The sequence below is a fragment of the Emydura macquarii genome, unplaced genomic scaffold, assembly GCF_026122565.2.
Source record: "Emydura macquarii macquarii isolate MOO-44397 ecotype Brisbane River unplaced genomic scaffold, CSIRO-AGI_Emac_v2 contig_1146, whole genome shotgun sequence".
Classification (NCBI taxonomy): domain Eukaryota; kingdom Metazoa; phylum Chordata; order Testudines; family Chelidae; genus Emydura; species Emydura macquarii.
The window spans coordinates 21,966,438-22,110,616 of NW_027131283.1; the positions used below are offsets into that span (position 1 = coordinate 21,966,438).

Genomic DNA, 144,179 nt, shown 5'->3' on the forward strand with positions numbered 1-144,179 from the left:
GTTTTTCTTTTTTGTATTCATAATAAACGCGGCATACTGCCTTATCCCTTGAATAAGATCCTGCTGTTTATTTTATAAGTGTAACAATATCACAAAAGTTGGATTTTAAGGTTTCTTTTAAACCACTGACTTTAAAATTAAGAAGCTATATTATAACAGCCACAGGTTGCAGTAGGGTGTACTTTCCTGAAGAGTAAAGGCCGTCTACTTCACAATATACCCAAGACATGTATTGCCCTGTAATGTACACCACATCAGGGTGTGTTGCTTAACACTTGCAAAAGAGTTAGACGCTTGGCGCTCATACAAAATGCTGTGAATTAACAAGCTAGTCATAATTACTTAACATTAAACAATAACTAGAATATAAAATACACAGTTAATGGGGTTATTCTCTTGCATAGGCTCAAGGACAGGAAAGGGGCAACTGCTGATGCTGTTCTTGTGCAATTGCTCTTTTCAGTGGGTGGAGAGAAAGAACGCCCCCTCCACAATGGTAAATAGCTTCTCTCCTGTTATAAATGGGAGAAAGCTGAACTCTGCCAGTGAGAGAACTGAGCGCCTGCCTTCCAAAGGGAGGGACTGTTCCATTTTGGTGAGATCCTAAAGGGGAAGGTGTGTGCACAGTATGAGTGTCCAACCAAAGACATCAGTTGGAATCATCGGGGCTCCTTGTTCAAAAGGACAGGTACAGTCTCCAACTTTTCTAAAATGGGTTTATAAACACTTGTGTTAAGGGGGTTTTAGACCAGACATTATGAAGCCATTACTGTCTGTGACCTTTGTTCCCGTTTTCTCTTGCTCTCATTCTCTTCCTTAGCAAAGGGGGCAAAAATAATACGGAATCAGCAACACTTATAGCACAGGTTTCTACAGCTTTGGATGAGACGGCACTTTCACCAATGTCAGTCCCAAAGGCAACACTTACCTTTGTTTTGTTCTCAGTGCAAATTTTATATAGCCAAACCCTAGGTCAGCTTTGTAGATCTCAAATCTTCCTTATTAATATTGCACACTTGTCATGAACTTAGACTTCATTCATTGATGGATGCTGCTTTCATAAGTATGAGCAAAAAGGGAGGTCAAATATTTAGACTATAATTGTTAGCAATTTACATTCTTTATTTGTGAAATATGGGAGTTCTATTAATCTTAAAAACACCCTGCAGTGTGGAGTTCTGGATATACACCTACTTGAGCAGATTGAAATAAATGCAGTCATGCTTATTTCACTAATTAGGCATAGCACACACAATGCCTCTGATGTGATTATACTTGGTTCCAGATGACATATACGTATTGTATATGTAATAATCTGCTTCCAAGAATGATACTTACTCCTTTAATTATGAAGATGGTAACTTTTTTGCCTCCCACACTCAAAGTTCATGGGCAGTCACAAAGGAAATAAATACACAAGTAAATAGAGCATACAGTGATGCAATACTCTTCAAAATATAACAAATACAAAAGAATAAAAAGTAGGTTGGAAAATGTTTTTCTGCAGGAAAAAAACGTTTTCAGAGAAAAATTAAAAATGGAAATATTTCAATTCTGAAATTTTGCTGCGGTGTCTCGTGAGTTGTAGTTCAGGTGTCTCACTTTCCTATCCTCCTCTACAACTCAGGCTCCCTGGTCAGACTACATCTTCCATAACATATCACAGTCTCACCTGAGTGGTGGGTTGGAGGGTGATGCATCATGGCAGTCATGTGGCTTGGGTGCATCATGAAAGATGAAGTCCAGCTGGGGGGCCCGGCCCACAGAGGAAAATGGCAGCAGGAGGCACCAGAAGTATAACTCCCATGAGGCACCACAGCAGCATTTCAGAAGTGAAGTGAAATATCTTGGTTTTCAGGCATTCAGTTTTCTTCTGGGGAGAGAGGGGGCAGCTAATTTTAAACAAAAAAAAATTTAGTCTAAAATGCAATTTTCCATTGAAAATCAGGTTTGATAGATATTTTCAACCAACCCTGGTACGTTTAGCAATTCCTACCTTGATCAGCTTTAAACATTCCACTGGCAAAGCAGACCCCTGTCTAGGTGGCCTTCCTTTAGTCAGAGTGTTATATAGGAAACTAACTTTGTCACCTGATTTTCAGGGGTGCTGAGCACCTGCACCTCCAGTTAAAATCAATGGCAGTTGTAGGTGCTCAGCACTTCTAAAAATTAGGTCCTCTTTCTTAAGGCTTTCCTCCAGATAAACTTACTACTTCACCCCTAAGGTACTCCAAGCTGAATTTTTTCTCAGGAAAAACCCTGCCCTCTTCAGACTGCTGTAAGGCTGGTTCTTCAAAGCTGCGAAAATGTGGTCTTCAGGCCTTTTTTATTCAGTAAGCAGCATTACCCTTTGCTGTAGCCCAGTTCAGCTTTGTCTTAGAGGCAAATTACACACATGAAAAGAAAGTCTCTTTTTCCAGCCTAGCCTGTGCTTGCTCCTGTTACCCACACACTCTCTTTCTACGCGCTCCATTTCCAAACTGTAAAGTGCACCTGAGGGTGAGGGCATGATTTGTAGTCAACGCTGGAGACGATCATTTCCCTCCTACATGCACCTCATTAAAGAAACATACCCATTTATTCTTTTGGAGAGTTATTCTATTTCTGCAATCCATTCCTCAGTAAATCTACCATAAGTATTACAAAAAATTATGTCTGGACTGATACATACATGTAATACACACCATTTTGCTTTGGCTGGCTGCTTGCACTCAGAGGTGTTAGCTGGACTTGCTTTCTTTCTCCCTTTCTGTTAATTAGCCTACAATATTGTGATGTGCAAACTGTTGCAGCCTCTAGCATCCCAAGTCCCTGAATGAATGTGTATAATGTAGGGCCAGATGGAGACAGGGTACTGGAATAGATGGAACACGGGTCTGATTCAGCCTGGCTGTCTCTCACAACACAATATATTGGTATTAGAATGCAGCTATTTCATTTTAAATGTATTTGTTTTAAAAACTCAGTTTGGTGTTGGATAAAGCATCAATTTCCACTGTGAAATAGTTTGTAGTAGAGGATAAGACTGCAGATGGGAATAAACAATGAAGACTTTGTTTTATATTTCTGGCACTGGATTGGAACTCAGGAGACCTAGGTTCAGGTCATGCTCCGCCACAGACTTCCTACGTGCCCTTGGGCAAGTCATTTAATTTTTCTGAGTCTCAGTTCCCCATCTACAAAATGAAAATACTTTTCTCCCACTCTTTGTTCTGTCTATTTAGACTGTAAACACTCAGGGCAGAGACTGTCTGACTATATATTTGTACATAAAATAGGATGCGCCACTTTGATTAGGGAACTAACCTAGGATTTGGGACTGCTGGGTTCAAATCCCTGCTCCGCCACATACTAACTGTGTGACCTTGGGGAAATCTCTTGGCCTCTCAGATCCCTCTGTAATATGGGGATAATAGTGTAAGCTTCTCCTCCCAGTATTGTGACAAATACCTTAAAGATTATGAGGTGCTCAAATACTGCAGTAATGTGGACAATATAAGTGACTAATTTTAGCTGGGGCTTGTAGGTGCTACTGTGACTAAAATAACGTATTTTATTAAGATTACCTGGACTTCTCCCTTGAATCCAGCTGTCTTCCAGCAGTAATCTGTATCCTAAGTGACATGTTCCGTTCTCATTTTCCACTGCAAACAACTGAATCCTGCGAGTCTTGCTCACACAAGGAATTCTCGCTCGCGTGCATAGTTTCACTGAAGTCAAAGGGATGGCTCCCATAAGTACAGCTCATCTACATGAGTGGAGCCTTGTGTGATCGTGCCCTGAATCCGGAGTGTCAAACTTCTAATGTATTTCTATAATGAAGAATTGAGACGTGTCAGACAGCTCCAGAGTGCCGCAGAAAGGACATTGCTGAATCCAGGCATAGGGGAGCCATTTTAAACAGCCTGTTTTGTGCCTTTGAGACCTCCAGCAGTCTGTCCTCCCTCATGCAGCTGAGCTGTGCACTTCAAAGACAGCTGGGCCGCTTTAAAATTTAAAACTTGTACTTAGCGCACTCATTTGGGACCAGTCAGCCAATTCCCATTTCAACTTTTTAAAATTAAAAGTCAAACTATAAAGCAGCTCAGCCACAGCTTGGTACTGGAGCCTGGCTAGCAGAGAAATGTGATTTTTCCTTTTGAAGCTGGGCTACTTGAGAGAAACTTCAAAGGCTGCTGTATGCCTCCTCTGGTCCAACTGCCAAATTTTCCAAGCAGTCAGCCTCTGACAAACCTCTATCTATAGACATGAAAAGGAGCCAACTTACCTTTGAAACTATTCAACTCCTATTAATGTCAGTGTGAGCTACACACGTGTCAGGCAGATGGACGGGGCCCAATATAGCAGCTGCTCCCTATGGAACAATGAATTCAGTGCTGTCTTATGCACAGACTGGGCTAATAATTATTTAATTAATTTAAATGATAAGCAGATGATCATTTTCTTTAATAGGCAATGGAAGAAACCGAGTTACCTTACGAAGGATAAAAATGCTCTAGTGAACCTTGTAGTGAATATTTGTTTCCACATTGTTAACATTCCCTACATTCAGAACTGTTCTTTTTCTTGCCTGTAGCTTAGATAGAGGCTGTTAGTAATTTCATACAGAGCAAAACATATACAAGAGGACAATGATTTTTGCTTTGTTGTTTGAAATGACCAGAGGTCATTTTTGAGACTTCCTAGGCCAGGCTGGATGTGAAAAAGAAATCAATTTTGTTAGCTGACCGAGCTGTCAGCTGTCTGTTCAAACACAGAGAAAGATTGACTTTCCATTACCTGAAAAATTAGAATAAGGTGCTTATGGATGACGGTGATTTTTTTCCTTCTTTCAAAATAGATTCTGCTTGATGTCCGTAAGCTACTTTTCAAGGAAGTTGAAAGTTGTTCACTTAAGTTACAGTTATGTGCGCACCCAGGAATTTACTATAGCAATTTATTTTCTACGCTCTATTTCAACTACAACCCTGATCCTTCAGTTGGGTCCATGTGGGTGGACCCAGGCAGAGCCTGATTCATTTCAGTATGGATCAACTTCCAGAACAGAGTTCCAAATTTCTTTCTTGGATAGATTTTTACCTCCTATACTTACATCAGAAAAGAATAAGTGATGTACTTGTTTTTCTTCCAATCAAATTACTTTAGAGCACCACATTTGCATATAACGTGGTGTTTAAAGTAAATTCTGCTTTGAAACAGGTTTGTCTCTAACATAATTTCTCAGGTATATGATCTGCCTGACTTATAATATTTCTTTTTACCAGGCACGGAAAGGAGTGGAAGGAGCACCAGCGGCAGTGAGGGAAGCTGGCCTGATTGATAAACTAACAGACCAAGGTATTTTTCAAATGGAAAACATAAATTTAAATACAATTGAGATTGTCCACTATAAGCACACCGATCAGTACTCAAGCAATGCTCTGGCGTCTTCAGTGAAAAAAAAATTACTTAAAAATTTAAATACAACCCAAACGCAGTTTTCAAATTTGCAGAAAATGGCAAAGTTCCTAAAATCACAAAATTGGTACAAGTTCTTTTGCTCACAATTTTCTGTCACCCTAGAGGATTTCCTAAGTGTTTTGGGACTCTGATCTCCTTCATACAAATTGACCCAGAAGCTCCCATTCCACCCTGCCCCTCCCATTGGTCAGCAAGAGTTTTTGTACTTATTTTAGAGTTCTAGTGATGTCATCTTAGCAGATACTCACTTCATATGTCCAGAAGTAAATTTCCCTCCCAATCATGTACTGTGTAACTTTATATTTTGCAACGCCTAGCAAAAGGAGGGCTAACTATATACCAACTGTGGCCTTTCAAATGCGTCTGAATGAAAAAACCCAACAGGCTTAGACTGCAAATGTTTCCCATCCCCACTCCTCCAAGCTCAAAAACACTGGAGGGGATTTTCTGGGGCGGAGAGCAGCTGCCTATGTCCCAGCCCTCATGGTGCTTGGGAGGCTTGGTACTCCGCAGAAGCCTTGCAGAAGAAGCAGAACCAAATATTCACTTAGTGTTGAATGAACTGCTGCCTACCTGATACTTGTATGGTCCCCACTGCCATAGTATCTGGGTGCTCCACAATCTTGAATGTATTTATTCTCACAACACCCGGGAGGTAGGGAAGTGCTAGTAGCCCCCTTGTTTAGTTTGGGAACTCAGACCAGCAAAGTAATTTGTCTACAGTTACACAGCCAGCCTACAGCAGGGCAGATAACTGAGCCAGGGACTCTCAAATCTAGGACAACACCCAAACCACTGCACTGGTAGTATTATTTATTATTGGTATTACTGCAGTGCCTATGAGGGCCAAGACTCCATTGACATAGGTGCTGTACAACCACAGAACAAACCTCAGTCCTTGCCCCAAAGAGCTCCTTTCTCTCTAAGCTAGCAGCTAGCTCCTTCTTCACCTGCCCCTGTTGACCATCTCTTAGCTATTCAGGGGGGGTGAAAGTTTGCTCTCCTACACACAGACCTCTGGAAGTCATGCCAGTAATAGCAGCATAAGCTTCAGCCCCAAGATTTTCAGTATGGTAACCGAGGCAAATGAGTGACTTGGGTTAGAAGCTGTTCAATAAGGATCTAAAGAAGAAAAGTAGAGTTATAATTACGCTGTAAATAAAAAACACAGCTACGCATAAAATAGCTTTACAAATTAATGCGATTTAGTCCAGTTGTTTTGAACAGGAAACTTTGAAATGCAACAGTATTGCCTTGTGACCTTTAACTTTTTCCTTCCACCATGCTAATTGCAGGGTGTGATGTTAAAGATTATGGAGACCTGCAGTTTGAGGACATTCTCGACGACAGACCATGCCATAATGCAAAAAATCCCAGCTGTACTGGGAAAGCAAACGAGAAGCTAGCCAGCATTATGGCAGAAGCAAAGAAGAGTGGGAGAACCTGTCTAGTACTTGGTGGCGATCACAGGTCTTTCATTATACTTGTTTGTATAAAAGCATGAATGGCTTTCAAAGCTGCACAAACTGCCCAAGTGAAGAGCCAGTTCATTTTTAGCTAAGTCCTTTCAGTTCAGTTTCAAGACTAGCAGCTGTTTGTTAAATCTGATCAAAAGTCTTTCCCCATGTTAATGCTCCTTTAAAACAGTCAGAACCACCATGCAGCCATTCAAACAAGCCAAGGTTGTTTCCTGCACTGCAGTGTTAGCATTTTAAAAAATGTATGAGGAATCCTCATTCCAACAGAGGTGAACCTGGGAGTTTTACGCAGATTTGGGTCCTGAGCCTGTAAACTTATGCATGTGCATAATTTTACGCACTGCAAATAGTTATGGGGGGGGGGGTGGGAAGGAGGCGAGGTAGTTAATGTGGCTGTTCACCAAAGTGCTGATCCAACAAAGAAGTCAAGCGTGTGTGTAGCTTTAAAGAATGTAAGTAGTGTTGGGATTCCCTCGGAGATCTCTTTCCACTTGGCTTCCCAAGAAGTCAGTTTGACTCGAGACTTTGTCAGTGAGGTATAGTAATTTGGCATACAGCAACACTACGCGGAGTCGATCAATCACAGGAGGTGGATGCAGGGAACATCACTGCTCCCAAGTGATACAGAAACTCTGTCTTTGTACAGCAGTAACAAGGAGAGTCCTGTAACACTTCAAAGACTAACACATTTAATTTCTGCAGGCATAAGCTTTCGTGGACTGTAACTCACTTCGTCAGATGCAAGAAATAGAAATCAGATAGGGGGTGTATATATATATACATCCAAGTTTAAGGAACAATCAATGGTTGTGAATAGCCTCAACTATTCCCCATTGTTAGGAGGTGAGAATGTGTGAACAGAGAAAATTACTTCTTGTAATGAGATAACCATTCTAAGTCTCTGTTTAAACCCAGTTTGATCGTGTCAAGTTTGCAGATCAGTTCAAGCTCAGCAGTTTCTCTTTGAAGTCTGTTTTTGAAGTTTTTTTTGTAGAAGTATGGCAACTTTCAAGTCATTTACAGAGTGTCCTGAGAGATTGAAGTGCTCTCCGACTGGTTTATGGATGTTTCTATTTTTTGTCTGATTTGTGTCCATTTATTCTTTTGTGAAGTGACAGTCCGGTTTGGCCAATGTACATAGCAGAGGGACATTGCTGGCACATGATGGTATATATTACATAGTAGATGTGCAGGTGAATGAGTTCCTTACACATCTCATTGCATTTACTAGACATTGCATCACACACACTTTAGGATTAGCTTGGTCAGTCTGTAGGAACCAATCCCAGTGCTGCCTGCTCTGTCCATGTGCTGTCCATGTTCAGACTTCCTCCTTACATTTCTAATTTACTTTGTTCCTTTTCTAGCTCAGAGTAAATGGTTCCCTGGGTAGTTCTCCCTCTCACCTTCGCTAGCTCAGATATTGTCTTTATTAGCCTACTGACCTATTTACTTATCTTATTTAGCATAAATGTCCTGTTTTCAGACTGATGATTTACCTCCCTAATCCTATCTTCCAAAGAAAAAGGCCTCCTCCCCATGTGTTAATTACTCATGTCAGGCCAGGCCTGAGCAACAAGTAGTCCCATTCACTTCATTGAGACTACTCAAACTGTGTGTAACTTTAAGCACTTGAGTGCTCCCAGCAAAGTCCAGGGGACAACTCACATTCTAACCATGACACACTTTCTTGAGTGCTTTGCTGGATCAGGACCCAAATTACCATTCTGGACCAATGCAGGTTGTGTGCTCGCTGGCCGTGTGCCTGCCAATATTTCAGCCTTTTGCTTCTGGCCGAGTGTTGAGACCACATTCAACTCCACACTACACAGGAAGCCACATGCTTTCCTTTTGCAGTCTTTTTCTTCCTGGCTTCTCCCCACACAGAAGTATATTATTTCCAGTGCATGAGGAGCCTTCCTGGGCTGCAGATTTTCATCCTCAGAGAACGTTTCACAACAACAAATGCTTTCACAGAAAAATGTAGCATGGTGCTTTGAAAGGGAAAATACATTGTGTGCTGTGCCATGTAACACCTGTGTTTACGCAGAATTCTCTGTGTCTGCAGCTTGGCAATTGGAAGCATCTCTGGCCATGCAAAGGTTCACCCCGATCTTGGTGTAATTTGGTTTGATGCCCATGCTGATATTAACACTCCAATGACATCAACATCTGGCAACATACATGGGCAGCCTGTGTCTTTCCTCCTAAAGGAACTGAAGGACAAGGTAATACAAGTGCCATGACCTCTTTACATTGCAAGTATCTTGGAATCTCATCCTAAACCGAGGAGGGTTCTTACCCATCCTCTGCTCCCCCTAACTACTACTGTAACGTTTAGAATTAGTAAGGGACCCTGCCCACATATTTCTTCCTATTGGGACTCCTTTTCTTTCAGTGACTCCTGTGGGCAAGAAGCTTGGCAGAGCCTGGCCTGAACCCTCGGGGTCAGCAAGGGGCTTCAAAGCTCTGCCAATGGAAGCCTGCGAGTTGCAGCCTTGGTGGGGAGCATGGTAAAGGAGGACCCTCAGGGATCCAATGTCCCATGGCTCTGATTTGGGGGCAAGGCTTGATTTCCCCTCCCTTCCCCCCCTTCTCTGAGTCCAACCCTACACTCACATTTTGGGTGTTTTAAGAAATCAAGCCTTCAAGTCAAAACACAAGAACGACAGCCTGCCCCTGGAACTTCCACCATGAGGCTGGTTGGGTGATGGTAACGTAGTAGAAATAACACCTCTTTTGATCCTTTTAGATGCCTGATGTTCCAGGATTCTCATGGTTAACCCCATGCCTGTCTGCCAAAGACATTGTATATATTGGACTAAGAGATGTGGATGCTGCTGAACAGTGAGTCTAGTTCCTCTCTCAGTAGTGCTTACATGCCACATTTCCCTGGCCTACATGGATGTGTGGTGTTGTTGCAGGCTGCATGAGGCTTAATGTGATGTGATTTGGAAATAAGTGGCTAGGCAGTGGTGCGTCAGAAAAGGGGAGGGAAGGTTGTTATAGTGGATCACAAATTGACTGTGAGCCAATAATGTGATGCGGTTGTGCAAAAAGTCTAATGTTACAGAGCATATTAATAAGTGTTGTATGTAAGACACAGGAGGTAATTGTCCCAGTCTATTTGGCCCCGATGAGGCCTCAGCTGAGTACTGTGTCCAGTTCTGGGCACTACACTTTAAGAAATATGTGGACAAAATGGAAAGTGTCCAGAAGAAGGCAACAAAAATGAAAAAGTTTTAGAAAATCTGACCAAGGAAATTTTTTTTTTTTTTTTTTTAAACGGATTTGGTTTGTTTAGTCTTGAGAAAAGACACTGGATAACAGTCTTCAAATATGCTAATGGCTGTTATAAAGAGGATGGTGATCAATTGTTGTCCCTGTCCATTGAAGGTAAGACAAAAAACAATGGGCTTAATCTGCTACAGGAGCAATTTAGGTTAGATATTTGGAAAACTTTAACTCTAAATGTTAGTTAAGTACAATACGTTAGTTAAGTTAATACACTTCCAAGAGAGGTTGTAAAGTCCCTGGCATTGGAGGTTTTTAAGAACAGGTTAGACAAACATCTATCAGGGATGGTCTAAGTTAACTTGGTCCTACCTCAGCATCAGGGGCTGGACTTGATGACCTCTTCATGATCCCTTCCAGCCCTACATTTCTATGATGGGGGAAAATAAAGCGAAAAATAAGGCCCATCTTCCCCAAAGACAGACAGCCAATGGACAAAATCTGCAACATATAAAGCAAGAGCTGCAGGGAGCAGACACTCTCTTTAAATATCATCTTACCTCAAGGGATCATGCTCAATCCATCAGAAGTAATTTCCCCTCTCCCTCTCGTATCTGCTGCCTCTGCTCATGTTCATGAATGAAATGTGAGGATAAAGTCCAGTGACCATGAAGACTTCCTTCCAAACAGCTGGGCCCCTTTTTGCTAATTGAATGAGTCCTGCACCCACAGCCTTGTTAGCTCTTCTCTACCCTTGGTGCTCTCCTCAAACCAGCTGCCTGCTCCTCTTCCTGTGCCGAGGAGTCTCCCCAATTTCTTCAAAGAGAAAAGAGGCAATCCAGCAAGATCTCTCTCCCTCCTCCTCATTCCCTGCTCTGTACCTTTCATCTTTTCCACCCCAGTCTATGCCTCACAGATCTCTCTCCTCCTTGTCCTCTAATGCCTAACCCAGCCTCTCAACACCATCTCTGCGCTTTCCCTGCTCTTCTTTGCCTCTTCTCTTATCCTCACCCACCCATCTTCAGTCATCTGCTTCTGCAATCAAAAAAATCTTTGGTCAACTGCTCCTGACTTTCCAGCAATTGCTCCCTACCCCCTTCCTCTGTTTGCTTAAATCAACACGAGTAAAAATACATTGTTTTAAATCCAAATTTAAGCACTTAAATATTGATTCTTAGGTATCTAAATAACGACTTATGGCATTTAAATCCATATTAACTAAATACATATTTCAAATATAATCAATATAGATTTAGGTGCTTTTATATGTGCTTAGGTACCCACGTTGAAAAATTAAGCACTTGAATATAATCAGAATACGTTCCTTTCCCCCTACTCTTGCATTTATAACTCCTCCATCTGGTGATGTGAAATAATTTGTAAACAGAATTAAGATGCAAAATTTACTAATTATTTGTACTTAGTTTTCTGATGGATGATAAACATTTCAGAGGTAAGTACATTTACGTAATGCTGAAAAAACAATGTAATTTTAGTTGCATTCATAAGTCATTAATGTGTCTGCCTTGTCTCTTTCAGCTATATTCTGAAATCTCTGGGTATTAAATACTATTCAATGACTGAAATAGATAAACTTGGGATTGGGAAGGTGATGGAAGAAACACTTCATTATTTGCTGGCCAAGTAAGTAAAGAAACTATTTCATTTTTTATGGAGGATAAAAATTACATGGCAACCCATGCACAAAAATGATCCGGTAAATCACCTCAGAATTTTGAGATCCTACTTAGTCACCAGAGCACTCCAGAGAGGTTGAACAGAGAGCTGCCAGGACAGTACAGCAAAATTGTTCTAGGACAGTAGAAGAGGAGGTCCTCTCTATGTAATAGGACTATATGATCATGTTAAAGTTCAGCTGAGATCTGAGAGAGCACGGCACATTTTGCCAAATACTCAGGTATACAAATCAAGCTCAATTTATCAATTGACAATCTGAACACAAAGATTAGAGGAACAATATGTCTACCTTGGCAATTACAGGAGAACCACTAAGTATTGCTGACCATATAATTAAAGATCTCTTCAAGACTCTCCTGTATGATGTACATTTAAAACACAGTGGGTTCATTTTAATAGTATTTAAATTGGTATCTATTTTTAAAAGTTTTAAGTAAATACTCAAATCAGCAACAGTGGCTGCTCATGACTGTGTCCAAGTCTCTCTTTGGCACTAGATGACTACAAAGGAGGTCATCAGGCATTGCCTGAGACCTCTGGGTAACTTCAGAGGCCTCTAGTGTTTTAGTGACATGCACTTTATGGCAAAGACAATCTTTTGTTCGGTTTGTACAGTGCCTACAACAACAGGCTTCAGTTCCAGGACTGGGGCTCCAAGGTGCTATGGTAACCCAAGTAATAATAAGTGCCTCCATACTGGCTCCAGTGTCTTCCCACCCGCATATCAAACAGAGCGAGGTTGTTAGGGTTTCTCCCACCTGCTGGTACCGTTGGAACTCTCGCCTGCCCAAGCATCCTTGGGCCTACAATCTTATTTAGGATAGTAATAGCTAGGAGTAATAGGATTAATTTTTTTTTTAAGCACAACTTTAGGTGGAATTCAGGGAAAGCTTTGTTTCAGGGAATCTGTAACAGTCTCACATTGGGAAATGGTGGAAGCATCATCAATTAATTCACTTTAGTTCCTTTTACTCTAGAGAATATATTCCAGGGAACTCACTTTGATGCCATCCAAAGCAGTTATGTCATTCCATAACTTTTTTTATGTGGCACAAACATTTTCTAAATAGCACACAAGAAACTTGAGTCAGGGGGTTTAAGTTTTTGCACTGTTTATGAAGAACATTTTCACAGGGCCACTTTACAGCTTTTCTGAACATGTGTTTAATCCTATTCTCTTGTTTTCTACCTATAAAGAAAGAAGAGACCAATTCACCTAAGTTTTGATGTTGATGGCTTGGATCCCTCTCTGGCACCAGCTACAGGCACCCCAGTTCCTGGTGGACTGACTTTGAGGGAGGGTATCTATGTGGCAGAAGAACTTTACAGAACGGGTACAATAAACACCTGAAAATTCTTAATACAGGTTTAGATTTGGCATTTTCAACGTCTTGCTACAGCATATGAAGTGTTGTGGTGAGGGATTTTCTAACTCTGAGGTACATGTTGGATTTTTGTACTGTTTGAATATCAGAGGAATGTGCAAATCAAGAGAATGAGAGATTCAGTACTTCAAGAATACTCTCATACTTCATAGTATGAATACTTCATAGTAATAATGTAGGATGAAGGATGATGAGCTCACAGTTTAGTTTTAGCTATAAACTAAGAACTAAGTGAGCATTGACTAAGCCATACCGGTCGTTAAAAACACAATAGCTTGTGGCTCTTGACCAGGAAAAAGAAAAGGAAAAGAAAAAAAATCCTACCTGCCATGCTTTATTTGGAATCTGTGGAATAGATAGACACACAGACCTGGCAGAACTCCCCCTGATGAATACTCACTGGACGCTTATGTTTGAATCTAATCAATGAATCCTCCATGCTATTAAGTCCAATGAGTCCAAGAAATGTCTCAGGCTCTCTTCCAATTTGCAGATTCCCTGGCTGGTACCTCTTCTTGGAAGTGGGACCTCATCATCCAAATGCACTAGGCCCCAAGATGGGTGCTGGCCCACTTACCCTCAAGTCTTCCCAATAACTTAAACATGCCCTCCCCCCTTTCCCTCACTTTACTCAGATAGCATAAAAGACTTATGGATCCAGGCAAAAGTAACAAAGCTTTCACAAACAACCCTGACCCTCCAGCGTCCTCATCATTCAGAGCCCTTTGGGTTTTGGTCAGTTCTTTTAGTGTCCCAAGACCCTTCTCTCTCCTGCTTGGTCTGGTATTCTTGTCCTGGTCAGTGAGAGGCAGCTGCTAAGAACAGACCATGTCCTTTTAAAACTGGTAATATCACCTCACCTCTCTGCCTACAGATGAAAACAGCAATAGGATTGAAAATTTAATCAAAGCAGAGAAAGTGTCACTATCTCTTAGTATAGAAAAAGAAAATGAAAGTATTGCAGAAGAGTGGAACTCATGAGAATTAAAACTGGAGGGGAAAGAGTAGTGAGTTAAGTAGCAGGTTTTGAATACCTAGACTTCCTAGAAACAAAGGTTCAAATCTCATCAAACATCTCTTCATCATTCCATCAGAGAGATCAATTGTAGCACATATGCAAAAGTGCTGCGCCGAGAGCAACCTAAGACCTTTAACTGAGTTCCTGTCTGTTCTCATAACATGTTTTGCATGAATAGTTATTTATTATTTACAGGCTAAATTTCCCTTGCTGTCCCTGCTATGTAGCACTCTACATTCTGAGTAGCTGCTGCACTCCCACCACAGCTACTTGTGGTTTAGTGGCATTTCATTTGTGAAGTGCTCTGTGAAACTATTGGAATGCAGGTGTTCTAGAAAATGTAAAAACAGACACAAAGGAAGTCAGAAATCACCTGCAACTTTGTAGAATGGGAGCCTCCAACTGGCATAGAGCTGGGGTAGCTGGCTCCTATGCCTTCCTCTTTGCAGTCCCTTGGCTCAGAGGACGTATTGGGGGTGGGAATGGATGGGGCCTGAGCAGGGACGGGGAGTATCCAGAGCATTCTGCACTTTGGCTATGCCTCAGGTACTGCATGAACCCTTGGGGACAAAGTTAGCTGGTTCAAATTGAGTAGCCCCCCCAATGATGCCTGAGGCTGAGGATTAGAGTCATAACTAGATCTCTATCAGCAGCTCCTTGCTGTGGGGTCCAGAAGAAGATAAACACAGTAGAAAATCTGACCCTATACATCTGCAACCTACAGTGGAAAAAGGCACATACTAGATGAGCCTTCTTATACTAGCCTTTGTTAATGTTGATAAGGAGCAAAGGCAAAACTCAACAGGGGAAAAATACATTGTACCTTGGAACCTTTGTGGTACTGAGCTTGGAATTTCTTGAACTGAAAAGAAAATTATGTATCAATTGAAAGTTTTCTGAGTGTAATTGTTATTTGTTATTGCAGGGTTGCTCTCAGCAGTAGATATAATGGAGATCAATCCTCGTCTTGGGAAGACACAAGAAGAAGTTAACACAACGGTCAACACAGCTATTTCAGTTATCTTGTCCTGTTTTGGTAAAGCACGTGAAGGTTCTCACAGTTCCACTTACTGTATACCCCAGCCACAAAAATCCATCTGAACATATATGTTCCACTAAGGATTTTAATCCTAAAATATATTTTGTTAATGTCAAGTTGCTTACTGAACGGCTTTGGTAACCTCAAGCAGAAAAATAAGCTTGTCATCAAAGCTCAGATACTAATGAGACATTAATTGTCACTTATGCTAATGGAGTCTGGTGAAGTAAAGTGACAGATTTGGTCATATTGTTTTCTACTTTATGACAAATTCTACAAATCAAGTCAAACCATTTATTACCACCGTTGCAGTAAATCACATTATTACTTGTATTTACTGACCTTCTCTTCATTACTCTCTATAGAAGTCATTGCTTCATTTAAAAAAAAAAAAAAAAGTGGACATTTTTCTTATGAACTAAACAAAGTTGTCTGGAAGAAATTACAAACTGTTAGTACTAGATAATCCTTCAACAAATTTCTACGTGCAGCCTTCCACCCCACTATGTAGTAAGCAACAACAACATTACTTTAGCTCACCTTCTGTATTACTAAAACTAGAGTCAACACGTTTGTCTTAGAAATTGAAAAGAAATTGACATTTTAAAATACCAAGTCACTTTTTGGGAAGCAGTTTTATAATGGGTATGGATGTTTCATTATACATGAAAGATCTGTTAACATTATATTGAAATTTTGTACACAGACTAATATACAGATGTGCTCTAGGAATTATTTTGGGGACGCTCTATAGGAGGTCAGAACAGATAATCACAATAGTCCTTCCTGGCCTTGGAATCTATGAAAACATGGAATGGAAGCACCATGTGAACTCCATTTGGTGGCTAATAACTAAATTGAACTTTTTCCAGAGGCTGATCTCAGTTAAGTCAGATGGCTTTGGCATAATAGATAATTGTTCAAGTCTTTTCTAGATGAGTTTCTTCTGATCAAATATATTATATACAAAAAAATACCAGATAGTTAAAAACAGTCAACCACATGAATGCCTCTGCATTCTCCATGCTGCCTCCTATGCAGAGAACAACCTCTGAATTCTTATATCTCAGGCCCCTTCCTTCACCTCATGCAAATCTGATTATTCACACTTCCTGTGTTTGCCACAAACATTAACCCATGCAGCCATTGTCTTGGCAGCTGAGTACCTCACCTTCAGTTTTAAAATCAATGATCAGCCACCAAATTATGCTTTGCTGTGATAGCAATTTAAAGTGTGAGCAAAAAAGTGCACCTTCTAACCTAGAACATTCAGTCCAAAGTAGGCAACGTTAGGCAAACAATCATTTCTTTTTAGACCACTGAGGGTTAAGATAAGAGATTAAATGGCTCTCAAATCAAACAATGTTGGTGTGTGTTTCTGTTGGTCAAGTATCTTACTCCTATTGTCTAGGACTACAACTTCAGAGTTTTGCACACACATCAAAAGACTATATCCCAACACTTTTATGAATTTAAAAAATACTGAAACCAATTGGATAGTAATTCTATCACCTCGCTAAAGACAGAATGACTCAGCAGGTTGTTAAAGAGACAGAGAGCCTTTTAGCTGTAGGTGACAGGTTCAAACCCAGACTGGTAGTGGCCTGTCAGTGTGCATCACTCACCACTGGGATGGCACCTCCTCCTGGTCATGCTGAGGATTAGTTTGAGGCTGACACCAACGTCTGTGGTCTGCACACCTGCGCTCTGGCTCTGCTCCTGCCTACAGCTTCTCTCTCAGCTTCCAGAACCGCTGTGTCCTCTTCTCGCATCAGCCCTCGGGCTGAGTTATCATCTGTGTTTTTCCCGTTCCGTGGGGTGGGAGGTATCTCTGTCCAACAGTCCAGCTACCTGCCCAGTGGTGAGTGGGGGGGAGGGGTAGAAGAGGACTCGGGACAACCACTACTCTGGGCCACAAGCCAGGGACCTTGTAAATAGCAGCCTTCTGCTGCTCCTCTAACCTTGGTCAACGCTGCTTTATTTCCCTGGGCCACTTCCTCACGGCTCCTACACCTTCTTGCCATTATCTCAGTGCCTCAGCTCCCTACGTCATGAATAGACAGAGGGGAGAAGGACAGGGGGCACGGGTGGATGCGGAGTGGATAGGTGGGCAGGATAGGGGGTGAATAGGGGCAAGAGTGGGGAAAGGTAGAAAAGCAGAAGCTGGGTTGGGATGGATATGAGCAGGGAGCAGGAGCCAGGGTTGGGGGAAATAGATACAGGAGGTGGGGGATGGAGGCAGGAGTGCAGGAATGGTGTGGATATATGATGAGGGTGGCAGAAGCCGGAGGGAGTGGTAGGGTGGATAGAAACAGAAGCCAGCCATTCCTCTGTCCAAGGTACTTACAGTTCTCTCAGCCTTCAGGGACACAGTCCTTACTCTGTGCTTCCAGCCGCAACTGCCCTACTCTGTCCTGCAGCTCCCTTTTATATTGATCTGCTGGGTCCTGACTGGTTATTTCTCAGAGCCCCTCTCCTATTGGCTGCTTTCCACAAAACCTCCCTAATGCTTACTTGCCTGCCAGTGTGGACAGATGCTCCATCACCTGACCAAACATTATCTTTTGAGGGTCTCAGTCCAATTTCACAGTTTGTCATCTCTGCATAGGCCAGGAACTGAAGAAGCTTAGACACTGAACTATTGAACACATTTATGTACACAGGCAGACACTAAATGGCTGGAGAGGGCTAATTTACATTGTTGCAGCTTGCTTACTGAATTAACGAAAGATTTCATGCTCCAATTTTAAAAGGGAAAAAAAACCTCACTGCTTAATTAGGGTTACCAATAGCTCTAAACTTCTGCTCCTAAAGGCAGGAGGCCAAATTCTGTTACTCTCCATGAAATCCCAATTACTGTCAACAGCTGCTACACAGAACTGCAGAAGTACATTCTGGTCTCAGACCAACACCAAGAATTATTTCAACGTAGTACAGGACTTAGTACAGTATTATGAAGTCAGGTTGTGTGCACATCGTAGTTGCTATTGTTCAGTCAGAGGGCATGCACGCATCAATAATGAAGCTTGATATTTATATAGCATGTTTCATTCAGACATCTTAAAACGGTTTAGAAAGAGGAGCAAACATTATCCCAGTTTTACAGAGAAGTTCAGAGAGGTAAGTGATTTGACCAAAGTCGTGTAGCAGACCTGGGAACAGAACTCAGCCCTTCTACCATCCCACCCCTATTGACTCTTTGGCTCTGCCCCAGAATATGCTTTGGAGTGGCCTCTGAAGAAGCAGAATAAGCTTCCATGATGTGTACTGGATTTCTGGAGGGCACCTATGTGCAGTGTGCTACCAAATCTGGCCTGACAGACAGGAGAATCACTTAACCCAACTTTGGAATGGAGCAAGACAGCTTTTCAAACAGCATGCAGAAGTACTATGCTTCCTGTGCTAAACGGTTGTGAAGTTGTATACCTTATCCAAACTGTAAGATAGATATAGGTAAGGTAGTTCATAATTACCCACACTGGACTACTTGTTAGAATCCTGGGGGGATATGTAGGATTAAAAAGATAGAAGGCATCATATTGCTGAGATGCTAACACTATGCTATCTGTTGACTATGCAGACAGATATGAAAGAATTCTACCTATCAAATCAATGCTATTTTTATAGCACCAAGGTTTTTATCAGGAGGTGCTGATGAGACCTACCCTTACTAAACTTGTGAGTTCTGTTGAGATTCCTTGTCTGAGATGGTATTGTTAGAGAGCTGAAGATTTAGGGCATGGAGACTTAGATGTTCTGATCAACTTCTATTTTTAAACTGAAGAGCATGGCAAACAAATAATTAGGCTTAATATAGCAAACAGTATTACCATAAACTTCTAGGATTTTTTTTAATTAAAGAAGTCTTTAAAGACCTCAAATATGATCAATATTTTACAAATCTTAATTGAGACTATTTTCACTGTTGTTATCCAATCATACCTGGTAAACAAGTGACAGTACATATACACAAATAAAATGTGAAGAATTAAAGTAGCGGATCATACAAGTCTAAAATAAATCTTAGATGTGATAAAAATTCAACAGTGACTAATAAAAATCACACCATTTCCAAATGGGGAAGATAAGCATCAACCAGCAAGTTGTAATTGAATACACAGGTTTTAAACAGTTCAATTTCAGATCACTTTTGGCTAATAATCTAGCAGCCTGTTAGTTCACACTAGATCAAAACCACTGCTCATCTATTTATTTTAATGAACACATCAGTAAATGCCCCACTTTACAATAAGTTATCTGCAGTCATTAGAGACACTGAGGTGGGATCTATACTATTTACAATCGGTATAACTACGTCGCTCAGGAGTGTGAAAAATCCACAGCCTGAGTGATATAGTTATATCGACCTAACCCCTGGTATAGTCAGTGCTATGTTGACGAGAAATGTATTAGCTATGCCGATGGGAGCCGCTCTCCTGTCCGTGCAGTAGTGTATTCACTAAGGTGCTGCAGCTGTGCGTTATGTGTAGACAAGCCCTAACTTCTCATTTGAGGGAAGCATTTCAGCACATTAGTAACTTTAATCAGATATGCAAGTCCTGGTGACTTAAGCCACTGGAATTTAAGCATGTAGTTAAGCACTCCTTCCTGTCCTTTAGTCCTTAGGGACTAAACTTGTTCATATGGTTGAAAGTCAAAAACAACATTAATTCTTCCTCCTCCTCCCGAAACTCTTCATGAGCAGGAAGCCAAGTAAAAGGGATTTGTACATGAAGGGCCTGACTGTGTCACCTCTACTTATGTGGGATGGTACCATATTCCATGGGTAGTCCACTGACTCCAAAAAGCAGTATTCAAGGTGAATGAGGATATAAATATCTCAGTATCTGGCCCCTAGTGCTTAAATGGACAGTACTGGTGAATTACAACTGAAGTACCCAGTTTTATGTTTATTCCATGGATTAATATCCAATCCCAGACTTTGAAGAGAGTCTGGTTGACATTCAGGATTAATGTTTATATATGTATATAATGTTTATATACCATCATGATCTCTGAAAAAAGCTAATATAGACAGAGAAATAAGGAAAACTAAAATGGCTTGAAGAGGGATATGGAGATGCTTTACAAAATAGTTAATTTATCGTACATCCACGAATGCCACTGTTTGGAACATACCTTTGATCAGTTCATCTGGAGAAAGGCAATATATACCTTACCTAGTCTCTAAATAGACAGGAAGACTGGAGGATAGATGATGCACAAATTGATTCATCACACAAATCAAAATGAAGCAGTAGTCTGGATATGGTTCTTTTCCATTGTTACTAAAGTCGCCGAGTTGAGACCAAACACAGTTTCATCTTGATCAATACAAAAGACAGTCTTCACATAGACACCAGTGTGATGTCCTGTTTTATTGTGTTACTGGCTAAGCAACATTAACAGGCACTTGGGTAGGCTGAGGTGCTGGAGATCCGCTGTTGATAGTTTGCTGAGGAATAGCAGCTGGTTCCATTTTACTGATGTGTGTTATGAAACGGAGACGGAGTTTTAAAGAAGGTCTTAAATTGCAAATAATTTTCTCTACCTGTAAAACCGAAACAAAAAAAGACCACTCAGGATACATCTTCACTGCAGCTGGGAGTATGTTTCCCAGTGTGGGCACATGGATATGCACTAGCTCTTCTCAAGCTAGTGCGCTACATGTATCAGTAAAGCTGGGGTATAGGCAAGAGCAGCCGCATTCACAGGGGGTAGGGAAGGTTTGTACTCAGGCAGCTAACCGTAAATGCCACCTGCGCTACCCTGGCTACACTGCTATTTTTAGGGAGCTTGCTCAAGCAGAGGCAGAGCATCCATCTACTCATACTGGAAAGCATGCTCCCAGATGCAAAATAGATGTTCCCATAGATATTGACAAATGCATGATCAAAACACAGTATTTTGACACATTAACACAAGAGAAGAATGATACCTTAGAACAATATGTCAAGATAAATCGTAAATGCTACTAAATGAATTCCTGAATCTCATGGTTCTCATCTCAAAACCTCCTCTGTCTGTGACTCAACCAAAGCTGTGCAAAATGCATTCAGAAAACATAACAAAATAGAAACCTGGATCAGGTTTCAATAACAGATTAATTAAGGTTCAAGAACCATTTTGGTAATGTGGGATGATTTATGCTTTTGCAACAAAACCAGATGAAATTTAATTGGAGCTCAAAGTAAAACTTGGAAAGTGTGGATTGAAACAGCACAAAAATCTAAACATAAATGTTTATGAAGCAAACACTCGGATGTTTATATAGTTGCACGCCTCTTGCCATCTCTTAAAGAAAATCAAATTCTAGTCATAATTTCCCTGTGGTCTAAAATTTGTCTGAAAATTTGACCTACAGCTTTTAACTATGAAAAACTGTACACTAATTGATGTAGAATGTACACAGACTGATCAGCTGTAAATTGCTTTGTGATCCTTTTACATTTAAGATCATGTACAAAATGAGATCATGGTACAAATTGTTATATTAAAAATATGTAACCTTACTTTTAACTTCCAGGTATATTGTTCACTTACCTGATCTTTCACGCTGTCCCCAGTAAACATGTACTTCATATGATACAAGAAATCACATATGGGATCCATGTAGTTCAGATGTGTACTGTACTGGTCCACGTCCAGAAGCATTTCATAAAATGCCACCCCAATCTGTTTTCATAAATAAAAAACAAACAGAGGCAAAACAAATGAAAATAAAACATGTAAAACATTTGCTGTCTGGATTTAGATATATTTTTAATTTTATTCTTTTGTGAAGGAGAAATTAATTTATTATGTACATCTTCTACTTATTTGAACTTCCTGTTAAACATTTGCTTTCTTGTGAAAGGAGACTGACAGCTCTAAGGTTATGTCTACACTACAAACTAGCAGTGTGACTTCCCTGCTCATGTACACATACTCACGTGAGCTCTTATTGAGCTAGAATGAGTACAAGCAGCAGCATAGCCATGGTAGCACAGGCAGAGGTACAAACTGAAAAAACAGAAGTTGCCTCATGTGGAGTCATACTGATCCCCAACTTGGGTCATCAGCAGGCTTGAGACCTTGAGAGAGACTCAGGATTCATGAGTTGAATTCCAGATTCTGGAGGGGAGTATTCTCTAGTAGTTAAAGACCTCTCTGCCTCTGTGCCCTCAGGCTATTTGTTCTCCCTATTCCTATTCACTTCCCCATTTGTTTCTATATACTCCCTCCCCCCTTCTCCTTCTCCATTGCTGCTATTCACCCCACCAACTCCTGTTGCCATCCCCCGGGTCTTATCCTCTTCTGCTGTCCTCCCCCATTGTTTGGCTCCTGCAATTTCCTTACTCTTTGCTCAGCCCCCTGGAACTCAGTCAGGGTAGATCTTCCTCATCCTCCATTCTGCGGGGGTACCACCAAGGGAAGCACTGAGAATCTTCAGAGAATTTAGCTTCCAAACTGTAACAAGTCTCTACTTAGCATGTGAAAGTTGAGACTTTTATGGGGCTTATAACCTGACCAAATTTGGGCAAGTTTCACGTGGATAACAAGATGTATCCATGACACTAAGGTTATTCCCCTGCCAAATTTCAAACATTTACTCCAAAACATGAAGGTAACGAAACAACTGTAAGATTTATATTAAAAAAAAAAACAAAACATGGGCAGGTGCTCAGAAACACTGGAATTGTTTTAACTAAATCTTTACAAAAATATTCAGCCTGATGCAGACACGTAGCACAAAGAATTTCAACTTGAATGGCTGAAGTTTGGCAAAGTTGTAAGCAATTAAAAAAAGTTCTTATAATGGAGAGCATTAGGAAACCTTAACTAGAGGTTTACCTATAGGTTCAACTAGCGCAACCAGTCCTGTCTATAATATATTATGCATACACTGCAAGAGTGATAATGTATGTATATATTTGGCCCTGATGTTTCAATTACTTTAAAAGCTAAGTTCTTTCTATAATAAAAAGTAGTAAACTTTCAATAAGCTGATGGGTTAGATGCCTTCAAGTAGTGAACTCTATGAAAGCACAGGGTTCTGTTTGCACAGAGCCCACTTCAGGACTTGGGCCTTAATTTAAAAGATGCCCTGCTTTTGAATTTAAAGGACAAGACAGAATTAGACTACGAAGGCCAGGACAAGCGCTATCTTTTACCTCTATCATACATCGTGTCCTCTCTTGTTGAAACCGCTGCAGGAAAGGACCAACAAGGTGGTAAACGTAGAGTAACTGGAATTCTGTCTTCACTATGGGTATCAACACTTCAGTGAGGAATCTGCAGTATTTCAAACAGGACACATCACTATTTTGTACATTTGTCTTTTATATTAAATCAACACATTTTAACATCATTTAACGTTAGGGTCACTCAGGCGCAGAAATGCATGACTGCATTTGGGGTTTTCTTGCTCTACTTCAGATTGTTTGGAAGTGACAGCATTTTGCTGTGGTGGAAATACAGCCAAAGTGTTTCATCCTTTCCTAAAAACCAAACTTAAGCGCTCATGTTACAAATAACTGAACATTTGCTGAGTAACACTCATAGAACCCTACTTCGTATAGCAGCAAAACTAGCAACAGGGATCCTGACCGAGCTATGAATGGTGCATACAGTCCCCAGAACTAGAAATTGCATTGGGTCACCCGAGATCAGCCTGGAGAATGAAAGGCAAACTCAAATGCAGGCCTCTTGGGTAGTGACACTGGCTCTAAGTGACTGATCTAGGATCACCTAATTGTCAATAGTACTTCATGCCATCTCCCACTTATGTAGAAAATGATACATCCAGGACAGAATATTAAAAGGCGAATTGAAAAGCTTAAATAGAAGCTGAGTTACAGTCCACACACATGCTCTGAATGCTCCCACTAATAAGGCAGTATGGAAAGACAATTTTAACTAAACCTTTAATAAAACTGCATGGTTTGAAATGCTACAGCTTCCTGGCTTGCTAAGGACATCTCCAAGTGTATCACTGCAATGTCTATTCATTTACAAAGAACCTCCCCCATTGGCAACTAATGCTGCATGCAGAGATTAAAGACAAAATTACAGAGCTGATCATAATGGATGACATTAAGCAAGTGTACTGCTACCGTCAGTATTAGCAGCAGCCAAACTGTAATGAGTAAGACAAAACCAAACACAGGCTAAATGAGATAAAATATGTTTTTACATCATACCCTGAAGGCTACCACACTCTGGTGGAGAGCCTAAAGATATAGATAAAAGAGACAAGAACTAGCTTAAAAACCAAAAAACCCTACCGTCACACATGTTTTAGAAGACCTTCTGATTACTTGTTCTGATTTGCTTTCCCTCCACCACTCACTTGTTTGTGTACATACTGGACACATTGTTTTGCTGTACACCATATGCAAGGAATGTCAAAAGTGTACTTTAAGTTACCAATTACCTATTATACATACTTTGGAATGAGGGACAGTTGGCCAATGCTAGAATGGTGCCACACGGCATGTGCCAATGCCAAAGTGTAGCTACAACTCATCTCGGAGTACGACTGATGGCAAGCTGTGAAGTCAAACAGCTGAAATGGGTAACCAACCCACTCTGTCTCTGATGTCAAGCTGGGACTGTTGATAACACTGACTATCCGATCATGGAGGACAATCCAGTATGGCTCCTGGCAAAACAACCAAAACCCCAAATGATTGTTATTCTTTTCATTTTTAGAAGAAAAGGTAATTTCCCCCCCCACCTCCCTCAGATTACTGTAAATTATTAAAAATATTTATACAACATTCTTAATTTACACAAATGCTTTACCAACCCATTCCCTGACAAAGATCTTAATATCTAAATGAGACAAGATATAAGACAAGACACCACCAGTTCTGGAGAGAGGGGATATGGTGATTGTTAATCGTAAGAAGGGTGGAAGATTTTTTGAAGATATAGAATTTAAAGAGTGATCTGAAGCAGAAAAGAATGGAGGTTGACAGAAGGGGATACGGGAACTGTTCCAGGCACAGGTACAGTACAAAGCACAAGCTAAGAATATAAGAATGGCCATACTGGGTCAGACCAATAGTTCATCTAGACCAGTATCCTGTCTTCCAACAGAAGCCAATGCCAGGTGCTTCAGAGGTAATGAACAGAACAGACAATCATCAAGTGATCCATCCCCTGTCGTCCACGCCCAGCTTCTGGCAAACAGAGGCTAGGGACAAGGATTGCAAAAGGAGACAAAGGGAGGCATAAAGGTAGGAGACTGTAGGGAGCAATGAAAGCAGAGATGCAGGGCCATGTAGATGGGAGGAGATGCTTACATTTTTTACAATAAGACAACAATGGAGGGTTTTAAAGGGATGGGTGATGTAATTGGGGAGGGCATGAAAATGACTTTGGTAGATCAAGTGGACTGAAGGAGAAAAGTGGCGAAAAAGAAATGAAACTGAAAACATTCATCCAGTGTTGAAGCTGAGTGATCCAACACTAAAACTCTGCTTCTTCACAAGATGAAAATTTCTACTCGTACGTTTTTTACTCAATTATACATATTATTTTCTATTCCTGTTTTCCTAGTTAAATGTTACATTTCCTTTCTAATATTTATTCCTATTCCACTGTGTTCTATTAAGCTATACCCAATGTACACAGTATTGTTAACATTACTTCAGAAACCTTATTTTAGGGAATTTTCTGACTTCACAGCTTGATTTCTCAAACTTAAAACTCTGCACAAGAGTTTTTTGGTAGTTAATATACAGCAACTTTATTTCCCCACAAGATACTGAGGAAACAAGACTATGAAAAATTCAGTTTTTGCTCCTCTGCCTCCCCACCAAAATCCCACACTGGGTTTGGTTCATCAGAAAGAAACTAGTCACACTGATCCCTCGCACATACCATCAGAGAGATTACCACCTATTTTCAGCTTTCATGGAAGAATGCATTCTCTTCTCCATTCAGAATATTTCAAAATACATACAGACTTACTGGTAAGGCCGTGATAATCAGTCCAATAGCATTCATCCAAGCTGTAATATTCTCTCTTGGCACCAGAGGCTGACTACAAATGGGGGGGGGGGGGGGGGGAGAAAAAGTCTGAAGTTATATAAGATTTCTCACGACTTTTGATGTATTTATGCTGAATGAAATATATTCCTAGAGAAATTACAGAAGATTTGTCTTAATAAAAAGCTATATATACATATATATATGTGTGTGATTATCTGGTTTAATTAACTGGTTAGCAGAGTACCACACTGACACGGCATGGAAAACTTTAGAAACAATTTTGTTCCTGTAGCATGTTTCTCTTAAGGTTATTTCCATTTGAGGCATTTGTATGAGTAATGTCTTTAGAGTGATATCGGTTCCTTTGATGACTCATCCCCCCATGCTCCCAAAGCTGGCATCAGGGCACCCTTCCTTGGCTGAGTAAGACAAGAAAGGAATCCTTCTCCCCTCCCCCCCCCAACTTATCATTATCACTTTGGGATGGTCATCTGGGTCACTAATTAAATGCAAGGTGCTCCCTCCCTCTACAACTCTTTCATCACCTTCTGGCCCAAAAAGCAAGCGAGCCACTGAGCTTAGGAATCAAGTCCAACTGTCTCATGCGCCACCACAGAATGAGATCTGTAAAATGCAGTTCCAACATCACTCGACAACAATGAAAATGATTATAAAGATATTAAATGCAGTATAAAAATGCAAACTATGATGCACTTTTGGACCTCAAGCATCCTACCAAATTTTCTGCTTTCCTTCCTGCAGTCAAAGATCTGGTGTTACAGCAACTGATGACCCTGGACGAGGAGTGCTACACATGGCTACCTTCCCAGCCTGCTAGTGCCTATGAACACACTGGACAAGTTACTGACAAATGTGAGGTATTCCCCTCCATCTCCTCCACATGAAGCTGAAACAATGGGCTCCCTCTGCAGTATTCTCAGTCAATAGCAGCCAGGGTTCTAAGGTATAGGTATACACCACAAACATTTTTTGTTCTTGGCTCTTACAATGGCATCCAACACCATACCACTTCTCGCCTCCCAAAGATATCAATATATAAAATGAAATTCAAGAAAAGGAAGTTTAAGAACCAGTTAACAATTTGTAACAACCGTACTGTTTTTTTGTAGAGAGCAGTTCTGCAAGTCCAACGTACCTCTTTAACACAACATTTAGAAGTGCATTGCCCACATCCGTTCCTGGAACAGCCAAAGCCATGAGTTCAACACAGGTAACATGAAGAGCATGGGCAGCTGGGTTAGGAAATTCATTGAATCTCCAGTCACAGTTTGGAAATGGACCAGGTGACTTGCCAGCCATAGGTAAAAATGATTAAGAAAAACAACAAATTCCCGCACGAGGACTGGTAAGAAGCAAACTGTAGTTTTGCATGTACAAAATGTATTTATAACAAAATATATGTAATACACACACAAAAATCCCACAAATTCCTGATAATTTGCGTGCGTGGATATCTGTACACACACACACACACACACACACACACACACACACACACACACACACACACACGAGATAGTACTGAATGAAACTAATGGCCATAGTCAACCAAAGGCACATATCTAAGACAATAAGTCAGTTACTGGAAAGCATTTTAAAAATAAATATCTACAGAATTATTTGTATATATAGAAACACATACATGCACACAATGCTACAAAAAATATACTTTTCTGAAAGATTCATTCTGTTTGGGCCATATCAGAGTCTCGTTTACTCTAAACCTTAGATATTTTGTTTCTTAGAAAAATGGTGAGAACTTTTCTACCCTATCCATCTGTTTTGCAGTATAATGATAAATGTCAACTTACTACTCAGATTATTAGGATATTTCAGGTGGCAACATATTGAAAAAAATTAAACTCTTGAATAGACAAAGAACAAATAAAAATGAATATTTGATTGACACTGAAAATTAGAGGTGTTTTCTGATTAACACAAAGTGCTTTTTTCTACTTATAGGACAGTGGAATTGTCATTCATCATTAGATCCTTGAAATTATATAAACTAGGGGTTTATAGCATTTTAGTTTCCCTTAATCAGAGAGACAAGTCCAGTCCCCCAAAGTTGGATATCTCAGCAAAGCAAAGTAGAGGAAATGGTGGAGTTAAGTGAAGAGGATAACAAAGGTGCAGAGAGAACTGGCCAACGTCTCAGCAAGTTAGCATTAGAGAAAAAGGGAGGAGGATGGTTAGGGAGAGTCCTGCAGTGTTTCAACTATAGGGAACATAACTAACCTCTGGTGAACTGAAACTACAATACTGATAATCTTCCTTAAGGACGAATCATTATAAAAAGGATATTGTCTACTAGTCTTCCAATCAGTTTGCAATAATAAGTATCATCAGGGATCCATGGATTTTCTTCTCGTACATTCATAGCAGACTTAATATAAGTGTCACTTAGACACCAGCCTTGTGGTCGATTATCTTTGAGAGAACCAATGATAGCATGGACAAGCTTCCGCTTGAGGTTTGGGCGCTCTTTGAGATGCCTCTCGTAATAATGAAGAGTGTTATACAGGTATGTCACTGGGCGGTCTGCCAACAAAAAACACCCCAGAAACACACTAGCATCACATTTAAGTTTACCATTGCAACAGGAAACTTACGTGAAAATTAATGGCGATATAAAAACAGATACACCAAGTAGCGATATAAAAACAGATACACCAAGCTCATGTTTTTATTCTTACTGTACCCCTTTGTTAAATTAAACTGGACAAAAAGTTTATCTGAAATGAGGTCAAAACTAGTATTTCTAGATCTGTGATATTGCTTTAAACATTATTTACAAATAACTAAACGCTTCCTACAAGGCCTCTATAGCATTAGAGATTATCTCATGGGGAGACCCTAACAAGAAACAAGGAGTAGAAAGAACAAGACTGACACTGTTGTGCTATTGTTACAACATGGTTTGTGTCACATGCAACATGATTACAAACATGTTAAAACCAAGTTAAAAAACAGTGTTTAAACCCTGATGAGAAGGAACAGAATGGATAGAGTGGGTAGCATTGAACAAGGTTTTTGTTAAGCCCAGACAACACTGAAATAGCTAAATCAGTGTCAAAAAGAGTCAGCCATCAAGGTTCTGCTAGTAAAGTAAGGTACTCTCCAGAACAGACAGCTAACTATCAATGTTTGGTTTCCCACTGTGGACAAGACTTTACTGATCATGCATCATGATGAACAATTTGTAATGACTGTAAGAGCTCATGTGCATGAAGAGCTTACCATGGAATTTGTATAAGCCTCCTAGATGATCAAGTAGAGTTTCCAGTGATTTGGACACCGGAAGCAATTCCAGAAATCTATGGATTACAATGTCAAATACTGGCAGGAAGCGGAGGCACACATTTCCAAAGTAGATTGGTAGGTACTGGGGTTGGATCTGAACAGGAGGGTTGACCTGTTCTGCCAACCCTTCAAAATACAGCTTTTCAGGATATTTCTGTAGAAATTAAATATAGATTTTTTAAAAAAGAAGTATACTGAAAACATTACTAAGTTACTTGCATTACTGTAAAAATGTACTGAAGTGACATTGTACTCTATTCTGCAGACACTCCCTAATGATTTTGAATTATATGTATAAACAAACACGCAAAGAGAAAGTATGAATTTCAAAATGAATTGGTTTTATGACATTTATGTTTATCCCTAGTGGATTATAAATGTTATCTATAGCAGTAACTAAATATATTTGAACAAAATATAATAAACTCATTTTTCTTGAAAAAATATTTTAAAAGATATATTGTTTCATATTCACTAAAACTGGTGCAGGGAGGTATAAGGAAATTAATCCTGATAGCCGGCAGGCAATGATACCATCACTTATCCACCCTTTTTGTCAAAGACTCCAAGGGAAATAAAGAGAAAAATCAACTCTAGCTTACATTAAATGCTCCCCCCAGAGCCTGTGAAGACTGTTGTGTCAAGTGTTGAATCAATACACTAAAAATAATTTGTATGCAATTCCTCCCTGGGGAAAGGAATGGAGAAGGAACCACACACGTGACAAACGCTAATCACACAGTATAAAGCATAGCTGGATGTGCTTATACCATGTGATGGGGCACAGTTTAAGATTTAGATCATATCCCAGCTGTCACGCCCTTCCCTAGCCAGCAATTTCCACTTTTTGGGCAACTCTAAAATCCTGAATGTCTCCTTCCTTAGGGTCAGTGTTACATTCTGTTTTCAATACTGTGGAAGCTTGCAGAAGCCTAGTTAAATCTGCCCCTTAATGATTCCTAACAGTTAAACCTATATTAATGAAAAAGCAAAGTATCTGTATTTTCCCCAATGCACAAACACAAAGGAGACAATGGGGTCCTTGTTCTTTCTGACTGGCTTCCAATAAAATCAAAGAGTGACATTCAGATGAGCAGAGACTCCTTATTCTTCAGTCACTTCTATCTTTTAGTATTGTGGCAGCTGTCAGCTCCCCTCTAGTGGGTCCCACGCTTGTACTGTCTCTAGTGAGCCAGGCGTGTCCAGTCACCCCGTCTTCCCTAAGGAGGGCGGTAGGGACCCGGGCCCACCCGCTCCTTCGGGTCCCAGCCCAGGGGCCCTAGGAGAGGCAGCTACGTGCTGCTGGCACCATGTTCCCAGCTGCACTGTCTTCCCCTGGGCTACTTTCCCCCTCCTTCTGGCTCCTTGAGCTGGATACCTTCGTTTGTCCACAGGCCTCTGCACTCTGTTCTGCTCCTCCACTTTAAGTCAGCACTCCACTGCACGGCACTCCTACTCCTCCTGCTTGTGCCCTGACTGTTTGGGGCGGAGGGCTTTTATGAAGCTCCTGGCTGGTCCTTCATTGGCCCCAGCTGCCCCTAATTGCCCCCTAATGGCACTTAGTTAATCTGCAGGGAACAGAGCCCTGAGCATTCTTGGGCTCACATACCTCCCTTCTAGCACTCTCCTACTGTCCTCTGCCCTCGCTATCTCACAGTATGATGTACATATTTTCTTTTTACCTGATTCTGTAAACATAAAATGATTTTACATTGACCCAAATATTCAGAAGTTACTCACATTAAATGTATCTTTAAAATTATTGTTGTGGTATTAGATGACACACTGAATATATCCAAAATGCAAATAATACACAAAACAAAGGACTACTTTCAGCATCCCAACTGTACAGCACACATTAGACTAGGGGATTATGAAATCTATACTACCTTATGGTAACTCATGTGTTTAGTATGCCAGTCGTTCTGTAGCCAGTGCTCTGGAGAGTTCTCCTTCACAAAATCACTCACTCGGTTTCTGAAATCATTAGGCTTGAGTAAGAGTAACTGGATTATGAAGTAGCAGACCTGAGCTTCATTTCCTTCATGACTGCGCATAGCCTTTAACAAAATATACATGTTAGATTGCAAAACCATGTAAAATTATTCCTAACGCTGTCTGCTTTCATTCAGAGATTTCGAGGCCAGAAGGGAATATTGTCATTATCTAGTCAGACCTGCTGTATAACAAAGGCCATAGAACTTCCCCAAAATAATTCCCAGAGCAGATCTTTTAGAAAAACATCCGATCTCGATTTAAAAATGGCCAGTGATGGAGAATCCACCACAACTCTTGGTAAATTGTTCCACTGGTTGATTATCCTCACCATTAACAACTTTAAGGTGATTAAACATCCTGATTTTAATGTAACAGGCCAGCCAACTCACCCAATCACTCTATTCTGAGTGTGTAGGTACAAAATGGAATCGAGAGCCTGAATTTTGAACACCACCCCCTCACAGTGAGAAGTGCTCACCAACTTACTCTCATTTCCAAGTGGAGAAATTCTCCCACATTCCTCAGTGAAAGGCATTTCCAATCCTAGCTCTACTCCAGCCGCCAAATCCATTTTATGAACACCCCCCCAACAATGACTGTATGAAGAAAAGTATCCAGTTTCAAATTCTGGTGGCTCCAGTGATAGATAATTGTGGAACCGCAAACACTGCACACAGTTTTTGACGTATCAGCTTGGACATTTCTTTTGGTAGCACTGGCTCCATACCAGAAAGAGAGATTTAAAAATGTCAGTGAAAGGATAGTACCTACTGAAGCAATATTTTAGCTAATCTTTGAGAATTCTTAACCAATAAGAAGAGCAAGGGAACTTAAAGAAGACGGAGCACGGAATCCCTCAGACCCACCCTTTTATGATAGCTGGCAGAGCTTTAATCTCCCTGAAACAAAAAGAGTATTGTTCAAAGGCCACAAGTTTTCCATTTATTTGCTAATATGGCATGTTACATGCACCTCATTTCCTTTCAAAATATGATCATTGCAAAGCTAAGAGGGAAGAGAACCAGTCCCATGCAATGGTGTTAACAATTCCAGTTCATTCTCTGCCATTATATGATCAATAAAGCTAGTCCAGTGGTTCTCAAACACGGGTATGAAGAAGTCTTCCACAGAGTACAAATAGATATTTGCCTAGTTTGATATCAGGCTACGTAAAAAGCACTAGCAAAATCAATACAAATTAAAATTTCATATAGAAAATGACTTGTTTATACTGCTCTATATACAATACACTGAAATCTAAGTACAATATTTATATTCCAATTTATTTTATAATTATATGGTCAAAATGAGAAAGTAAGCAATTTTTCACTAACAGTGTGCTGTGACACTTTTGTATTTTTATGTTTGATTTTCTAAGCACATAGTTTTTAAGTGAGGTGAAACTTGGGGTACACAAGGCAAATCAGACTCCCGAGAGGGATACAGTAGTTTGGAAAGGTTGAGAGCCACTGAAGTAGATAGTTCTCCAAAGAATGACACAATCGTGACAAACATAGGTGTAGTCTGGGGGGGAATTTGCCCCCGCACATGTAATCGCATTGGCTTGACTGGAGCTGCCACCCAAATATAGAAGTCAAACTACGCCTATGCAAATGGACTGCTATAGAAGTGGATCAGAAGACACTGGCCAAATTTTGGATAAAGAAACATCTTGCATCTAACTTAATAAGGTTATACTTACCAAACAAAGTATCAACCTGTCCAGTGTTACAATGTTATATTTCCACACCATATCATTAAGAATCTCAATACATTTGTTGAGTTGCTGGCCTCCTGCTGACGTGGAGAACTCATATACCAAGAAATCCGCAAATGTCCTGACATGAGCAACCAGAGCTCTGGCCCCAATTCTCTCCAAAACTCTAGCAAACAAAGGTGAGGAAATGATCCTGTTACTGTAACATGTTCATAGCAGAAGCAGACTGCATAATTTTTAGCACTCTTGATACATTTAATCTGGCCTAGGACTGTGTTTCATGTTTTTATACAAAAAATGCATTCAAATACAAACTTCAAAACATGCTAATAAGCGTAACCCAACTCCCAGAAGGGAGGACATTCCAAGGTCAGGATACCACAGGCAGTTAATTGCCAGTAAAAATTAAACATTTTCAGCTTCATGGATAGATTCTGGGCATAAATCTCTATAAATCTCCATGCAGCAGTCTTGTAGAAGTGTGTTCTCAAGTAGAACGTGTCATACGACATGCTGCTAAAACTAGTTTTATTTTTACACAGCACCACAATTTCCTAACTGTAGGGAAGCCTATCAAGCCTATTAATAGACATTTAGTAATTGCTTTGACAGTCCTAGTGAAGGAGAAAAGGGGACAGCAGATTTTTTGTTGATACAGAATGTGTTAAGCTTTCTAAAACTGGAAGTGAGAGTTAGACAATCATGAAAATTAGAGACTTCTTCAAATTCAGAGCCAAGCCTTCTGCGCAGTCAAACCCAATAAAGATTTTGGTATTTGGCCTTTGACTAAAGTTATTAAAATATTACAAATAAATAGTAAATAATGAAGATGGTGAACAGTGCTCGGACATTAGTAAAACTCTGACTTGTAGACTGCTTACCTCCCCCCACACACACACACCCAGCCCCCTCCAACCCAATAGCTGAACCCTCCTTTGCCTGCATCTGGCTCTTTTATCAGGAGGTAAGCACCTCCCAGAAATTTACACATAAAGACAGCATCAACCAGCAGTAAGCACTATTGTTAGACATTATGCAGTCCTTAAAAGTATGTAAATCCCTCTAGCTCTACATCATAACCAACCATCTGGCAATTCACTAAATCTGATATCCTAGTGTAGAAGAGCTGTGCCCACTATACTGAAGAAAGCTTACCACCCTTAAGCTATAACTGGTGTAGAATGCAGCTACACTTTTAAAAAAAAAACTCACCTGTACCCAATCTGATTAATATGATCAGTCTCTAACAGCATCTTCCATAAGAGGCAAAGGAAAAGGGGAGGGGAGCCCTGCATGGAAAAGTGGGTGATTATGTCATTCTCATTCGTCATAGACTTCCACTTTCGGTATTCCTCTTCCACATTCTTCTTTAGGTTAAAACGGCTTTCTTGGGGTACGTTATTCTGTTTGAAAAATGCCTGAAATAAAGTATGTTTGTTATTAACTGACAAGTCTGGAACATTTAAGCAGTGGTGTTGTAGCCAGAATATTAAAGAGACAAGGTGGCTGAGGTAATATCTTTTATTAGATCAACCTCTGTTGGTGAGAGAGACAAGCTTTTGAACTTACATAGCACAGAGCTCTTCTTCAGATCTGGGAAATGTACTCAGTGTCACAGCCACTCAAATACTCTGAAAGAACCTGCTTCAAAACAAAAATAAAACCCCTCCGAACCTTCCCTCCCAGGTGTTACTGACCACCCCACACTGGAACCCATCCAGGGTATTATCAAACTACAACCCAAAATCACTGGGGATACCATCCTGAAAGAAATCTTTCCTGAATCCCCTCTTCTGGCCTTCAAACCAACTCCCACAATCTCATCATCAGAAGCAAGCTCGCCACAAACCAGGACACCAATGCAAAGAGGCGCCAGACCCTGCCAGAACAAATGCAAAACCTGCAGATATATCTCCACTGCTACAGTGATCAATACCCCCTCCAAACACATCTTTCAAGGTTCCTGGGTCCTATGCATACCTATCACAACATGTGGTGTACTTCACCCAGTGCACTAAATGCCCCAACAACGATGTGGGTGAAACCAGAGAATCACTATGCTCTTGAATGAACTCACACAGGAAAATGATAAAAGATAAAAACCATATCATCTGTGGGTGAACAATTTTCACAAAGCGATCACTTTGTATCTGACCTATCAGTCCTCAACTTCAAAGGAAACCTGCACACATCTTCAAAAGACAGGCCTTGGAACTTAAATTCTTAACTCTGCTAGACATTAAAAGTCATGAACAGAATAGAGACACTGCATTTGACTTATTACAACAATCTATAACCACTAACACTCCCAGCTGCCTTACCTTCTCCCATATGACTCGTAGGGTGTTAATGGGCCACTTCACCTTGAAGGATCCCTTAAAATATGCATTAACTACTTATGCCAAACAATCTGTTCCACCTTGTATTTAGCTGTGAAAATCTGAGTATGTTTCCCAGACTGAAGAAGAGCTCTGGGTAAGCTCAAAATATTGCGTCTTTCACCAACAGAAGTTGGTCCAATGAAAGATATTCCCTCACCCATCTTCTCTCTCTAAAGCCTTGTCTACACTAGAAAGATTTGTCGAAGCAAGTTACAGCGATGATCAAAAAGTGCTGTAATTACACCGCTTGTGCCACTCCACACAGCATTCGTGTCGCCGAAATGTGTCCACAACTGGTGCTCTAGCATTGACAGTGAGAACATTGCACTGTGGGCAACTATCCCACTGTGCAACTCGCCACCTTGTGCTGCTAGGACTTGGGGGAAGGCGGAAAGGATCGCAGTGCACCATGGGGGTGGGTTCAGCGTCCCATGATGCAGTGATATCCGTCCCGTCATTCCATGGGTTTCTGATTGTGTTTTGCGGCATTTTTCAACAGTCCCAGTTTCCTGAGTGCCTACCATCTCCATCTGAAAGGATGGATCCTGCACTGCTCTCCACTGTTGTTGTCAGTGTCCTGAACACATTGCGGGTGGTTGTACAATATATCATGAGCTCCCAATCGGAACTGGAATCCAAGGTGCCGGACCTGCTTTGTGCCATGCAAACAAAAAATGCCGAATTACTGTTTGAATTCATGGAGCATCTACACACAGTGCACTGCCGCTTTTGGGCACGTGAAACAAGCACTGAGGCCTGGTCTACACTGCAGCAAAACTCAGCAGCAGTAGATGGGAGTTACGCAAGCAATACAGAGTAGCTTGGGTAACTCCTGTCAACTTTGTAACTTCCTTTTAGCACGCTGTCTCCACTGCGCTGCACCGATGGGAAATGCGTACCGGTCGACACAGTGCTACACTTTTTGGGGAGGTGGTTTTATTAGATTGACTTCTGGATTGATTGAGCCTGTCTTCACCTGCCGCTCAGTTGAACCAGATAAATCGATCTGACAGTGGAGAATTTGCCATCGTCCGTGTAGACATAGCCTGAGTGGTGGGATCTCATCATTATGCAGGTCTGGGATGACGAGTAGTGGCTGCAGAACTTTCCAATGTACAAAGGCACCTTCATGGAACTCTGTGCGGAGCTAGCCACTGCCCTGTGGGGCAAGGGCACCAGAATGAGAGCTGCCCTCTTGGTGGAGTAGCACGTGGTGATCACCGTGTGGAAGCTGGCAACTCCAGACTTCGAATCAGTCGGTCACTAATCTGTTTGGAGTTGGGAAGTCCACCACTGGAACTGGGTTATCACAAGTGTGCAGGGCCATTAATCGCATTCTGCTATGAAGGACTGTGAGTCTTGGAAATGTGCGTGAAATAGTGGTTGGCTTTGCAGCGACGGGATTCCCAACTGTGGTGGGGCAATAGATGGCATGCATATGCCAATTTTGGCCCCAGGCAATCTTGCAACAGAGTACATCAATAGAAAGGGGTACTTCTCTATGGTACTGCAGACACTTGTGGATCACTGTGGGTGTTTCACTGATATTAATGTGGGTTGGTCAGGGAAGGTGCATGATGCATGCATCTTCAGGAACACTGGCCTGTACGGAAAGTTGCAAACAGGGACCTTCTTTCCAGACCAAAAGATTCCAGTGGGGGACGCTGAAATGCTCATAGTGATCCTGGGAGACCCAGCCTATCCCTTACTGCCATGGCTCATAAAGCCCTATACAAGCAAGCTAGATAGCTGTAAGGAGTGCTTAAATAACAGGCTGAGCAGGTGCTGAATGACCATTGAATGTGCATTTGGCAGATTAAAAGCTTGTTGGCAATGCCTTTACGGCAGATTAAACCAAAATAAGGAAAATACTCCCATGGTTATAGCTGCCTGCTGCCATGCCAGAGGCAGATCGCCTTGTGGCTGAACATGAACAATCAGATGTCAGGACTATTAGAGGGGCACAACAGAGGCCCATTTGAATCAGGAAGGCCTTGAGGAACTATTTTGAGAAGGAGCACCAATAAGACACCCTTGTAAACAGCACTGTGCCATGCTACAAGTGCTATCAAGCTTTCACTGTATAACAATGTGAGGTGCAACCACTGTGTGCAAGACACAAAAGATTGCTTATTCTGCACACAGTGTGCCTTTATTAAATAATTATTCATAACGCACACAAGAAGCTGGGCTGGAGGCGAGAAAGCAGTGTGAGCTATGACAGCTGGGTATAGGTCCAGCTATCGTTCCAGAAGGTGTCTGAAGGGGTGGAATGAACAAGGTACTGAGACAAGCCAGTTTAGTAGGAATGTGTAGGTGGAGTTTGGGGAGAGCATGGAAAGCAGTTTGGTATTGGCTGCAAGGTGGGGCGAGCACGCATGAATTCAGTCTGCAACTTTATTAGTGACTTTAGCAGCTCCGTTTGCTCCTCCATGGCTTTTATCATGCGCTTGTGATCACTCGCTCCTGGTTTTCCGTCCTCTCTTGCCTACCAGTTTTCTGATTTGCATACATAGTGTGTCTCCATGCCTTTTTTTTCTTTTTTTTCCACCTCAGAGGATTGGGGCATTTCTTGGAACATCTCCTCTTTGCTTTTCTGGAGTAGTTTTCTTATCAGCCGCAGGCGGTGGGCAGGTGTGGAGGGGTTTCCCCTCAAACGCATATCTGTAGAAGCACAAAAACAATGAACAGAAGCATCATTGTGAGTGCAATAACAGCATTGATGAATCACTGTAAAATACACCTCTTTCTCACTGTCCCCTGGCAAGCACACAGCTCGACAATCACCAGGGCATGGTGAGTTGTGCTGGGGGGAGAGGGCACTCAAGCTGGGGAAAAGCTTCTGGGTGGTTGTTTGGGGGTATTGATGAAGGTAGATAGGGACAAAATTTCAAATTGTGCCAAGATTTTCCACAGGTGAGGGCCATAGAAGCCGATAACTCACTCCCGAGAGTAAGCGGGATGTTAGGGTGCATTTCCTGAATGAGAGCAGCTTGAAACTGGGTTATTATGCTGCTCGCCTGTGTGCCATTTTGATTCCTGCACAGTGATTGCCTAATGGCATGAGAAAGTTTCCTACAATGGGGGAAGAAACAAAGCAGCTCTGCTGAGGAATCTCCGGCAGAGAATTGGCGAGTACCTCCAGGAAAGTTTCCTAGAGCTCTCTCTGGAGGATTCCCATGAAATCTCGGTGTGCATTAATACATTTTTTTGCTGCACTGCCTAGCTGAACAGGGGAATGGGAAGCATATGCAAACACAGCTACTCTTCTGCATTTCTATCCCTTCAACCAGCTGTCTAATGCAACAAAGCAAAGGACAGCTGTACCTCATGTAACTGAGCAGCATCAGCTCAAAAAAATAAACTTACTTGAGCTCCCCTCTCCTGCATCCTGCATGCCAGAGCTGGAAGGCAGGATCTGGCTTGAATCCTTCTTGGTAGGGAAGAGTTTGTGGTTCCCTATGTCAGCAAATGACTTGGTTCCCTGATCCACATCATCCTCCAACTCGACCTCCTTGTCCACAAATTCTTTGTTGGGGTTGACTCCAGTTTCCACTGCCTCTGAGCCCGCGGAGGTGTCCACAGTTCTCTGGGCAGTGATGGTGGGATCACCGCTGAGGATGGCTTCCAGCTCCTTATAGAAGCAACAGGTCTTTGGTTTTGCACAGAGCGATGGTTTGACTCCCTAGCCTTTTGGTACTCCTGCTGCAGTTCTTTGATTTTCACAGCATGTCCCGTTCATAGCCCTTCTCCACTGTTAAACGAGAAATCTGACCATTGTTATCATAGTTCTTTTGGCTGGAACGGAGCTGGGACTGCACAGCTTCCTCACCCCAAATGCTCATCAGATCCAGAAGCTCCGGTGTGCTTCAAGCAGGAGAGTGTTTGGTGTGTGGAGCTGCCATGCTCAGCTGGGAAGATGAGATGTGAGCTCTCCCTTCTGACCAAGCAGGAAGTGGAATTTCAAAAATTCCCAGGACTTTACAGGGGGAGGGGAAGATGGCTGCAGGGCAGTGGCGTTCAAACTGATGGCCTGAGCAATCAGGATGGGCATTGTGGGACACTTCCTGGAGGCCATTTCCCGCAACATAACCAAGCGCAGTGTGATTCTTTGTTGCAAAAAGTTTGACACCTCTCGCCTCAGCTCTATGCCTCTTGTCAACGTTCTTTTATTTTGTCGCAAAATCAAGGGAGTTGGGTCAGCAGGGGTGGGGAGGATTGCAGTGTGTACACCACCACTGTTTTGGTGCAAAAAGCTGACTTTGGCCGAAAAAAGTCTCTAGTGTAGACCAGGTCTAGGGCTGTGGCTACACTGCAGTCCTTACACTGCTGTAAGGTCTCCTGTGTATCCGCTCTATGCTGATGGGAGAGAGCTCTCCCGCGGCCACAATTAAACCATCCCCAATGAGTGGCAGAGTGGGAGAGTGTCTCCTGCCGACATACCACTGTCCACCTTGGCGCTTTTGTTGGAGAAACTTGTATGTCAGGGTTTTTTTTTCCCCACACCCCTCACTGACAAAAGTGCTAGTGTAGCCAAAGCCTAAATCTAAAACCCCGCTTCCCCTCCCCCTTTCCACCAATCTCCATCTAAAAAGAAGTGCATTGTTTTGGAAAGTTTTGGGTTAACAAGAGCACCTTCTAAAAAGCTTCAACCTCTCTCTGTGCAATGGAGGAAAGTAGAAAATAGGGCTGTCCTTTCACCATTATGAGTGAAAACCTTTTCCAATGTGATAGAAGCCATTTGTCATGTACATCAACAGGATAATTTTGCAAAGATCTGCAAACACTGCTATATTTTTTTGGTAACAACCACTGGCCAAACATTTCTTCCTAAAACACATACAGAAGTATAACTACACTGTGTTTTCAATGCTAGCACTGTTTCAAAATCATGCATAATTTCTCAAGTGACTTGAGCATAATATAGAAGGAACAAGGAAAGGAAACTAACTATGAAAGGGACAACAAAGATCCCATAGAGATAATTATTTCCCCATACATCCAAGCAGTTAGTTTGTAACAATTACCTGCAGTGGAGCTGGAAAACAGCTTAGTGTGTGTGAAGCCCAGTTATGGGGAGTGAAACTCATGATAGTTTGCAGTATGTCCTTGCACCAAGTTCCCTGAATTGAATCGGAGCCTGTGAAAAAGTCTAAACAGATACATATGCACATCAAACACAATGGATTGGTGAAACTGGATCTTCACATAAGACTAACATTTCCTCCCCATGCTTTTACATTAATAGGACTCAAAAGTTGGAAATCACAGACAAGTTTACTTACTGAAATGGTAAATAAATATGTGCAAGTTAACTGGCTTAACATTGTAAAATAAACTAACTTCAGAATTTCTGATATTTAATTCTTGATTTCAGAATGTTAGTACTGCACTAAAGCTAGCTGTTGGCCTCTGTTTAAAAAGCTTGTCAATTTTTCAGAAACATGGACTTAATTACATTTTTCTGATACAAATGTGATGAGAATTGCTTTAATGTGATATATGGCACATTTCCAGACCATTTTGCTGAACAAAATGGGTGGCATCTCTCTATTTGGAGGAAGATGATTTAATTCACTTTCATGTAAATTATACCTTATTTGATAAGCTCACTATTACCTGTTACATGTGTTGCTCTTGCTAAAGTCAAAATCAGAGCCCTGTTGAGTTCTTCTGACTCTGCTGAAAGAACTGTTTTAGGATCACTAAGGAAACGTGTAAATTGTGGTTGGACCTCAGAGCTGCCCAAGGCTGTGATTAGCCGAAGAGCAGTGCTCTCAACACTAAATAAGAGAAGGAGAAAAGTTAGGCTGGTTAGGGGAAAAATAAATACACTGCTACTATAAAACTGAAAACCATTAGCACTCCTTGTCTTTTGTTACCTTTTCGCATCATATAATGTGTACGTACTTGTTTTCAAAACAGTTTAACTATGGAAAGAACAATGTACTTGTGCTTCTAGGTGGCTAGGGCCAAGAATTTTAGGTGATTAGTGATTTTGGATGACTCCATCATTGGGTTTTAAGAAAGTGCTGAGCACATCTCTTCTGAAAAGGGGCAAGATCTCTCCAGTTGGGCACCCAAAAATCACTTTTGGTTAAATTTGAGAATCTTGGTCCAAAGATCTGAAGTCATTATTTAAAGAGACAAATGTGGTACAGGAAGTTGCAAACGCCAATTTCTTCATTTACAGTGCCAGATAGTAACTATACTGTTTGAAATAAAATCTTGGAGGGGGGAAGAAGAGGGAAATAAAATACTCTTTTTCATTTGGGGTGCATTTTAAGATTTTCAGTGATCCAATTATAGCTAGTTTTCTCACTTGTTAGTTAGAAGCAACTGAAGAGATAACACTGTATCATCTAAATTTACAGTGCAGGGTCCAATTGTTTCATTTCTAGTTGTGGGTGACGTTTTACAGACAAAGACAATAGGTCTCTGCCCTGATCTTATCTTTCAAGAGTCATACCAAAGTTCATAATCACAGAAGGAGTAAGGCTTGGAAATAAAACACTCCTACACTTCCCTATCCCCCTCACTTGTTCCCTGCTCTCTCAGTAGAGATGGGTAATTATCAAGCAGCTTTAAGTTGTATTTGGACTAAGAGATCAGAATGTAGCCAGAAGGATTTTCTTGGTATCAACTGAGAAAACTGATCCAGATAAAGGAGCTTTATAGCCCTGTAGTTAGCCCTACTCACTGGGCTATTGGCTATTCTGCGGTCGGGAGAGAGGAGGGTGTCACAATCTCTCCCAGTTGTGCATCTCCACTTTATATTAATTAAATATTCATTGGGTCAGACAGAATGAAACTAACTTTATAGCCCTGTAGTTAGGTCTCTCAGCTGGGATATGGGACAGCCAAGTTCAGGTCGCTGCTCCAAATCAGGCAGAGCAAGGACTTGAACCTTGGTTCCCATATCCCAGTGTAAGTGCCCTAACTACTGGGCTGTTGACTACTATGTGGCGGGAAGGTCTCTCTTCCGCTTTTCGTGGAACATTTTGAAAGGTCTTGGTTTCACACTGACATAGAAGAAAACCAAATACGGAAACTTTGACATTTTTTGTGAAATGTGAAATAATTCTTGCCTTCTGGGCAGCTCTACTTTTCAGTTCACATCTGAGATGTTCTCTTACTCACTCATATTCAGATAAGCCACCTGCTTCTGATTCAGCAGAACCCACTTAACACGCTCCTAGCAGAATCAACAGCTGCTAGCAGGATGGGTGTATCAGGCAAACACTTACAACCCGTTATGTAAATGTGCTACAGGATTTTCAGTATATTACTAAGGGAGGGGATAAAAGTTTAGCGCTGGTTACCCTCACTCACCAGAGATGAAGCTGGTTCTGATTGGTCTGTGGCACAGCAGCCAATGAATGAAGGTGGCTCAGCAGCTGGACTCTGTAGTGAGGCTGGATGTGATGCATACGGTAACTGAACATCTCCAGCAGAGTGTGCAAGATTCCCCAAGCATGAGATTTAAACACTGTTGGCAATAGCTGACCTAGTGAGAGAGGAGAGAATTTGTCAAGTATTGGAAAAGGCTATTTTACTCGTGTGTGCAAATACACACACACACACACAAAATACGTAACGAGCAGCTAGATGTCTCTCCTGTTTAAACCACAGGATCAGACAAATCTTTAGTGATGTTTTGTTATTTAATTATAGGTGTTCTAAGTCTATCCTAAGATAAACATACTGCCACCTCACTGACTCCTCTTAACATCTGACATGAAAATGAAATCTATACTTTATGCAATAGCATAGTTATCATATTAAATTGCAAGCCATAAACTTCTTCTAAAAGAATGAATCAGCTCCAACAGTACACATGCAAATATGTCTACTAAGTGGTATGTGGGGTTCTGATCTTTATTATGGCTTCTGGGTGCTAATGAAATAAAGTGCTATTAAATAAAACATTTTTTTTTCTTACTGATAAAGCCTTTGATGCCCAATGACTCTATTTCCATATAAACCAATAAGCGACTGTATGTCTCCACAAGTGCTGGTGCCAAGGCCAGACTAGATTTTGCATGGGCCAGTTTAATCACCCTGGTAGCTATGCTGTGAATAAGACTGAAAAAAAAAAAAAAGAAGTATGTAATTGAAACTGTTAAGAAATTAGTTGTGTAAGCATGTAGATGTTTATACAAAACATTTTGATGCAAAGACATGAACTTTCCTCTTTACACAGTTACACTTACATCAAGATCCACAGGTAAAAGTAAGCTGATTACATTTAAATGCCGTATTGTACCTCATTTTGGCATGAACTGTAAGTGAATCCAAAAGGTTCATTGGTAATGGGGTGATAGATCCTGAAGCCATACAATTGGTTCCTGGAAGAGGTATCCTCATGTTGCCATTACCATAAATAGTTTCTACTAGAACACCCATAGGCAATGTGAAACATTCTGAATTGGTTGAATATGCATTACATAATAAGGCGATCTTGTAGTCATTCATCTGTAAACTTTTATTCCTTAGACTCTGTTGTAAGAATCTGCATATTCAAGACAGATTAAATGTTAAGTGAAAGAAAAGAAATAAAGAAAAAAGACATATCAAATTAATCCCTCATGTAAATCCATAATAAAGCTTTTGTTTTTCATCATCAATCAACTATCATGGTAAATAGGTTAATAGGATTTTGTGTCCAAGCAGGTAAATTTTATGATAGTTTCATAAGTCTAGGTTAAAGGGATAATTTTTAGAGTTGTGTGTGAGACTAAAAGGTATTTAAAAAAATCCTATCTTTGTTATTAATATTTTAGATTATTAAAACTGAAAACTAAACCTACTTTACTGTTCATCATTGACGCCTTACTTTTTCACATTTCACAGTTTGAACAAGGAAAATAGTCTTTCACTTTCTGGAACTCAATAACTAGCACAAGTGTCATGGTAGAGTTGTAAGCAAAACAGAAAAACGTTTAAAGTCATATGAGAAATTATTTTTCTTAAAAACACCATGAAAATATTTAACATTCATTTATGTGAAACTCATTTGGGGCTTGACCTACCTGACAATAGCCCTTTAAAATCTGATCAAAAAAAATTCTCCTTTAATCTTTTTAAGAGTAACTGAAAAAATTGACACTGCATCACATCACACAAAACAAATTCTCAAGATGGATGTGAAACTTCCTTTTTTCCCCTCTCTGGTTCTGACTAGGAATAAGTAGTGCTACAGAATATAAACTAAATTTCCCCCCACCCCACCCAACCAAGACCCAACTTACTCATGATGAAGCTTAAGAGAATGAGGAATGGGGATTTGTAATTTGGAGTTGTCACTATGAGCTTTTCGGTTCAGGTGTATCCAGATACAGGTCATTGCAAAGGCATGAGTTGATTGTGGTTTATTAATATCAGGTACAGGAATACACTAACAAAAGAACACACAAGTTACATATTGTATATATAACCTCTCGTAACAAAACTAACATTCACTGATCTACTGTCTTTTGCTGAGGTGCAGAACAGTGAACAATGCACTTATTCAACAAATTTTGCCCTCACGTGTGCAAACAACTCCAGCTGAAGTCAAAAGGAACTGAGGACAGAATTTTGCTATTAGTTTTTACTCAGAGAATATAATAAATTATTCAAAAACTTCAGCAGATAAACGTTTACATTTACAATACATAGGAGTCAAGGGAATTAAACACTTATTTTTGTTACAAAGCAAATGCCCTCACACTCAGCATTGGTTTTGTACAGGACAAATTTCAGAGATTGATCATGGTATATAAAGTTCAAACAATGGAAACGGAGAAATAAAATTCAGAAAGACAGAGGATAGCATTAGTTTGACAGTCAAATATAACATTTCCATTAACAGCTCAACAGGAAAAAGGATGCTTTTGCATCTAACAGTCAAATGTTCTACAAGAAAAAGATGTGGTATGATCAATTTACTTAAATTGGATTTAAAACTGGTTTGTAGAAAGAGCCCAAATCCAGCTGGTTTTATACACTGATGCACATCAGAAAACCCAAGGACAGAGGAGTATGAAAAAGTAAGTGTTCTAACTTAATTTTGGCTCCCCACAAAATGTACAAAGAGCCAGTCCATAAACCCAAAATGACAGAAGCTACTGCAAGCAGGGTGCAACATACAGAATGTGAGACTGCAAGTTTGAGTGCACATCTCACAGCTGGCAATGAGAACTATGCACACAAACATAACAGAAACTATTTGTGTGCATGAGCATTTGTATCCCTATGCCCAACTCCTGCAACTAATCAGGGCAATGTGCACTTCAGAGCAGGAAAGCTTTGAGTAGATCCTTGCTAGTCAGAATTCACAATCAGGATCACTTTTGTGGTACGTGCCCTTGTATGAGGGCCATTTCGGCAAGAAGATATTTTCTTATCTACTCTATTTATGGCATCAACTGATTAAAAAAACTCTGCCCACTCTCTCACTCATTTTTCCTTAAGGAGAAAAGAAGAATTGCAATGTCAAAAAGAAAGTTGTGTTATGCATAGGTGTATGTTTAAAATCCAGTACTAGATCAGGGGAGGCATTCAGCATGAAACACAGATGTAAAACTCAGGCGGTGAAGACAAATTACATATTTACAGCCAGTTTGTGGCCCTGCATGCACAGTAGCGCAAAGGGGAATAAAGTGTCCCCTTTACTCCCATGTGCTGGTTTCAGAACTCACGGGTAGCAGTGTTTGGGGATAGGTGGGTGGAAAGAAGGAAGAAAGGAAAGGAGGAATAGTATTTTCTGCAGGGCTGCTAGACCTCTTTCTGCAAAAGGGGATAGGACAGGGTGAGGAGTGGGCAGAACTTCGGCTTCAAACCTCCACCATAACAAATTGCAAATAGCAAAAGGATCTGCCAAGCACCAGGCATAGGAGGCCTGACGCATGGTATTTCCCCACAGAGCAGGATTATACAAGGAGGCAGATTGTGACTTGATCTTTGAATGACCTTGATGTTCTTAAGGCAATAATGCATTGCCTCTTATTTGGGGTTCCTGTCAAAGCCACAACCAAACTCTTAATTATAATTTGTGAGCCAGGTCTGCAACATTAAGGCCGTACATTACCTTTGAGATGCAGAACGTCTCCCGCTGATAGGTTAGAAGTTTGTGCAAAGATCAAGGGTAAAGTATGTACTTTACTTAATATCTACTAGCCTGTTTTTCAGAAATGCTGAATACTAGACTCTTGTTGCCTGAAACGGCAGTTGTGGAAACTTGGCACCTCTGCAAATCAGGTCCTAAACTTTCAGATATTAACATTACAGTCAACATGCTCTCTCAAAGAGCAGACACTTTAGGGCTGCTACTACTGCTGCCCTTTATTGGGCCATTTACACTCACCTCTTCCCAGTCTCATCCTTGCAGTAACTCTGCATCTTAGGTTTGCAACTGCATACCAACATTACTTCAAATAATTTTAGCTAACCTTTTAATAGTACGAACAATACTCTTAAAATGCCTCGTTCACTAAAGATATATCTCAAAATGCATCATTTTGCATTATCCCAGAAACCCAAGGATCACTGAAATCCTTCATATCAGAGATGCCACCAAATAAAGCATTTGGGGTTATTGATAGGGAAGAAAAAGAAGTACTTGAGACTTTCACAGAATGGAAAAAATTATATAAAAGATTTGGCAACAAAATAAGTTGTAACCCATGCTCACCCTTCGCCACCATGCCCCAAATTTAGTTATAAGAGAAATTCAGCACAGAAATTTTAAGTTTACAGTTTTCACTTTATTTTTGTAATTCACCTGCTGAATTATGTAGCACACTATTAAGATATACATTAAGAGCTAGGTTTTATTATTAATACTCCTGAAGCCTCATGTTAATAAACACATTCAATTATTACTCAGGCTTTCCATTTTGTATGGATAACTCACTTCTTTCTCAGGGTAGAGGAGATCAAAAAGCTTCATAACTGGTAGGAAGTCAGCCAGTGCATTTTTTTGTATGCTGCCAGAGATGAACTGCAATAGTACCCACATCAGATGGTCTCTGCCTTTAATAAGACCTCGTCCTGCCAACTTTAAAAAAAAAAAAAAAAATGTATTTAGGAACATATATACTGCAGAGGAAAAATTGCCTCAAACCAACCAGTTCTTGCACATTAAGCATTAGATTCATTCATATATATTTTTAGCAGTAAGTTAAAATAGTTAAGCTTTCCACAAGTTGTTGGGGAACATTAAAAGGTCATGGGTTTGAAAATCAGCTGCTTTTTCTAAAGACTAGGTCTGAATACATGGTATAACAGTATAATCTGAAAGAAAACAAGACCACCTTCAAATTCCAGCTGCAAATTTACTTTGCAATGTATCCAAATACAGCATGGTATCCTGTAATCTAATGTAAGGAGGAGAAAGACCTAAACAGTAAGCATCATCATTTATGTTGTATGAATACTTCATCTCATCTCTGCCAGTATGATTACAAGCTTCATTTTCACAGAGAGATTTTTTTCACATCTTACCGAAAGAGAATGCCACAGAAAATGTACCTTTTGATGGAGTGACAGGACCATGTGAGGAAAGCTTGCAAACTGAAAGAGCACGAAGAAAATGAGCTGGCTGGAAAGGTGCTGCCACAACAACTGGCTGGTTCCACCATCGTCAAACTTCTCTTCAGTCTCTGAACGTTCCATGGCATACACGACAAGATCCACCAACTGGTCCTCCAGCACAGGACAGCGCTGTTTGTGCTGTAAGGTAGAGATCAGATACAGTATTCCAAAAGCTTTGCAATTAACTTCAACACAATGGTAACAATTTCAGTACAGTATTTTGACAGAAGGCTGGGAAGCATGAAATGAAGTCTGAACTTAAGAAGTTAAAGGATAAGCCAGTGTATTAAAGCTGCACTGTGTTACAGGTCACAAATAATTTTTATCTACTACCGTATGTTAATTCCCTGCCCCTCCACACATACACCAGGTATCAACTGAGAATTATTTAATAGTTTTTATCAGTATAAAATGTTATTTTTCTGCCATAGTATTCATGAATCTAATAGGCATCTGCAAAGCCCAAGTGTTCTAAATATTGATCTATGTCTATGAAGAGAAAACACTAATTGTACAACTAAAAACAAAGGGTTTATTCCAGAGGCAACATAAATATTCAGATAGACTATCTTAAGGAGATGTGTGATCTCTTTCACTTCAGGCTCAACTCTGTTCCAATTAAAGTCAACAGCAGAATTCTCAATGATTTCAATGGCAGCAAGGAAAGGTCTCTGGTTAGGCTCCCAAAAGTGAACGTATACTGACCATTTTTATTTTATAAATAATGGTCGCCTTACGCTATATCCGCACTTGGAGCTCGGGTGTGACCCCTAGCCTGAGAGCTAGAGCGCTAAAAACAGTAGTGTAGCTACAGTAGCAAGGGCAGCATCAAGCAGTGGCACAGGCTAGCCACCCTGAGTACATACCCGTAGGGTCTGGGATGTTTGTACTTAGGGCAGCTAGCCCATACTGCGGCTCAGCACTGCCTATGCTACTGCAGCTATGCTATTAGTTTTAGCGTGCTAGCTGGATTAGAGCTAGTGGGAGTAGGTCTACTCAAGCTGGGAATCACACCCCTAGCTCCAACTGTAGACATAGTTTTAGACATGATTTGTGTCCCAAGTAATGGTGAAGCACTTGTTCATATACATGGATGGTGATGAGAACCATAAAAATGATTTAGGTTGCAGCATTCCCACAGTGTGACAGGCAACGTCCAAGCCCCTAAACATACAAATAAGGGCTTGTCTACACTTACCTCCGAGATTCGGCGGCAGGCGACTGGAGTTACGCAAGCTATGCAAAAAACATGCGTAACTCCCGTCGACTTCTCTGCTTCTCTTCTGCACGCCGTCTTCACTGCACTGCGCTGACGGGAACCATGTTCCCGTCGACGCAGGGCTACGCCACTTGAAAAGGTGGTCTTAATACGTCAATTACTGGATCAACTGAGTGGGTCTTCACTGACTGCTCAGTCAATCCAGAGAAATCAATCTGACTGTGGCGAATTTGCCGCCATCAGTGAAGACGTAGCCTAAATAAATCACTTCTTAAAATATACCTCTTCCATGACATCTTTCAACAATGATCAAATATAGAATATATTCATTACGTGTGGGTACATAGATGTACACATACAGAAAAATAAAATAGCTACAGTACTTGAAGTTTCCAACCATTTGGTACAAGTTTAGATTATTTTCTGTGTATAATTGATATTGTAAACTCTTTTGAAAGGAACTTCTTATTACTTTACGTATGCACAGCTTCAGAGTGTTAAAAGCCCTAAATGCTATTGATGGGGTGGAAAGCTGAGTGCAATTTGACTTGTTCCATACAATGCTAGGCTTTCAGATCTATTGTGTCATTTTACAGACTATGTTTAAAAATAGTGATATTTATATTTGTATACCTACTACCTGTAACATAATGCAGCCTTAATTAAAGAAAAAAGTATTACTTTAACGATGAGAGAAAAGAACAAACTGAGCTGTTCAAATACTAGACATGAAAATACAGTGTCCCTTTCTAGAGGCAAAAAAAGTTTTTTTTTCCTTAAAGAAAAGAGAAATTTAAAATGTTTACCAAAATACCCATAATACATGTCAGGGCTTCCTTAACAAATGAGTTCTTTGGCTTGCTAGCCAGGCAGCCTAAAAACCTTTTTAATAAAAAAGGAAAGAAAATTGCTGAAAGGAGATGGTCATTCTAATCTTAACCAATATTAGTCTTTTGCCATGAAAAAGGGATTCTCTCTTCAAATTAAGAATAAAATGCAAGAATGGGAAAATATAATGACAAATATAATAAATATCATCCCCTCTTCTACATGCTCTTTGCCAGCTCAAAACGGCAGAAAGCTACAAGTTTAGCTGCGCTTTCTTGAAGCATGCTTAACACAAATTTCTAACTAAAAAGGGAAGCATTAAATTACTGTTTCACCTTCTCTTCCAAATACACAATGCCATTGTCACGTATCAACCACATTACAGGTTTACAAAGAGCAATATTACCACCACCAGTTGAGAATACTTTTTTCCAAATGCAACTAATTAAGCAGAGCAGGGTGCAACAGACAACACTACAGACTATTTCATAATCCAGCATGCAAAACTACTGTGTACAGGGCTTGAAATTCACTAGTTTGATAGGCATTGGGTTAATGCCCAACAGCCCGCCAACCTTAGGCTATATTAATTAAAATAAAGTTATTCAAAATAATACAATACAGAAAAATATGACCGTGAAAAAGAATGCCAGAATTTCCAGTAGGAATTTTCCACTATTAATGTACATTTTATTCTATAGTTTAGAATAAAATGGATAAAACAGTAGTCAGATCCCCAGTACATTTAATTACAGAAACAAGTCTCAATAAATATATATTTTAACATATGAATAATATCAAGGCTGGGACAATCTTTGGAGCCAGGAAATTCAAACATATGGCTTTTAACTTTATCTCTTACTCAGTGCTATACAAATAACTTTCAAGGGATTCGGAAGAAGCGTAGTGTTTTTTTTTAAGTACAGTCTATCACCATTAACTCAATATTCTGGCATTTAACTATTTTCAGTACGTAAAGGCTTGAAGTAACAAATGTAAACCTCATGCTTTGGACTACACATGAGTAAAATTATGCACATGTGGAAGAGTTTGCAGGATTGGAGCTTTAATTTATTAAAGACAGACATATTCCATGGACTATTCTATAGCATGAATACTTATTTGAAGTGTAAAATGTAAATTAAAAATATGGATGAAATAGCTTAATGGTTTAAACTCCTTAAAATACCAGAAGTAGCCATTACTAGTTTGCCTTTTTTTGGTAAAAGGGCTACTTTTGGATTTATATATGAATTTTAAAGAAGTATCTGAAACCATTAAGTCTTCCTCTCTAAGAGCCACTTATTAAAATTAAAATGTTTACATTTGGTTAAACAAATTGATTCCCAGACTAGTACTTGGAGTTTCATCTTGAAACAAGTGTTTAAAATGCTTGAAATATAGGGATTTATATTTGAAACTGCAATTAAACCATAAATAAACATGGAGAAATATATTAGTGCTACATGGCCATTTCTGACTCTGAAAAAATTTAGTAAGACCAACCCATAAAGAGGGATGCCTTAGTGAATTGGTCTAAACTTCAACTACCTTCTAATAAAAAACATTTAGATAAAACATATTTTAAAAAGATTTTAATAATTCAATAAATAATGTAATGGTCTTCATTGTTCTCAAATATTTAATAAAATATGGATGGTTGAGCTGCCTGATGAATATTTAATAAATGATTTAGACACCTAGAATTGTTACAAATTCCCCCCTTTTCCAAATCTGGTGGTTACCAAGGCTCGCAATTAGCTTGTTAAAATGGCAACCAGTCATTTGTATCAAGTCTGAACCTACTTCCACAGAGTTCAATGAACATTTTGCCATTTTCTTCAATAGGAGCAGAATCAGTCACAATAAATAGGAGTATGTGCCATTTCTGATATGCAACCCTTTGAATGGAAAGAATATCAAAGGATTACTTTACACCTTAGCATCAGTGGATCCATACTTTTTGGCATATTGATACTGTAAAATACCAGGAAATCCAAATTCCTAGTACCAAACAGACAACGTAGTAAAAAGAAGAGGGAAAGGAAAATCAATTGAATAATATTTTAAGTCATTCCTTTCACTTTATGCCTCAATTCTATCTCCATGATGAATAGACAGAGGTAAAATTAACAGCTCCTTATTGAAACACATCTGTCACAGATGGATTTAGGCAGTGATGAAACTACAACCTGGCTAGGGAGGTGGCATGGAAGAGGATATTCTGCTTTAACCTTATACCACCGCTGCTGTCTGAAAAGGTGTACAGCAACGATTTTAAAAACATAGGAATGACCACAGTGGGTCAGACCAACAGTCTTCTGAGAGTGGCTGGAGCCTAATGCTTCAGAAGGAATGAACAAAACAAAGCAATGTATCGAGTGATCCACGCCCTGTCGTCCAGTTCCTGCTTCTAGCAGTCAGCGGCTAGGGAAACCTTGAGCATAGGGCTGGGTCCCTGACCATCTTGGCTAGTAGCCACTGATGGACCTATCCTTCCGTGAATTTATTCAATTGGATATTAGGAAAAACTTTTTCACTAGAAGGGTGGTGAAACAATGGAATGGGTTACCTAGGGAGGTGGTGGAATCTTCATTCTTAGAAGTTTTTAAGGCCTGGCTTGACAAAGCCATGGCTGGGATGATTTAGTTGGGGTTGGTACTACTTTGAGCAAGGGGTTGGGACTAGAGGACCTGCTGAGGTCTCTTCCAACCCTAATATTCTATGAATTCTTGTTTGAACCTAATTATACTTTTAGCCTTTACAGCTTCCACTGGCAACGAGTTCTGCAGGTTGACTGTGTGTTGGGCGAAGAAGTACTTCCTTTTGTTCATTTTAAACCTGCTGCCTATTCATTTCATCAGGTGACCCTTGATTCATGTTATGTGAAGGGGTAAATAAAACTTCCTTATTCACCTTCTCTACACCATTCAGAATGGTATAAACCTCTATCACACCTCAGTTGTCTCTTTTCCAAACTGAATAAGTCTTTTTAATCTCTCCTCATATAGAAGCTATTTCATTCCTCTAATCATTTTTGTTGCCATTCTCAGTACCTTTTCCATTTCTAATATATCTTTTTTGAGAAGGGGCGACAAGAACTGCACACAGTATTCAAGGTGTAGGTATGCCATGGATTTATAGAGAGGCAATATAATACTGTCTGTGTAATCATCTAACCCTTTCCTAACGGTTCCTAAAATTGTTAGCTTTTTGGACTGCTGCTGCAGACTGAACAGATGTTTTCAGAGAATTATCCATGATGATTCCAAGATCTTTTTCTTCTGTGGTAACAGCTAATTTAGACCCCATCATTTTGTATGTATAGCTAGGATTATGTCTTCCAATATGCATTGCTTTGTATTTATCAACACAATTTCATTTTACATTTTCTTGCCCAGTTATCACCCAATAATGTGAGATCCCTTTGTAACTCCTTGCTTTGGACTTAACTATCTTGAGTACTGTTTGCAAACTTTGCCACCTCACTGTTTACCCCAAGATCATTTATGAATATGTTGAAAAGCACAGGTCCCAGTACAGATCTTAGAGGGACCCCCGCTATTTACCACTCCATTCTGAAAACTGACCATTTATTCATACCTTTTTGTTTCCTATCTTTTAACCAGTTACTGATCCCTGAGAGTACCTTCCCTCTTATCCCATGACTGCTTAGTTTGCTTCAGAGCCTTTGGTGAGGGACCCCTTGTCAAAGACCTTCTGAAAGTCCAAGTACCACTATATTCACTGGATCACCCATATCCACGTTTGTTGACCCGCTTAAAGAATTATAATAGATTGCTGAGGCATGATTTCCCTTCATAAAAGTTGTGTTGACTCTACCTCAACATATCATGTTCATTTATGTGTCTGATAATTTTGTTCTTTACTATAATTTCAACCAATTTGCCTGGTGCTGAAGTTAAGCTTACCAGCCTGTAATTACCAGGTTTGCCTCTGGATCCTTTTTAAAAGAGCGGCACGTCATTAGCAATCAGCCAGCCATCTGGTACGTAGGCTGATTTAAGCAATAGGTTACATACCATAATTAGTAGTTCTGCAATTTCATATATGAGTTCCTTTGGAATTCTTGGGTAAATACCATCTGATCCCAGTAACGTTTCACTGTTTAATTTATCAGTTTGTCCCAAAGCCTCCACTAATGATGACACTTCAGTCTGGGGCAGTTCCTCAGATATGTCACCTAAAAAGAATGTCTCAAGTGTGGGAAGAATCTCCCTCACATCCTCTGCAGTGAAAACTAATGCAAAGAATTTATTTAGCTTCTCCAAAATAGCCTTGTCTTCCATGAGGGCTCCTTTAGTATCTTGATTGTTCAGTGGCATTGCTGATTGTTTGGGCAGGCTTCCTGCTTCTTAAGTTTGCTGTTAAGTCTGTGTGTTTTTGCTAGTTACTCTTCAAATACTGTTTTTGGCCTGCCTAATTAATTATATTTTTACACTTGACTTGCTAGGGTTTATGTTCCTTTCTATTTTATAGGAGTAAAACTGTTCAAGGTCCAAAATTATTAAGAGCAGGCAATAATTATAGGTATAGACACAAAATGTTTGAAGACATCTTTCACTTACACTTGCCAAACGACAGAAATCACAGGTTAAAGAAAGCATGGAGTGCTTCACTGTTTAAGAAGTCAGAAACACCATCAAGGAATCCAAACTCAAGGCAAATAAGCTAAAGAGGAAGTGGCTTTCAATTTTTTTTAATGTATGTTATTTGTCACAGAGAAAATAAAGACATATGCCAACATTTTCAAAAGTGATTTGTGATTGTGGGATGCCAGCCGGAGACATGATAAAGGAGTGATTGTTCAGCACTTTCTGAAAATAACATCCTTTGAAGAGGTCGCAGTTTGCTTCCTGAAAATTAGGGCATCCAAAATAACTAATCATTTGAAAAATATTGGCTATAACATACATTCTATGAAATTGTAAAAAAGTTAAACAAATATTGGGAAGAAATTGGTAATATACTGATGGAGATGAGGAAATAGAAACTGGATCAAAATGTACACCCTAAAGGAAAATTTGATTTTTAACACCTATGTACCACACTTTTGCACGCTAAATTGTTCATTTTTAGAAAATGGAAAACCTCCAGAACACAGACACTAAAAGAATATTTTCAAGTTATAATTTTTCATCAAGAGCCATATAACAGAAATAGCCATAGAAGACTAAACAAAAACTAAGAATTTCTGGAAGCAGTGTGTAAAATTGTGTATGTAGCTCTGCCTTGATGTTTCTCTTAACGAGGTTTATATGAAAAACAGTTGAATTTGTACTTTTCATGTACCTCAAAGAACTTTTTCAAAGTAAATATTTCTAATATAAATCTACACTTCGTTAAAAAACAAAATTAATACTAACAGTTTTGCTGTTCACCTTTAAGAATATTTGATAATCAAATCAAGGATCTTGTTTACCTGTACCATATTTATCTTGAACACTTTTCTACTGTGGTAAGCTTATAGGTACACATGAAGGCTCCAATCCTGCTACTGGATCTGTGTGGACAGATAAGTGAGGGTCTGCAAGGCATAGCTAATTAAAGGGACAGATCTGATTCTAGGATCATGGTCCTAGATTTAATTGTTTCTGCATTTATTTTTAACAGTTGGCAAGGCACAAAACTAGTTTTTAAAACAAAGTTTGCACTATTAATATTTTACATTTGCAATAGTTTCTGTTACTGACAACCACTTGATCTTTAATAGGTTAGCTCAGATCTAATAATATTTTTACACTTATTATTACATTATTATTAGATCTAGACAGGTTATCACAAAAATAGCTAAGAATTTTACTGCAGGTAGCAACACAGCATAGCACTTCATAAAGAGCCAGCTATAACTTTTTGTTGAAGTTACTGGAAGTATCAATGCAGTCATAATAAATTAATCTATGCTCAAATGTGAGTAAACTTTTATATTCTACTTAAAATTGTGAAAAATAGGATTTTAAAGGTCTACTGCTTAATATTTGCTCTTCTATCCTGCTACACCCCCTATTTCATGCTTAAACTTTTACTGGCAAGTATACAATGGCCTGAAGGCCCATATACTGGTATTATGATTATACAGCTACAGTTCATGTTCTGTCAGCATTTCCATTATAAGCCATGTTTTTCAAGGGTTTGTTTCTTGGTCATAAAAATTCACTCTAGGTTGAAACATTGTGTAGCAATTAACATGTAGAACTCATAATACTAAGAAAAATAATTCAGTTATCTTTTAATTAGAGAATAACAAACAGAGTTAAAAATAGCATTTTAATTTTGATCTTCTGGCCTGAAAGTGCAGACCACCACCAGTAAGCTAAATGCAATACATTTCACAACATATTTTAGCCAGGGTCTTGTGCTATTTACCAACTAAACCATAAAAAGTTGCACCAAGTGACAATCTGATCTACTGTCTAAAAATAAATGTAGACAATAAAAATCCTATTACATTAATTTAAAAACTAACCTAGCAGCTAGTTTTCATATTTTAACATTTTAGCTGTCTTAAATGATTTTGGTTTTTAACTATTTAGGATAATTATATGGAGTATTATTTGCCAAATACCTTGTTAAGATAAAGAAGTTTGTGTATTCAAAAAAATTAACCAAATCAAGAAATATGATGTGTTTTTTATTTACAGTGTAAGATATTATACACAAGGTTTCAGAGTCATGCACATTTTATAGTCAAGCTACAAATCCCTGAAAGAAGTTTTATAAATAGAAACACTGACACAACCTTCACCATAGTATTGCAAACAGCAACGCTAGTTTACATATCTTAGATATTACTTTTTTAAAAAAAAAATAGATGTTGATCTGGATATTGTTCTAAGAAGGGTTCAAAATTTAAAGAATAAAAAGACTAATGACCTATATTTAAAATTTCAAGCATAAGTCCATAAAGTAGATTTGGACAGGAAATAAACAGGTTTATAAAATTTGGCTTTTTTAAAAAAACAAAACAAAACATTTGGTCTAGCACTTTGTATTGTCTTAGTTCACCCTGCTTGGAGGATACTGGAAGCTTAATCTAGGGAAGGGAATGTCACAGAGACTGCCTGATAATGTGACCTTCCCAGTCAAGCTCCATTTTAGCAGTTTTTACCTCTTTAGATTTACAGCGTTAAAAATGAATGCAAGGAATGTTTTTCCATCCACTTAAGGAAAGAAAGGACTGAACCAATAATCTCTCCTCATCCGAAAATTCCAGTAGACCAAGAAAAAGCCTCTAGATCAAGTAGGGGAAGTGGTGGTGGTCAAACCCAACCAAAATTTTAGGATCTGAGGACCACTGAATCTGTATGTTTTCATATTAAATAAATCTCTCACATCCTAAGATATTTTAATGAGAATTTGCCCTTGTCTTAGCAGTTAATGGTCCTGCCAATTTCAAGCCCTGACCGTACATGTATTCTCTAACTGGAATCAGTGGCTACAAAGCGGCCAGCGTATCGTTAGTCACAATACAACAGTAAGGTTGTGAACATACCTGAGCAATGTTCAAGGTCTAGAGCATTGGAGGATGGGCAGGACAAGACAGGACAGAACAAAAATAAAGGAAGAAAAAAAGAAAAGACAAAACAGTGACTATGAGGCCAACCTCAAGGAATCCCAAGTCAGACCAAGCCCTCCCATTTAAAGGTATAAATAAATAAAATAATAAAATCAGCTCTCCACTAATAGAATGCTGTAACATTCCGAAGTAACATAGTACAACAATGTTCTGGAACATTAACATGAATTTTTTTTTTTAAATAATTGTCTTTGGTAGGTTATAGTCTGTCAAAGGTATACTTGAGGCTGGCCTTATAGGAAAAAAAAGCAATGCAAAAAAAAAAATCAATATTTAAAATATCTATTTTTCAATTTATACATCCTTAAAGCAATATAAAAATGATAGGAACAATATAGAATCCACTTTACCTAATATGATATTATTTTAAAAGATTACTGTCTGGACCTAAACTGTTTTGCTCAGTTAGCTATAGCAAAGAAAAAAGAGAAAAGAATAGTGCAGATTCTATGCAGAATTAAATTGTGCATCACAGTGTAGTACAGTACCTGCTTATTCAGACCTAGCATATTGCAGACCATATCCCTGGAATACGGTTGCTCCAGCACATATCTCAACAAAGCAGTCTGTGGCTCAAACAGATCCTTCAAAAAAAGCAAACATATGCAAACATTGCCTCGAGATTACATTTAATCACAACATTTAATTTAACAAAGTTAAAAATGCATTCTTTTCAATAATATGTTTATATTCGTAGGTATGAACCATTTGGTGGTAAACCATTTTGTTCTCAAATACCCAAGAGGGAGGTAAGTATCAGTAGAGAATGTCTTCCTCTTGGTTTTATACTTCCCAGTTGTGGGGACCTTCTTCAACAATAAGAGGATGGGATACTTTTTGGAAAACATCACCTTTGAAATACAGGCAGAGCAGCTTCAGAAGACCAACAAGATCCCTCTCAACAGGAGCTGAGCACACTGCCTCCACAGTACTCCTGGGGTCTGAGACCAAATTTGAAAAGTGACTTCATGTTTCCTGCCCAGTTGTGCAAGCCTTGAACTACACAGTTTGTTTTTTTTCCGCATTCCATTTCCTCTATATCTTCCTCTCAGACACAGATACACAACAGGTGCATGCAACACTTACTGCTTCTCAGAATTCAGGGCATCAACATGCCAGGCAGCAAAAACATCACATACCACCTTGTGTGTGTATGGTTTGCCATTACTGTATCATGTTTATCTGGAGGATTTTAATGTGTTAGTAAACTTCTAAATTCATTAATTTTTAAGTTTCAACTGAAAATAGGATAGTTATAGTTTTAAAAATAATTGTCCTCTTCATTTCTCTAATATACAGACAAACAATATTTCATAGATTAAACACACAAAGCGTTCATAACTAAGAGGCTTACACATGCATACCTTATCATATGGCAAGAGTCCTTTCAAAGGGAAACGAAGGGTTGTAGGATCCAGCTTCCATGAGTTACACATGGCGCCAGAGTTATTTACCACAGGAAGAAGATTACAACGTCCTGTACGTATTACACAGAATGAAAAAGGATAAATTCTAAGGAAGTTGAGCGACTATGACACTTAAACTTTAAAGGTCAAGAGCCCACCTTGGAAACTACTAATAATATTCCTTCCCACTACATTTATTTAAATCTGTTAGCCAATTCCTGAGATGGGAGTTAACATGAAGCTGCCAATGTTAGCAATGAATCCTTTTGCACTACAAATCTTAACTCATTGCTAAAGGGTTAACTATGATGTTTTGCTATAAACTGTTCAGTTTGGACATTTTCAGATATATTAAAATACTTGTAAATATTACACTAAAATATACTATTTATCCTCAGGAGAAACCTTACTATTTACATCATATGCTTAGATCATAAAAACTTTTTTTTTGTCCCATGAATGTTTATAGGCTAAAGAAGGAGTTGTATTTCAGCCTTAATGGACCATTATGAATCTTTTACTGTAAATGGGTAAAGCCTCTTCTCTGGATGGTCACAGTTCTTTTATTGCCATTCCTTTACCTGTGCTTCTGGATGTAATGTAGTAATATTCAGTTTGGCTACACTTAGCCTTCAACTTCTCTCAAACAAAATGAAATTGAAGGACAACTGTTTCCCCCCTTCCACCCAACTAAAGTAGATGATTAGTCCACTGACTCTGGTTTCTTGCCTTCAGCAGTAGTTATACTACTGTACTATAGTAGCAGTGGGTGTGGACAGGAATACTCTATACAGAAAGCACATTTAATACCATCTCTACCTTAAACTGCATATAGTCAGTTTGTGGAGTCAGAGAATGTATAAAGTCAACAATACACCTGGTCATTTATGCAAATACTTCAGCAAACTAGGAAATTTCTTCCTAGACTGAAAAATCACATGAATAAATCCTTTCCATGCACTTGGAAAAATACACTTAAGAGTGTTTACATACTCTTGCAAAAACAAAGAAATAAGAAAAAAAAAAAAAAGGAAGAAACTCAGTCAGTTACAGCTGACATTACATCCTTAATCCTATTATATTGCATTTGGGTAAAAAAAAAAAAGAGTTGGAAGGGACCTCAGGGAAGTCCAACCCCCTGCTCAAACTCAGTCAGTTACAGCTGACATTACATCCTCCTAGTAATCCTATTATATTGCATTTGGGTCATTAAAGGAGCCCCATCCTCCCTGGAACCCCCTTTCAGGTAGATTCAAATCCCCCCTCACTCTTCTCTTTTGCAGAAGCCCAGTTCCCTCAGCCTCTCCTCATAAGTCCTGTGCTCCAGCCCCCTAATCAGGACTCTCTCCAGTACAGAGACAAATGAAATAACAGCAGTATATACAGAAGATACTTTTCTTAAAATGTACAGTCTATAGCTGTGCAAAAAAGCATACTATTTCTTTTGGCCCAATCCTCCTTCTATCCTAAAGACTCCCCCAGCTTAGTGTCGTCCGCAAACTTGCTGAAATATCCTCCAGATCATTAATAAAGATGTTAAACAAGTATTAAAGGAACCAACTGGAGATTAATGGAAGCTCTCAGAATTTTAGGTTCAGTACAGAGACAAATGAAATAACAGCAGTATATACAGAAGATACTTTTCTTAAAATGTACAGAAAAAAAGCATACTACTTCTTCTAAAAGAAGAGCAAAAATACTCTTAAACAAGTCTGAAATACCTAATCAAACATTTACAGGTTTCTTGAGAGAAGTAAAACTGAATGAAAGAGCCTCTTCTTTTATGGAGAGACGAAAGGTTCACATAAATTAGGGATTTCTGCACTGGTGCAACTACATAGAGATTTCTGCACTGGTGCAAATCCCTAGTCTAGACGTTGATTCAGAAAATGCCTGTGAAGTCTGATACATAGCATAGCTACACCAGTGCAAAAGTAACTAAATGTATACACACTCTTTAAATTCATAGGCCAGGTTAAGATCACAGAAGGGACAATATCACTTTGTGCAGAGGGGGCAAGTGAAAAGAAGCACTTTTCCACTTTCTACCCATGCTCAAAGCAGTACTTTTAACCTAGTTAATCCAAATAAATTTTTGAACTATTTTTATTTAAATTGAGAGAGGAGGAAAAAAAGTCATTGATAGGTATTACATAAATGCTCGACACTCAAGCATTTTGCACAGATTAACATGTAAGGCTAAACCCAAATTAGCTAGGCCTACTGGCTAAAATTAAAGTATTCATTTCACTCATGCTTTCTTACCGCAAATTGAATTTATTCTTGCTGTGGGTCTGAAGGTGTCCACAAAGTCTGATACTAAGTTACCAAGCAACTGAAAGAAGATTATTCATACTAAATTATTTACATTAACACAATATTCAATTTAAAACAAGGTAAGTTACTTGAAGGAAATATGCTCTTTTTGGCAGAAATCAGAGCAAATTAAAATAGCTATCTTTCATGTGTACAACATTCTTGAAATGCATATTGTTTATTGCCTTTCATGTCAAGTTTAAAATTCCTTTTAGCAACAGAACACCATTTTCTTCATCTGGGCAATTCCACAAAGACAAGGTACTTAACTTTACCACTTCAATTAAATTCTGGCCCCAGTGAAATCAATGGGAGTTTCACCCCTTATCTCCTCTAATCAAAGAAACAAGCCTCTCTGTTCAAGCAAAACCAGAGATCTGGTTCTTCAAAAGACCAAAAGGGCAAGGGGAACATGTATTGAATGAATATCCCAATCTTCAGAAAGTGAAGGCCGTTTTGATTAAATGAGAATGCCAAATAATTCTGTACTGGTGAATATCAGGCCACAATACTGGCCATACTAGAAAATTAAAACTATTTACTTATCTTCCTAGGTATACAGAGAGTGTGAATAAAGCTTGTAGGCATGTGAAGAATTTCAACCCAGTCTCAGATGCCAAAATTCAAGAACATAACATTCAGATGCACATCTAAAGCAATATGGCCAAAAGTATGTGTGCGTAGTTTTTGTTGTTGTTGTTTTTAAATGGGTGCCTAATTTAGTCCATATTTAGGCACCTAAATAAGTTGCCTAGTTTTCCAAATTTGAACTCAATAAGACCTGCTGAGCACTCAACAATTTAGAAAGTCAGGCCACTTAGACCCAGCTCATGTCATTGACTCCATGCGAGCACAGGGGTCTGCCAACACAGAATTAATTGCAGGACTGGGACCTCATTTAGTGCTTAAATAGAGATTTACGGGTATGTTAATATTACAAGTGCTACAGAGGCACAGCTACAGCTATGCCACTGTAGCATAGATAAATACTACAGTGATGGCAGGGGGTTTTCTGATACTGAAGTAAATTCATCCCTTGAGAGGAGATGAGTCAACAGAAGAATTCTTCCATCGATCTTGCAGCATCAACATTAGGGGTTGGGTCGACCAAACTACACTGCACATAATATATAATTTTTCACAGTCCTGAGCGATGTAGCTAGGTCAACCTAAGTTTTAGGTGTGAACCAAGCAGTATGCGTCCATTTTTTAAAATCACACACAATGTTTTATATGGAGAGAACAAGGAGCGTATCATTTTATAAAATATAATGAATAAATCCTTACCCAGTGAGGAAGTTTTCCCTCAGGATACAGCTTTCTTATCTCTGTAACTGCAAAGTAGGCAGGTAATAAGCAAGCATTTCTTTCCAAAATATAGGCTACAACCTAGAAATAAGTAAATTTTAAAAATGTAAGGCAATTTGGACAATTACCATAAACATAAATTATTTAATCATATTTAAGCTACAGTGAATTTTAGAAGCTAGACATGTAAGATTTGAAGGGACAATGAAGTTATTTTTTAAAACAGTGACTTGTATTATTAGTATCACATTAGATTATAATGAAATTGTAATTAAAATATATTTTATTTTTCACCATTTACACTGTTTGCTTTTTACATTTTACTCACTTCGGACAATGAAATAAGACTGGTGAGATTCAATTTCTGGTCCTAATATGCTAGCACAACACAACAATATCTGGTTGCTACAAAGAGAAATATTGAAATCCCAATTGTTTTTCTTTTTCTTAGTTAAATGAAAATGTTAATACTGGACTTCATAAAGCTTGTTTAGCATCCCATTAAGGTTGAGATTCTAAACTTAACTGACTATGCCCAAGTGGGTGAGGTGAGCCACCTTGTCTCTCTAATACCCTGGGACCGACAGAGCTACATCATCACTGCATTCTACTATGCCCAGCCAATTCAGGCGCTCAGGTATCTTGATAATGGAAATTTTGTAAATCAGTGGTTTCCAGTCTTTTTTCATTTGCGGAACCCTAAAAAATTCCAAATAGAGGTGCAGACCTTTTTGGAAATTTTAGACAATCTGTAAACCTCCTGGGGTCTGTGGACAACAGGTTGAAAACCATTGTTGTATATAATATGAGAAGGCTCACCATTTGATGACCATGAAATCCACTGGCTCTTGGGCCAGTGTAAGACAGGTAATCAACTTTAGCTATTCACTTATATCAGATCTAAAAAGCTCCAAAGAGAGACATTTTAGACTATTGTTAAGATAATGACAAAAGATTGAGACCCACTTTTTCATTGTTACACTATATAACATTTTAGAGAATTACCTCTCTTGCTGCTAAGAGCTGCTGTACAACAGCTGAGCTCACTGTGTTAGGAATAGTTAGGATTTTCTCCAGGATCACCTTCAATAGATCTCGCACACCCTGAGAGAAATCATATAGAAATTCATGCTCACATAGATTCTCAATTTCTAGCAGCCAAAGGGCATCAGACGACAGCTCAGCAAATATTATGGGTAAAGTTAGGTGCATTGCCTTAAAGAGTCACAGTACAGAACCCACAGACCAGGAGGAGATAGGGGTTAAGATGGCTGTAATCCACCAGGACACCTTCTGGCTCTTGGGCTGCTCTGAGAGCTGAAGAGACTTGGTGTAACTTAGACAGCCCTGGATACATGTTTAAGTTACTGCAGCCTCCTTAGGCTGCTCTATGAACTGCAGCGCAGCCTGGAATCTCTTCAACATTGAGTGCTGTGGTTCTGGCCCCAATATGCCTCTCACCCCTGCTCCCTATTCCAGTGATAGTGAGGAGGTCCCCAAAGGTCTGTCTGCACAGCAACTAGACACCCATGACTGACGTGTGCTATCTGACTTGTGTTCATGGGACTCAGGTCGTGGGGCTATTTCATTGCTGTGTAGACTTCTGGGCTCAGGCTGAAGCCTGAGCTCTGGGACCCTCTGACCCCGCATGGTTCTAGAGCCTGGCTCTAGCACAAGCCTGAGAATCTACACAGCAATGAAACAGTCCCACAGCCTGAGCCCCATAAGCCTGAGTCAACTGACATGGGCCAGCCACAGGTTTTTCTTTGCTGTGTAGACATACTCAAGAGGCAGCCTTACGGCTGTCTTACTCAGTGCCTACACTGGCAAAATCTTCCCATGGCCAGATACAGCGCTTCTTTTAGGTGCCTTTTAGATTGCTGAGTCTGATCCTTTACATAGCATTAAGGGGCTCGAGAGGGGGTGAGGATCTTACCCTAAATGCTTTCATAATAATTTTTTTCCATGCAAAGAATTGTTGTAATTGCATCAGGGATATTATTTATTTAGTTTGCAATTGAAAATGGAATGAAAGGTGACTATGTGACCATGACTAAGAAGTGAGGTGTACATCAGAAAATATTAATTAAGATATGCTCCACACTAGCAAAAATGTTGAGAATATCTGGTTTAATGGATGATGAAATACTAAACAAACAGAGACAGGTTCAATGCAGACTCTGGAACACCAGAAAGAAGCACTGTAAACCTATAAAACCACCACACTTTCCAAACTTTCTTAGGAAAAATACCTTGTAGTCTACACCTCCAATTATTTTCCGGACCAGTTTAAATGTTAATGCCCACAGCTGTGTCCTCTCCCATTCAAGGGAGTCAGAGTTTATCAGAGATTCACAAACCATCCTAGTAAAAAAAGAATGCAACAGTGAATGATGCACATTTTCTAGAGAATAAGCAGATGATTTCCAATGAACACTAGTTTTATAAGGAATTTTTTTAACTAATCTACAATACCACAATTTATGCATATTGCATTTCTTGCTTCACCCACACTAGACATACCTGGGTGGCAACAGACCAGTCTCGACTGCCATTGCTAAACAATCATACAAGAAAGAAATTCTTTTAGGACTGTGCTGGCTGTGGATGAATCTTACAATCCACTGGACACATTGTTCATGAGATTCCTGGAAAATAGTGGAGAGGAAAAATAAACTTCTTACTATGGCAATAAAAGTAATTTCTTCTTAAAACCACAAATTACTACACCACGATTAAAAGTAACAAATGGGAGATAACTTCTGGGTAATTTAATCTGTCAAATATTACTTCCTTAATATCCATTTTTCTACATACACTTTTAAGAAATTCAAGTTCAAATTCAAATTCAAGAAATTTCCCCAAGCAGTGCCATACAAAGTTATAGCCTATGTGAAGAGAAACAAAGGAAGTATAGTGCTGGACTGACTACAGAGTTGAAATGAAGACTTCATATATATCCAGTATGTAATTAATGTAATCACATTAAATCATTCATTTGCCAATGTTAACCTTTTATAATAGGAGAATATACCAAAGTAAGGAGTGATAATTGTGAACAGAAAAATTACTCCGATTACTTTGAAATAGAGTGGAATAGGCTGCAGAACACAGGATGCATCCACAGAGATTTGAGTGAATTATTGCAGTGCATAAAGGAAGTAAATGGAGAAGTTTAATGATTGCTTTAGAAAACCCTATATATAATGCACTCCTTTCTACCTATATCAAAGACCCATGCGTTGCAAGAGTGGCTGAGTCATGGGATAGTAATATTTTATCTATAAATATATTTTTCATTAAATATATTCCTCCTTTCATTCAAGTCTCTCCTTAATCTCTTCTACCACAACGTCTGTAAGAAATTACCCCCAAAGACCATTTATGTTCGATATTTATTATTTATAATATGAGTTACTCTACTACTACACCATGCTGTGCACCAGCCTTTGCCAATTAATCATGCAGTCTCACTGATGTCATCACTATCCTTCCCAGCAAAACTCTCCATAGTGTTTTGTTATTTCCCTACTACTTTTCCATGCCATTAGATTGTGAGCTGCTTAGGACAGCGATCACACCTTTATCTATGATGTCTAGTATACTAATGGGTGATGTAAAATATAACTACATTAATAACAAAGGAAATGCTTACCTGGGAAAGACTACTCCAGAACTGTCTAAAAGCTCCCAGGCAGCTGATTAATTTGGTTCTCTCATCTTCAGGAGTATCCATAAACATGCTATTGCAAATAAGAATATTAGTTATCTGCAATATGTTCCTGAAAGGTAGTACACTTAAAATAGCAGATATAGTAGATAATTACAATGAATCACATGCACAAATAAACTGTCATTACACTCACCCAGGGAAAGCCTCCTCTATAACTTCTGTTTTCTGTAAGAGAAAGACATTGGGATTTAACGCTTGGTGATTCATGACTACTGATACACTTACTAGTAACGAAAACAGAAGTATCAAGAGGAGGCATTTTCAGTGAAAAGTAACATTGGACCACACCAGTGGTCTTTCTAGCCTGATATTCTCTCTTGAAAGTGACTTGTACCAGATGCTTCAGAAGATGGGTGATGTTCCCCTCTACCCTCTCATGCCCTTCGACAAATACACAGTGACATTTCCTGAGGGGTTGGGTGAACGGAGTTTCCCTCTACCCACTAGTGGTTGATTTATGTACTGAAGTAGGAGGGTTTATATTTTTATACACTTTTTATTTTTCCTCGGGTAACTGTTTTTCTTTTTATAAATATAAAGATATAATATTCTGAATCCTACTATGTTCTTTGCCTCAATTATATTGTGGGACAATGAGTTCCACAGATTAATTATGCTTTGCATATAAAAATATTTCCTTCTATTTAATTTAAATCTGTTGACTTTTAATTTTATTGGATGATCCTATGGTCATATTGTGATGCCTTGCACCCCCATGTCCACCCATCTAGTATAATTGTGTATTATTTAATGCAAAGTACGTCACGTTAGATGTCTCTGGGATGCTCATGAGGTACTGGTCATTATTGTTATAGCAGTATGTTGGTTGCAATTTCATGTGTATAGTTTTGAGGCTGCACTATGTAATATTCCCAAAGATGTTTCCTCATGGCTTAAGACATGTCCAGGCAAAACTCTCCAGGAGCAGTTCGCACCTCATCAAGGCATGTATAGGACAAACTCAGCTCAGCTTTCCAGGAACAAAGGACTGGCCTGAGCATTAACAGAGAGAGGATCGATCAATAGGACTCTCAAGTGAGTCACCTCCCTTCCACTGGGGAGCTTGGAACCCTGAGGAGGTAATGCTCACTGACTCAGGACCTGGATAAGTGCATATAGGGACATTGTTTGTCACCTGCCCCAGGGGGGAGGAGTAAAGCCCCAGAGGGGAGAAGGAATTAAACGTTTTATTAGAGAAAATGTTTAAGCAAAAAACAAAAACACAACGGTCAGGGTTTAAAAGGCACAGTAATACAACATCCAGGGATGGTATGCAGTGGGGGGTTGGGCGGTGATCGGGGATCAGGGGGTGGCAGCAGCATGATGAGCTGTGGCCCCGTAGGAGGGGCTGGAAGTGTGGGGCTTGAGGGTTGCAGGGGGGTATGTGGGGAGAGGGGGACGCTATCCAGCGTGGGGGGAGGGTCCCTGGGAGGCATTTGCCAAGGAAGGCAAGTGAGTCCATGTGTGGGAGTGGAGGTCTGGGGAGTATAATGGCATGCAGAGGGGTATATATGGGGGGGGGAGGGGGGACGCTATCCATCGTGTGGGGAGGATCCCTGGGAGGTATTTGCCAAGGGGAGTAAGTGAGTCCATGCATGGGGGTGGGAGTGTGGGTCTGGGGAGGACAATGGTGGGATGGGCTGCAGTATCCCGGATCGGGGGTGGTGGTGTTAGGTTTAAGGTTTACAGGGAGATAGATATATATATAAAAAGGGCAGACATTCGCCATGCATCATGCTCTCTCTCTTTCACCTCCATCCACTAACACCACCAAGCAACTGAAGTGCTGACCAAAGGGAAGAGCCTGGCTGAAGGAAAACCAGCCAGCCTGTGGTGAGAATCACCTAAATTTGTAAGGTTGCTGAAAGTATGACGCTTAGCTTACAATGTGTTTTGCTTTTATTTCTTTTGACCAAATCTGATTTATGTTTTGACTTATAATCACTTAAAATCCTTCTGTAGTTAATAAATGTGTTTGTTTGCTCTACCTAAAACAGTGCACTTGGTGTGAAGTCTGTTGGAGACTTCTCTGGGAGCATCGAGGCTGGTGCATATCAATTTCTTTGTTAAACTGACGAATTTATATGAGCTTACATTGTTCTGTGGGCTTAACTGAACATTGTAAGACGGAAGTTCTTGGGGTTGTATCTGGGACTGGGGGTATTTGCTGGGATCATTCTGTTGTATAATCGAAGGAATGGCTGGCTAGAAACACTCACTCACTTAGGCCTGGTCTACACTGGCGGCTTATGTTGAATTAAAGTCCCTTAATTTGAATTAATTACTCCCGCATCTACACTTGCGCATTGTTAATTTGAATTAAGGAGCCTTTAAATTCGAATTAATAAGACCACCTCTGCAAGTGGTGTAGCACCTAATTCAAACTTGTTAATTCAAATGAGTGTAAGTGTGGACGCAATGGGACTTAATTCAAATTACGTGGCCTCCGGAATGTATCCCATGATGCCCCATTTCAGAGTACCCTCCCCCAAAGCAGCCCCGGGAAGATTTGAATCTTCATTTCCTGTACTTGCTGCCAGCGTGGAGAGAGCTTTCCCATTGGTCTCAGCATGGCTACTGCAAAGCCCAAACGCACTCCAGCATGGAACAGACCAGAAGTCTTAGACCTTATCGTGCTGGAGAAGGGACACAAAAGGGATGCTCATCAATGCAGAGTGAAGATAAAGGAACTTCAGATATTAAAAAATGACTAAGAGCTTTCTCCCACAGCTTGATCCTGCAATGAAAGTCTAATCTAAACCACGTTTATATTATCAGTGTGTCATCACTTGGATTGTGTTTTCACAGTTAGCATTACACCACTATCTTATGGAACCAATCTAGTGCAGATGGGCTACAAGGAAGCTAACCCTTGTTTAGTGAGAGGATGTCAAACATTTTAAATTATGGATAAAATTATAATTTTCGCTATTACTCAGATTTATAATCCAGGCAGGATCTTCAGGTTGGTCCTCTCTAGACCTACATATCCAGTCCTCATCCAAGTTTTGTCGCTTTTCTCCTTAAGATTCAGCCTTTTCTGTCTGACTGCCAGATCTCTTGTTGAGGCCCTTTGTCAGCCTAGATATTAACTTCTATAACCCCAACCTCTCTGTTTTAGATACCTGCCACATCACACTCCTTAAATCTACAAAAAATACTGGGATCATCTTCCTGGCTCCAACCACATCTTCCCACTCTTTGTATTCCTCTGCTGGTTCCCCTCTCCACCACTGCATCAAACACAAATTCTTTGTTTTTGCTTTTTTATCATTTAGCCCTGTGCTACTCAGCTTGATAACTGAATGACCCATCAATCTTTGTCTTTGCTCTGCCAATGATGCCAGCCTTGACCACCCCTTTCTCAATCAAGTATTTCCAGGATTTCTCCTAAATTATCCCCTATGCCTGAAAAAAAATTCCCATTCAAATTATCACCACCACTGTGTCCCCTTTTTTAAAATCCTTCCTTAAAACCAACTTCTACCATATCTACAAATCACTACAGTCTAGCTTTGGTTAGGCAAGTGGTGAGCTGAGACATACTCTTCCATCAAACTGTTGCCTCTTTCAGCCCATTATTAGTGGGCCACATTAGTTCCATGGGCAGATTGGGAGGGCATGAGAGGGGCTGGCATGAGATTGGGGAGGGCATGAGGGGGCACTGCCTCTCCAAATAGATAGCTCAGAGAGGCAATGTAGGAGGGGATGAGTCCAGATTTCTCCCTTCTATTTGGCCCTGCCCTTGTCTACACTCAAAAAAAAAAAAAAAAAAAATCCGTCACTGCAGTAATTACTGATGTCCCCGCTACCCTCCTAGGGTCTTTACAGTGCGTTCTCACCAGGAGTACTTGCATCGACCTAAGAGGGATAGTGCAAGGAACTGAGACTGGGCTCAGCTTCCTGAAGGACTTCTCCCCTGCCAGCTGGGGTCCAGCTTCTCCCCTCCTAGCTGCCAGGCAGAGCCGGAGTCCAGCTGCCCCAGGGCTTTTTGCCCCGATCCTAGCTGGTTTTCTTGTCAATTTCAGGGCTCCACAAGAATGATAACTAACTACTGATGTAAGAGGGATGCAGTGTCTACACTGAAACTATGCCCTACACCTCTCATGGAGATGGTTTTATTATGCTGGCATAGCAGGGGACTTACATCGGTGGGAGGCGCCTTTCAGTGTGTAAACCTCCACTATTTTGTCAACAAAACTCTCTAGTGCAGCGGTTCTCAACCTTTTTTTCCCCGAGTACCACTTGGGTCAGGTACAGTCAGGTCAAGTACTGCTTCACCTGACTGTACCTGGCCCGAGTGGAACTCAGTAAATATGCGGGGCGGCGGAGGTTGCATGGTTGGATCAATACCCGCCACCGAAACCCTGCCGCCATTTGGCCGTTTTCGGCGGCAGGGTGGGTAGGACTTTCGGCGGCAGAGGGCTTTCTCGGCGGCGGCAGGGGGGGATTCAGCGGCGGAATCGGCGGCAGGGTGCGCCTCCCGTGCCACCGAGCCGTCTTCCGCGTACCACCGGTTGAGAACCACTGCTCTAGTGTATACCAGCCCCGACTATGTCAAGCCCAGATGAGTGACAGAGTGAACAGGGACTGTTAAACGTGAATGTAGCGTGCTCAGGCAGATGGGCAAAGGGGACAGGCTTCAGCGATAGATTTCTTTGATGCGTGTGTTGCATGTTTATGCATCTCTAAAACCAGGGAGACATGATTCATAATTATGTGGAAGTGGCTCAGATCTGTTTGGTCAAGAATTTGTTTTTAATGCTAATATTGATTTTTAAGAAGTAGATGGGCAAAAAATTAAGGTGGGGGGGGGCCTAAATAACGAACATAAACGCTATTTAGACAGCGATTATTGATACCTCTTCCCCGCCCCCACCAAAAGTCAAACAACCCCTATGATGATACATTGACAGGGTCGCACCGGGGCCCGCCCTGCCGCTCACCGTCGTGCTGGGACAAAACCAGCCAAGCCGAAAGCAAGTGCGGCTCATCCCCCAATTTGTAAACAAGGCTGCAGCCAACCCCGCTCCAGCTCCTCACACCTCCGGGACCCCCCCACACCCCCCAGCCAGACACCTCAGGGACCCCCCGCTCCCTCCCACCCCGTCATCCCTGGGCTGGGGGGGGGGCGGCCCGAGTCCGGGCCCGGCTCGGCGACTCACCACCACCTCCTCGAAGATGCTCTGCAGCTGGCTCTCCATCGGCACCATCGGGATCGCCATGGCCGCGCCCGGGGGGCTCGGCCGCAAACTCCCCGCGGGCGGCGGCGGCACCGAACCGGGCCCAGCTCCAGCTCCAGCTCCAGCTCCCGCCCGGGGTCCTCTGGCCGCGCCGAGCAGCAGCGGCAGCGGCGACCCCGGCGGAAGGTGCGTCCCTGAACTCGGCTCCGCCGGGAAGCAGCTCCCCGGGCCGGGCAGTTCCGCTCTGGGGCCTCGCCCAGGCCCCAAGGCCGCGGCCGCCTCCGCCTCCGGCTGGACCCAACTTGCGAGCGAGGCGCGAGGCAGCCGCGCTCGCCTCCCCCTCCCCCGCCGGCCGGTGGTGATGGCGAGGTCTGGGCGGGCTGCGCCTGCGGTGTCAGGCCCAGGGTGACCCGCTGTCCTGATATTCCGGGCTTTGCCTTGTAGAGTCGCCTCTTACTCTTCCTTCCCCCGTCCAGATTTTTCACACTTGCTGTCTGGTCACCCTAGTTCCGGGCCGCTGTGGCGCCTGGCCCTGCTTTGGGTTGGACTCCGGCAGAGGAGTCTCCTGTGGCTCAGCAGAACAAGTCCCACTGGTGGGGCTTCGTCTCAAGGGTTTAGGGGCAGGGGTGCATAACCTCCATGACCAGATGGCACTCTTAAACTCAGGTCTTGTTGAATCTTAAGGGTAGGAACAACAATGTGCAAGAGAAAATGTATTGTAAGCCAACATAAAGCATTAGAGAGTACACACGAGCCCCTTTTTATGCTAAGTCCTGCCACTCTGGTAAAGGTGCTGGGCAAATTTTCTTTCCCAGCACTCCTGCGAGTCCAGGGGACTAGATGTCAGTCTTTTTCCCTTAAATGCCTCTCCAGCTGCTACAGGGAGTGTGTCCTTTTAAATCTTGGCCAGGTCTATTCTGTAAATTTACTTTAGTATAACTGTTGCTCAGGGGTGTGAATAATCCACAATTCTGAGCAACATAGTTACACCAACCTAACCCCCGTCATAGACAGTAGCACGTAGACAGAGCTTCTTCTATGCTCTACTCATGTCGATGTAGTAATGTAGTTGTAGCGCTACAGCAGCATTTTAAGTGTAAGCCTACTCCTAGTCTGGGTCTTCGTTTTCATGTGTTCACAGCTTGGTGACCCTCCTCCCCTCGAAATACACAAAGCCCTAACAAACTAGTTTGATATTCACAGGAGAGTTAAAGGGGGAACATCAAAGTGAATGGCTCTTGTATTGCCCCTTAAAGGTTAGCAGATGTCTGAAGCCATTGTACTCTTTCCTGCCTGCCTACAGACAGGGTCTTCTTGAATTAATCCTATGTTTTCATACAATAAACCCCCTTACAACAGTCAGATGAACATATAGTAGTCATAAATTATTATGTATAGGCCCCACATCTGTCAAAATTTTACACTAGTGCAGCCCCACCTGGGATAGTAACAGTAGAAGCTGTAGTCCAGACAGGGTTTAGAGAAGTATACCACCATCTAACTCTGGCCTTGTAAGCATATAAACCCAGCCATGATACTCAAACTTCTAAACCAGCACCACCCTTCTGCCTAGCTTATGCTTTCAGCCCCAGCCGCACCCTAATCATCGACCTATCGCACAACTGGCAATAACACTATGCCTAACTAAGTTTTCAAACTGGTGAAAACTCTTATCCTTGCTGCCACTAAATGGCACGGAGTTTAACCCTCGACTAGTCTCACAACTCAGGCTTAACAAACCTGCCCCAAACCCAGGACCTCAGTGTGGCTACAATATTATACTAAACCAAGGCTCTCAAATCTGGCAACCCCCTTATGTGATGCTGGCAGTCCAAGTACAAGCTCTTGCAAGTGTTTAGGCTTCACCCAAGCTCTGGCAAATTCATTGCCGGAAGCCAAGCCAGCTCTCCTGTGTGTTAATATGGTTAAGATGGGTATTGGACTTATAACAATGTGTTTAATGTTTAGACTTTATGAAATGTTTGTAAATTGATACATATATTAACCCTATTTATAATGTATCCCATGCTATTAGGTAACCCTTAAGTGTTTTCAATATAGGTGTAAATTGTTTGTTCTATGTAATTCACCAAACAAGAAAAGACTTTGCCTAGTGCAAAATGCTAAATACCTGCGAAAGGTATTACATCTTCTTGCCTATCAAAACTACTTGGGACATAGTGGGATATCACAATACAAACACTTTGTTAATTGCCCCTGCACCGCCATGAAGAGGCTATGTGCAAAAAGGCTCATCCCATCAGCTTGAATTCTGGAGGAAGGACATAAAGATAAGCTGACAAGAAAATTTTTCATCTCTTTGCTATTTGAACTCTCACAGGGCTGGAGCTATGAAACAGAAGCGGAGATCCCCAGGGTAAACCTGAGTTAGCCCTAAAAGGCATTCAGTGCTGATAGATTGCTACAGCTCTGTCACGTTTTGGAGCCATAGATTGTAACTCATATATGCTTGCCTGCTTTAACCTGTAAATAACTGTCCCAATTCTTTTTCCTAGTTAATAAATCCTTAATTAGTTTACTATAGGATTGGCTACAAGCATTGTCTTTGGTGTGAGATCTGAGGTACAAATTGACCTGGGGTAAGAGATTAGTCTCTAGGGAATGGAAGCAACCTGAATCTTTTGTGATCTTGAGTGTATAACAACCAACCATCACTAAGTCCAGCTTGCCTGGGTGGCAAGATAGACTGGAATGACAACGGGGCTGTCTGTGATTCCATGGTAAGACTGTATAGTGCTTCAGGAGTTCACATTTGTTACTGGGTTGGTGAAATCTAATTATAGAACATACAACCCGTTTGGGTTCTATGCTCTGCCTTTTTGACAGTCTACTCTGAGGTTGGCTTTTACAGTTGTGAGCCATCTAGACAGCGCGATAGCTTATGCTAATCTAAATCCACAAACAGGCACCAAATTTAACCCCAGCGCATGCTCACAATCTAGGCCCAAATGTAACCAGACCCTGGATCAGCAAACCTTAACCAACCCTTACTCTAGCCCTGGTCCACAAACTGGTCACAGCATTTGCCCAATCTGGGCATTTAAATGGGCCCATTCCTTATCATAACTATAACACACAAAGTGACATCAACCCTAACCCTAGACCACGCTCACAACCCAGTCCCAACCAAACTGACACTAGTGCCACAATACAGTCTGGACACTTTATTATGCCTAAACTAAGCCTTTTTTTCTGCATCACAATTAGAACTGGTTGGAGAATGCTAATTCCATTTTGCAGAGGATTTTGATATTTTGAAATTTGGCTTCATTCCTGTTCTGAACAAAGGCTGCAAATTTTGAATTTTTCCACAAAGGAGAATGGGAGCCTGGCTCTGGGGCAGGCTGCCTGGTGAGCTCATACACACATAGACTCTAAGGTCAGAAGGGACCATAGTAATCATCTAGTCTGATCTACTGCACATTGCAGGCCACAGAACCTACTCAGTCCTGTAATAGACCCAGAACCTCTGGCTGAGAAACTGAAGTCCTCAAATTATGATTTAAAGACTTCCAGTTACAGAGAATCCACCATTTACACCAGTCTAAACCTGCAAGTGACCTGTGCCCCATGCTGCAGAGGAAGGTGGAAAACCCACAGGGTCCCCGGAGTTGGGGACCCTGAGAGCCTTGACTCCAAGGTATCCTGTCTAGCAGGCTGCCCAGGTGCAGAGGACCCTGGAAGCCCCAGCATTAGGGACCCTGATAGCTCTGGCTGTAAGACTGGAGCTGGAGAGCCTGAAAGCCCAGGCAGCTAAGGAGCTGGGGCTTCTGTGTTCTTGGCTTCCTGTCAGCCCACCAGGTAGGCTGCCAAGGAGCCAGGTGGGCATGCTAGCAGGAAAGCAGACAAGTTTCCAGTGGCAGAGGATATTGTTGGAAATCTGCCTGGGTTCCCTTGGAATGTCATTGAAATTGACACATCTCTGCAAAACATTGAGACAAATAGCAAACTTTATCATCACAACCTTATAGTGGTATGACAGCTCCAGTATAGTTAAGATGGAGAACTGTTTTCTGTTTAAAGGTTGACTCTTCTAAGTGCTCTAAAATCAACATGGTTACTCACACTGTCTTGAAATTTGTTGTTCCTCATGGAAGTGTGAACCAAATCTGGAATCATTTGCTCAAGAGATTCCCAAGCTGCAGCCCTCTCCCCGAACCCCAGCTTTTCTTAAAGCTGCAATGCTGTCATTGTGAGTTTTTGCAGACCTAAGAATCAAACCATGGTGATGTTCTCAGCTGAGTAAGAACACCTCACGGAGAGGTTGCTTGAAGGATAGCTCAATGAGGTGTGAACTCCTCTATTCATCTCAGTGCCTGAGAGCTTGTGATATGCATTGTGCATCCCCATTCTCAGCAACACTGTGTGCTTGGTGAGGCTCCCAGCATGCCTGTTCTCAGCTGTCCACTCAGAGGGAGAGGTCAAACAAACCTGACCCAAACCTAACCAGAGTCCTGGTCTCAGGCTCGCCAATGGCAATTCTAGGCCCCAGGGCAGAACAGTCAATGCCCCCCCCTAGAAAGAGATGGCTGAGGTTTATGACCATGGGCAGTGGGTGAAGCTTCCCTTTGGCTAGGATAGCTCCCCATCCTGCCTCTTCCATCCCAGGCCCCACCCATGCTCCACCCCCGCTCCACCCCAGACCCCGCCTTCTCCCCTACTAGGTCCACTCCCTTCCACAACCCCTCATCCCAGAGGCAGCAAGTGACGAGGGGAGGGGGGAGAGGGAGGGACATGGTGAGCGATGGTGGAGAGGGGAGGGAAAAAGGGACTCGGTGGGCAGTGGGGCCAGGTGGGGTCTGGTGTGGAGCAGGGTGGAGTATGAGCAGGGCTGTAGACGAAAGAGGCGGATGGAGAGCTAGCCTCCCCAAAGGAAAGTTTCACCTGCCCCCCAGGGCCCAGGCTCTTTTAAATCGCCGGGCCCTGGCAATTGTCCCCTTTGCCACCCCTACCTCCGTCGACAGGCCTTCCTGGTCTGTACATTGGCCACACACTAAACCTAATTTGGGTCCTCAGCCTGGACCAATGTTAATCCCATCTTAAACCCACAAACTGGCACTGACTGTAACTCTAACCCAGGCTCATAACCTAGGCCTAAATCTAACCCATAATTCAGTGTAACAAATTGTAAGATGTTCCTAAACCTAGCCTTGAAAAAAAATGTGGTCACTGCACTATAGCCTGCGTTCAGCAAGCCTGATCTTAATAGTTTTGATGGATGCCAGCCTCAAAGAATGGGGAACCTTCACATGGTACCTCTTGCCACAGAGAAGCTGGACATCAAAGAGAAACAACACTGATCTTGAGAACAATGAGGTTGACTCTTACATCTCTCCAACAGGCAAAGTAAAAAACCCTCAAATTCTGGTTTTCAGTCAACCTGGCCACAGTCTCACACCTAATCAAACAAGGAAGAACAAAAGGAGAACCTCTGCATCAGGAAGGAACATAGCTGCTCAGATGGGTGGAAGAAAACACACTGTCCAAAAACAAACACTATAGAAAGGTCAGGAAATACAAAAGCAGACTAACTGGTTGAGCTGAACACTCACCTGTCCACTTCAACATTCTTGTGACTAACATTTACCTTATGTCAAGATGGTAAAACTATTCACTACAAGAAAGAATAAAAACAATAAAGGTTTATTTTAGGGAAAAGGAGGAACATGGCATGATTAAGTTGTGCTACCCAGGAGTGCTGATAAGAGACTTAACTTTATTTCCTGATTCCAGTTACCTGATCTAGGTCAGAGTTGCAAGAGTTATAGTTAGAGAGATGGTCAAAAAAATTTCTTGAAAAATATTCTCAGTGAAGAATGGATTTTTGTAGAAATGACATTTTCACAGAAAATGCCCATTTCCCTGGATTTGTTTTGTTTTTCTTGAAAAAATAAAGCACTGAAAACTAAGCTCCGTATGGTTTTAGGGCTTCCAGTTTTTCAATGAAAACTTGAAAAATTTAGATAAAAGTTGTTTTTAAAAGACAGGTTTTTCAACTATCTCTAGATAATGCTGACCACATCAGATGACAGGGATCAGTATCCAACGACTCCTTTGGCTACTCCGACTATTCTTGTTTCACCAGCCTTTTCTTTTGTGTATGTCTGGGTGTGTGAAAATGTCAGGAATCAGGGCCTGCTGCAGAGCTAGTGTCCAAGCAACCCCATCAATACAACTGGCCTAAAGCAAGCTGCCTGATTGGCCATGCCATCTGATTGGCTGGATGGGCCAACAGGTCATCTCTTAAGCCAACAGCAGTTTGCTGGAGGATCAATGCTTATATCCACCACTGTGACTGTTCCTGTGTTACCTTGTTCCTACTGCTCCTACCTTGCTCCTCAGCTTTGCTTTGGTCCTGCCCCTGCCATGACCCACTCCTGGCCCGCTCCCCTGCTCACTCCAGTTCCTGATATCTGGTTTGACCTCTGGTTCTGACTTCTGGTTCTGATGCGTGATTCCAGATGCCTGCTCCGAACACTAGGCATGACACCTGCTCTGACCACTAGGCTAGACTGCCCTCATCCTGGTTGCCTGACAGAAAATGAAGACAAATAAAATTTAACTAAAAGCAACCACCACAAAATAACACAGCCAGTTAATAAAATGAACAAATGGAGATGCCTAGGTTGAAGGATGGAGGAGACAGCCTGAATCCCCCAACAGAGAAGAACATTATTCTGCCTTGTAGAGTCCCAGTTGTGACGAAGTTTGGTCCAATTACTAAAGTGATAGCCTTGGATGGGGCCATTTTAGTTAGAAGCAAACTAAGCAGCTGCCTATGGCAGCAGATTTCTGGGAGAAGCACTTTGTCCTCGTGGCATCACAGACCCATTTATGGGGATGTGAATTGTAGAATGCTCTAACAACTAGTGCTGTAGCTGCCCTGTGTAGACCCTGCTGGTGAGAACTAAGAGTTTGTGTTGATGTAGTCTGGACTACATTAACATACACTAGGTACCTTTTAGTTCACACCAGCAGGGTTTACACAGGACAGTTAGAGAACCACATAGACTCGTCTGTGGTGCAATGTGGACAAGCTTTATGTCTGATAACACCTGGCACTTGGTCCCCCCATTTTTTCCATAACCACCAAACGATCAGAAGCTGGGAACCTCTGTGTGTACAGTGGGAACCTCTGTGTTTAGAGCTGGGAAACTCTTTTTTACATGGCAAATATTTGTCATAAAAAGTAATAATATAAAGTAAGCACTGTACACTTTGTATTCTGTTTTATAATTGAAATCAATATATTTGAAAATGTAGAAAAATGTCCAAAAATATTTATAATAAATTTAAATTGGTATTCTATTATTGTTTAACAGTGTAATTAACATTGCAATGAATCATGACTATTTTTTAAAAATCTAGTTAATTTGTTTTGCGTTAATCCCTTACTTAACTGTGATTAATCAACAGCCCTATTTTTGACACATCTCACATGACAGTCTCATAAGCAAACTAGGGAAATGTGGTCTAAATGAAATTATTATAAAGTGGCTGCATAACTGGTTGAAAGATCGTACTTAAAAAGTAGTTATTAGTGGTTCACTGTCAAATGGGGAGGACATATCTAGTGGAGTCCCACAGAGGTCTGTCCTGGATCTGGTACTATTTAACATTTTCATTAATGATGCAGAGAAATGGAGCCAAAAGATTTAGAAAACCTGACCTCTGAGGAAAGATTAAAAAATGGGCATGCTTAGTCTTGAGAGAAGAAGACTGAGGGGGGACCTGATAAGTGATCTCAAATATATCAAGGGCTGTTCTAAAGAGGATATTGATCAATTGTTCTCCATATATACTGAAGGTAGGACAAGAAGTAATGAGCTCAATTTGCAGCAAGGGAGTTATAGGCTAGATATTAGGAAAAACTTTCTGACTATAAGGATAGTTAAGTACTAGAATAGACTTCTACAGGAGGTTGTGGAATCCCCATCAGTGGAGGTTTTCAAGGACCGGTTAGACAAACTTCTGTCAGAGATGGTCTAGATTTACTTAGTCTTGCCTCAGGATGTGGTCTGGACTAGATGATCTCTCATGGTCCCTTCCAGTCCTACATTTCTGTGATTCTGTTATTTCTATAACATTGCTGCTGAAGATGATGCGAAAGCATGTGAAAGATTTTGCCGATTCTAAATTGTGTAGGATTCTTTTGATGCAGGTATCTCCACGTGAGTTCATGAAGCAAGGAGCAAACGTATTTGATTTTCAGTACATATAGTGGGCTCAGTCTTTCAGTGCTTTCTCAGGCACACCTTCCCACAGCAGTTAATGGGAATTTTGCCCCCAATATTATTTCTCATACTGCAACATACTTTGTGTGCATACATAAGTTTAAGGCCTAAGCAGTTTACTTCAATATTGTGCTTGTTGGCTAAGTTTTACAATCAAAATACGCCACCTTAAGACTGCAGTTCAGTTAAAAAAAAAAACAAAAAAACAGTAACTCATAAATCAGGAAAAAAAAAAGAAGGAAGGTTTTAAATCACAGAACTACGTTGCCGGTGAAGTGTTAAAATTATGGCAACCAAGAATAATGTAATACAGTGTAAATATAGTAAATAAAATGCAAAAGTAAGTAATTTAAGGAAAGAAGAGGAGTTAAAGGTAGCTTTTGTAAGAAATTAATACTACAAAAAGTTGAAGGAAATTAAACAGTTAAGAGATGTGGAAATGTTCAAAGGTAACAGTTGTGAAATTGTTCAGAGGGTAATAAGTGTTATAAAAAGAGAGTTTTTGGTTTATAACATTTAGAAGAAATTTTGTGTGTGTAAATATATTGTGTAAATTTGTAAGGGTTTAAGGATTTAAACTAACACTTTTGGTTTGTAAAACCCTATTTCGTTGTGATTTGTTTTTTGTTAGCAAAGTAACCCTTTGGGTACTTTAAGCTTTATAAAATGCAATATCTTTTAAAAGCCAAAGGTATGGCTGTGAAAAAGTCAGCCAGATGCAGGAAAATATGGAGATAATTCCTCTGTTTTGCCTGCAATCAGCAAGGAGATTTTGTGAAAGAAAGAGGTATTTTAAGCAATAATCTGCCAACCCCAAAAAGGGGGCAGAAAATGTTTTTTTGTATTTCAGAACCTCAGAAAAAGTGGGCATCAGCAAAACAGCTGAAGAACACCACCATGAATTTATTATTGCAATAAAAATTGTGTTTTGTGCTATATGCTGATTATCTGTAAAATCCAAGCAAGGACCCTGCAGGTTGCTCTACCGCACCAGTGGCTGCAAGTATATCATGTTTCCTTGCCCCGGGTCCCTGAGTTGCAGCGGGAGGGGCTGTGTGGGAAATGGTTGTTTACCCAGGCTGAGGCGATCGCCAGAGCAGCTGCCCTCAAAATGACAATTGACAGTCAAGAAGTGGTTCACTCAGCCCACCATATTCAATAGTTAATTACACATTATTGGTATAATATGTTTACCAATTGGTCCCCGAGAGCCAGCAAATTTTTAAGTTTGATGTTACATCCAATTGTTTTGATGTTAGGTGTGATTGTGTTAGTTAGTATTTGTAATATATATATATGTTTGTTATAAGTTGAAAAGGGTTTATAAGTGTTTTGTATTTGCAGTGTATTGTTTATGGCCAGACCATACTCGCCTTGTCAAGGGGTGGATTGTAGTGAAGATCGCGGAAGATTTTGTGACGTGCTTGAGATAGTGACGCAGTGGGTCCGGTCGGGACCGATTGGGTAGTAAATGGGTTGTGTGACCTGTTTTGTAGTTTGCTATCCAGTTGTTTTTGTGCCAAGAGCAGCAGGGGTGCTAGCAAAGTCATGTGCTGTAAATTTGCCAGTGTTTGCTGTTCCCCATGCTGTTACTGCCCTGTTGTTGAAAACCAAGATACAGAATTTATCAAATGCTCACTTAACAAAATATGAAATTCTTTTGTTGTCTGCAAGCCATATTACACTCATCCGGTGTCCATTCCTTACCCACCCCTCTGGAGGGTGAACCCCATGATTGCTTAATTGTGACCGCGCACCTCACCATGCCTTGAATTGATCTTAAAGATACCCCCTTGCAGAACCCGGATTGGGTATTTTATGTTGATGGCTCTTGTCAAAGAAACTCTAAAAGTAATCTTGTGTTTGGCTATGCTGTCTGTTCCCAGCACAAGGTCATTGAAAGTAACCCTCTCCCTTCTGTATATTGTGCCCAAGTAGCTGAACCTTTTGCTTTAACTAGGACTTGTATCCTGGCCAAAGGTAAATCTGTTAATGTTTTTACTGACTCCTGTTATGCCTTCGGTGTCGTCCATGATTATGGTCAACTCTGGAAACAAAGAGGCTTCCTCACTTTGGGAGGCTCACATATTAAAAATGGATTTTATGTTGCTGCTTTACTCTATGCTTTATAGCTATCTTTTGTCATTGCTATTGTTAAATGTCAAGCTCACCAAATTCCTTATGATGAAGTTACTCGTAGGAATTCTTTGGCAGACTCTGCTGCTAAGGCTGTGGCCCTTTCCGCACTTCAGGCCACATCCATGTTTTTGTTCACATCAGTCCAGTCTCCTATGGCTACTATTGAGGATGTTGCACTCCTCCAGGATCAGGCCCGAGAAAGTGAAAAGAAGCATTGGAGACTGGCAGGGTGCCTTTTACACCCAGACCATTTGTGGTGCTTCCCAGACGGCCGCCTGGTGGCGCCCATGGTCCTTTTCCTTTACTTTGCTCTAGTGCATCACGGGGTAGCCCACTTGAGCAAAGGGGGGATGATAGAAGCAGTAAAATGGGATTGGTATGCCCCTACTTTCCCCACGGTAGCTCACCAATATTGCCAAACCTGCCCTATTTGTCAGGCTCACAATGTGGGTAAACTGGTGAAAACAAAAAAAGGCAGCACATCCCCCACCATGGGGACCATTTGTAAATATTCAGATTGATTTCATTCAAATGCCAAAATGTGTTTCATATGAATATGTACTGGTAATTGTATGTTTGTTTTCAGAATGGGTAGAAGCTTACCTATGTGCAAAGGCTGACACTATTACAGTCAGCAAGAGACTTTTGAAAGAATTTATCCCTCGCTTTGGGATCCCTCTGTTTATCAACAGTGACAGAGGCACTCATTTCACAGGCCAAGTTATGGAAGAAGTTTGCAAGGCCCTCAGTATCCAACAGAACTTTCATTGCCCATATCACCCTCAGTCTTCAGGGGCAGTGGAGAGACAGAATGGCATCCTGAAAAATAAAATAGGCAAAATTTGCAATGAAACCAGCCTCAAATGGCCAGACGCCCTGCCCTTAGCCCTTATGAGTATGAGATCATCATGTAACAAAAAGACTGGACTATCACCACACGAGATCCTCGTGGGATGACCCATGAGGCTCCCTAGTTCTCCACCAGTATCAACTCACACGATGGATATTAATTTAGCTGATGAAACTGTTCTAACTTATTGTCAAGCATTAATGAAGTGTGTTAAGGCTTCCCCTTCCCCAAGAACCTCAAGAAGTGTGTCATGATCTACAGCCAGGTGACTGGATCCATGTAAAAGTCCACCAGAGGAAGACAGCCTTGGAACCACGTTGGAAAGGCCCACTCCAGGTACTCCTCACCACCAACACTGCTGTAAAGTGCCGAGGTCACCAGTCCTGGATACACGCCTCACATTGTAAAAGAACTTCTGCACCTGTAGAAACAAGATCAGAGGAGCAGGGTGCAAGTGCTTGTAACCTCTCCCTTGCTCAAGAAGAGGATTTGCCACTCCAGAGCGAAGAGGATGTGCCACAATGTCATCCCTACCACCTCAGGGGAAAGACTTAAAATTCCTCCAAGTCACTGGTTCCCTAAATGGATATGGCTAGTGATCTTCTGGATGTTCTGTATTGGCATTATCTGGATGACTCTCTTTTGGTCTAGGTTCCTGATTACCAGCACAGCTGTTGAGGAAATCCCCAAGGTCCATGGGGTAGAAGACCGACAACCTGATGACTCTGAGGTACAATTAAAAACTAAGCGACTGAACCATAGAAGAAAATGCTCCTTGGACTATACTAACACATTTTTACAAGTAATTAACCAACTACGGAAAGACTTAAATGTGTCTAACTATTGGATTTGCAGTCATGTTCCCTTGCATTCTGGAGAAGGTATACCCGTGGCTCCGATTGTGTTAAACACCACACAGGTAGTATAAGGGGTTACCATTCCTTTCCCTGGAAAGATTCAAATTTGGGCTGATGTAGGTCGGAATAAAACAGAATACATCCACCTAGCTTATGAGGCCCAAGGGTAATACTGCTTTAAGTCCAACCGATCCATGTGGGGGAAGAATGCACTCCACAAAAGTATAAAGGTTGGTTATAGCATTTGTAACTATACCTTTACTATCAACTCTACAGGGTATGTAGCCCTGAATGGGAGCTCTTTTAGAGGCTATTTTCCCTACCCCATGAACATCAGTTATTATGGCATTTGCTTAATGCAAAGCTCTGTAGCCTACTCACAAGAACATATAGGTTTAGTGGGTCATTATTTCATTTGTGGGAATAAGGCCCATAAGAGATTACCCCCGTGGTGGGAAGGCTCCTGCTACGTCGGAGCTATTGTCCCTGCCATTAGGTTCACACCCACACTACCCCAGGGCAGAATGTTTACAGTTGGCAATAGTGGTGTGTGTTATTTTTAGCTAAAATATTTGTTCTATTGTTGATGAAATTTAGGAAGGCCTCATGGAAAAATGGAATTTTAAGGCAGGATAGATGCAGAAGCAAGCGAAGAGACTTCAAAACACAAGAGCGAGTATGGAAAAAGACACAAAGATATGGTATAAAATCCAAGACAAAAATCCACTTATACGACTGATGCTGTCTGGAATATGGGTGATTATTTGTTTTATTATTAATACCAATATTACAAAATTGCAATGAATCTTACAAGATATGTCATGTAAGATATCAGTGGAAAAGTTATGATTTCCTAAATAGGATAAGCTTATCTATATGTATGTATCATCTTTGTATCGTAAATTACGAATATGTGTTATATATCTGTATCTCAAACTTGTGTTGTGTTACTGGGTAACAATACAGATTGGCCTATGCGCTACCTAGCCTGTTTAATGGCCCATCAAGGGTAATTATCTGTACAATGCACCTAGGGAGAGAAGCCAGGGGCTATGCCTATGAGTCATCAGGACATGTAGGGACATGCCTATGAATGGGGTCTCCAAGAGCTTTTCCATGCCCATGTACTGTGAGCTTGTGTTTGGAACAAGCCACATCATGGCAAAGTATATAAAAGGCAGCTGCAACATTTATCTTGTCTTCAGTCCTGCTTCTCACCTCTGGAGTAACTTCTCTACAAACTGAAGCTTTGAACAAAGACTGGTAGACCCATCCAGGTATTGGATGTGCTCCAGGGAAACTTTACGAGCCAGCAAACTCACCAATGCTGCTAAGAACATGATATATGACTTTGAAGTCATATGAAGGTATCTGATTGCTTTGATCATTTAATACCTCTCTTCTCATTTGTTTCTTTTCTTTTATAATAAATCTTTAGTTTTAGATACTAAAGGATTGGCTGGCCGCATTATATTTTGGGTAAGATCCAAACTAATATTAATTTGGTAATGTGGCTGGTTCTTTAGGGATCAGAAGTACATTTTGTAAAGTGAATAGAATTTTAAATAATTTATCATTTTACTGGACCTATTTGCTGATTGGGAGCCAGAGACTGAAATGCAATAAAGGGGGTCGTGTGATTTATTTTCTGGGCTTCTTGAGAACCAGTGTGGGAGATCAGGAGTATAGTTTGTGACTAGTTGGTGAATCTTAAGTACAGTGTAAGCCACCAGTTTTGGGAGAATCTGCTGTCCTTTTTGCAGCCTGCCCTGACCTTGGCATTTTCAGAGTGGACTACCCTAGGCACCCAGGTCACAAAGACAAGGGATTTGGCTTAATACTTTTTATGTAACTTTGAGGATAATGAATGGCATGCTGAATTGAGGAAAGGCTTTTTAGTCAAGAATTTGAATTTCACTTGTATTATTTTGCATTTGATTGCTTTATTGTTTCATCACAAATTCATCCTAGACTCTGATTTTCAAGTACTCTCCTTATCTGAAATGACAAACACAAGACACCTACATGTATTGACCACAACTGAAAGTGTGATCTTGATCATGCTTATCATGCATCAACTCTGCTGAACGTATTTCCCCGTTTTTGTGACTTGCTGCAGCCTTTTGACTCAGGGACTCTGATCTCATTACAATCCTGAAGCCAGAGTGCCAGATGTTCAGTTCACGCCAAGATGAAATGTTAGCTCTAGCTGAGCTGAAAAAGGAAATAAAAGACTATAGCAATATCAGAAGAGACGACTCACAGCAACATGCTATCTGACAGTGAAACAAATGCACATCAAAGCAGCCGGATGGAGTTAATGAATTTACAAACAGAGACCTTTGTTAAGAAAAGAACACTCCTGAAATACAAGATACTCTGTGGCGTAAGTAGTGATTGTTCTGTTTCTTTCAGACTAAGAGCCAATTACAAATGTATTTAGTGCTTTATATGTTATGTATTTGTTTAAAATGAAAAAAGTTAACTTCTTGTGTTAGTGGCTAAGGTAGCTGTGATTTTTATTTATTTTAGGTCTCTCTGTGTGTCAGATATTTCATTAGCGAATCAGAAAACACAGACAAGTAACTGGTCAATAATACCCTTGCAACAAGTAGAAGAAAAAGCACAAAGAGTAGAGATGCACATAATATCACTATCCCAAAACATTAACGTAATAGGGGGTCAGCCCTTCCCCCTGAATGAGATTAACTTGTAAATATAAATTTGAGGTTGTTCTTATTTATTTCTCCTGTTTGAGGCTTTGGTATGCTCAGTGCACTGTTTCAGGTTTTTCTCTGTAATCAAAAGGCAAGAAACTTATTTTGTTTTTTAAAATGAAAACTCAGATTTTTACATAATCACCAGGAGATTGCATTAGAAACATGGAGAGGGCAGGGCGAGGCAGGCGGGACGGGGAGTCTGTGACACTAGAAACTTTTGTAATAATGAAAACATAGCCAAGCAGAAAAGTCTGACGGGCATTGTTTACTGTCACAGAGAGTAATTCGACACCACTTAGAATGATTCTAATAAACAGAACCAGTTTACATAGGCCAAAACAAACCCCTTGAACCATATAATCTGTGAGAACTGTATAAACTCAATCCAAAACTGAGATTTCCCATTCACTTTATTAAAGGAGACAGTAAAAATATTAAACCTAGAAAACAAAGAGAACTGAGGTTCCTCAATGCCCTTTGCTTTTCTTTTTAAACATAAATCTGTGTTTTAGGCTGTTCTGTGTGCAAAATAAAAAGATAATGAGAGAGAGTAATTGGGGGTGGAAGGTAAACTGGAAAAGATGAGATACATGAGGGAACTGGAGTAGTAGAGTGAGATAGTATAGTTAGGTATCTAGTAATTCTGATCATTCCACAAAATTATAATGAACTACAAATTACTGTCTATTAAAAAAAATCCTAGTACAAGAGGATTCAACCTATCATTCATCAATGTTTGTGGATAAGCATATACACATAGTTCTGATACATTAATAAGGGCTACTGTTCAATGTTTTGGCTGCTCCAAAGATATTTCCTAGTCTACTTGTTCCTAGCAGGTCACCCTGAGACTTGTGTGTATTGTGTGATATGTGCTGGATGTATGTATACATGTATATTTTAAGGCTGAATGTCCAGAAATCTAGGGGATTTATGTAAATGTTTGCACATTGATGGATATGCATTACTTCATTTGCATATATTGTATTTTGAGTTTATAATTTTTCATTAATTTTTCCAAATACATCAAATACACCAAAATACCAGATTCATCATAATACACAAATGGAATAAAGAGGGTTAGGATAAAGGATGGGCAGGGGAAGCGACATATCGGTCTTCGAGGTGAATCTGTCTAACAAGTCAGTCCAAATTGCTTTGAATTTTTCCTACATTTCCTTTCTGTGGAATGCTAGTTGTTCATTAGCTGCAAGGTCAGCAATGTCATTGAGTTAGGCATCAATATTTGGTGGGGATCGACTTTTCCATTTTTGTAAGATTAATTTTCTAGCAACCATAATTGCACATTAAAACCATGCTGCCTTGTTACCAGGTAATCTCCAGATATTAGGAATGTACCTAAGAATTAAACTTAGGGGGAAGGCTCCAACATAGCATCCAATATCACTTGGCCCTTTGATCCACTTTATACCAGAAATCCTTGCTACAAGAGCACTCCCACAACATATGAACTGATGTAGTAGCAAGGAGCTACATTTCCAACAGTAGTCAGCATTTATGAGGCCCATGACCATTCACCTATGTGGGGATCAGTATATTCGAAAAAATGTCTTTTAGTGAATAAGCCATAGTCTCAGGCAGATAGTTGCTTTATGAACAGGTACAATTGTATTCCATTGGGTTGGAGATCGTGTAGCCAAATCTCTCTTCTATGCAATTCTCAAATTATCAATCTTTGGCAGAGTTTTTTGGGGCAGAGAATTGTAAAAGTATCCAGCTGGCCAAGTAAATCCAGGAAGTTTCCTCCAAAACAATAAACATTCTGGACCTTCTGGAGCTCTCAATGCATCCAGGCCAAATACATTCATGAGGAAATGCTTTAACTGGAGCTATTTCCATGCTCCAGAGCAGGGCAATCCAAATTGTTGCTGAAGATCTATAAATGTTTTACATTTATCATTGTCAATTAGCTGCAACACAGTCATAATTCTTCTGTACATCCAATCCTTCCACATCAAGGTTTTGCCACCCATTTTAAGGATAGGATTGCTCCATAGGGCTGCCTCTACACGGAAGAATGGATGCAAGCAGAATGTTCCAGCCAAGTTTGATCAAGCTTGACTCACAGCCATTATTGTGGGAGCTCTGGAGTAATCAAATCTATAATAATTTGATTCTATGGTGCCTGAAAGGGGGAAGATATACCAGTTCTCATTCAATGTGAACCCAAGGTGGGGTCTGTGTGGTCATATTTAACAACCATAAAAAATGCCTGACATAATAAAAAGAAGCTATGATAATTTTCCAAACTGAGAAAAGCCTCCCAGAGGCAGGAGACGCTGTAATTTGTTCAGAGCCAATCTGGGTTTCTTACCTGTGTCCCAACGGAATGTTCTGAAACTATTATTGAATTTCTTAAAACAAGTTTGAGGAATAGAAATAAGGAGACCTCTCAGGACATGCAAAATTCTGGGAAGGACATTCATCTTCTGTATATTAATTTTACCCAACAAACTGAGGGTTAATGAACCTCCTGTCCCCAAACTCTTAGCCAGTTGGGCAAAAAATGGTTCTATATTTATGTTAGGGTGTCCTGAATATTATTGGGAATTAGTATTCCTAAATATTTCATATAAGAGAATTGCCATTGAAAGTCCCAGTTTGAGAAAAGACCTCTGTGGGTATATTTGTTAATGCCTATGATTTCTGATTTACCTCAATTTATTTTCTATCCTGAGAGGAGTCCAAACGTATTAATAGTGGTTAGAATGTTAGGAATGATAACGTTGAGCTTAGATACAAATACAGAAGTATCATGTGCATCGAGCATAATTTCGTGCTCTGTTTGCCTGGTGCCATGAATATTTTGATTTGCTTGGAAGGCAATGGCTGCAGGTTGGATGGCAATGGCTACAGGTTTAGCTGAAGTTAAATTGAACAGAAGAGGAGAAAGGGGGCAGCCCTGCCGTATACCTGTCTGTAATGGAAATGGGGCAGAAATAATACCATTGGTAACTACCCGGAAAATTGGGTTAGAGTATAAAAGATTAATCCAAGCTATAAACTGTTTACCAAAACCAAATGTTGCTAATACATGAAAAAGATAGTCCAAGGCTATGTGTTCAAAGGCCTTTTCAGCAGCTAAAGAAATGACAGCTAAGGGTTCTTTAGAGTCTCTCAAAGCACCAATAATATTGATCAGCTGATGCAAATTATCTGAGCCATGTCTATTGCAAAGGAAGCCTACCCGATTTATCTGTTTAATGTGTAAGAAGACTTTGTCCAGTTGTATATCAAGAGCTTTAGTGAAAATCTTAGTGTTACAATTGATTAAAGAAATTGCCCTGTAATTACTACATAGTCCAAGGTCTTTCTCAGGTTTAGGAATAACTGAAATTGCAGCTTCTCTTAGAGTAGGTGTGAGAGTTTGCTCATTATTGGCCTCATTGAACATATTCAATAATCTAGGTGTTAAAGTTTCAGAGAATTTTTGTAAAATTCAGCTGGGAACCTGTCTGTTCCAAGAATCTTTCCAACCTTCATTTCTCTTATAACCTCAGTCAGTCCCACGATTTCTAGAGGGGCTTCTAAAAGTATCTTCTGAAAGCCAGAGATCAGTGGAAGAGACAATCCACTAAAAGTTATCTAGGGCATCTTTACTGATTCTCTCTTCAGCTCAATACAGTTTTGAATAGAACTGTTGACATTGTTTATTATCTAACTATGTTTTATATAATTTATTGCTGCTATTATGAATAGCAACAATCTTATTTCTGTAAGCCATTTGTTTAAATCTGTATGGAAACAGCTTGCTAGCTCTCTCACCAGATTCCCAGTAGTTTTGCTTCAAACAGAATAAAGCAAACTCAGCCTTTTTGGAGAGAAGTTTGTTGATTTCATATCTTAGATTGATGAGGATTCTGAGCCTCTCTGTGGAGGGGGCAGAAGTATAGTCTACATCCAAGCCCTTAACTTCCTTCAAAGGGGTATCAATTCTATGTTCTCTCCATTTCTTGGCATAAGAGATTATATGGCCTCTAAATTCCTCTTTGGAGAATTATTTTCCACCCCTTCTCCTTTTTCCTCCATCCCTCTTTTGGACATTTTTCCTTTGGGGGCTCTAGAGAAGCACCTACTTCCCTTAACCCAGCAGTGGTCCCCAGCATCTTGAAACAAGGAAAGGGAGAGAAAGAAGGAACTGCTACCATTATCTCAGGTGAGTTTGCAAAGGCAGGAGCATGGAGCTGGCCGGCGGAGGGAGAGAAGCAGCAGCTACCCCTCTGAGTCTGATTACATGGACCTTAGCAGCAATTGGGGCTGAAAAGGAGCTTCCTAGATGAGCTCTGCTGTGGGATGTTATGGCAGATGCAGTTGGGGAGAGGACCACTGGGGGGAGGGGGAGGAACAGAAGACAGAGAGGCCTTATTAGTTTGTGTCGTATCAGATATGAGCATCTTCCTTATTCCTCCTACACTGGCTCCTAGTTTCGATGGTCATTTTCAGCTAAGTTGCCGCAGTCTATTACTGGGGAAAGGGTGTATAGTGAGATGCTCTACGATAATACAAATAAATAATAATTAATAATCTAGAGAGCTTTAAAAGATCCCTACTCTTGTCTACTTTTCATATTGTATCTTTCTTTCTTTTCAATAGCTGTGATTAGTCCTCTTGGTTATATTAGGGGATTGCTGGCAGCGCATTCTAAGTGAGGCTTCCTAGATTCTGGAACTTATTTCCACCCTTCATTCCCCAGAGCCTTGTCTTGATGACCCAGTGGGCATACTTTGAGGCCTATCTTTTTTTCTCAGCTCTTTCAGGGAAGGAGGGTGGGTGGGACTTGGGTTCTAGAAATGCTGGCTGAGAGAGTAGTACTTTGGTATTGAGGAAAGTAGTGATTTTTTTTTAATTTGATCATGGTTTTAAGGCTTTTATCTGTGCTAAGAGACACGATTAAAATACACCTTTTTCAAATTGCGCAAGGTGAACTGCATGCTATCTTATCAATATATGCTGCACTTCTTAAGATCAAAGTGTACTCACTTCAAGGAAAATGAGTGTAACATAACTATTTTACCAAGTGCTGCCTCTCTCCTTGATTATGAGGATGCTTTTTTTGGTTTAATTGGAAAGCAAATGAATAGATTCACCAGTTCCTCCCCTCTTCTCTGAAAGCAAATACATCCCTACTCATCACATTGGATTACTCACAGGCTAAAGGGAAAAAGTTTTGTGGTGGCTTCTTGCTAAAATATAAGCAGCACATCACACATTTTACTTTTATGCCTGTAACTCCAGACTCTCTCACACCCCCCAGCTCAGGATCTGCTCAATTTTTTCTTTGGTTAGAATTCATAGATACTACTGATGTACATTATGTATGATAAAGGTTCATGGATTCCAAGGCCAGAAGGGACCATTGTGATCATCTAGTATAAACTCCTGTATAACACAGGCCATAAAACTTCCCCAAAATAATTCCTAGAACAGATCTTTTAGAAACACATCCCATTCTGATTTAAATATTGCCAGTGATGAAAAATCTACTGCAACCCTTGGTAAATTGTTCCTATGTTTAATTACTCTCATTGTTAAAAATGTACGTCTTATTTCCAGTCTAAATTTGTCTTTAACTTCCAGCTATTGGATGCTGTTATACGTTTATCTACTAGATTGAATCCTATTATAAATATGTGTTTCGCAGGTTGGTACTTACAGACTTTAATCAAATCACTCCTTAACCTTCTCTTTGTTAAGCTGTTTGAATCTAGCACTATAAGGCATGTTTCCTAATCCTTTAATCATTCTTGTGGCTCTTCTCTGAACAGTCTCCAATTTTTCACTATTGTGTAAAGACCAGGGTGTGGGCAGTCATGCCTACCGGTTAGAGTTAGGAGCCAGGAACCAGTGCTGGAGATAGCGCTGAATACAGAGTCATGTGCCAAGATAAGAGTCAGAATCAGGGGTAGGGTGTGGGAGCAGAGTCCTGGAGTGAGGCGGGGAAAGCAGGAACTGGGAGCAGATAAGGATCTGGGATAAGGAGGGTAGGAACAGTTGGGATGCAGGAACCGGCTGGAAGGCAGGGCTCAGAAATCAGGAGAATAGGCAGGTCCACAGTGCAGCCAGTCAAAAATTTACATAGCTACTCAGACACCTTCCTGTGATTCCTTTTGGCTTAAGTAGTGTGTTTGAGTCAGTCAGTGGGGCTGGATGTCTTCCCCAGTCTGGAGTTCAATGAGCAGAGCCCTTGGTGAGCTAAAGCTCTGCCAGCCCCATTTTCTCCACAGGTTTCAGATAGGCAGGATTTGAGCACTGCCTGGGAATCTGTGGGCCTGGGGTCTGAGACTCACAAACCCTCACACATCCTTCTTGAATTGTGGGCACCAGAACTGGACCCAGTATTCCAGAGGCAGGCATGCAGTGCCAAATATAGAAGTATAATAACCTCTCTCTTCCTATTTTAGAGTCCCCTGTTTATGGAACCCAAGATTGCATTAGCTCTTCTGGCCACAGCATTGCACTGGGAGCTCATGTTCAGCTGATTATCCACTACACTCCCCTAATCTTTTTCAGAGTCACTGCTTCCCAGCATAAAGTCCCCCATCCTATTAGAATGGCCTGCATTCTTTGTTCCTATTTGCTTAAGCCAGTTTCTTAGAGGATATAGGCCTGCAGGTTCCTTGTGTTACTGCTGAGTAAAATAAAAACCTAAACAAGCTTTGTGGGCTACAACATTTATGTTTAGCCGTATTAAAACACATATTGGTTGCTTAAATCCAGTTTATCAAGTGATCCAGATTGCTCTGAGTCAGTGACCTGTCCTCTTCATTATTTACCACTTTCCCAGTTTTTGTGTCATCTGCAAATGTAATACCTCACATTATATGGATTTTTTGACAGGTTCTTCTAGTTTCTTTGGTGGTTATTTCCCTTGGACTAGGCTTGGGACTAGGACTAAAACATGAAGACCAAGTGCAAGGTACCTTTACAATATATTCAGTATAATATTAATTTAGGCCTCCATCCAGCAAAGCATTTAAACAGAGGATGATTTGTAATTTCACTAAACATAAGCTGTGGGTGCTCAACACCTTTGAAAATTAGACCCTAGATTTCTCAAGTTGGACAACATAAAAAGGAAGTCCCCCAGAACTGGTGGACGGTTTAAAAAAATTTGGCCTTAACGGCAGTGCCTCAGTTCCCCATCTGTAAAATGGGGGTTATAATGCCTGCCTCGCAAGGATTGGAAAGCTTAATTAAATGTTTGTAAAATAAGTTGTAAATTATTATTGCAATGTGACATACTTCATACCTGATAGTACTTGATGCTCTTCATGCCCCACTTATCAGTTATATTTGGCATCATTAAAGTGCTTAATATTAGAACTGGTTGGAAAAAAAATTGTCAAAAATGCAGTTTCTGCAAAATCGTGGGAGAATTTTGATTTTTTAATTTTCATTTAAATTTTTGTCAGGAAAAGCAAAACAAAATATTTGGTTTCAGGTTGTGTGATCCCAAATAGAAATATTTCAATCTGTTGAACCAAATTGAAACACCTCATTTTTGGTCAGTTTGACATTATTCTGTATTCACTTGAACAGCTGCAGTGCCTCACAGGAAATGTCATTCGGATGCCTCCTGCCCCCACTGTCCTCCAGTTGCCGGGCTCCCCGGCTTGACTAGAGGTTCCACAATGGACCAGTCTCCCCTCTAGTTGATGATGCAGTGCATTATTTGAGTCACATGATCGTGGTGCATTATGAGAGATAGTCTGGGTTAGGAGCTCAGGGTGATGGGCCAAGTAAGTATACAGCAGCTCCAAAATGACATTTTTCTGAACTTTCCATTCCATGAAAAAAATGGCTATTTACACTTTTCACCCTGTGTCAATACAAAAACATACTGAAATATTGAAATGTCTGAATTTCCCATGGGTTGGAAATACTGATTTTTGGTCAGCTCTAATTAAGAGTGAGAACTAGTCAAGTTATAATATAATGCAGAACTGTCTGGAGGACAGCAATTCCATTTCATGGCAATTCTTGAGGTTTCAAAATTTGTTTTCATTCTGCATTGGAAAAAAAAGCAAAACCTTTTGAACATATTTGCAAAATGGAAATGTGTTGAAACATCTGTTTTCAGATCAAAAGTCTGAGCTTTTCAATTCAGTCTCTCTCTTGTAAGATGTGATCAGAAAGTTCTGGACCCAAAAAAGGCTCTTTCAGACAAAAACTGATATGCCTTTGTGAAACATTTTGGCTTTAACAAAACAACTCATTTTGATGAAATTTTATTTTTGTCAGAAATGTTCCTATCAGATTAATGCAATGTCAGCAATTGAATAGTTGCATTTAAAACAAATTCTACCTGCGTAGCCACTGAATGATAATCAAATGGTTTTTTCCTCATTCCTAAAATACCTATGTTAATGTGTTAAACTTGTTTCCCTTCTCTTCCCCACTCATTATTTTTCTTACTTGTTCCCTTCTTCTGAGGTCTTATGATATTCTTTGTAACTATGTAAACTGTAATTACTTTTCAATGACTCTTAACCAAATATTATGATGTGTTGTCAACTTGACATGTAACATTTATGGACTCTTAGAGCTTGATTCTCCATTGCCGTCCACCTTGTGGAGTCAATTATGCCTGTACAAAATGAATGCAATGTGGAGTAAAATGTTAGCCGATCAGAATTCTAGCTTTTACACCCACTTTGCCCTTGTGTACAGTAGAACCTCAGAGTTATGAACACCAGAGTTACAAACTGACCAGTGAACCATACGCCTCATGTGGAACTGGATGTACACAATCAGGCAGCAGTAGAGACAAAAAAAAAAGGGCAAATACAGTACAGTACTGTCTTAAACATAAAGTACTAAACAAATGAAGGGAAAGCAGAATTTTTCTTTTGCATAATAAAGTTTCAAAGCTGTATTATAAGGTCAATGTTCAGTTATAAGGTTTGAAAGAATAACTATCATATTTTGTTCAAAGTTATGAACATTTCAGAGTTACAAACAACGTCCACTCCTGAGTTGTTCATAACTCTGAGGTTCTAATGTATTTGACTGCACAAGGTGCAGGGCAATTGTGAGTCAGGTCCTTTTACTTTTAATCATTTTCATTATGGCTGGCCTAGCTTATGAAAGGTGAAATAGTAACACAATACAGTACAATAGTAACACAACACAGTACAAAATCAGAGATATTAAATCTTGTGATAATGGCTTTGATCCTGTTGGATAGATTTAAGTAAATTTTATGATAGCTCCCATAATAATTCTGCAATGTCTCAGGTTTTTTAAAACTATAATTAGACCCCCTGCACCTGAATATTCTATTTCTATTTTTCTATTATATATGCTCTAAACAAATAACAAAAAGGAATTTAATATTATTAGGAGTATAAAAAATTGCATTTCAAATAGAAAAACAGGATTTCACTATACTCCTGTTTTAGACTATGTCTACACTGCACAGTTAACCTGGGTGACTGGCATTCAGATTATTCAAGTCTGGGTGTGAGCCCTCCCACAGCAAAGCCAAACTTGCATTACTATGTCCTAACTGTTTCTGCACTCATCCGTATGTGTCTGGGGGCATATTCCAGGATTCTTTGTGTTGAAACACTCTAGAAGTCTTTCCCAGTCAGTTGTGGCAGAACTTGTTTGTCCTTCAGGGAAAATGGTGGAAAGGGCAATGAAGGATTGTTAACACGCAAGTGATTTTGCCCTCATCTTATTGCAAAGTGGGCAGGTTCCAGCCAAAGTGGAACCTGGGCTCTAACCTACACCCCTCAATTGGGTAAACAAACTGGGCTAAAGCACCTCCAAAGCACCCTTCACCTGGGTCAGAGATTTTTTTGTGTGGATGGTAAGAGATTTGGTTTAAAACCCAGGAAAAAGCCCAGATTAACTGTGCAGTATAGACAAACCCTTAGACTCAGCATGTTAAATGCAAAATCACTTCAATTCAGTTGGGTCCATTCCACCCTTCTTCATGACTTTGGATGGTTGACAATCCCAAAGCACAAAGTTAGACATTCAATGGATTATTCATGTAGGAAAAGATAGGATTAGCCTTTCCTATTGGTTGCATGTAAATGCGTTCATTAAAATCATCATCAGCCCAAACCCTCTTGTAACAGTATAAAACTCAACTAGAAAACACTTGACAAATTGTCAGTGATGGAGAATGGAGAAGTATATGCATCTACATTTTTGCAAATGCAATGGAATTGTAAATCTGGGTAGCTGCACCGTCTACCTACCTAACTGCTGCTGCAAATGTGATAGTTTGAAGTGCAGGTGCTCTGATATGTACTGTGACAGGGTCAGACTGGATGGCTACTGGAGAGTGCTAGAGGGCCAATAGATCAGCCCCAGGATCAGTAAGTCCCTTTTCCCCTGGTAGCTAAGCAGGGGTTACTCTCTGGAGCCAATCAAGGCCCCGCCCAGGACTTGTTAAAAGCTTCTTCTCCAGAGAAAGGGTACGGCGAGACTTGTGAGAGTGAGGCGAGCTACCAGAGAGTGTGTGAGCAGGCAAGACACTGTCAAGAGCCAGGAGGGTTTAAGAGATGGAGTAGAACATTGGCAGAAGAGAACCCTGCAGGTACAAAGATGGGAGGAAGGAAAAACACTGCCTGAAGAGGCCAAAGGAGGCCTAAGTGAAGAGGCCTAAGGGAAGAGACCCTGCCAGAACAGAAAGATTGAACTGACATTTGGTTTGTGCACTACCATGCCCAGTGGGGCTGTCAGGGGTCAAAAGCCTTCCCTGGAAAGGAGGCCAAGAAGGACCCCTGTCTGAGCAGGGTATGGATATTAAGTCAAGGGGCACAGGGAAGTGACCCAGGGAAGCTAGCAGCTTTCCTGAAGCCACAGTGTGAGGTTGCTACTTATAGGGTCTATGGGTTGGGGCCTGGAGTCAAGGGTGGGACTGCGCCCCCACTACCCTCTACTGGACATTCATTGGAGGGGCAAGAGCCCCAGCGAAGAGGCAAGGGCCTGTGAGAACCAGAGACAGGACCGGGAGCCAGCAGGAAGCAGCCATCTTAGAGAGGCTGTATAACCCTCCCCCACCACCAGAAGGTGGAAGACCACTAAGGAGTGAAGCAGTTCCTTGACCTACCGCTAGAAGGAAGCACTGGACCCACCGAGGTAGAGGAAGAGCTTTGCCATAATACCTACAATACATTTGCAGATCCATGCTGTCTTTTGGCTACCTATTGGGTTCCAGATGAAGTTGGCTTTTGACCTCTAAAGCCCTAAATGGCTTGGGTCTTCCCAGTGTGAGAGAGCTCTCTTCTTATGTGTTATTACCATAGCTGTGGTGAATGGAGACCCTCAAACCTGAGTGCTGCATTCCCCACGTGAAGCCCTTAACTTTGGAACTGTATAGGATCTGAGAAGGGGAAGATCAAACTAAAGATAAAAAGTTCCCTTTAAGAAGGTCTCCAAACTGACCCCGCCAGTAAAGTTCTAATTCTCTTATTGTTTGAGGTGACAAGCAAGCTTTTTCCCTTTCCCTTAGGCATCGAGTCAGGGAAAGAGCAGTTTAATGAAGTTCATAAGGCCCTTGCCTCAGAGCAGTGATCCAGAGCAATCAAACTTACAGTCAGAGAACAAAAGTCTCTAAAGCCCAAATCAGGTTACCATCCTGGTGCCTGAGGTGGCCTGTGACTTATAGCTTCCAGCATAGCTTCTGCTCAGTTTGCTTTTCCTGTTTATATAGCCCAGCTCCAAGAGCAGGGCAGCATGCTCCTTGATTGTGCCCAGGGATGTCTTGGCTGTAAACTCCTGATTGTATCTTAAAAGGATAGCACAACTTGCCACAGAAACCTTCTCTTTCTTTGGACCAAAATGCCTGAAGGCATGTTGCAAGGACTACCTGTTTACCCAGACTTTTGGAGAACTGCATAATGTTAAGCAAATTCAGAGGATTTAGCCAAAATCCTCAGGGACCTTCATAAAGGAAGATTCAGGACAGGTATTTTGGCACAAAGTTCTTCATGAATAGATATGACTGTATCTGTTTTTATAATTTTAAAATTAATAGTTTAAAATATTTTTAACTTTCAGTCTGGAGTTTCCAAGGCCTGTTTATCTCGTCTGAATATCAGATCTTTTCCCCATGTCATTATCATAATAGTCATATTATTTTTATTTATATCCTAATTTTGATCCAAAACCAGGTATAAATGTTCAATTACACACACGCGCATGTGTGCGCACACACACACATGGTCTTATGTGGACATCACCCAACTCTGATGGAAATAAGATCATATTATTGATTTTACTAAATGTGCTGATAAGTGATTCGGGAAATAGTTTTTGACAATGATTCAGAATATTCCAGCTCTAGGGCTCGTGGCCGTGTTCCATTTCATTGTTGTATTCTGAAGGAATGGAACAGTGCTAGTGCTAAAATCATCTTTTGTTCTCTTTACAGTCAGCTGCAGAAACAGATGTAATGAACCATTTAATAAAGGGGGGGATGGCTGCCAGTGTGATGGTGGCTGTAAAGATCTTCAAAACTGCTGCTGGGATTATGAGTCTACCTGCCTGGAACCAAGTACGTTCCCTCAAATGTGAGATGTGCTAGCCTTTTTATGTTTGTTTTGGAGAGAGGGTGAGGTAAAACAATAAATGTGCTGCATTACTTATTCTGCCACAAGTACAGATGCAGAGAGAGCCTCCCATTCATTTTTTTATTTTATTTTAAGGGCTTGATGAATTCTGGAACTATTATATGTATGTTGAATGCATGTTGGTAAGATGCCATGCTGCTTGTAATTGAATGTGACATGATATGAAATCTAAACGGGGATTAATTTCTTTCCTGAAAGACTCCACATTTTTTATTAAGGAGGAATGTACTTCAGTAAACTTTTTAATCAAGTGTATATGTTCAGTGAATAACTTGTATTGATTTCACACACAAGACAGGGCCAACATGAAACCAAGCAAAATATTTCACAGATAACCAGTCCTTTCATAATCATACTTGTTAATCCAGACAAGGTCATGGATATGTGTAGGTGGGATCATAGCTGTTCTCCTTGTCCTGGGGCATGGAATGACAGGAGAAATACCTCCCCCTCAGAACTGTGGGGATTATTGGGTGTCCCCAATACCCTGTGTTCTCAACAGTATGCAACACATGATGGTTATGTTGGTGGGATGAATTGGATCAGAGGACTACAAAGTTCTCTAGCAAACTTGTCTGCTTCTGTATCAGATCTAATATCTTTTTCCTGCCTGTCCATTCACACAAAATATTCCCTTGACAGCTTCTTGCAATCCATCTCTCCTCTTCTAATCTATCTCACTCCTGTCCTGTAATGTGTACCCTTTCCTTCATTCTTCAGTCTATTTGCCATCTGCTGGGAATCATGCAGCATTTTCTCCTTGCTGCTCTTTCTCTTCCCTCAGAGACTACTGATTCAAATCTGCTCGCATGAGCGTCAATAGGTGTTTTGCCACAGACTTCGATGGGAGCAGGAATGGGTTTGATGTATATATAAAAAATTGAGTTTCACTTTGTGCTTAAAAATAATCACCTAAATATCTTTATTTTTTCCTGGGTAGCTGGTGGCCAAGGAAAGCCAGCATTCTCTTCTTGTGCAGAAGTTACTTAGACCTGATCCAACCCTCATTAACGTCAGTGGCAAGACTCCCATTAACATCAGTGGGTTTGGACCAGAGTCAGGGTCAGGTTTTAAGGGGAGGAAGCATGCCCCTCCTCTGCCTTGTAACCTGGGGTGCCCGTTGCACTGCCTTGCTGCTGCAGCCTCCAACCTGAACTGCCCATAAACAGCCTCCAGCATGAAAGTTACTGTTATGTCTGAGTGTGTGCTGCAGGCTGCCAGCCAGCCACACCTTGGCTCTTACTAGCCTTGGTTATGGTGCAGGGTGACCCCAACACACCCCGAGTCCCAGCTCTTCCCCCAGAAATGCATGTCATACACTGCCCAGCCCTCTCATAGACAGTACAGATCTGTTAAGTCTGTTATTTCTTGAAGGGGATAATATGCATACAATTTGTTACCCCAAATGAAGTTATCCAGACACTTCAGCTTGAACACACTGGATTAGCTAAAACAATAAAACAAGTTAATTAACTACAAAGAGAGAGCTTTTAAATGAGTACAAGTAATGCGGCATAAAAGTCAGAAATGGTTAAAAGAAAAATAAAGATAAAACACTTACTGGTGCCTAAGTTGGTGGATGCAAGCAGAATTTGTCACCGCACGCTTTCGGCAGTCTTACTGACCGAACTCTTTAGGTCAGAACCCCTTCCACAGAGCCCAATGACTGTTTTCTTTGTCTCTTGCAGGGAATGTGATGTGCAGGGAGAGAGGGAAGGCTTGGGGCTTTTGTCCCTCCTTTTTATAGTTTTAGTCCCCCCCCTTGAAAAACATTTCCAGAAGACCCAGGAGACCAAATGTCTATGCTGGATTTTTTCACCTGTTTCTTCCTTTGTCTTCCCTTCCTGCCTGATGACTCCGTTTACTGCTTAAATTCAAATTAAGGGAAGCACGCATTCCTTTGTTTAGGACAGGAGTGTTTGCCAGCTTCCGTTTGGGAAGGGCTGTGAGGTTTGGAACATGCATTAATAACACCACACAGGGGAATCTTATAACTTCATCTCCAATGTTGCCATACATATGTTACCAGGACAATAATGACCAGCAAATCATGAGTTTTCAAATGGTACCTCACAAGGCATACTTTATACAAAGATTATTACAATAGTGTGTAGGGTATGAATGCAGGGGTGAATTCCATCACAACAACCAATTAATAATTTTTTTCAGCTCAGATATGGACATGCACTAATCTCCGTTGTGGTGAGACACGGATAACTGGAAGCCATTGTTCTTGTTCTGAAGACTGCTTGGAGAAAAAAGACTGCTGTGTAGACTACAAGAGTGTTTGCAAAGGTAAACCAAAAAATAATATTTAAATGTGTAAATTGCTATATTTTAGGGATATTTACAGGAAGCTACCCAAGTGAATATACATGAAATACATATAAAATAAATATAGGGGGGCACCATAATTGTTAGCAACTCTGAAGATACCAACAGCTTTTATCTGAACAAGTTTAGTTTTCTCGTAGCTGTTATGGTGTTTTGAGTATCTAAGAGACTTTGGGAGAGGCTGCTTTGAGGTGAAACACCTGATATTTGTTTTTAGGAGAAGGAAGGTGATTGCTGGAGAGGAATGTAGTGTATGTAAAATTAAATCCTAAAAAACATGAGAGAGATTATTATTGCAATAGCATCGAAAATGTGTTTTCCCAAAATGGAAGAAGGCACAGTCCCTGCTTTGAACTGTGTGAAATCAAAAAAACATGTCACTACCATACCTAATGTAATTTTTTTTCAGAACATTTAATTATAAGTACATTTTAAAATTAATATTAACATTGTTTAAGAAAGAAGACTGTATATACCGAACACTGTTCCTTTAGAGACTGTAAGGAGATGAATCCATGAGCTGAAGATAGCAGACAGAATTACTGGATAAATCACAGCTGCACCTAAGGAGTGGGGACAGAATCCTTGGTCCTTTATCTCTGAAAACACAGGCTTGTGCCACTTGTCCTGAAGATCTTCCTTAGCAGATAACAGCAGTAGTTCTCCTAACTTTTCTGTGGGCCAGCACCTGGAGGGTGACATCATACTCCCATTCCCACACACAAAGACAGCATATTACAGTGGACTTTTAGAGCAGTGTCATGAACTCCATTGCATCATGGGTACTTTGGGGTGCATGAAAGAGAAAATACACAATGACACTGCTTTCAGTATTTCAGTGAAAAGCACGTCCCTCACTTAAATCGTCAGCAGTACAAAATACACAGATGGAAAAAGAAATTTAGCTTAAATATAGGCTCTAATTTTAATTGTGTAAGGTTGATTGGAACTTTTAAATTAGAGATTGATCCAATTTAATTTTAACGTAGAGTCCATCACTATTTCAAAATATGCACAAAATAGGTGTCTGGAGTTATGTGGTACTTAAACGAGAACATTGTGGCATGTTGTTATAGATAATTTGGTATTTCTGTGGCAACAATTCAATATAGACTCCAACCCAAGGAACCTGTCTCCAACCTTCTTTGTTTATTCTGTGTGCAAATTTGTTAATGGATATAGCAAAAATGCCACTGGCAAAACAAATCATATGTCATGACTATGATGTCAGAGAGCATAAAGGACTGATACCATCCTGCATCTATAAGTGGAGTTCTTTGAAATTGTGTGGTGGGAAGCATCCAAAACAACTATTTCAATGTTGTAATCATAATACTAGAACCTGTTCTCACTCCTTCTCCTGGCTTTTTTTAATTTTCACTTTTTATTTAGATGCATAATTGTTGGCTTTAATAAGTCACAATGAAGGTCACTGTGAAAATGGTTATTGTTTCTGCCTGCCTTGGGATCCTTAGTGGGAGGACTTTTCTGTGGGAGGGAGAAGAATATAAAAAAAAACAATTTTAAAAAATCCACTGCTCTTTCTGCCCCTTCACTTCTCTCTATTATTCCTTTCCTCTTTGTTTTGTCCTTCTTGTCTCTCTCATTATTCCCTTTATTTTTCTAAAGAGATTCTAGTAGATCGTTAACATACAATAAATGTTTATGAGCATTAAGCAGAGTGTCAAAAAATCACAGGGGGTGGAAAGGAAACTGCTTTTTGTTGTGTTCATTTACTTTTCTACAGTGCTGCAGTGACACTTCTTGTGCTTTTCAGGTGAAACGCCTTGGGTGAAAGAATCATGTCCTTCACAAAGCACTTCTCAGTGCCCGGAAGGGTAGGATGATTTGTTCACTCATTATCAGTCTATTTATTAATTTTTTTTTCATTTTTCTTTTAAACATTGAAAGTGAAACTTTTCTGATAGAGAGAAAATGTTATAATAATCAGAAGTACACAAATTTTGGGAAGCCTGTAATAAGAAATAATTATTTATACAGTGCCTAAAATTTCATTAATTGTTTTATAGCAATTGGAAAAAATTGGTTCCTGTCCTGGAGAATGCACAATTTAAACTTTAGACATGACACAATGAGCGACACCAACAGGCAATTGGAAGAATGCAGGATAAGAAATATAAAAGTGTGGTTACTTAATAGCGTTTGTTATATGTGCATCTCGGTGGTTCTGACTGTATATGTATGTGTGTATATATATATGTACACACACACACACACACAGAGTCAAGATGTGCATATAACAAATGCTATTAAGTAACCACAGTGTTGTGTGTATATATATAAAATACACACAAACTGACAACTCATATGTGGAAGTGATATCCCTTACAAGTGATGAAGTCAGGAGTTATCCACAGGTTATCTCAAACTCATGCTGATAATACCTTCATCCCAGCCACAGCATGCTCTTAATTTCTTTTTTTAGCAATTTCAGCTTTTAGCAGGTTTCAGAGGAAATACTTAGCAGTAGCCCCCTTTTTCTTTTCTCCCCTGCTGTCTCACTTACATTTAATTATTAATAATAATACATTAACAGTAAAAGCTCTTAGCCTAGAAAAATGTGGCTGCTGAAAAGGGATGGAATAGTCATATATTTTCTCTATAAAATGGGAAAAGTATACAACGGTATATATACTGAGGCTGACCAGTTCCTCAATATTCCCTTGTGTCCCGTTCCCCCCTCCCCACTCCCCCCGTCTATTGTAGCCATCTGTTGTCTGTCATCTTTTATGGAGAATGTCTGTTCTCCAGGCAGGGACTGTCTTTGTTATGTATTTGTACAGTGCCTAGCACAGCGGAGACCTGTCCATTACTGGAGTCCCTAAATGCTACTATAATGCCAATCCTACTAAATAATATAATGTAGTACTCCCCTTGGATGGATAATCTGTCTGTCTTGTATCAGTGCTACTTTATATTGATTTTTCTGGAAGGCCTTGAATCCTGTTCTCTTGAGTTCAACTGATGACATAGTTAGAGAGTATAATACTTTGGACTTGGCCAGGTTTCTGATCAACCAGCATACCCTTTTTTTCAAATGTAAAAGGTTATATGTAGGATGCAGCATGCCAATCTGTCACAATACACCTTGGAACAGAATACATGATATCAAATCCACATAAAAATTTAGTTGTTTATGAAAAGCAGGAATAATATGTACATCTACTTCTCAGAAAAAAAAAATAGTATTTTTTCTTAGCTGAATTGTTCATAGTCCGTCACATATCATTGTTATCTCTCTGTGCTACTTTAAAGCAATCACTTGGCAGTCATTTCTTTTTGTCAGCAGCTCTGCAGAAAGCAACAGCTATTCTGATTGCCATTCCTTACCATAGTAAGTTTTCTTTAAAATAAAAACCAACACATTACATTTCCTAGGTTCTAAGTGTTCTTAGTGTACTTAGTGTTCTTATTCTTGTACCCTTGCAACTGTTCGCTAGCCCAGTTTTGAAAGCTAAATTAAATAACCTTTCTTTTTATTCCCTTACTTTCTGGCTAATTATTTATTGTTATAAAGGATTATAAATTAGTAAAAAAAAAAAAAAAAGTATTTGGAACTTCGGTTCCTGGCTTCCAGGGCAACACTATTGACATCACTATGCATTTCCCAGAATGTGGCTAAAATTCCTTTCTGATGACAAACTCCCACTTTACTTGCAGGTTTGATTTGCCACCACTTATCCTCTTTTCGATGGATGGTTTTAGAGCAGAATATTTACAAACATGGAATTCTTTACTTCCAAATATCGAAAAACTCAGTAAGTTACCGAGGAAGCAGTGACAATTAAAAACCAGAACCTGCTGGCAATTTCTTCAGTTCCTTCTTTCACCATTATATATGTGACTCCCTGGTCACTAGAGAAATATCCCATAGCAGTCCTCTTGTCAGTGGTTTGCTGAGGATTAACCTGGGTGTTGGAGTGCATTGTAATCATCCATTGATCAGTGGCTACCAGTATTGGCCTGCAGTCTCTAACTTTTTTAAACAAATATTGTGATACATTCATTCAAATAAAATTTGAGGCTGAAAACATTCCACTGGAAGTTTTAATACATTTTCTATCATCCATTATATTAAATTACTGTAAGTAGTAATAAAACATCCAAAGGCCCATCACTTATTGTCATATTAAATTATATCGTAATACTGAAGAGCAATGAATTGTGTAACAGTGAAATGTCACTCAAATGTCAGACAGTCTTTTTGAGTCAGGAATTTTGTTCTATTCATAGCTATCGGCGTATTTAAATGTAGATCAAACACCATAAATTACTGCACTTGTATTTATTAAATGTAAACTTTAATATGCTGATTCACTTAATTATTACGGCCACAACCCTGAAAGATTCACAGTGCTCTGAAGTCATTGGGAGTAGAGGGTCCTGAGAAAATTTCTGTAGTGGGCCCTCAAAATGTGGGCATAAGTGGAGTATGGTTTTCATTGGAATATTTTAGAATCAAAGCCTCATTGCTCCTAATGTCCCTATGGTTCAATTCATTCATCTTCTTCCTCTACTATCCCATAATAACCATACTCTGAAACTGACAGATTGATACTGTATTTAGTTTTTATGTTATATATTTAAAAACTTGTTCTGATTGCTGGAAGCCACTAAGTGTAATTGGATAAACAAACTTATCTGGTTTGTGGCTAACTTATTAAATATAACAAGGGCTATAAGAAAGTCATAACTCTGACTAATGAGCAAACTGACCTGACTCCTTGCATAAATACTTTATGCTTTGCTGCTGCTGAGCCAGCAGAAGAAATGCAATCAGCTAATAAATTATAACATGCAAAAGTCCAAGTTTTTTTCAAGTTCCATTTGAAACAGATGTAAGGAAAGTGTATCTTTCCTACTGGAATGAAATAAATGTTAATTTCAGGAGGATATTTCGAACAGGGACAATTGCAAGACTTTGTTTTAATATGAAACACTCACCAGTTATACACATCTGTTTTCAATTTTAACAGCGGCTTGTGAACTCTCACACACTTTTTTTCTCACATTAGCAGCCCTTTGCAGTGGAAGGGGGAAAAAGCCCATATTTACATAAGAAAGAAGATAAAACTGAAGTGTGCTAATTTTCATATCATGACCCAGTTCTTCTCAAGGACCATTTCCTTTTCCCAGATGTCAATCCAGGTCCCACACATTCTCTGCAGCATTATAGTACATGGTTCCATGAGAGAGTAAAGTTAGGAAAGGATTAAGAAGAGGAAACATGAAAATAAACTCATTTTGTACTGGAAGACTTATCAGTGAGTTAGCACGGTGACACTAGCAACTATGCAGACCACACAGAAGGTCTTTGTGGACCATTGGTGATCAGTAGATGATAATATAAGAACTTAAAAAAATTCACTGCCACCACCCCTGCTATTTTTACAAACCTGGGAGCTTGTGGTGATCTATCCTTGTATTTTTACTAACTCCACAGATTGTTTTAACAGTTTGGCCCAGAAAACTTAGGTATTATATTCAACAGAGTTAGTCAAACTATTAATTACAGGTAATGTCCATTATTAATTTAGCCCTTTTTACTCTTTGTGAATTATTTATAAACTGAGCCTGATGAATCCAATGTGTTTATTCATTATTTGTAAGGATTTGCCAAATAGTTTGGATGAATAGTTTTCAGCCTATGGGTTGTTTAATCTGATTATTTGCTTTTTACGTAGTGTGGTGGATCACTGAAAACCAAATTCTTTCCAATCTTTGACGGGGTGACAGAAACATTTTAAACAGAAGAATGAAGTTGGATTTCAGTAAGCAGTCACAAATCATGAGAAGTGACTATTCAAAGGAGAAATGAAAGCTGGTCCAGTGGTTAGGGCAGTAGTCTTGGTCTTGGGAGGTCCGTTTTAATTCCCTGCTCTGTCAGACTGCCTGTTTGACCTTGGACAAGTCACTTAGCCATTGTGTGCTTGCCTCAATTCCAAATCTGTAAACTGAGGCTATTAACATTTTGCTACCTCACAGGAACACTGTGACATTAAAATTGTGAGATGCTACAGTAATGGGGCTTATATAAGTACCTTGGACAGCTTATCTGAACATTTGCAGATGATAGCAGTTCATAGCAACTGAACCTGGTGAAAAATGTTATCTAAAAATGTTTTGTGACTAGCTCTAATTTTCAATATGAAAATTGCTTGGGAAGTAATTTGAGCATGATTTGTTGCAGAAACGTGTGGCACGCATTCAAAGTACATGAGAGCTGCTTACCCCACCAAAACCTTCCCAAACCACTACACTATTGTCACGGTAAATGAGAATTTATTATTTTTACTCTTCGTTATTTATACAGCCTGCAAAATGTTAGATGTGTTAGCAGGACAAATACAGAGAGGAAGTCCTATCCCAAGGAGTTAACAATCTGATTTTAGATGTGATGCTACAGTGAGAGTAACAGTAAGGAAGGGGTAGGATAAGGAGCCATGGAGGGGCATGGCAGACAGCAGCCAAGGAGGAAGGGGCCATAGACCACATGTTGACATAAATATGCTGCCTTGCTTAGCAGAAGTATCTATGCCCAGCCCTGTGGACAGATTGTACCAGGGGTGCTGATCTCAGCCAGAATATAGCTGCATATTAATACTGTTCTTGCTGTTACTAGTTGAGATCTATCATGCCTGTTTACAAACACATCAGGTTTCATGTGTCAGTAGTTTCTCCAATTTAGTGAAATTGGGATGAAAATATGAAAGCTGAACTCTTCATTGGCAGATAAAAGGATTATATGTGACCTAATAAGTCTTTTCTATCTTTAACTTCTATAGTCAGTTGTAATGGAACATAATATAGATTTCATTTTACTTTAAGAGTGAGAGAAATATTTCACCTTTCTTAATTTATTTTCATTCTTAGGGTTTGTATCCAGAATCTCATGGTATCATTGATAACAACATGTACGATGTAAACTTGAAACAGAGTTTCTCACTTTCTGGGCAGGCAAAATTCGACCCTATCTGGTGGAGCGGACAGCCAGTATGTGTCATTCTTTCTATGGTTCTTGTCTTAGCCTCTATATTAGCTCATGTCAAAGCATAAAATACCAAGTTGTGTGATATCAAGGTTCATTAAATGGTTCTGCAATCCAATCATGCTGTGTATACTGCAGGTTTCTTAAGAGATAGTTTGCCTTTGATACAGGAGGAAAAGCTGTTTAAATTTTAAGATCTGAATTATTTTCTATATCTGAAAACTTTATCTTGTGGTGCTACTTTGTGAGAAAATTTAAAATACATTGGCCCCTCTGAAGTGAAGTGCTGGCACCACTGAAGTCACTGGGAGTTTTCCTAGATTTTGCTCCTTGGATTTAGCTGTGCATACTGCAGCAGCAACCCTTACAATAGACTTTCAGACCTGTTCTAAAAAAAAATTGTTTAAAAACAAATGCACAGTTTAAGGTTGTTGAGGGTCGAGTGTCCTTACTTGTCACATCATTTACAAAATCCAAATGCTTAAAAGCAAGGGAATGTGCAATTGAGGACATCATAGATCTTTCACTGCCCATTTTATAAACAAAGTCTTTATTAAGTATAATATTGCATATTTCATTACAAATTGATGTTTAGCTCTGACTTAAAATTGATATTATTCTTTCATTAGTAATATCAAAATATAAACATAGCACAAAACATTTTGAAAAAGAACTAAAGATTACATAGGTTCAAATATATCATTTTTATTGTTTCATGAGGAATCCAATCAGTCTTATAATGGGACTGTGATTGCAACTCTAAATATAGGAGTTTATCCCCTCTCTATTATAAAACAACATACACCTCTGTTGAGTTCAAACTGGGCCCTAAACATCCAAAACCACGAGCACAGGCCTTTATCACTGGAACAAAAGGAGGTTCATTGTTAGCTGTCAGTTATAGAAATACCCTTATATTCTTTCTAAGCTGTGAACAGCCAGTAGAGGGCAATGTTCCAACTTCAATCCATTACATTTTTCTTTCAGGAGAAAAATATCAGCTCACAAAACATTGCAATAGTTAGGTAAAAGTAGGGCAGGTGAAAGAAACAACTGAAAAATGTGAGCCTAGCAAGGGATCTTCACTTGCATTTTTCTGAATCTGTACTTTGGCTTACCTCTACTGTGTTGTATCTGGTTATCCAGTAGTGTGAAAGGCCTGAGATAAGATATTTGTGTCTTCTACCTATAGATCTGGCTGACAGCAATGTATCAGAATTTGAAGGCTGGCACCTTCTTTTGGCCTGGATCAGATGTTCCTATTAATGGAACATATCCCAATTTGTACAGGATGTACAACAAGTAAGTTTCAATATAATCTAAAGATTTATGACAAAAATCTTATAGGTTGGTCCAAAGCGGCAAGTTGGCAGTTGGTTTTTTAATAAAGGTGAAGTATTAGAGCTCTTACCAAAGTTCTGGGAAACAGATACCATATTAGCATCAAATTATCCCACTTTTACTGTGAAACTAACATTTATGACTGAGATTTTCAAAACCACTTAAAGGACTTACATGCCCAGTTACCATGGATAATTAATGGGCGTCCCTATCCCCTAGATGGCTTTAAAAGTTTCAGCTTACAGCAAAATGACAGTTTCCCACTAGAAAACAGTCTTTCAATTTTGATTAAAACAGAAAAGTATTCCAGGCAAATCTGCAAAATATATTGTATTTTCTCTGATTTTTTTTTTCACGACAAGAATATTCACATAGTACCCTTCCCACCAGGCCAATGTTTTTGTAGCGTATTGTTTTATAGGAAATGTATATATCAGGGGTGGCCAAATTTACTGACCTCTGAGCCACATATGACAATTTTCAGAAGTTCGAAAGCTGGGGTGTGCCTACCGGGGCTTGGGGCTTCAGCCCTGCAGGAGGTGACTGCTGAGGCTTGGGGGCTTCAGCCCTATGGGGAGGGATGTCTCAGGACTTCAGCCCCGTGGGGTGTGCCCTGCAAGACTGAAGCTCCAAGCCCTGGCAGGCACACCCTATGGGGCTGAAGCCCTGAGACCCTCTTCCCTGCTGGGCAGAAGACAGAGGTGACAGGTGGGAGGGCATGTGGAGTCACATGGCTCTCCAGATTTTTGTCAGGGTTGGTTGGCGCCTTTTGGTCACATGGTGTGGCTGGGCCTCCTCCCTTCATAGCAGCTGCAGGAGCTGGCAAGCTGGTAGCTGCAGCTGTGGGGAGAGTCAGTGGCAAACATCTGGGAGCTTCAGGGAGGGCCCACTGCTTTAGCTCCATGGGGAGAGGCAGCAGTAAAGAGCTGGGAGCTGCAGAGAGTGGCTGCTGAGGGCATGAGGGGGCATGCCTGGGGTGTCTGAATCAAGCTGTTGGGGGGGGGGTGAACCTTTAAATTGCACCCCCCACTTTCAGCAGGCACCAGTCTTTGGCCCCACCACTCATAGCCCCACCACCTGACCACAGGGCAGAAGCCCTGAGTTCCCTCCTCCCCCATTCTGATAGGTGGAGAATGGGGGAGGGCTCAGTGAGCTGCACTTTATCTATAAAAGAACCACGGTTTGGTTACCCCTGGTGTATTGTAGATAGGCCCGACTTGACATGAATAACTGAACATGGGGAGGCCTCATTTCTTGGAAAATGGGATAAGGAGGTAAATAGATTAGCAGATTGAAAACAGAATGTTTGTGCTAACTAAGTAAATGGGTGACTAAGATAAGAGACAGAATGTCTGAGCTAGCAAAGATAAGAGATGCTACACCCAAGGAATCATTTACTACAAACAAGATAATAATCAATAAGATAAATCAGGAATACAAAGATGAGCTAAAGAGTAGATTGAGCATGGACAGTGCATGAACAGAACATGCTGTATAATGTATGGTTCCTAGAGTATCTAAACTAATCCAAAAATGTTTGATGCAATGTATAGTAAATGCAAAGAAATGTGTCAATGTATATAAAGGGAGATAGTAACTTTGGATCTGTGATGTACCCTACATCCACTCCATGTTGCTGGATGCCAAATAAAGATTCCTGAGTGACAAAGTCTGGAGTTGAACTGAGTTTTTCGGAAGCCAAGTGGAGAGAGGGAATCCCAACATGGTGGTACCATGACTTGAATGGCCAAGCTTGTTAAATAGCACACTTATCTGGACCATAGTAATGGAAAATGGAATTTATGATACTGGGGAAGAAAATTTGCAATTTGCAAGGCTAGAAGGTCCTGGACCTTGAGCACCACATGAAATTAATAATTCGACTGTGCCAAGTATGATTGCTATTCCTAGACAGACATGGAATACTAAAGAATCTGTATATGTGAATAGTATGGGTACAATAGAGAATGGGACCTATAAACAACATTATCCCAGTGTGAAGATGGCAGCACCAGATGGATATGAAATAAATACAGCCTGCTGTAAATGATTCAAGCACAGATGGTTTTGTGAGTGCTCAGCATAAATGAATCTGAACACAAGTGAGGGAGGTTGGACCCAGCTAGTAATTAAAGAGAGTGAAGGAGGTGGTATGGCACGGGAACACATTATGTGCCCTGGAATACCAGAACTTTTTGGTGGTGGATTTTGTCTGAATCTTACCTTGCTGACTCAGATTGAGACCCATGCCCTATGGCCAAGTGTGCAGATGAAGGAGAATGTGACAGACGCCATGACAGACAACACTGAATGGGAGTCACTGGTGACCAATCTCTTTGTACCCATACCTCACTGTGGTCGGAAGCAGGAATTTTGGGAAGTGACTGGCCGAGAATCACTAAGCTGCCCACTGCTCCAATTTCCAAGGTAGCTTAAGCAGAATGTCGGAAGCCGGAAGTTCAGAAAGCGCTTGTTTTTCAGCTAGCCCACCCGTGTCAACCACAGGCCCTGCCAAAAAATCACTTCTGGCTATGCCCCTGGCTTATCTTTATAAGTCTGTACAAAGAAGGATGGCTTTCTGGTTAAGGAACAGGACTGGGAGTCAGACGACCTGGTTACTATTCCCAGCTCTGCCACAGGCTTTTGTGTGTGACTTTGGGAAAGTTAATCTCTCTGTGCATCAGCTTCTTCATCTGTAAAATGGGGATAATAATATTAAACTACCTAACAAGGTATTATGAGGATACTTAGTTAATGTTTTTAATGTACATCAAAGTCTTTGGATTGTATGTGCTATGGAAAGGAAACAGCTTTTTTACCTATTTATACATATGTGTCCATTTTAGAAACTTAGGCCTTGAACCTATAAACTCTTCTGCACCTGTTTAACTTTGTACATATGCAAGTGTTTGCAGGATCAGGACCTTACTAATGATCATTAGAACTGTTCTATTTCATTAAAATATTAGGGAAATAAAACAGTGAAAGTATCTCATTTAGTCATTAACATTCAAAAACATATGCCTATTATTTTTTTTAATCCAACTCTTAGGCCCTAAACGAATTACCAGGAAAGTTTGCATTCCTGGGTGTTAGAAAAGGAATATATTTGTATTGGGAAATGCTTGCTGACAACATCTAATTAATTATTATTATTATTTTTAGATCAATTATATATCAACAGAGGATTTCAGAAGTACTCAAATGGTTTGATGGTTCCAAATCTGAGAGGTAAAACTTGATAATATCCAACTAAGTGTTAAAAAAAATGCTAGGTTTTTCACTCTTATAGATTTCACTTTATTTTCATATGCTTGTAAAACAAGTGAGGTTGTATGTAGTTAGCTCAGTTGTTTTTTCTTGCGATATTAAGGGTTGCTGTATTTATGGTTGTGCATATTATCTTCCTGGATTGAGAGGTAGAGATGAAAGAAGTAAACCAAGTTACTTCCAGTATGAGTTCAGGGTGTATGTATATGGATGGGAATGTACAGGCTGGTTTTTCTTTTTTGTCTTTTGCTGGCTTGCAATTTCTTTTTTCTTTGGTGTTTACTGGATAAATTCTGAGACATCCACATCCTATCCTGAGACTGAGAGGAAAAAAGACTGTGTAAAGACGCCAGTAGTATTGTGGATATTTGTGCATCAAAGAATTAAAAGTCTTATCTGGGAGGAGTAAATATTTTACTTTATACACAGTAATCCAGACTATGGCTCAGTTGTCAAAAGTTATTTTATTATAGTTTTGTGGGAGTTTTCTGTGTTCCTATGTGCTGCAGACTGACAAACAAGAATTAATGTTAATTCCTTGTAATATGCATGCTCTGCAATAGATACATGCTCAGAGCTTTTATACCTGGGGAGGAGGTGTGAACCCAGACTGTAGGCCTGAGGTGTTCTGGGAAATGTAGGTTAGCAGTTGGGTGGCCATTTTGTTCCTGTTGTGTTTCTGATGGTTAAGTTAAATAATATTATTTTAAGAATTATTTTTGTGTAGTCAAATGGAGCAATGAATTACCAGGTTAATTTGTGTTACATGTGAATAAATGAAAAAGCTTTTCATTCTTTTATGTGAGGGATAATAGATGAATACCTCATAAATTGGAAGTGATATGAAGCTCTCTGGAGTCTCACCCAGTGAAGCAGGAAGAAGTCTGGCTGTAGGCTCAGATTTTTCAGACATGGCCTCTAATTCTCAATTTCTGGGTGTCCTACTAGAGACATTGAGGGCCACTTCTGAAAATGTGGGCCTACATGTTTATGTTCACTTACAAAGCGGTTGAGAGGAGCCTCCTTAAACTTTGGTACATTTTTTTGTTTGCTTGGAATTTTGTTCAATGTTTACTTTTTTAAATAAAGTTTTTTACAGAAACTTTCCCAAATTCTCAAAATGCTCTTTTCTTTGGTTTAAATCTAGGCCAGATTTCTATACTTTGTATATTGAAGAACCTGATTCTTCTGGACACTCATTTGGACCAGTTAGTGGTGGAGTAAGTTGTATTTTTTTTCTTAAACTAAGTTGCTCCAGAAATAATGGTTTACAGTAATATATATCGTTCAAAAGGGATTGCAGAGCCCTGATTAGTATGACTTTGCTTTACACTCTAGTTAAACACACACCATTATTTAATGCTGGAATTCAGCAAACAGTGCTAACCTTCAACACTACTATTTTCATTTTGTCTATCCTCTTGGGGATAGTCAGCCCCACACCGGCATGATTCCAGCACTGCCTTTCTTGCACAAATACACAAGCAAAATTGTAGTCCAATGAGGACCAGAGAAAAATTGATTCAGAGAGACACATTTCTCGGAAAGATATTAAGATTCAAGTATGGATATATTTAAAATAAACTTGCATTTGGCTGACAGGTGATCCTTGGAGGCCATGTGACAAATTCTCAGAGCTGGCTTAAACCTTTTATGGATGGCACATACTCATAACTCAGAGCATATTATACTTTCACTTACATGCATTCTGTACACTTCTTCCTTAGAAACATAAACATTGTTATACCAGATCAGTGGTCTATCTAGTCCAGTGTCCTGTCTCTGAAAGTGGATTTCAGAGGATGTTCTGCAAAACCCTCTAGTGGACAAGTATGGAACAACTAGCCTACAGGGGAAATTTCTTACTCACCCCAACCCATGTCGATTAGTGATTGGCTTATGCCTAAAAGCAGGAGCGTTTATTGCCCTTCTTATATATTTATATAAGAATCATAAGATCAGAACTCAAGAAAATGGAAATCACTGTTGTGTACATATAATATAGGTGGGGCTGGTAGCACCACCTGTTAAGGTTACTCAACACTCCATTACAAGACCCTGTTTTAATTTACTTATAATTTTGTAAAACTTTATCCATTTGGGCTGAAATTTCCCATGCCAGGGGTCTGTCAAAGGCTAATTCAAAAAAAAAAAAAAAAAAAATTCAGCCCAAATGGTTCAGATATTTCTAAGAATGAGACTAGAGAAAAACAATCTTTTGCAAAGTTAAAAAAAAAAAAAAAAAAATCTGGCAACCTTTTCTTTGAGAAGCTCTAGTGCCCCCTTGCTTTGGAGCAAGCACTTGAAATTTGGCAGGGGACTTGGCCTTTGTGTCAGGGATGTTTGCTGTTCCTGTGAAAATTCCCCCAAATTTGGACAAGTTATAAACCCTTGAAAAAGCCTCTGTTTTCATGTGCTCAGTAGAGATTTCTAAGAATTTAAACAGCTAAAGTCTCCAAATATTCTATCCTCACTGAGCATGCTCCAGCTCCTCTTGGCTTCTAGTGTTGACCAGCCACACGTCTATACATACTCCATCCCCCGACAGCTCTTATGTGTGACTGGACTGCTCATGCAACATCCCCACAGAGCTGCTGAGCATGTGGCAGAGAAGGACTACAGGGGCAAAGATGAACTTTCCCTACAGTTGTGGCGCTGGCTGTTCTGACCCAGAGAGGTTCTGCGTACCAGAACTGAAAGCAGAAAGCTTGTCTTTCCTATGCTCTGAATGACTGCCTCTGATCTGACTGCAGAAACGACAAGAGGCACACTTGCAGGGAGGGGAAGGACTAGATTGAAATGGACAGATGTTTGTCTAACCTACTCTTAAAAATATCCAATGATGGTGTAGGATGGGTGGCTGTCCCTCCCTGTCAGTTTTGGAGGGAGGCTGCACCCACTCCCAACCCTGCTCCGGCAGGGCTTGGCCCAGCCCAGGGCAGGGAAACAGTCTTCGGGCTCAGGCTGGGCAGCCCAAAAGTGCTAGCCCAAGTCCCAATGGGCAGCAAATAGTCCAGTGCCTCACCGGGCAGCACACTGTTCAGAGGCCCCAGGCGGGGCAGCAAACAGGCTAGCACCCCAAGCGGGGCAGCACACCGTTCAGAGGCCGCCAGAGTGGTCATGGAAGTGGGAGGGGGATGCAGGCCCACCCAACTCCACTGCGTCCCAGCCCAGGTCCCTAGCCGTGGCAGAGGGGTATGCCACGGAGTCAGTGGGGTTCCAACCGCAACACGCTGACTCACTGTCTGGTTTCCCAGTCCCCGGACCGAGTGGCCTCTCCCCTGGGCTACTTCTTGCCCCCTTTCCCTTGGGTACCTGGTGTGCCACCATTCAGTCGACCTCGTCAGGGTAGGCGCCCAGGGGCAAGTTGCAGAACCCCTTGATATCGTCGGGGGGTGGTAGGTTGGGCAGCTCATCGGGGAGGTCAGTGGGAGGCAGTTCCTCCAGGTCCGGCCCTGTCAGGGCCCGTGCCTCCTCCTCATCCTCTGGCAACTCCAAGGGCAACTCCTCTAGATCTGGCCCCGGTATAGCCACCTCCTCCTCATCTGTGTCCAGCAGCTCCTCCAGGTCTTGGCCTCTCTGGATCACCAGCTCCGGTGGGGTGGTCGGATCCAGGGGTACCTCTGGGTCCCAGGCCATGCGCTGCTCATTTGCTGGTGCCCGGACGCAGGCCCTGGTCCGCTTACCAGGCTGCAGGCAGCTCTGGAGGGCGAGGAGGGATGTCCTTCCCCTCCGGGAGCTTGCCGCCGACTGAGCTCCTGGGCACCTCTTTTATACTTCCTGTCCCACCCCCTCGCTTCCGGGTGGGCGGACAGGCAGTCTCTGGCTCTGCCCCCACAGACCCAGCCTGTTTCTCCCTGTCAGTTTCTGAGGGAGGCCACATCCACTCACTACAGATGGAAATTCCACAACCTCCTTAGGCAATTTGTTCCAGTGATTAACCACCCTGACAGAAAATTTTTCCTAATGTCCAACCTAAACCTCTTGCTGCAGTTTAAGCCCATTGCTTCCTGTCCTGTCCTCAGAGGTTAAGAAGAACAATTTTTCTCCCTCCTCCTTGTAACAACCTTTTATGTACTTGAAAGCTATTATCATGTCCCATCTCAGTCTTCTCTTTTCCAGGCTAAACAAACCCAGTTCTTTCAGTCTTGCCTCATAGGTCATGTTTTCTAGACCTTTAATCATTTTTGTTGCTCTTCTCTGGACTTTCTCCAATTTGTCCACATCTTTGTCATGGCATCACACTTTAAACCTTATAAAGAAAGTTATTCTATTTTGCTTTTCTTATGATTCAAGATCAAGGAACATTGTCTCAGGTTCTCTCTTTCTACTACAACCTGAAACTGCATTTTTAAGTGAATAAACTATTTGTTCAAAAAATTGTGCCTAAATCTATTCATAGCTGCCTGTGTGAACAGAATCAAAGCCATTGTTATTCTATCAGCGTATGCCGTGATGAATATTTCGTTCTGTCTTTGTATTCTTCCAACTATTCAAGAAAAGCGGTCATTCTTTTTTTAAAAAAACGAGAGAGAGAAATAAAGACTGCGATTTAATTTAGTTATCCCCTCTTAGTTACACATGCAATGATATAAACAGGAAGCAGAATCAGACCAAATACATATACCGTACTTATGCTTTTTAAATGATTTAAGCATATGTCTTCTTTTTGCTAAGAGGGTGGAAGAGGTGTGCCTTGCAGCAGAAAAAATCAAGGTGGTCTCTTCTTCTCTATCACATGAGCTGGCAAGCATGAGAAGAGAGGCAGGGTGCCAAAGGGGAACTGCTCTTTGTTGTGGGTGTACTTGCCATCTGAAGTTTAAAAGGAGAGTTTTAGTGTCCCAAGTTTGCAAGAAAAATAATTTCCTTATCTGTGTTTCTAGATCTCTGATTTTGTAAAAAAACACACTTTTTAATCCTAAATTTGAAGCCAAATTTGACCTGACTCTGGCTCTTTGTTTAACACAAGATTTAGCATCCATTATACAAAAATTATTTCTATTGTAATATAGCAAAACTTAGTATGGTGGTTTGAGGTTGTCTTTTATACGCAGAAAGCAGTAGAAACGGTGTTTTGCTGAGTGGAATCAGTGGGTGTTTACACTAATAAAATGCAGTGATGTTGATAGAATTGTTTTTGAACTCAAAAACAAAGAATACAATTAAGAGTGGAAAGGTGATAGAGAAACTTGCTTATTTTTTTCTACCTTGATTATACAGTCTGATAGATTGACTAGGGTCTTGAAATCACTAGCAAGGAGAAATTCTAATGAAACTATTTATTCTTTAGGTAATTAAAGCCTTGCAGTTAGCAGATGAGGCACTGGGAATGTTAATGGAGGGACTAAAACAGAGGAACCTCCACAACTGCGTAAATCTCATTGTTTTGGCTGATCATGGTACTGTATATAGTTTTGTACTTAACTTTTCAGTGTCTGTTCTACTATATCCTTGTTTATTCTCTCCCTTGTGTCTGATGTTCATGCTCACTGTTTTAATAAGCTGCCATAAATAGTCTTGTCAACATTGCAATTTCTAATATAACAAAATATACTATTTATATATTGTTCTTGTTTTAGGCATGGATAAGACCGACTGCAACCAGTTAGAATATATGACTGATTATTTTAATACAATTAATTTCTACATGTATGATGGGCCTGCAGCTCGCATTCGGGCTTACAATGTTCCAGAAGACTACTTTACTTGTAAGTGTGAACCCATGCTGTTAGTGCACAACCAGCACAACAGAAAGAAGAGAAATAAAGAAAGTGGATAATCAATAGTTTTGAACCTTGGGGATCTCTATAGTGAACTTTTCTGTTCCAGCTGAGCAGGCCTGAATGTCATTGGTTCACGGAAACAATGTTGCAGGAGTGATCTTTGACTGTAACTTCAGAGGATGCTGAAAGGCAGAAACTCTTATGACAGATTGCAATTTTTGTTTTCATCTCATGTGGAAAGAGAAAGGATAGTATTTTGATTAAGGCACTGACCTTGTGCTCAGGAAACCTGAGTTCAGTTTCCAGCCTTGCCATAGACTTCTTACTGACGGGCAAATGGCTTAATCTCTGTCTCAGTTTTCTGTCTGTAAAATGGGAATAATAATGCTACCTTTCTCCCAGTCATAGTCTGTCTTCTCTATTTAGATTGTAATTTCTTTGGGGCAGGGACTGTCTTTTAATATGTGTATGTACAGCACCTACCACAGTGGGGCCCTGATCTCGGTTAAGACCTCTTGGTGATATCATAATACAAATTAATAATAATTGAAACAATTTAAATGTACCTGTAGTGTATGATGCTATCCGATTGAAGAAAGTTCTCCCTCTCAGTCAGGGAACAGAATAGGGTAAAGTAATAGCCTGAAGTCACTTGTTTCAATGAGCATACAGAATTCCTACTGTCAAAGTCAGGCTTATTTTAGAGCCTTAGGAGTCAGCAAGCTATTGTACTTATTTATTATTTCTCATGTTCAATGTACAGTTGATGTGCTTGGCATTAGGATATATACCATACAAAATAAAGACAGTCCTTGCCTTGAACAGTTTACACTTTAAACAAGACAGAAACAGAATAGACAAGCTATGATGAGACGCCCAGAGGAGGGAATAAATAAGATTTAGGGTTTTTTTAATTGTTAATGTAATTATTGTTTCATTTCTTGTGGGCATCTTATTATTCCTAAAAACATTTGTCTTCCCTAAAACAGCAGGGTTCAGTAAAAATAAAAACAAACTCAATACTAAATGGTAACAACAAAAGATTAATCTCTGTCCTTCTCAAAGCATGAAAGATCAATTGTAACAGCAGATTTGCCTTTCTCTGAAGCATTAATTATGACTATTGTCAAAGCCATGGTACAAGACTTAAAGGACCAGTGGCCCAGATGGGGTTCAGTACTGCAAATCTTATATTTCAAAGCGGGGGCTGGGGAGAAGTGGAGAGTTTGTCTCCAAGGATTTGTCAGCTTTGTCTTTGGTCAGATACTGCCATGGCAGCTTTCTGCAGTCCACCTTTTTGGGTTCCCTAGCTAGTGATTCTGGCAGCTAATAAGTACATGGCTGGATAATCTGCTTGGGCTGACAAAGCACCGGGTGCTCACTTTTACAAACTGTATACTAATAGATACAAAAATAGTGAACATTCTTGCACAATGCTTTGAATTTTCAATAGTTTGAATGTAACTTATTCTATTTTCTTTTTTCTTAAACAGTTGATTCTGAAGGAATCGTTAAAAACCTTACTGTGAGTAAACTACTTTCTCATACATTTATTTCCTCTAATGGCATTTTGATTAAGAAGCATATTTCTGTGGATGTATTGCATGTGCACGTCTCAAACCCTAACTTTTGCACCAGTTCCATATTGTTTCTGGTGGCGTATTGATTCAGGTCTGACTCTTTGAGTACAATAGGAGGCAAATCCTAAAGGCTGCAGTTTGTATGTGGACTTGGCCCATGGGATCTCTATGGAGGATAAAGGGAAGAAATTTCCCCACTCTCCAGAGTAGGAGGGATTGGTTGACTTTCACTGGAATGAATCCACAGACAGCACCCCACCGCCAGGCAGGTGGAGAAAGAGCTATCTGAGAGCTGGGCACTCAGAGAGAGATTCAAGGCAGTGGAGAATCAGGCCCAGGTTTCCTACAGCAGGGTTAACCTGGCCATATTACACGCTCCTATTAATTTCTTCTCCTATTTTTTTCCTTTCCTTGGCTAATTCAATACTTTTTACAGCGTTCAATATCTATTTTAAAATATGAGAGATGGGCAAGGTGGCCAAATGAATGTTGTTGGGGGAAGCTCCACTTTTGCATTTCTATGTCTTTAGAATTTAGATATTTTATCATTTAAACTGTTAATCATAGAATCATAGAAATGTAGTGCTGGAAGGGACCTTGAGAAGTCATCTAGCCCAGTCTGCTACACTGTGGCAGGAACAAGTAAATGTAGAACATCATTGACAGGTGGTTGTTCAACTTGTTTTTTTAAAAGCATCTAATGATGGAGACTCCCTTGGAAGCCTATTCCAGAGATTAGTTACCCTTACCTAATATCTAAATCTCCCTTGCTGTGGATGAAGCCAATTACTTCTTGTCCTACCTTCAGTGGACATGGAGAACAATGGATCATCATCCTGTTTAGAACAGCTCTTAACATATTGGAAGTCTGTTATCAGGTCCTCCCTCAGTCTCCTTTTCACATGACTAAATGTGCCCATGCTTTTTTAACCTTTCCTCATAGGTCAGGTTTTATAAACCTTTTATCATTTTTGTTGCTCTCCTCTAGTCTCTCTCCAATATGTCCACATCTTTCCTAAATTGTGGCACCCAGAATTGGACACAGTACTTCAGCTGAGGCCTCACCACTGCCAAGTAGAATGGGACAGTTACCTCCAATGTCTGACATATAACACTCCTATTAATTCAGTCCAGAACCATATTTGCCTTTTTGCAGCTGTGTCACATTGACGACTCATTCAGTTTGTGGTAGACTATAACTTCCAGATCCTCTCCAGCAGTGTTACCACCTAGACAGTTTTCCCACATTTTGTAGTTGTTGTGCATTTGATTATTTTTTCCTTTGTAAGTGAAGTACTTTGCCCATGTCTGTATTGAATTTCATTTTGTTGAATTCAGACCAATTTTCCAGTTGATCAAGGTCATTTTGAATTTTAAACCTGTCCTTCAAAATATTTGCAACCCCTTCCAGCTTGGTGTCATCTCCAAGTCATTAATGAAACTATTGAATAGTACTGGACCCAGGATTGGCCCCTAGATATGCCCTCCCAATTTGAAAGCAAACCATTGATAACTACTCTTTGAATATGGTCTTTCAACCACTTGTGCACCCACTTTATAATAATTTCATCTAGATCACATTTCTCTAGTTTGCTTATGAGAATGTCATGTGAGATTGTGTCAAAAGCCTTACTAAAATCAAGGTATATTATGACCACTGCTTCTCCCCTATCTACAAGATCAGTAATCCTATCAAAGAAAGAAATTAAATTGGTTTGGCATGATTTGTTTTTGACAAATCCATGCTGACTATCCCTTATAACCATATTATCCTCTAGATGCTTACAAATTGATTGTTTAATAATTTGTTCCATTATCTTCCAGGTATGGAAGTTAGTCTGACTGGTTTATAATTCCCTGGGTCCTCCTTGTTCCCCTTTTCAAAGACAGTTACTATGGCCTCGTCTATACTGCCAGCGGTCGTCCCACGGGAGATACGCAAGCTGTGTAGTGTAGCTTGCATATCTCCCATTGACTTACTAACTTTCACTTACTGTGATGTCTCCATTACACTGTACCAATGGGAAATGCCCTCCAGTCAATGCAACCTTATGCTTTTCGCGGGGGTTGACCAGAGAGCACTTCTGGGATTGATTGAGCTGGTCTTCACTGCCCGCTCTATCGATCCTGTGGTATCAATCCTGCAGCGCCAGCATAGCCCCGGCAATGTAGACATACCCTATGTTTGCCCTTTTCCACTTTTCTGAGACTTCTTCCACCCTCCAGCAGTTCTCAGAGACAATAGCTAATGGCTCCAAAATTGCTTCAGTTCCGTAGGATGAATTTCATCAGGCATTGTGGACCTGAATATTCTTTAGCCTGTTCTTTCCCTATTTTGGCTTGCATTCCTTCTCCCTGCTTGTTAATATTAATTGTGTTGAGTATCTGGTCATCATTAGCCTTTTTAGTGAAGACTGAAGCAAAACAGGCATCAAGCACCCCACCTTTCTTGATGTCATCAGTTATTAGCTCTCCTTCCCTGCTGAGTAGAGGACCTACATTTTCCTTCATCTTTCTCTTGCTCTTAATGTATTTAAAGAACCTTCTTATTGTCTTTTTTGTCCTTTGCCAGCTGGAACTCATTTTGTACCTTAGCCTTTCTGATTTTGTCCTTACATACTTGTGCAGTATTTTTGTACTCTTTTCTTTCATATTCTTATTTTGTACTTGTTCATTCTTAATGACTTATTGACATAGTTTTGCATTTAATTCATTTAATGTTATTATTTCTCCATCCAGCACTTATTCATAGGTGAAACAGTTGACAAAATGTTCTAATATTTTATTATTATATGTTATAGCGTGGAAAAAAATCTCATGGCACATCCTATAGGTGTCATTTTTATTATTTGTTTATAATGTGTATTTCAAAGACATTGCCACCAGAGGTCGTCCTGAATCTTGCTGAAAAACTCAACAGTACAATATGATATGTTGCTTTTGCATGTCACTGAATATTCAGACAGCAACTTGAATCCCTAAGTTTTTCTTGATATCCAGGATTATTTAGTTATTTTCCAGTACTAAATAATCCAAATAACCATTCAGAGTAGATGAAAAGAAATGTGAAATGTCTGTCCTATAGCTATAGCCTTGAATTCTGGGAATTCCATCTTCCTCTCTATCATTGGTCATGAGTATATAGTGCAGCTCAGCGTTTCTAGCCTCCTTCCATCTGTTTTTCTTGCACCAACTACCAATGTATTTTATTATATCATTTGATGGCTTCCTTTACCTTTTCTCTGGATGAGGATCTCATGTAGAGTTTCAGGAGTGACCTTATCTCAGGGCATATATAATAGGTGTCATGTAGCCATTTCTTGAATCCTTTTCTAAAATAATATATTATCAGCCACAGTTGCTTATTTGGTTGTCCAGGCTTACTTCTTTTTATTTTATAGGTTAATCAGAATATACAGCTCTTGTAGCTGAACACTTCAGACCAGATTCTTAGACCCACTATGACTCCTTGTACTGCTCTACTGGTACAAAGAGGCCAACTAGCTGGCTTAACCAGCTGCCCAAAGATTCTGCCTGAGTAGGGGAACCTCCTGGGTGGCATAGAATCAGCAGTAGTGGTTCTAGACCATCCCACTGCTGGTTTCCAGGGTCTGAGGCATAACCAGGGAAAACAGCACATGCCTGGAGCATTGTTTTACTCTGGTGCTCTCTAGCTGATGGAATGGCCCCTGAGGGCCATAGGCAGCTGGACACAATTTAACACAGCTGTGAGAGTGATGCAAAGATACTATAAAGCCATGTTAATTGGCCAGCTGAGTACTCTTTTGGGAAACTGGGACTCCTCAGGTAGCATAGAGTTGGAATAGCTGGGTCTATGCCACATCTCTCTCTCCCCCACTAGAGGAGTTATGGTTCAGAGAAAAGGGGCATGGCTGAAGCACTGCTGAGGCATGATCTCCTGAGGCCATTGGCAGCAGGCAGCCCTGAGGTGCTGATAGGAACTTGTGATCCCTATTTTACAGTTGGCCTTAGCAGATACAACAATAATTATAAAGGTAATACAAAATCCTTCACTCTCTCACACTTTCCTTCTCATACAAAGTCTTTCTTGTTTTTTTCTGGCCTCCCCATGATTAACAGTAGGATTGCACCATTATTCTCTAGTGAAGTAAAACTCAGTATGCATCACCATTACCAATACCGTTAAAACAAGAGATGATTCTACCTAAAATTCAGTCTTTTCTAGACTCCTTAAACACAGTATCTCCCAGTCAGAATTATTGGGAGTGCCTGGATTTTTACAATTGCACCACTGTTTTTTTAAAAATTCCTATTACATATTTCAAATAAATATAGATGGTTCTTTAAGGAATTGCAGAAATCCTAAGCAAGTTTTGAAGTGAGGTCACCAGGTCTAGTGAATATGTTGGTTTTGTTTGTTCAGATCTGTGCTTGTTATAGTGCTTAATGCATACTTATTTCCTTTCTTCTACTTTTGGCAACTTCAGAGGTTTGAGATGCTACAGATTGTTAACCAGAAAGAACCACCAGTTGGTGTTAGAAATACTTTTGCTATATTAAAACTCATTAGAATCTATTCAAATTATTTCAAAGTTACAATTTGACAACTCAGCATATTTTATCTCTTTTAGTAATTATACATTTATATACAAGAGTACCAAAAGTTGGATATTGACCGTTTCCAAGAAACAGATTTGCATGCTTATAATTTTTTAATGATTTCAAAATGACACCTTATAAGCATGTGAAAGGATATATTCCCCTCGCCTATTTATTGCAAATTGCAGAAAAGCCATTAACTTTCAGGGACCTTTAGCTACTAACTTGTAGAATATGAACTGACATACTAATTGCAGGTATGGATGTCAAGAACATTAGCCATAACATATACCAAAGCCTTTACCATTACATGTTCTTTGTTCTTATCAATAACTTTACAACAGGTTATACTAAGGATTGATACACTTACAATAGATGCTATGGCACATCTTGTCAAAGGCCTATGTAACAGATCCAAATAAAATAGTTTACCCTCTGTTATGAACTGCGACAAAAGTCTGGTGGAATATGTCAGTGAAGAAGTTATCGTTCTAGCTATCAGTCAATATAGACAGTATATTTAGTGTGCCAATACCCACAGTATCTATGGCAATTGCTGAATGATGTGTTTGATGTAGTGCAAATCTTACCATGACTGGATCTTTTCATGTTTTTCAGTGCCAAAAACCCAACCAGCATTTCAAACCCTTCTTGACACCCAACTTGCCAAAGCGATTCCATTATGCTAACAACATTCGCATTGACAAAGTTCATCTTTTGGTGGACCGGCAGTGGCTGGCTGTTAGGTAAATTACTGGCTATAAATTTATTCTTATGCTTATTGTTCAAGATGTCTCATTTCCTTCACAGATCTGTCATTCGCTTTCTATTTAAGACTTGCATCTCTTGCAGTGAAGACAATACCTGGTCCTTAGAACACTGGATTTTCCAGACTGTTAGATGAATGTTTAGGAGGATATATAAAGGAAATGACTGTGTGTGTCTGTGTGAGCCAGGTATTCATTGCTTTATGTGGTGTGCATAGAGTTTTCTCCTCAAATCGGCATGGTAAATAAGGGGAATCAAAGTCTTGTTCATTGTTCACCTTCACTAAATGTCTCATCACATCAGTTAACCATGTAGGGCTGCCAGAATTGGCTTCTTATATGCTCAGTTAAAGAGAATCCATCATGCAAAAAGTGCTGCAATTTTTCAAAGCCTTATAACTCAATCAAATCAAAGCCAATTTTCACAGAAATATTCAAAACACTTTTCAATGAGGACTCTTACTTTGTTAAATTTTAACTTTCTATCTCCTGCCATGCCAGTGGCAGAGCTTTTCAAAAAATGTTGCAGGAGCTTTTTTGTAATAGTGAAAGTCTATTTTCTTCCACATTTTCCTCATTTTTACTCGAACTTGAAAAAATAAATCACCTTTGGGAAGAGACTAAGCCAGAAAAGTATACCAAAAAGTGAATGATTTAGAAAGTTATGATTAACTGAAAACAGGATGGTTAGAATGGAAATAGTTACCTGATCTTAGCTGTTGTAGTTGCTTATGCTCCAATTATAATGATGTGTGTACGCAAACTGCATATGTTGTGGGCATACACACATTGTAAATTCATAGGGGTAGATTTTCAAACCATGTATTGTGTGTGCACTCAAAGGTGCAATCGGAATAAATTATGGGTGTGGTGTCAGGGTACCAATTTTCATGTGGAAAAATGAAAGTGATAAATCTTAGAAAATCAGAAATTTTAAGCACCTTTCATCCCATTTACATTCTCAGTTGAAAATGCGCTACAGATGCAAATTCTACTTGCACTTATTATTGCTTCAACTGGCAAAAACCTTTTGGGAATATATTCTGTATTGTATTTTATAGATACATATTCCTAAATCATCTGCTGATGGTTAATCTTTTATGGCTTCTTGGATAGTTTTTCTTTCTCTTTTCCCTTAAATGCCTTCTGTCTGTTTCTGAGCAGAGGACTTATTTTTCCTATAATTTCATTTAATAATATTTTTAAACTTGAATTTTTGTTGAGCGAAGGTAAAATGCCTGTTTAATATTTTATTTCATATTTTGTTTTGAGTAGTGTCCAATATTTGTCCTAGATATTTAAAGAGAAATACTGATTTTGGGATGTTTTCATGTTTATCTTCTCTTTTACATAAGAACATAAGAAGAGCCATAGTGGGTCAGCCCAATGGTCCATTTAGCCCAGTATCCTGTCTTCTAACAGTGGCCAATGCCAGGTGTTTCAAGTGTTACTCATTATAAGTCAAATAATATGACATTTATTGTATTTAAAATACAAAATCAAAACTAAGGCTGCAATTCGTAGTGAAAAATGGAAACATTTTTAGGAATGATACATTTAAATTTAAGTGTTCCTTCATAAGGCAAAGCCATCTGTAATCTTGATTGAAATTGTTCCAACAAGACTACCATAGCTGGATTTTCTAGCCAGAAGTCTTGTTTTAAGATGTGAATAGCAATGAAGACAATTATAAAAACTAGCCCCAAGCAGATGATACATTTTTTGGAATTTCCCAATTCAGAGGTCAGCCTTTTTCTTTGATTATTTCAGAGGCATAAATGCACTATGCAGTAGCTAGAAACTTGAGGTAAATTTAAATAACCTCAGTGACTTAAGAGAAGCAGAAGTCTTTACAAAAGTCAGCATTGTGTTATAAGAACAAACAGTACCAACATATTATGCTAAATTCTTCTCTCAGTGTGTGATCTGAAGTCCTGTTTTGTGGGGTAACAAGAATTTTTGTTGTATTTGTATCATTTTTACTTATAATATAAAATGGTTTCTTCTTAGGAATAAAGATTATACATTTTGTGGTGGAGGTAATCATGGCTATGACAATGAGTTTAAAAGTATGGAGGTAAGATAATTTCTTCTCAAATCTTACGTCCCACTGTATAGCCAACTACATACAGTGTAGTATATGACAATTTTTGCAATTTGATTTTTTACATGGTCATTCAGACATCTAACCCTGGAAATCTACTCATTACGGAGACAATTTGTAACCAAGATCAAATGATCAAATTGGCCTCAATTGTGCTTGCAAAGTCTAATACTTAGTCATGTCTCAGGCCATCTAAAAATGTAAGAGTCATATACCCTAAGCACATCATGGTGAGAAACAGAACTCAGCAGCATTCCCACAGCCATATTAAAAACATGAGAACATAATAATCAGAAATTCCCTAATTTTTTCCAAAGTATTTGCATTTCAGATGAAATGTACTAATAGAAAACATTAATCATATTTATTCTGCTGATATAATATGTGTAAGGACAAATTAGTGCTTTACAGTGTGATAATATACCTTGCTAATGTTTTTCTTTGACAGCATTCTGTTTGTGTTCTTTAGAAGTGCTAATCAGAAAGAATTAAGAGTTTTTCTGTATTAGTCAGTTCAAAATCCCTTTCCTCTTAAAAGAACAAAGAAATGCCATACCAGAACAGACCATTAGTCCATCTAGTCATGTCTCCTGTCTCTTGCAGTGGTCAGTTCAGGCAAAGCCCCTCCCATAATGCATTTAATTAGCCAATACTGTATACTTTGAGGCACAATTTCTTGATTGTCATCCCTTAAAGATTTTAATCCTAGTTAGTTTAAATGCAGATGATATTCTGATTCATGTAAAAATTAAAATAATTTATGGAGTTTATTCACATATTTGCCTCAATAATATCCTGCTGCAATAAGTTCCAAAGCTTAATGGCCACATATACTAAGTATAAAGAGTATTTCTATTTATCCCTTTTAAATTTGTTGCCTTTTAATTTCATTTGATGCCCTCCTGTCTTTGTGTTATGGAAAAGGATAAGCAGAAACACATGCTTGGCTCATTCTTTCTTTGTTGATAATAAGATTCAGACCCATCCCATGTAACTGATATGTTCCAGGATTCAGTCCTTGTTTGTCTGTTCGTCTACACTGTGCCCAGTTTATGAATGAGTGCTTTAATAGTATGTCCAAAACCTACATTTGGATGCTCACATTAACTCCCAGACACCTAAATGCTTAAGTGATGATTTGAGCAACCAGAAGGCATATTTGGATTAAGCCTCTGAGAATATTTGAGGGTATGTCTACACTACAGAGACTATACCAGCATAGCTGTATCAGTGTAGCTATGCTGGCATAGCCCTTGTGACAGGGCCAGACCTGATGGCTACAGGAGAGTAGTGGAGGGTGTGTATATATATTAGCCCCAGGATCAACAAATCTTTGTTCCCTGGGTGATTCAGCTGGGGTTACTCCAGGGCAATTAGGCCAATTAGGCCAGCTGAGGCTAACTGAGGAGCTTGCCCCAGCAGTTGAAAGCCTCCCGGTCAGGCAGATGGAGGTAGCTGAAAGGGAGTTAAGAGGAGGAGCAGAGTAGAGCAGCTATAGAGCTTGGGGTGATTGCTGTTGCTACCACAAACCAAAAGGTACAAGAGTCAAGGGGAAGCCCGTCTGGGCACGGCCAGCGATCAGAGGCCTGAGGGAGGACCCTCACTTGGGTTCCAGGAAGCGGACCATGAGCAGTGGGGCCAAGGACAGGTGATCTGGGGAAGGTAGTAGCTTACAGACTAAGCACTTTGAGGCTACTCTTCACAGGGTCCCTGGGTTGGGGCCTGGGATAGAGGGCACCCCCTGTCCTGCTCCCACCCAGCCACACCACTGGTGTAGCTGAAGAGAGCGCAAGATCTGCGGGACTGAATAGGCCGCCCTTGCCACACCCTGTAGTGTAAACTCACCCTACACTGACAGAAAGGGTTTTTCTATTGGTGTAGGAACACCACTGCCCTGAGTGAAGTGAATTATGTCCACAGAAGCCCTCTTCCGTTGGCATAGCTGTGTCTACACTGGAGGTTATACTGGCATAGCTATGTTGGTATGGGGTGTGTTTTTTCACACCCCTTATATCATCATAGCTATGTTGATAACTTTTCTGTGTAGACCCAGGCCTCAGATGGAATCCTACATCGAACTGGAACGACGGTGGTGTGGGATTCTAATAAATTAGTGAACAGCAGCCCAGATCATGAACCTAAGCTGCTATGGCCAGGCAGAGAAAAATGCTCAGAAGTCCCTGAGGGTATGTCTACACAGCATTTTGGAGTCAGCCTCCTATCCTGGGTTGATAGACTTGGGTTTGCAGGGCTTGTGCTAGTGCTCTAAAAATAGCTGCATAAACTCTGCTTTGTTGCAGCTCAGGCTGGAGCTCAGCCTCTGAAGCCTAAGGGAGAAGTGTGTGGGGGGATGTTTGGAGCCTGAGCCTCAACTTCAAAGTCGGGTCTATGCAGCTCTTTTTAGAGCACTAGCCGGAGCTCAGATCTGTCTAGCTGAGCTAGGAGGCTTGTGCTAAAATGCAGTGTAGACATACCCTAAGTGATTTAGGAGCTGAAGGCCCATTCTCAAAAGGGTTCTCACCTGAGATGTAAGAGACTGTTGAGGGGGAAAATGGATTTGAACAGGGATCTGCCACCTCTCAGGTGACTGTCCTAACCATTGGGGTAAGGGATATTCTGATGCAGGGCTCCCTCATCCTCTCTTGTTGAAGCTGTCACATCCCGTTCCTCTAAGAGGCCTGGTCCTGTAGGTGGCCTCTGAGCATGCCTACTGGATCAGGCCCCCACATGAGTTAAGTGGCTAAAAGCCTATCTTCTCCCAGTTTCTGAATATGTCTGGAGCTTAAGGGAGGAGACAAGTGCCTGGACTCCTAAAGGGAGGCAACAGTGCACATGTTCAAAGGCAGAAACATAGGGAACTTTTACTGCAAAAATATAGGTACTGAGTTAGTTTAGGGACCTACAGGGTCAAGTGAGAGTTTTGTGAATCATAGTTGAGCCTAAACCCGGACTTGGGTAGCTAGGTCTGCAGTTTAGGCACCTAAGTACTTTTGTGAATAGAGGCCCTGGGCACATTAGAAAATTTTGCTCCCATATAAAATTGTCCTTGGACTCTTGACTCCCAATAGTTTAAAAATTGTCCCTATGAATGTGACTTTGTCTCTGCAGTTGTTTAAGTGGAAACACACTTGCAAGGGAAACACAGACCTTTGTGTTCAATATGTGGCAGGTAAAAGTAATCTCTTAAAACATAAATGCAGGGATGTTAAAGAAAAATAAAATCAGATTCTTTATATAGCTGAAAATTGGACTGAACAGAGTTCTTACACAGTCCTATCTTTTTCATATTATTTATAACGGATTAAATTCTGCTCTCTTTCATCTGTATGATCCCACTGATTTTAACTATTTTGACAAGAGTGCAGAATCTGTACCAATACTCTTAGTTCTCTTAAAATCTAACTCCTGTTGTTTTCAAGTTTGGATTCTTGTAGATAATAGCTTTTATTATTACAATCCAGGCTATCTTCATAGCATATGGCCCGAGCTTTAAAGAAAAAACTGAGGTGGAACCGTTTGAAAACATAGAGGTTTATAATCTAATGTGTGGTGAGTATAGACAACCAGTGCTGCAGCTGGTAATGCATAAGCGGGTTTTCAGATGCTAATACATGATGAGCTAAAACAAAGATTACAAAAGCATTAGCAAATGCATCCAGAAGCTAATAATTCTGTATCAAATGCATCATCCCACCTACTGAAGTCCCACTGGATTTCAGGTTTATATATGTTGGCTCCCACTCATTAAGAAGTTAGCTGCAAGATAGAGGAATCTTCTGTTAAGATATCTCCTGATTGGAGAAAGAATCATGAAGAGGAAAAGTGCTCCTAACAAATATATGAGCTACAGGTATGCATGAGCGCATATGAGTTCCCTGTGGTCATCTTGGACAGGCATTTTGCAGATAGTTGCAGAGCTCTTGGACAGAATTTTAGATGAGCCACTGTAACCTGAAGTTTGTGGTATATTTTCTATAATTTCTTTTTTAATTACATAACATGAAGCATTCCAGTGCTCCTTATAATATAATGTGATGGTCTCAAATAATGACACCTGTAACATGGTTAAAATAATCAGAGCTCATTCCTACAAAACCACTTAAGTGTAAAAACTACCCAGAAATGTAAAACCTGGAACATCTTCATGCTTACACTACATTTTATGTAAAGTTATTTGTTATACTGTACAAACTATTGTTGACCCTCCATTATTAAACAAATTGCCAACTCAACTGCCTGACTTGTAAGCAATTGATTAATTAGCCAGTTTCTTGATTATTTGTTGCATTGCTGGATTTATATTTAAATATTTATTTCAGCTTTGTTTTGCTGAATTCCGAATAACTGAACCTTTTATTATTCAGTGTTTCACTTATCTGTATACATTTGTGGTTGCTCAAGCAGTTCAGGTAATTGAAATTCTACTGTCATATTTAGCAGGAATGCATAAAGAAGTAGCTGTCAGGCAAATAAAACTTGGTATTTTCCTCTGTACGGCATCAGGATGCTTTTGCAAAATTTTCAAATGTTTCGTAACCTGTTTCATCAGATCTGCTGCGTATTAAACCTGCACCAAATAATGGAACGCATGGAAGCTTAAATCATCTTTTGAAGAAACCTTTCTATAATCCATCACATGCAAAAGAAGAGTCACCTCCTTTTTCATGCCCCTTTGTCAAATCAACTCTGGATAACTTAGGATGCACATGTACTCCACCAGTAAGTAATGGCTCCAGAGTTGTTGTTGTTGTCTTTAATTAGAAGATGAATTCTTCCTGAATAATCCTTTAATATTATATTTTACAGCTGTCGGATCTGGAAGCAATAAATCAAAGATTAAATCTCACCTCAGAAGAAAGTAAGTTGTTGGAAATAAAAGGAGCCGGGGTGATCTAAAATCTATGCCCTTGTTTTTTCTTTTGATATTATTGCTTTCGGTCTGACTATTTGCAGAGTAAAGTGCTACCGAAGGTAAGTAAGGATGACCAAATCTAGCTCATAATTAGCCCGTTGGCTTCAGTGGGCTATGGATCAGTCCAAGGTACTTTAGGAAAACAGGAGATAACTACTTTTCCCAGGCTTTCTGCTACTATCTCTTGCTCTTCATCTGTTCACACAACTCTGAGGGGCATATAGGTGCTTTTGGTGGATGTTCTTGGCATTTGGTTTATATAACACTTCATAGTCATTTTAGGGCCTGATTTTCACTTCACTAACACGCTGAAGTCCACAGAGCTATATCAGTGTGAATCATATTAGCATATTATTAGCAGGGTTCTATAGAACTAACGTATAGAATTAACATATGTTAGAGGAGAATCAAGCCCTGGCTTTTTGTGGTATTTTAGCAGTCGTGTGAGTAATCTATATATATTAAAAACATACCATGAAAAATATTTGTTCCACAATTTTAAATATCCAGAAGTACAGATCCTTAATAAACATGTTTTTATATGTTTATACTTGTACATATTTTATAAACTTCTTCATTCTGTTTGATGTATATTTTTCACCCTTCACATATACCTTTCTGTCAGGAAAAATGTTTTCACAAACACAAAACTCAGTAACTATTGTTTATATTCTAGTAAAAAAAGCAGAGACTTATAATTTGCCCTATGGGAGACCCAGAGTTCTACAGAGGCAAAACATGTACTGCCTTCTTTACCATCATCAGTACGTGAGTGGATACAGTCACAACATCTGGATGCCACTGTGGAGTGCATACACTGTCAACAAAACGGTAAGTTATCAAATATACTTAACATTCATAATGGAATGACCATATGTTCTGAATATAGAACATTCATTAGAGATACTGGTTATGAATCGGGGGACATCATATGATTCCTCCAGATGATTTCTTTCTTGCAATTTAATATTTTTTCTTATGAGAATGAAACAGGTTGAGTTTACCTGAAGTCTGGTAATGGAAAGGCAGAATTTTATTTTACTGTTGCAAAGCAATATAGTTCCAGTTTAGTGTTTGGATTCAAGTGGTTGCAGTGGATTTAAGCAACATGTCTGTAATGTTTTTTAAACACATCTGAATTGTCTGAATCTAGCTTCTTTTGAAAAACCATTTGTAAAATCAAAACTAATCGTACCTTGAATATCTTAAATTTTAAAAATGTGGAAATGGCCATTTGATAGGGGCACAAAAGATGCCAAGACCCAATCATAACAGTTAGGTTTAGTTGAACCAACTTATCTGTATAAAATAGGTAAATTGTCAGGATAGCAAAGCAGAGGAGCAAAACCTGCCTTAGGTCTGTAAATGCCATCACAGACTGTAACACTGAGACTAAGGGTATGTCTATACTGCAATTAAAAACTCATAGCTGGCCCGTGGCTCGAGCTAAGGGGCTTGGTCTGAGGGGCTTGGTCTAATTACAGTGTAGACATTTGGGCTCCAGAACCCTGTGAAGTGGGAGTGTCCCAGATCTCAGGCTGCAGCCTGAGCCCGAACGTCTACACTGCATTTAAACAGCCCCTTAGCCCAAATCCCATGAGCTTGAGTCAGCTGGCATGGGACAGCTGTGGGTGTCTAACTGCAATGTAGACATACCCTAAGGGAGTGAAGGAGCAGTACTGGGCCCAGAGAATCTGGTCCTGCCCTTCAGCAGCTGTGGTGCATATTCCAAATGGAGGATCTGCTCAAAAGGGGACTCTGTCAGTCTGGGGGTGGAGGAGAGGAGTGGGAGTGTAGTTGATTTGTAGCTTTTGGAGAATGGGTGCTCGTAAGTTTTCTTATGCTTATCACTTGCTTTCTCTGCCAAGAAAGCTTTAAAAAAAAATACAAACCTACTGGATACTTTATACTAATGCAGTTTCTGTTGCAAACATATTCCATGTATTTACAATTCCTTAGCAGTATGATTTATAAATACTGTAATTATAACTGGGGACGGGTGAACCTTGTAGCATTCAAGCTCTCATGGATCTCTTGAACCAATTGTCTGGGGTCACAGGGTTGGCAAAACTAGTGGAAGTTTACACACTTGCTTCCCATAATATTTTTTCAGCTAACGGGAAGTTGGTGGTTTTTTATATAATCTGACATATGTATGTCATCTTCTAGTACCAGTGCCAATTTTGGAGGAAGTTTTTCCAGCAAAAACAAACATTCTTAAAGTACTTCAAAAAACCCCCAAACAAACTATTTTCTATTGTGAAAACAGTTTTGATGGAAAACTTTTGACCAGCATTAAATCAAAGGTAATGCAGCTCTGGATGTTTCTCAAAGAGATTCAGGCTGCATCATGGATGAGCAATGAATGAAAAAGACACTGAGGTGTCTGGAGAGGACGATAACAACCAAAAATCAGTAGTACAGATTATACCTTTTATGAGAAGGTTATGAAATAGGGCTGTAAAAAGTTCCCTCTCTAATTATAAACAAGGCAATAACATGGAGAAAAGTTATATTTGTAAGGGTCATATTGCATGCTGGCTTATTTTCTAAACCTACATGGTTAACTGAAGTTGTTTTGCGAACTAAATATATTATAACTACTCAGAAGAAATAGGAGTTTCTAAGATGAGAAAGCAGGACAAAAGTCTCATTACTTCTACCAAAATATGAGTGCTAAGTGACTGAAGTAGTTGTTTCAGCTTGTACACTTTGGGCACAATACCATGGAGATGTCATGGTCCATGGAGATGGTTTTTCTCTAAATAAGCAATGCATCCTAGGTTACCTCTAAACTAGAAAAGCAATGCTCAGTGGTTAGCAGTGACTCTAGCTTGTTGTGTTTCTGACTATTAGACAGATATGGAGAGACTCAAGCAGGACAACAAAATGAAGCAGGCTGAGGCTTTGCTGACTGTCTCCTGAGGATTTCCTCAGGTGGCTGGCTCATCAGGATGAGTGCAAAGGGGCCAGTCATTCTGAGCCAAAAATTTGGCTCAGAAAGTTCTTGTATGTAATTGTCTGTGTGTGTGATTAGCAGTGTTATGAATGAACAATTCCTTCTTACTGTCTGAGATACTGAGATAATGCTGTCTCAAATATTTATAAGATCATAATCACTGACAGGATAGCAGTGACAACAGCTAGATTTTCTGTTATCTATGACTCTGATTCAGAGAAAAATCTAAGATGTAAACTATTGGTGCTTTGAGTGCATTTCTGAGGTAACATACACCTCTCTCTCCCTGAGAGGAAGGAATTGGTTGCATTTAGTCACCAACCTTTCCCACCCAAGGATATTTAGAGAAGAATTAGCTCCTTTTTCCACCACTCACTCATCAATCAGCATGTAACAGCTTGGAATGCTGACTGTGTTGTGGTGTAGAACTCAAAGCTGCTGCATCTTTTATATTTTGCTGCATTGTGCATTCAATTCGCATATTGGAACACGATAATTTTATTTGTCTTTTTGAGTTTACTGTAGTTCATTTGTGTACGACTCTAGAGTATGTTTTGTGGTTAAAGAAAATTACATGCAAGTATTTTTTTTGTTTAGGATAAAATATTGTAAATTGGATTAGCTTTTGAATCTTATCCTTAAATAGTGTAATCTGTACTGCACTGGGATGAAAACAGAATCAAGACTTGCCTGGTACTTTATTTCTGGGGAAAAAAGGCCTTGGTGCATTGGGTTTATGAGAACTTTGCTTTTTTTTGTGGTTTAAGTATTTTTTGCTAGTGTCATCCCCCCAAAATCCTCCTGGAAGTGGCTGAAAATTGACATGACAGACCACAGCAGCTGCTGAAATACTATAGTTAGTCTGCCATGTACTGAAAATAAATTATGCATCTGGACACATTAATTACTGGGTGGTTTAAAAAAAATCTTATTCTTGTTACATGAACCAGAGAATGGATTGCATGATTTCATTTACAGAATAGTTTTCTAAAGTCACTGTAACTGGCTGCTTCTTCACAGGTCACCATGGTTCACCCTGTGACCTGAGCTAGAGAAAATGAGTGAGGATACAGCTATAGATCCAGTGATGGAAGTCTTCTTCTGAGTCTAACCTATTATAACAGAGATTGTCTGTCTGTGTAGCTGATGAAAGATTTCTTAAAGAGGTTATCATGAGACCACTTCTTTATATGTACATTCTGCCTAACTATCGACCAATAGCTGATCTCCCATTTTTTTGGGGAGGGGGTGGTAAGCCATTGAGTAGGTTGTGGCTGTGCAACTCTGGGTGGTTTCTGAAGTCTTCCAATTTCTTTTGGTCCTTTGGGTATGAGAGAGACACTGTATTGATTGGATTATCTGAGAATCTCCTTCTAGCAAAGAGTGAGGATAACGTGTCACTGATTATTTTAGACCTGTCATCAGCTTTTGATACTGCTGATCATGAGGTTTTGTTGATTTGGTTATGGACCCTAGCAAGAGTGAACAGAGCTGAATTCCCCCCCCCCCCAGGTTTTTGGAGAAGGTGCAGGTGGAGAGTTATAGTGATCTGGGTTTATATTAGTATCCTCATTGTGTCCCTGATCCTGCAATCGGATCTACTAACGTGCAGATTTGCACTTATGTGGATCCCTCTTGACTTCAAAAGGACACTGGGGGGCCAGAGGTTCAAATTAGTGGATCTCAGTGCAGAATTTGGGCTTATACTTGCTGATGGATAGTTGCTTATCCTTTTATATTATATTGCTTCAGTGTGATGGGCATCTACAGAGATTTTCATATGTCTAAATAAAGAAATAAAATCAAAGCACAAAAAAGAGGCACAAGCATGATTTCCCCCATTAACAGATCAAAAGCGATGTTGCACTACATTTGTCATCTTCCTATCTAATAATTGTTTATAAAACTTAGGCTGCTTCCTAGATTATTAAAACAGAACCAGAAAAGACATCAAAAAAACTTCAGCATGTAGTGTTAAATAGAACTGAAGAAATCTTCTTAGCAATGAAAGATTGATTTAATTATATTCTCTTATATCAAATAAAATTTCTTAACACAACTGAGAAGAAATGAAACGGAAGTAAGAGCTGCTGCTGAAAAATAAAATACAGTTGTGCAGATAAAACACAATTCTGATGTTATGGGTGCAACAGTAGCAGTGGTAAACACAGAAATTAGAGTCGAAATATTGTGGGCCAGCTCTTTAGCAGGTGGGTGTGAATTCACATATCTTAACTGAAATGAAAGAAGTTATGCTGATTTTGCAGCTGCTCAGAATCGACCCCATAAAGTTTAGTGGTGTCATTTCTTAGCCTATCTGGTTATTGCTAAGAACTTCAGCCAGTATGTGAGCAATACAGCAGAACACAAACAATCCAGGAAGTTTTTGGAGTGTGTTGCAGACAACTTCCTGGTGCAAGTGCTGGAGGAATCTACTAGGGGCTGTGCTCCTCTTGACCTGCTGCTCACAAACAGGGAAGAATTGGCAGGAGAAGTAGAAGTGGGTGGTAACCTAGGCAGCAGTGATCATGAGATGGTCGAGTTCAGGATCCTGACAAAAGGAAGAAAGGAGAACAGCAAGATATGGACCACGGACTTCAGAAAAGCAGACTTTGACTCCCTCAGGGAGCTGATGGGCAGGATCCCCTGGGAGGCTAATATGAGGGGGAAAGGAGTCAAGAGAGCTGGCTGTATTTTAAAGAAACTTTATTGAGGGTGCAGGAACAAACCATCCCAATGTGCAGAAAGAATAGCAAATGTGGCAGGCGACCAGCTTAGCTTAACAAAGAAGTCTTTGGTGAGCTTAAACACAAAAAGAAAGCTTACAAGAAATGGAAACTTGGACAGATGATTAGGGAGGAATATAAAAATACTGCTTGTGCTTTGGCCTTCCTGATTTCATCCCTGCATGCTCAATTGGAGTTGCAGCTAGCAAGAGACGTGGAGGATAACAAGAACTGTTTCTACAGGTACGTTAGCAACAAGAAGAAGGTCAGGGAAAGTGTGGGCCCCTTACAGAATGGGAGAGGCAACCTAGTGACAGATGTGTAAAAAGCTGAAGTACTCAATTCTTTTTTTGCCTCTGTCTTCACAGACAAGGGCTGATCCCAGACTACTGCACTGGGCAGCACGGAATGGGGAGGAGGTGAGCAGCCGTCAGTGCTGGAAGAACAGGTTCAGGACTATTTAGAAAAGCTGGACATACACAAGTCCAGAGGGCCAGATGCAATGCATCTGAGAGTGCATGAGGGAGTTGGCTGTTGTGACTGCAGAGCCATTGGCCATTGTCTTTGAAAACTCGTGGTGATTGGGGGAGGTCCTGGATAATTGGAAAAAGGTAAATATATACCCATCTTCAAAAAAGGGAAGGAGGAGGATCCGGGGAATTACAGACTGGTCAGCCTCATCTCGGACCCCAGAAAAATCATGGAGTAGGTCTTCAAGGAATCCATTTTGAGGCACTTGGAAGAGAGGAAAGTGGTCAGGAACAGTCAGCATGGATTCACCAAGGGCAAGTAATGCCTGACCAATCTGTCTTCTATGATGAGATGACTGGCTCTGTGGTTGTGGAGAAAGCGGTGGATGTGATATACTTTGACTATGACAAAGCTTTTGATATGGTCTTCCACAATATTCTTATCAGCAAGTTAAAGAAGTATGGGTTGGATGAATGGACTATAAGATGCATAAAAAGATGGCTAGATCGGGCTCAACAGGTAGTGATATGTGGCTCCATGTCTAGCTGGCAGCCAGTCACAAGCAGAGTGCCCCAATGATCAGTGCTGGGTCCAGTTTTGTTCAACATCTTCATTAATGATCTGGAGGATGGGGTGGATTGCACCTGCAGCAAGTTTGCAGATGACACTAAGCTAGCGGGAGTGGTAAATACAGAGTGACCTAGACAAATTGGAGGATTGGGCCAAAATAAATCTGATGGGGTTCAACAAGGACAAGTGCAGAGTGCTGTGCTTGGGATGGAAAAATCCCATGCCCAGCTACAGACTGGGAATCAACTGGCTAGGCAGCAGTTCTGCAGAAAAGGACCTAGGGGTTACAGTGGACAAGAAGCCTGATATGAGTCAGCAGTGTGCCCTGGTTGCCAAGAAGGCTAATCGCATATTGGGCTGCATTAGTAGGGGCATTGCCAGCGGATCGAGGGAAGTGATTATTCCCCTCTATTCGGCATTGGTGAGGCCACATTTGGAATATTGTGTCTAGTTTTGGGGCCCCCATTGCAGAAAGGATGTGAACAAATTGAAGAGAGTCCAGAGGAGGGCAACAAAAATGATTAGGGGGCTGGAGCACCTGGGACTTATGAGGAGAGTCTGAGGGAACTGGGCTTGTTTAGTCTGCAGAAGAGAAGAATGAGGGGGGATTTGATAGCAGCCTTTAACTACCTGAAAGGCGGTTCCAGGGAGGATGGAGCTAGACTGTTCTCAATGGTGGTAGATGACAGAACAAGGAGCAATGGTCTCAAGTTGCAGTTGGGGAGGTCTAGGTTGGATATTAGGAAAAACTTTTTCACTAGGAGGGTGGTGAAGCACTGGAATGGGTTACCTAGGGAGGTGGTGGAACGTTCATCCTTGAACGTTTTTAAGGTGCGGTTTGACAAAGCCCTGACTGAGATGATTTAGTTAGGGTTGGTCCTGCTTTGAGAAGGGGGTTGGACTACATCAGTGGTTCTCAAACTTTTTAAATGGAGGACCCCAGCCCCAGCAGGCAGGGGAGCAGGGGCGGCAGCGGAGCGGGGTGCATGCTTGGTAGTGGTGAGGGGGGATGCTGTGGAAAGCTGGTGGCTGCGGGTGCAGCAGCAGCATGGGAAGTGTGCCTGGTGGCAGCAGGGGGCTGCTACTGCTGTGGGAGGCAGGTGGCGGCTGCTGGGAGCAGCGCTAGGAGCAGTGGCAGCATGCCAAGCTGGGTAGCGTGCCTGGCAGTGGCGGGGGGCTGTGGCTGCAAGAGGCGGATGACTGTACAAAGTGCGGATCTGGATTGGCTCTGTCCCCTGCTCTGCCAGCAGGGCAGCCCGAGCAGGTGTTGGGAGTGGGGAACGCTTAGGAGGGTAGCAGAGGCAGGGGGTACTGCTGTGAGAGGTGAGCCCGGCACTGCTGGTAGTGGCAGAGGAGTGGGGAGCAGGGGTGGCAGCAGCTGGCGGAGATGGGTGAGGAGCTGGACTGGCTCTATCCCCAACATGCCCCCCCCCAAACTCCACCCATGGCACCCCCCCACAATCCATCTCATGCCCCCCACTTTGAGAACCGCTGAACTAGATGACCTCCTAAGGTCCCGTCCAACCGTAATATTCTATGATTCTCACATGTTAACTGCCATGCAGTAGAAAGTAAAATCACGAAAGACCTTATTTTTAGAGAGCTGCATTGGCCAAACGTGTCACCTTTTTCAGCTAAGATACTACCTTGCTACTATTTTACACAGTGCTTAGGGTTTTCCCTAATTGTGTTTTTTCTTGGTCCTTCTGTATTTCAATAATCTACAAAAAAAATCTGTTTCCATTACTTGCACTGAATTGCTTCATTATGAAAATAGGAAAAGATTAAATAAAAATCATTCTAGGAAGTCACAAACCATACAGGGCATAAGGCTAGTCACAGCTGTGGGCGTAACACTATATTTTCCCCCTTTTTGCAGGCAGACGCATCTTCGCTTCCTTCCAGTGTTCCAGACTGTCTGCGGGCTGATGTTAGAATCCCTGCCGCTCAAAGCCAAAACTGCTCTGACTACAATCCAGGCCTGAACATCACCCACGGTTTCCTCTATCCTCCCAGTCAGTAGGATTCTTTTTATAGCTAGCATTTAGAAAGTTTTAATCAGCTGGATGTGGGTATGTGTTTAAACATACATACAACACGCTTGGGATAAATATACTGTGCAGAAAAAGGTTTCCACTGGCTGTGCATTGACCAAAAGCAGTAAAACTACTATTATAAAGTCAATACATTTGGCAGCAGCCACACACAGATCCACTCTAATCCTACCCAAATATTTTCAGTTCAGAAGATTTAGGTTTACTCTAAAAATGGAAGACATGTTCGGTATGATTAAAACTGACCACAATGACATAAAGAGACTAGAGTGGAGTCAAGAATCTGGCCCAGACAGCATTTCTCCATGTAAATTTAAATTTTCTTATGTTAGTTTTGATGTATTGTATTGGAGTGGTTAGTTTTGCAATAGGCACACAGGAATTGTCAGCCCATCACCCTTTTTCATTCATCACAAAGCTGCCACACAATTTGGTATGTCTGAGCGGTCTTTCCTGGGAGACCTGCTTCTCAGCAGGGAAAAAAATGTGTATTCAAGAATAATTCATTGAAATATAAATAGATCAAGCAAATGCATCTATTTAAAAATATATATAGGTTGCCAAAAGCTGAGTAGACAAGGCATATTCTGGGCTAATGGTGTAATGGATTCCTGTCTGCCATGCCACACAGATTCAATTTTTCTTGGAAATTTACAGGAGGAAGATCTTTTATTGGGGTGCAAGGGATATTTTTGTTGCCTCTCCCAGGGTAATATTTTCCAGTATTACAGAATAAGTCCCCAATCCTTTTCAAACCACTGTCATACTGCAGATAACATATCTGTGTGTTTGTATATATAATGTATTATTTATGTGTATTTATATAGTTCAAATATTGAGATTTTTAATTAAAGCAACTGTAGTAATTTGACTTCAATCTACAGTGATACATAAACTGTGCATTGAGAAATATATCTGTCATTAATGCATGTTTCATTCTTTTTTGTAGATTTCAATGCAACTGCTCTAGAACAATATGATGCCTTACTTACCAGCAATATTGTCCCCATGTATCAAGAGTTCAAAAGTAGGTTCTCAAAAGATTCTACTAAACATTTTCCTATAGCTTATTAAATAATAGTTGGCTAAAGAAAATTAAGAAATAAAATATTTTTAAAATTCTTTTCTTAATGGATCATACTTAGTGTGTCTATATTTAATGCAATTGCATTAAAAAGTTGCTTTTTAAAATAGCTAAGGAAGATTTTAAAACACATCCATTGTATTCATTGTACTCTTTTCTCTGAACAATCCTACTTAAAACTGCCTCTTGCTAATTGGAATATATTAATGTTTGAGTGCCTTACTAGTGGACTTTGGAGCAGATTCTTTGCCCCTCACTACTTCTTTTGAGCCACTCAGGTGGTGCAGAGGGAGTCCTTGCTGGCCATTCTCTTTATGTGGAGAAGTCTCCAGATGGTGTACAGCTGACATAGCTGGCTACTATTTTATCTTCCTTTGACCCCATGCAGGAGAAGTAGACAGGTTGGAGTTAGTAACCAGCTCTGACACTGCTTCTGCTTCACCATGAAGAATGTCAGCAAACCAGAAAATCTGGATCTTTATCTGGAAAATTTATATCCGGTAGATGTGCTGCTTGTACAACTATAATGAACCCTGTTATTCCCATCCATCTATCCTCGCTTCCAGTTATTAGTAAACATGAGCTATGACTTGTCTACAGTTGCATGTATTTGCCTAATAGTCCAGTGCTGGTTTTCCAAACCAAAGAAGAAAGAGAAAATGATATAGCAAATAGGGAGAAAAAGGGAAAAAAATGGACTAGACTACTTTTCACAGTTCATTCATATCCCCTTCACTCATACTGCACTCATAAAACAAAAACCCAGAACAGCAAAGTGACCCAAATCCTGAGAGGAAAATAAATAGAGGCAGAAGACCTTGTCACAAGAAACATAAAATTCACTGGCTGGCTACTGCAGACTATACATCACAGGTATATCAGTAAGAGGTAAACAGAAAAGTGTATCTTTAGCCACTGTCTATAACTGTGTACCTATTATCATTAGTTTACGTCCTAAACATAAATGTTTAATTAAATTACATAAGTTAAATGGGTCACTGGTATAGGAAATGTTTGGTTGTCACAGACTAGTTCTTGTGGACAAATAGCCATATCCTAAAAAGCACCAACTCAGTTGGTCCAATTGGTGCAACTGATTGGCACCCTAGTCAGTAGTCTCAGCAGAGAGGCCAAGCACTGACGGGCATTGAAAATGAACTGTCCTCTCAGTTCAAGTGTTTTTTACAAATACAGGTTGAAGCATATTGTTGGACTGTATAAAGAAGCTTGCAATGGCTTAGCCTTTATCATACCTCTTCCACAGGTGAACAGAGTACATTGGATGTGTCAATACAACCATTTTCCTCTATATTCACTTCAAAAGTGAACCATTTTAAAAAAATTACAAAATATAGAAGTTGTGGCAGTTTAGCTTGGAATTCTT

General features: G+C 40.2%; 3 protein-coding genes across 4 annotated transcripts in view; 2 read left to right on the forward strand and 1 right to left on the reverse strand.

The window, feature by feature from the left end:
• The first annotated feature begins 529 nt into the window (after positions 1-529).
• Positions 530-16,689, forward strand: ARG1 (arginase 1). Its single transcript, XM_067546749.1, has 8 exons — positions 530-688; positions 5,265-5,337; positions 6,756-6,930; positions 9,007-9,166; positions 9,691-9,785; positions 11,712-11,816; positions 13,068-13,204; positions 15,199-16,689. The coding sequence occupies exons 1-8, from the start codon at positions 629-631 to the stop codon at positions 15,372-15,374; spliced, it is 981 nt and encodes a 326-aa protein (XP_067402850.1). The 5' UTR covers positions 530-628; the 3' UTR covers positions 15,375-16,689.
• A 2,377-nt stretch (positions 16,690-19,066) lies between these two features.
• MED23 (mediator complex subunit 23) lies at positions 19,067-71,986 on the reverse strand. 2 transcript variants are annotated; one of them, XM_067546747.1, is made up of 30 exons: positions 71,861-71,986; positions 66,829-66,860; positions 66,618-66,705; positions 65,486-65,610; positions 65,215-65,326; positions 63,968-64,066; positions 62,942-63,043; positions 61,604-61,673; positions 59,297-59,409; positions 58,421-58,516; positions 57,849-57,866; positions 48,226-48,426; positions 47,609-47,752; positions 44,964-45,109; positions 43,979-44,224; positions 43,655-43,797; positions 43,045-43,219; positions 41,332-41,495; positions 40,740-40,864; positions 34,544-34,749; positions 33,317-33,497; positions 31,506-31,676; positions 29,554-29,770; positions 28,618-28,854; positions 27,449-27,614; positions 26,272-26,344; positions 24,741-24,955; positions 23,466-23,586; positions 21,856-21,987; positions 19,067-20,863 (listed from the first exon to the last, which is right to left on the reverse strand). In XM_067546747.1, exons 1-30 carry the CDS (start codon positions 71,918-71,920, stop codon positions 20,705-20,707), a joined length of 4,137 nt encoding a protein of 1,378 aa, XP_067402848.1. In that variant the 5' UTR covers positions 71,921-71,986; the 3' UTR covers positions 19,067-20,704. The 2 variants fall into 2 exon arrangements, with proteins under 2 accessions (XP_067402848.1, XP_067402849.1); XM_067546748.1 differs by lacking the exon at positions 57,849-57,866.
• A 14,117-nt stretch (positions 71,987-86,103) lies between these two features.
• ENPP3 (ectonucleotide pyrophosphatase/phosphodiesterase 3) overlaps positions 86,104-144,179 on the forward strand; it is a 63,844-nt gene continuing 5,768 nt past the window's right edge. The window contains exons 1-22 of the mRNA XM_067546750.1: positions 86,104-86,365; positions 93,558-93,636; positions 99,112-99,234; positions 101,480-101,605; positions 103,422-103,482; positions 105,326-105,423; positions 107,856-107,935; positions 108,539-108,658; positions 109,846-109,955; positions 113,160-113,225; positions 114,412-114,484; positions 118,555-118,663; positions 118,844-118,972; positions 120,481-120,512; positions 125,767-125,894; positions 127,926-127,992; positions 131,481-131,568; positions 132,569-132,738; positions 132,826-132,877; positions 133,608-133,762; positions 141,537-141,672; positions 142,661-142,738. Of these exons, the coding sequence (XP_067402851.1) occupies positions 86,249-86,365; positions 93,558-93,636; positions 99,112-99,234; positions 101,480-101,605; positions 103,422-103,482; positions 105,326-105,423; positions 107,856-107,935; positions 108,539-108,658; positions 109,846-109,955; positions 113,160-113,225; positions 114,412-114,484; positions 118,555-118,663; positions 118,844-118,972; positions 120,481-120,512; positions 125,767-125,894; positions 127,926-127,992; positions 131,481-131,568; positions 132,569-132,738; positions 132,826-132,877; positions 133,608-133,762; positions 141,537-141,672; positions 142,661-142,738 (2,197 nt within the window). The 5' untranslated portion in view covers positions 86,104-86,248. The remainder of the gene's footprint in view (positions 86,366-93,557; positions 93,637-99,111; positions 99,235-101,479; positions 101,606-103,421; positions 103,483-105,325; positions 105,424-107,855; positions 107,936-108,538; positions 108,659-109,845; positions 109,956-113,159; positions 113,226-114,411; positions 114,485-118,554; positions 118,664-118,843; positions 118,973-120,480; positions 120,513-125,766; positions 125,895-127,925; positions 127,993-131,480; positions 131,569-132,568; positions 132,739-132,825; positions 132,878-133,607; positions 133,763-141,536; positions 141,673-142,660; positions 142,739-144,179) is intronic.

Excerpts from the sequence above, each read along its gene's own strand:
- ARG1 (XM_067546749.1), top strand. The coding sequence starts at position 629 with ATGAGTGTCCAACCAAAGACATCAGTTGGAATCATCGGGGCTCCTTGT. Across the intron at positions 9,167-9,690 it reads TAAAGGAACTGAAGGACAAG|ATGCCTGATGTTCCAGGATT; the intron begins GTAATACAAGTG and ends TGATCCTTTTAG. Across the intron at positions 11,817-13,067 it reads CTTCATTATTTGCTGGCCAA|AAAGAAGAGACCAATTCACC; the intron begins GTAAGTAAAGAA and ends CTACCTATAAAG.
- MED23 (XM_067546747.1), bottom strand. The coding sequence starts at position 71,920 with ATGGCGATCCCGATGGTGCCGATGGAGAGCCAGCTGCAGAGCATCTTC. Across the intron at positions 41,496-43,044 it reads CAGAACCAGCTTCATCTCTG|TGTTGAGAGCACTGCTCTTC; the intron begins GTGAGTGAGGGT and ends TCTCTTATTTAG. Across the intron at positions 23,587-24,740 it reads CAACTGTCCCTCATTCCAAA|ATTCCTCACTGAAGTGTTGA; the intron begins GTATGTATAATA and ends GAAATACTGCAG.